This window comes from Podarcis pityusensis (assembly GCF_964106645.2).
Source record: "Podarcis pityusensis genome assembly, chromosome: 7".
NCBI lineage: Eukaryota > Metazoa > Chordata > Lepidosauria > Squamata > Lacertidae > Podarcis > Podarcis pityusensis.
Genome location: NC_138031.1, coordinates 65,757,667 through 65,892,988, shown reverse-complemented (window position 1 = coordinate 65,892,988; position 135,322 = coordinate 65,757,667). Strand labels below are relative to the sequence as shown.

Here is a 135,322-nt window from a genome sequence, read left to right as displayed (position 1 = left end):
GAGTTTGCAGCTTCCACGCGCGCGTTTGTTTCCACGCAGTCCTGAGTATGGGCAGGCGTCGAAAAAGCCGAGCGTGGCGCAGCTTTGCGCGCTCGCCTTACCCTACTGGGGGCTGTTCCGGAAAGAGACTCCAAACTCTTCTCTTTCTCTCTCCGCCTTCGCAACAGCTGGAAAGGGCGGGGCAGATCTGTCCAGAGAGCAAGAAAAAAAGAGAGAGAGAGATACTCTTCCAGTACTTCCTACGACAATCCTTTCCAGCAGCGGCAGTCTGAAAACAAAACAGCAGCCGCACACAAAAGGCGTCTCCGATGGTTTTAAGAAGCTGCATAATAGAAATCCTGTTCCAGAGCCGACTGGAGGTTTGAGGACCTCATTCCAAAGCGCCCGCTGGCGGTGGATCCCGCGTCCACCCGCGGATCCCGGTCACGGTGGGCTTATTTGGACAGTTGGGTCCAGTCACCATTCATATTTCCCACAGTACTCGTTGGAAATGGCAGCTAGACCCAGGCAGCCACCGCTTGCTTGCTAGGAAGCAAGCTGTAAAAGGCACTCTGCCAGAATGGTGAGGGCCTAGTGGCTGCCCCAGGGATGCTGATGTGGGGCTTGCCCTATTCGGTCAACTTGTTATTCTATCAGTTTCCACAAGCACGCATTTAAATGCTCTTAACGCTTTTGCACTCTTATGCCAGCGAAGTCTTTGTCTTCCTTTGCTGGAGTGGAGCTTCAGCAGAGGAGGAGGTAAAGGTAAAGGGACCCCTGACCATTAGGTCCAGTCGGGACTGACTCTGGGGTTGCAGCGCTCATCTTGCTTTATTGGCCGAGGGAGCCGGCGTATAGCTTCCAGGTCATGTGGCCAGCATGACTAAGCCACTTCTGGTGAACCAGAGCAGCGCACGGAAACGCCGTTTACCTTCCCGCCAGAGCGGTACATATTTATCTACTTGCATTTTAATGTGCTTTCAAACTGCTAGGTTGGCAGGAACAACGGGAGCTCACCCCGTCGCAGGGATTCGAACCGCCAACCTTCTGATCATCAAGTCCTAGCTCTGTGGTTTAACCCACAGCACCACCTGCGTCCCTAGAGGAGGAGGAGGAGCACATAATTCCTAGCTCTGAACCATGTGTCCATGAGGGCCACAGCAGCAGAGGCAGGCCATTATAGGCGGTGGGCCTGAAGTTGCCATTAAGGGCAATGTGGCAGTCGATGGATTTAACCGAGGGGCCAGAATCCAGGATGATGATGATGATGATGATGATTTATTGAATTTATATACCGCCCTATACCCGGGGGTCTCAGGGCAGTTCACAGAATAAAATCAAGATATAAAACCACAAAATACCTAATAAAAATAAAAACAACAACCCAATAGCCCCCCCCCCGAAAAACACATTTTAAAAGGTCATAGGATGTCAATTGGATCAGCCAAAGGCTTGGTTAAAAAGTAACATTTTTGCCTGGTGTCTAAAGGTGTATAATGAAGGTGCCAGGCAAACTTCCCTGGGGAGAGCATTCCACAGACAGGGAGCCACTGCAGAGAAGGCCAGTTCTCGTGTTGCCACCCTCTGGACCTCTCGAGGAGGCAGCACACAAAGACGGGCCTGAGAAGATGATCTCAGAATCCGGGTAGGTTCATATGGAAAGAAGCGGTCCTTGAGGTGTTGTGGTCCTGAGCCATTTAAGTCTTTATACGTCAAAACCAGCACTTTGAATTGGCAGAAACTACCGTATTTTTCGCTCAATAAGACACACCAGACCACAAGATGCACCTAGTTTTTGGAGGGGGGAAACAAGAAAAAAAATATTCTGAATCTCAGAAGCCAGAAAAGCAAGAGGGATCGCTGCACGGTGAAAGGAGCAATCCCTCTTGCTGTTCTGGCTTCTGGGATAGCTGCGCAGTCTGCATTTGCTCCATAAGATGCACACACATTTCCCCTTACTTTTTAGGAGGGAAAAAGTGAGTCTTATAGAGCAAAAAAATTGGTAATTGGTAGCCAGTGCAGTCTGACCAGGATCGGTGCAAAATGCTCAAACTGTCTTGCTCCGGTGAGCAACAAGGCTGCTGAATTCTGCACCAGCTGAAGTTTCTGAATGTAGCTGAGCATGTGGCTTAATGAAATGAACACAAACTGCACCATCTTGGCCCGTATCAGTTAGGTCAATTGAATATCCCTCTAAATGTCCTTCTAAATTTTCCTCTAAAATGTCTTGGATAGACCTTGAATTGCATTAATGGGTTCACTCATCCTTACCCCTGTTCCTCACTGAGGTACAGCTCCTTGCATGATAGCAGGGGAGCCAACTTGAATAACGTAATTGAGGCAGCAGGGAAGCCCCGCCCCATATAATTGATCACATGACATGGTGCACACCATTTGAATGACCTTGGCCCCCAGAAGTTGGCTCCTATGCATTACAGAAAACATAGAGAACTCGAGGAGAAACCCACAGGGCTTTCACTAAATATGAAGCTGGCTTGAAGCATCAAAAAATAAAATAAAGACCAGCATCCACCTGCAATTGAAACATGTGAACAGTACAGGTGTGCAGCTCTCAGTACTCAGCAGAGAAGCCTCTACTGCTGTCCGCGGCTGCTGCATGTTCACAGGAGTGCAGCCTTGAGTAGAAATCTGCATGATTTCACAGACAGGCTGAGAAGGGATGATACATTTCCTCCTCCTTGCCTCCCGTTGACCCCCCAAAGACATGATTAATCAAGGGAGTGAAAGCTTCCCCACCTCCGCCTCAGGCAAAGGGGCCTAAGGGAGCTGTCTCATTAAGTGCAGCTGTCTGCCACCCCACCCCACCCCCCTCCGCACATAGTTTCAGATAGAGGCAAAGTAGGAATATTTGTGTTGTGGAAAAAGTGACGTGGGAGGCAATGGCTGCAAAGAGTCACCCTCTCGAGGGAAGGCTGGCTGGATGAGGGCACGGTGTGAAAAGCCTGGGGTGAGGACAGTGCTGAAGGAGCAACAGAAAGGTTATATATTGAGAACAGTTATAATACGTCCAAAAAGTGGGAGGAAAAAGAGAAGTGAGATGGTTTCGCCTTGGAAGAGGGTGGGTGGGAAGGAAGTGGTGTGTTTTTGCTGGACGTGAAGCCATACTTAGGCTGTATTCTCACTCCCTGCATTTCCAGAGCTAGTTTTTTAATCTGTGTTCACACTAGGTTATCCAAAATGCATAAGCATCCTGTATAGTGGTACCGCAGGTTAAGTACTTAATTCGTTCCGGAGGTCCGTTCTTAACCTGAAACTGTTCTTAACCTGAAACACCACTTTAGCTATTGGGGCCTCCTGCTGCTGCCACGCCGCCGGAGCATGATTTCTGTTCTTATCCTGAAGCAAAGTTCTTAACCTGAAGCACTATTTCTGGGTTCGCAGAGTCTGTAACCTGAAGCGTATGTAACCTGAAGTGTATGTAACCTGAGGTACCACTGTATGTTGTTATAAAATACTTCTGCATTCAACAAACCTTTGTGCTATCAAAGGGGTTTCCACCTTCTCCTCCCCCCTCCCCCCAATGTGTATGTTGTGCCATTGCCAAATCTGCTCTGGGGGTTTGGGGGGGGGGGAAACCCAGAACAGATTTAGAGGGTGCAGCAGGAAGAGGAGGGAGAGAAGTCTCTGTCATGCAAGGAAAAATCCTTGTGCTGGTGGAACCTTAGTCTTGCTGTTACACTGAATACAACCCTCTGTGGTGAAACAATATATTTTGTTGGGTTTCTTGCCTCCACCCTTTTGTCTGAAAGAATGAGGAGTTAAAATTCTCCCAACAAACAAAAAAGCCACCCAATTATAGCGACATCATAGCAGCAATTTACACCCCTCACATTCAAAGGAAGTTTTGCATTTTATTTCAATGGGTGGTGAATTGTGCCCCTTGGTTTTAATTCTAGGTTTGTATAAGCAATCCCTCTGCGCAACCAAATTGTTGCATCTGGATACAATTATATCACTTTTAGCCATAAAACATGCTGCACATCACATCGCCGCTTGGCTTTTTAATGCACTGTGAAGTTACAAAAGCACTGGTGTTTCTTTGCAAATTACACAACTCTGAGTAATTATGTCACTACGAAGCAGTTTTCAGACAAACAGAATGAATTTCTGAAGATTGACTGTCGCAAAGCAGATGAGTCAGAAAAAAATCAAATCCCTTTTCACACACTTAAAAAACAAAAACACTGCAGCTGTTTCTGAATTTATTTGAAGTGCCATATAATGTTCCAGAATCTAGCAAAGAAAACCCTGTTGAATGGTGCTTCTAGGACTCTGTGCATTGTAAGGAGAGAGCTGTGGACATGTTTGATTGTGGTTTCTGTGTTATACTACAGTTGCACAAGCAGTTTCTCTGCAAATGTTGGCCACCACCATTTTGTTGGAAATGACATACATCTGGGTATAAATTCCATGGAATTAATTAGGAATTACTTCTGAATAAGCTTGGATCCAGCTGGAACTCATTGGATCAATTCACGTATGCCAAGTTACCTGCACAGATCACATATTTATTAGAGGGAGGGAACCATGTACACAAGACATCATCACATGAAATGAATTATTCGTGTCTGTTTCACTCTGTGTATACTTGATTATATGCATTCATTGCCCACAACACTTGCCCACGTGGCGTTGCAGAATGGCTAACGGTCTGAGCTGCACAAAGTCCGGCACAAATTCACTGGGTGGGAAATTAGTCTGAAAGGGAGAAAACACCTTGAGGAGTGGGTGTGGATGTGAGAGGGAGAAGAACAGTGTTCTCTTGCTGCTGCTTTCCCGTTTTCATTTATTTCTTCGCTTGAAAACAGATCTCTTGCCATTATAAAGTAGCTAACTGTATAAACAGTTCAGCATGTTTGGACACTCAAATTTAGTTGCTTCGTTGATGTAGAGGTGGCAGCCTCTTTAGGAAGACATTGATCCGCCACCATCATGTGTAACTGTGCTCTTAGACAAGCTGCTTTTCCATCCATTCATGCCACCGGAAAAGGAATTTGAGGTTAGAGGTCCAGGCCCTATTCAGCAGAATGAACATGAACCCACCCCAAGGAAGCAGAACTGGCCTGCCAAATTTTGAAATAAGTGCAGTAATACTTGTTCCATTCAAAGCAGTGGGGACTGGACTGTTAGGGTGAATGGGGTCACCGCCCCATCGACCTTAGTTGGTCCCCAGCTAGCCTTCCTCTATCTCACTTCTTATAAGTCCAGAAGGTAGCAATGGCTTTCAGCTTGCTCCTCTTCCTCAGTCTCAGTGTTGCTCTTACATAAACTCAGTAGGGTGAAGGATGGGGCAAAACTAGAATTAGTTGGCTCTGCCCGTCATTGGCTCTGACTTTATCTACCTTTGACCTCCTTATCTTCTGCCCCACCAACCCTAACGGGCACCAACCATCCCCAGTCCAAACAGTGCAAGACCATTGCAGCCAAAGTCTAAAGCTACCTAACCACACCACAGATTTCATCAGCCTCATATTCCCCTACTCTCACAATATGAGGGTGATAATGCCGGTCTACCATACAGGAATGTTGTAAGGATTGCAGAGATCACGTATATGATGTTATATTATTTATACCCCACCCAGCCACTCTGGGCGGCTTCCAACCGAATATTAAAAACACAATACAGCATCAAACATGTTCTTCAAGAGCCAATGTGTTGTAATGGAGTTTCAGACCCGGGTCCTATAGTGAGATCCAATCTCTATCCAGCCAAGAAACTCACTGAGCAATCCACTATTTCTCAACTTACACTATTTCACAGGATTCTTATCATTACCCCAGACTGGGATGACTGTCACCATGAGTGCCCTGGAAGAATCCATCTGTCATAAATAAAATTCATGAAATGTGCTATATAATGTAGTTTTTTTATTGCTGTCAGGGAAATCAGCATTATGGTGCAACCCTAGTTAAAACCAAGCTATGGTCGGTAGATATAGAAGTAAGCCAAAGTCAACAGCAAATCCAGTTGCCCAAGCTGACACTGGCTCTTTTCAGATGTAATGACAGGCCATAATTATAGAAACATAACCACAGTTAGGTGTTGTGTCCAAATAGGCAAGCCATTAGTTGTGATCAGCTTAGCTACAAGCCAAAATAAGCAACCTTGGTTTGAGGCAGGTTTGCAAGTGATGATTAGTGCTACCTATGGTTTGTGACGACATTCATTCCAACAACCTGAAGTATGTGGCAGAGGCCCACCCACTTCTCAGAGTGGCTTGTGGCAAAGGCTTTCGCACATCCCTGACAGACGAGACTTCTCTTCTGTATGAGTTATTAGCTTTTGGGAATATTCAGCGTATTTCAAGAAGAGGGATTGATGTGACCCTTTGTGGCGTAAGAACAACATAACACGGTTCTTTTTGTTCCAGGGAAGCTTTTGTAATCTCTCTTGTTCCTATACATGGTGGTCCCTCTCGCGCTCTTCAAGGGAGGAAGCAAAACAAAAAGAAGAAAGAACTTTATTTCCGACAAGTTGCTGTGGTAACCCAAAGTGAATGTGCAGTCATAGGTCTCGGCTAGTGTGAATATGTTGATCCTGCTTCTATATAGGGAGACAGCAGAGACTGAAACATCTCATAAGAGGTTAAGTAGAACTGGGGGGGGGGGGATATTTTCTTAAATGAAAGCTATTTGGACAAAACTAAGGAGTTTAAGTGAGTGTATCAACTCTTAAGCAAATGCCCCATTAATTTTTGCCCGTAATACTGTTGTGTTAAAGTAAGTAGGATGTCATGAGGCATTTTGCCTCAAAGTAACATGCTGCTGTGGGTTAAACCACAGAGCCTAGGACTTGCCGATCAGAAGGTCGGCGGTTCGAATCCCCGCAATGGGGTGAGCTCCCGTTGCTCGGTCCCTGCTCCTGCCAGCCTAGCAGTTCGAAAGCACATCAAGTGCAAGTAGATAAGTAGGTACCGCTCCGGCAGGAAGGTAAACGGCATTTCCGTGCGCTGCTCTGGTTCGCCAGAAGCGACTTAGTCATGCTGGCCACATGACCCGGAAGTTGTATGCCGGCTCCCTCAGCCAATAAAGCAAGATGAGCGCCGTAACCCCAGAGTCGGTCACGACTGGACCTAATGGTCAGGGGTCCCTTTACCTTTACTTTTACCTTTACCTAACTGTCAGAACATGGCATCCTAGTGACGACTCTACAAGTCTTAGAGCCCCTTACAACTTAGCGTTAGAAAATGTTGAAATAACAGCAAAAACAACAATACCAGAAAAAGGCACACAACTTCTTTTTAAGAGAAACTCAAAAGTATCTTTGACTTAGCATCTCCTGAGGCAAATAAGGGCCGAGCTACACATTACACCTCATGTACGAGCATATTTATTGTGTCTGGAGGATTCTTGAGTAGCATCCACTGAGGATAGCATCAGCTGGGGAACAACAGTTCAGGGGTGTTAATCCTTTCCTCACGTACCACAGCCCCAATGAAAAACATTCCACCCAAGCTGCTCTTTGATCTGAATGAGAAGCTGCCATTGACACCATTGACAGCTCCCCTCCTACAGACCAAAGCTTGGTGGGTGATTTCACTGGGACTGAAGTGCAAGGGAAGGATTAGCTGCCCGCCCCACAAAGTCCAGATCACCTCCCACTCCAGGGCTACTTTAAAAAGCCAGACACATTAAATCTGCATATTGAATATAATATGTAAGCCATGTTCCATCATGGAAAGAGGGCACTCACATCCTGTGAGCTGTCCTGAGACCTGCAGGTATAGGGCGGTATACAAATTTAAACAACAACAAGCCACATTCTCACCACTGCATTTTCTGCTGGACCTGCCTCACTCTGTCCACATACTGGGGACTTGTCTGCAGAGAAGATGCCTTCCAAATGTGTTTGGGCCATCCTCTGTAAGCTATGATTTTCTAAGAACAGTCATACCTTGGATTCCAAAAGCCCTGGAACACAGATGTTTTGGCTCCTGAACACAGCAAACCCGGAAGTGATTGTTCCAGTTTGTGAATGTTCTTTTGGAACTCGAACATCTGACAGGGCTTCAGTGGCTTCTGATTGGCTGCAAGAGCTTCTTGCAGCCAATCAGAAGCCACGGTTTGGTTTTCGAACATTTTGGAAGTCGAACGGACTTCCTGAACAGATTCCATTTGACTTCCAAGGTACGACTGTATTGTGTAGCAAGCACTAGGGACATGTCTTGGACTGTGACATTGTTACTAACAAGCAACCCCATGCCCCTGATGCTCACACATTTTGTTTAAGTTACCGTATTTTTCTGTGTATAACATGCCCCCTGTGTATAAGACGCCCCCTCTTTTTTGGGACTCCAAATTGAGAAAATGGGGGGAGATTGCCTGGAGTTGTTGAGCTCTTTTGGGGGGAGATTGCAGGACACCCACAGCCAATCACATGCACATCGACAAAGCCACCAATCGTCTTCACGCTCGCCAAAAGCAAGCACCAATTGCCCAACCAATTGCCACAGCAGCCAGTTGCCCAGCAGCCAGCAGACCTTGCCACACCTGCAAAAACACCGCTGACAATCTCCTGCTCATGGCAGCCACCAATCGCCCGCCCCACCTCTCCACTATCCGTGTACAAGACGAACCCCCATTTTTTAAATAAAATAACCTTGTCTTATACCCAGAAAAATACGGTATGTTTTCATTTCTTGTAGTCTTCTCATGTGCTACTGCAACACTGAAGTGATCATCTCACTATGGTTCTTTTCATCAGCTTAGAAAGCAACACATACACACAACTCTATCCTATCAGGATATTTTGTTTTCCTCAGATGTTTGTTGCACAGATGAGAAGAGGAAACACTTGAGTCAGGAAAATGTGCAACTTTCACACTCAAATTAACATAATGCAAAATTTATTTGAGGATGCCTGCTTTTTATTTCTACTGTGTGAGCCTTCAGGCGTCAAGCTTTTTCACACACAGACACGTTCAAGTAATAGCAAAGATTTTTTTTAAGTAACAAAGCACCCCCTGCAGTTAATAAGGGCATTTATTCATGCTTGCCTGTAAGCCTGGGATATAAAGTTCTTTATGGCATCCTGCATAATTCTAAAACATTATGGCACTCGTACAAGAACTCTGCTGAAAATCCACATATCATTAGAAGTTCTTTTTTGTACTTATTACTAAGGCTTTTTGCTATAATGGGGGGGGGGGCGGCAATCAATCTCAGGTGTGCTTCAGCTTAATTGTTTTAATCACCTTAAGCATCCTGGATTGTAACCTTACTCTTTAAACAGACACACCTTGATAATTTTGGCAAATCTCTATAAAAGTTCAACTGTGAAGATTAAGGGAGTAGCCTCCCCCCCCCCATGCATGCTGCCATGCCCATGTGGTGCACACTTTTTATAAAAGAAATCACACATACTCCTTCATACATTTTAATTCTGTTCAAGTGCAAAAGGTATCCTAAGTGTAGACAGTCTGTTTTCCCAGAGTCTATTATAGTGAGTCATTTCACCATTGCCAAAGTTTGACAGACACTTTTACTCCATTTGTCCCTTTCAGGTAGACTTGTTTTCTTCCAATACTTTGCAATTAAAAGAGGGGCTGAGATGGACAAATGATTCACAAAGTACTGGATTTTCTTTTTCTTCTTTTTTAAACAGATTGTCCAAATAGACCCAGCAACAAGGTTTCAGGTTTTGGAAGTAGAAACTTGCCTATACAGTGGTACCTCGGGTTAAGAACTTAATTCGTTCCGGAGGTCCGTTCTTAAACTGAAACTGTTCTTAACCTGAAGCACCACTTTAGCTAATGGGGCCTCCCGCTGCCACTGCACCGCCGGAGCACGATTTCTGTTCTCATCCTGAAGCAAAGTTCTTAACCCGAGGTACTATTTCTGGGTTAGCGAAGTCTGTAACCTGAAGCGTATGTAACCTGAGGTACCACTGTAATTTATTTGCTAGCTCAAGCACTCAGTTTTAAAATTGAGAAAGGAAATATTTGTGTGTGTGTGTGTGTGTGTGTGTGTGTGTCTGTCTGTCTGTCTAGGCAGAATCTACCCATCAGGGAATTAGAAACCACTGGTTCTCCAAACTATGGTAACAATTGTTTTGTGCCCAAAACATATCTATCCAATTGTACACACACACAATTTCAGCATAAGTTGTAGAACTTTGTTTTCGGTTTGTTTGTTTGTTTTTAAAGCAAAGATCCCTGGTGAAATGTTTTTGCTCATGACTATATAATTTTGGCTGAAACGTAATGGTACAACCCAGGACAATTTGCAGCAAAACAATGGCATGCCTAGAAGAAAGATAGGTTTTAAAAATTATTGGTCCTCCTGGGCTGCAAAATATTGAATTTCCACCAGGGCATGAATCTTGGAGCTGAAAAATGTCCAAATCCAGTTCTCCGCTCAACCTCCCCGGTGCTTGCCTATTTGTTTATTTCTGCTATTCATTTTGTACCTCTTCTGGTAGAGGGATGTCATTTATATATTCTGGGCAGCGTCGAGAGAGGAAGGGGAAATACATCTGTTTCTCCACAGGTAATTGGAAATATTCATCCATGTTCCATGGACAGGTTTCTTATTAAAAACATTTATATTTTTATATCCATTTCCTAGCTGGTGCCTCTTTTATGCATATGGGAATAGCATTGCTAACCACTCTTGTGGAATCCAGAGACATTGCTCTTAAAATGCTAGTGCCTGAGAGCATATATTTGCCATTCAAATATGTTTATAACACCAGCAGCAATTCCTGAAAGTTATGGGTTGGTTCAACTACTGTATTTTTCGCTCTATAAGATGCACCAGACCATAAGACGCACCTAGTTTTGGGAGGAGGAAAACAAGGGGAAAAAATTCTGAATCCCAGAAGCCACAGCAGCAAAAGGGATCACTGCACAGCAATCCCTCTTGCTGTTCTGGCTTCTGGGATAGCTGCACAGCCTGTATTCACTCCATAAGACGCACACACATTTTCCCTTACTTTTTAGGAGGGGAAAAGTGTGTCTTATAGAGCGAAAAATATGGTAAGTGGTACTCGGAATAGACCCATTAACAGAAATGAACTCTAATAATAATAATAATAATAATAATAATAATAATAATACAGCAATAATAATAATTTATTTATACCACACCCACCTGGCTGGGTTTCCCCAGTCACTCTGGGCAGCTTCCAACAAAATATTAAAAATACATTTAAACAGTCATTAAAAACTTCCCTAAACAGGGCTGCCTTCAGATGTCTTCTAAAAGTCAGATAGTTGTTTATTTCCTTGACATCTGATGGGAGGGAGTTCCATATAATAAGTCAGTGTGTCTACTCTGAGTATGACTTGGTTGGATACAACTCACTCTGGGTGCACTGATTCTACATCTCTTCTCGATGAATTCTGGGCAGTGTAGTTCGCCCTTCACAGAGTTACAGTTTGCAGCAAGCTTTAACAAATTGCAGTGCCCAGGATTCTTTGAGAGACTCAGATGAAGCAATTGAAGCGATGATCATCATATTTGCCTATGACACCAAACTGGAAATGGTAGATAATGCCACTGCAGGTGACTGTCAGATGTGTATTTCACTCTGTGTAGATACACCTGTCAGGAGGTGAGAATCACTGTGATGTAGCAGTCGCACTAGGACCACGGACAGCCGTGTTCAAATCCCCACCCCGCTGTGAGTCTGGCTGGGTGATTTGGGGCCAGTCACCATCTCAGAGCCTAGCCTACCTTGCAAGGTTGTTGTGAGAGTAAAATGTGGTATGAGAGAGAGAGACCTATGCATACTCCCATGAGTGAAGGACAGGCTAAACATGAATGAAATAAGTGTGTGTAGTTTTAACTGATGGGAGTGACTGGACTAGGACTGCGCAGGTTGCAGAAACCTGTTTACCCTGAACATTTGAAACCATATCTTAGCATCCAGCAATTGCTGACACTAGCCCTTTTCAGGCATTCATCGTCCTGATGTATAAACAAACCCCACCCCCTTGAACTCATCAGCTTTGCCAAAGCCCCACCCACTCTGACACATCTTCTCTACCCAGTTTGGAGCCCTTCGTAAGTCTGAGGGTGGTGTGCATTTAGAAGTTAGGGGTCTAAATCAATGCGAAGAGGCTTCCTGCTTCAGGTCTTCATTCTTAAATTCACAGAGGACTTACCGTATTTTTCGCTCCAGAAGACGCACTTTTCCCCTCCTAAAAAGTAGGGGGAAATGTGTGTGCATCATATGGAGTGAATGCAGGCTGCACAGCTATCGCTGAAGCCAGGAGAGCAAGAGGGATTGGTGCGCACCGATCCCTCTTGCTCTTCTGGCTTCAGCGATAGTCACGCAAAGCCTCTTGAGCGCAGCCAGAGCGCTCCTGCCTCTTCGCTCAAGAGGCTTTGCGTTGCTTTCTTGTTTTCCTCCTCTAAAAACTAGGTGCGTCTTATGGTCGGGTGCATCTTATAGAGTAAAAACAATACGGTAGTTAGTGTGATGGTCATCCAGTGGAGTGCTGCTCATTGTCCCCCATGTTACAGGGGTCTGATTCATATCCACAAAGAGTCAAGCATATACTGTGGCCGGTCTCATGCTGCCTGTTCTTCCAGCAGAGATTCAACAGCTATCCTCTCTTTTGACCTACTGGTGTAAGACCTTTCTATGTGAGCAGGCAGAGCCAGGCCACTGATGGGGTGGGATAAAGCACCTGCCTCATGTGGCAGCAGCGTAAGAGGCGGCATTCTGCTCGTGCTACCACTAGAACAGTCCCCCACCTTGCCATTGAGAGGGAGGCATTCTGGCATGCAACATTGCTGCCCATCTTCCCTGCCCCTGGAGCAGAAAAGATGCATAGCCACACCTTCTGAAATGCCCTGGCTCTTACTGAGTTCAGTGAGAAGAGGGTGTTTTTAATGATGTATTTGTTGCATACATATTGTCGTGTATGCAGCCACCCTAATATTTTATATAATTGTACATAAATACTTCTGTAAATAAAAGAAAGGTGTCACAGCAAAGGACGTGGGGCTTAGCAGCACACCCTGATTTCCCCCTTGCAAGTTTGTTTGCACATGAGGAGGGCAAACAGCCAAATAGGGCTACTCTTTTCATCTTTTCATTTACCCACAATCACAAGTTGGTGCACACGACTAACCTTTGGTGCCACGATTCTGCGCACCATCTGACAACAATACATTTTTGTAGTATTGCTGACCAAAACAGTCACTGATAGTTTTTTTAAAAAAATCAAGGCTGTGACATAAATGTCTTATACGTACTCTCAGTCCGTTCCAACTTGTCTACGCAGTGATAGATTTGCTTGGAATGTGCAGTTTTATCGGAGAATGAATTCTTCATCCTGCCCTCCACAGAATCCTTTCTTCCACTGCATCCCTCTCATTCTTCAACAAAATCTTCCCTGGAATCTGCACTTGCAAGGAAGCTATAGATTCTGGGGCTAGTGGCTGTGAAAGTCCTTTTAGGGAGCTAAAGAATGGTGTGTCTGAATGGGAGCTGAATGCAGAGAAGCAGCTATATTTGCTGTGTTCCTCTACATTCATTAACGTAAAATGGAGAGCCTCAGGCTATCTATTCCTACTATCAGAGTGGGGGAGAAACAGACCCTTGCTGCTTTGCAAGGCAAGACAGTTCACACCATAATTGTGTGTGTGTGTGTGTGTGTGTGTGTGTGTGTGTGTGTATTTCTGGTCTCTTTTCAGTCCTCAGGTTCTTTTTCTGCATAAAAGTAATTTGAAAGACCTCCACCTCTCTTCTGTTTCAGATAATAGAAGAGAATGAGATGCATACAATTTAAAGGTTTATCATAAATGTTCAAGGAAGTGTACATAACGTAAAAAGCCAGGTTCCATCCGAATGAGTGCTGTTCCTCACAGAAATAATGCTATCCTGCTTTAAACCTCGGGGGAGGGGGAAAATAGCAATATTCTGATGGATTTTACTACCAGATGTTTGTGAATCATTGTGAACTGACTTAAGGCTTCTCCCCAAACCAGCTTCATTCTAAATTGATTCCCTGTGTACTTCTGTTTTATTATATCCGTCCCATGATTCCCTTAATTTCAGATATGCAAGTTGGAAGGATTGCTGCTTGTGTGGCCAAAACAGCACTACCCATGTAATAATAATAATAATAATAATAATAATAATAATAATAATAATATTTTTTTATTATTTATACCCCGCCCATCTGGCTGGGCTTCCCCAGCCACTCTGGGCGGCTTCCAAAAAAATATTAAAATACTGTAATACATCAAACATTAAAAGCTTCCCTAAACAGGGCCGCCTTCAGATGTCTTCTAAAAGTCTGGTAGTTGTTGTTCTCTTTGACATCTGGTGGGAGGGCGTTCCACAGGGAAGGCGCCACTACCGAGAAGGCCCTCTGCCTGGTTCCCTGTAACTTGGCTTCTCGCAGTGAGGGAACCGCCAGAAGGCCCTCAGTGCTGGACCTCAGTGTCCGGGCTGAACGATGGGGGTGGAGACACTCCTTCAGATATACTGGACAGAGACCATTTAGGGCTTTAAAGGTCAGCACCAACACTTTGAATTGTGCTCGGAAAGAGAGATATCTGGAAGAAGAAGAAGAAGAAGAAGAAGAAGAAGAAGAAGAAGAGCACAGAAATCTTTACAAAAACTGAAGACTGAGTGTGTGTTATGTCAACAGAATGGTAATTAGCTGTTGAGGGAAAACTCTGAAAAATGAGTAGGAAGAGAATGAGATTGCTGATCCCAGATATCTGTATCCAAATACAAAGCTCTTTCTCTCAAGCAACCAAGGCAGCATCAACGGATTCCCCCCCCCCCCACGCACACACACTTTATCATATTTATATTTATATTTATATTTATATTTATATTTATATTTATATTTATATTTATATTTATATTTATATTTATATTTATATTTATATTATTTATATTCCCTTGCAAGGAATCCAGGGTGTCCTATATGTTTGGGGCAGCTTTGCAAAGTAGGTTAGGCTTAGCAGCAGTGACTGAGTGGTCCAAGGTCACTGAGTAAGATTCGCGACAGACTAGTTTCCCTTAATTCCTACCTTTTGAGACAGGATTGGAATTCCCTGGATCAAGACCAGTACGTACTCCATCCACTGCCCCACACAGCCTCTGTATGACAAACATTAAAGCCAAGGCTGTGAGGGGGACATACAGAAAACCTACGGTCAAGGGTTTGCTGTCCTTTCAGTGAAGAGAAATAGCCACAGTGAAACCCGTCCATTCCCAGGAATGAATGAGTAATATGTGGACCTCCTCTGTTTACCATTTTGAATGCTTCATGTCAAAACAAGCGTAAATGATTGGATGTGTCTGCATAGCATAATTAGGGATGTAAGCAGACTTCCAATGCAGAAACTGGAGCAATAAACAAAGTAATTACAAGAATTATTTCAGTCTAGTTGCAGTATACATCATTACTATAATTACAAAACTTAAACATGAGCCCATCGTACCTTTTGTTGTTCAGCTTGTGCAGAACAACCTACTCATTGGTTTAAAAAGAATTTTTTTTTAAACAATGCACCTCGCTTTGCCACTTGGGTGAACAATATTCTCTTACATTTCTTTGGCTATCTGGTTTTGTCAGAACTTCAAGCAAGAGGAGAATTTCAGGCTAGCCTTTGTTCTAAAGGTGTCTGAGTACCTGGAGAGTCTAAATGTTCTATTACCCATCATTCCAAACCCTTCTGTCCAGACGAACCCCTTTTTAAAATAAAGTAAAAAAAAGTTATTTTCATAAGATTTATAAAAATGTATATGCCACTTGATTGTTAAAAAAACAACCCTCAAAGCAGTTTACAAAGAGAAAGTACCTTGCAATTTTTGCTTCTGGCATGCTTTCAGGTTCAAAACTGTTTTTGGTTTGTGAGAGAATATGAGATATGGATGGAGCCTAACTGTTTTTCTTCTTTAAGGCAACTCCTTTGTTATTTATCCCTTTCCTGAATCACGAAGAAAGCAATCTTGTTCCTTCCACTTTCAAGCCTCTTGTAGGCTATGGCTTTGGGTCGTCTGTTGAATTCATTGGGGATTACCACCAGGTAAGTGAGTTGATGATTGTAAGCTAAGCTGAACTTGGAATAGACCCATGGAAATCAATGGATTAAAGTTCATCTAGTTGTCTTGCCTGACACTGTATCTCCTGACCCCTTTACCTTTACCTTCTGGTCAATTTATGTTTACATTTGCATTTCAATCTAATTTAGTCAAATATCCTTTTAAGGCTCAGGTAGCTAAGCTGTGAAAATTTCCACATAAACTGAGAGTTCTATCTAAACTTAGGTTTGTATCATTCTGCCAGTCTACCTGTCTGTTGATTCGTCCATGCACACTGGCAGATAACATGGTGTACTGATTCATGTATTCTCGTGGTGGAATAGGAGATTTTTTATGGAACACTTATTAGGATCTTCTGTTCAGAGCAGAACAATGCATGATGCCAAATGGAGACTGGTTAAAAATAGCAACTCCATAGCTAATCCCGTCTCCTCACTACATTAGATGCCACCCCCATAACATAACATCACAGCACATGTTTCCTCCACCCTCCCTAGCAACAACCTGTAATGGAGGTGACATGATGACCTCACAGAGCTGAGAAACAAGGCTGTAGACAGGCAGAAGAGAAGGAAGTGGGTGGTGGCCATCTGGGGTGGCAAACCTGTATTTCTGACATCTCTGGTGGTCACACCTTCAGCTATAATAACCACTATTAATCCTAATCTGACTGAGACTGCAGTCCTATGCCCATTTACCTTGGAATAAGGCCAATAAACTCAGTGGGGTTTATGTCTGAGTACACATGGTTTGTGACAAACCAGGATATCAAACCACAGTTTGAAGCTGGCTTGCAAGCCACACTTTAAGCTAACTGTGGTTTGCCATTACACCTGAATTAACAAACCACTGACAAAGCAGTGTTATTATGGCCACGGGTCCACCTTCAGAGGGAGATGAGAATGAATTTATTGGACTTTTGAAGCTCAATGCTAGACAGATGAAAAAACAAAAGCAGCCAAGCAGCTCTAAACTATGGTTGACTGTGGTATGTTTGAAAGCTCAAAGCCATGGTGCAGGTTTGCAACTATGGTTAGCACAAACCATGGGCTGGCATGATGCCTGACTCATAAAGTCTGGTTGACATACCTAAATCTTTAACCATCCATGAATGCACATCTGGGAGCTCTTGTCAAGTCCTGGGATGTTCATGAGGAACATTAAATAAACTACACTTTGGTTCCACACTACCATAGACACTCTGTTACCTCTTTGCAATTCAGAATATCTATAGCTATAGCTGGGACGCAGGTGGCGCTGTGGGTTAAACCACAGAGCCTAGGACTTGCCGATCAGAAGGTCAGCGGTTCGAATCCCCGTGACGGGGTGAGCTCCCGTTGCTTGGTCCCTGCTCCTGCCAACCTAGCAGTTCGAAAGCACGTCAAAGTGCAAGTAGATAAATAGGTACCGCTCCGGCAGGAAGGTAAACGGTGTTTCAATGCGCTGCTCTGGTTCGCCAGAAGCGGCTTAAGTGATGCTGGCCACATGACCCGGAAGCTGTACACCGGCTCCCTCGGCCAATAAAGTGAGATGAGCGCCGCAACCCTAGAGTCGGTCACGACTGGACCTAATGGTCAGGGGTCACTTTACCTTTACCTATAGCTATAGCTAGGGAAATTGTTTGGAATGATTTTTAAAGGGGTTTTTAAAATCACTGCGGAAACCAATCTGCTCAAGGAGCAGCGAATAAATGTTGCAAAAGAGCACTGGCACAAATGAGTGGCCAAATTCTTAAGGACAGGATGTGCAAGTACAAGAGTAATGGACTACTGCTTCTGAAACCAAAGGTATGAAAGCATTCGCTGGAGAACAAATACTAATCACTTACCACAAGATATGCTCTTTACCAGTCTTCTTATTTTAATAGACTGCTATCATATGTTTATTTTTAATTTGGAACTGGGTAATCAAGAACTCTGTGCAACGAGTCTTTCAATAAAGAGATATGCCCCCTCCCAGCTTAGCTTATAGAAATATTGTGTCACTGCTGTGTCAGATCTAGGTAGTATTATTTATGTTAAATGAATGCAACAGGATAATCTTGATCAGGCATTTTATTACATTCAGTGTACGCCCAACAGCATCCAGGAAGGACATTCTCTCTTCGCTAGGTCAGCTGGTTACGTTCTTAGCATTCATTGTTCTGCTTTGAAAGAGGATTTTGATTCAGTCTGTCACTTGCCATTCTAGTTGGATCAGGTGGATTGCCTTTCAGGTATTGTCAAAGGGACCTGCCCATGACATGGTAGTATTACTTTCAGGTGTGTCATCTAGGGGGTGGATTGATAAAGTGGACTTCATCAGGTGTGACTGCTCTCAGCTTGGGTTCCTGACTCACATTTCCATCCATGAAAGTTAAATTTAAAAGCCTGAACTCTAGATCCAGAGTTTTCCACAATGGTGGGTAAAGGTTTCTGCTCTGATGGTGAGGTGAACAGAGTTATATTCAAAATTTGGATCCACCTGCCACCAAGCATAAAAATTAAGACCCATCCTAGCTCAATTCTGCAAAATTTCATTTTGCCTGGCTAGATCTAATAATTTGGGGAGACCCACTGCAAGTCTTAACTTGCAGATGTTAGGCAGGAATTCAATATGTGTGGCTCTCCTTGTTAAAGTTTGGAACTGCAAGGAAATCAGCCTGATTGCTAAAAAAACCCTTTCAAGTCAAGTTTGACTTCTTGCTTGACCAGTGTTAGGAGATTTGCTCTTTCTTGATACTGTCTACCTTTGCCTTTGGGATGTTATACTTTCCAGGTCTCCAGTGGTGCCATCATTCATAAGAACATAAGGAGAGCCAATGGCCCATCTAGTCTAGCATCCTGTTCTCAGACTGGTCAAATGTGGATGAAGACATCCAAGTTGCTGTGGAAGCCGAGTTCAAATGCTGTGGCCTCTGTATGAACTCCTGTCACATGGAAGGCCTGTAACATCACCATCGTTATTTACATCTGTTAGTCACTATATTTAAATAAAAAATCTCAAATTGACTAATGAAATACAAACAGATAAATGAAAAGCCAACGTTTTTGAAAAAGGTACAAGGCAAAATTCTTAAAACACTCATCAAACGACACAATAAGAACATGCCATAGCTCATCCTGCTAAAAGATGACTATCACAGCAGAGTCTTCCAATGGCCCAAGTAAATAATACAAGAACCATACTTCGTTTGGGTTGAAAAATGAATGTTTGGAATTGCAACCTGCCTCAGGCCAGGAGCTGTCCTTAAGAGAGACCCTGTTTGTATAGCCTGGTGCCTTATTGTGGAGGCCATTCAGATAGAAATGATTTGTGTCATCACAATGACTCAGAAATAGGGTTGCTACAGCCTTCAAATCAGAGCAGCTGCATGGGTTGGGCAGCCACGACATTGCAGGGCTGTTACATATGCCCAGCGCCCTTGCCTGAGTGTCTGAGTGGCTCAGCAGTCTCCACATTTTCCCAGCACCAATCATGCAATGACCACAGACTTACAATCTGGCCTCATCTCTAATTAAGACTGGGATAAGATAACCCCATCATTTCTCATAGTGATGGAACAGTTGTGTTAAGACGGCTCATATTTCTTGTTTGCACCAGTCCTTCTCCATCCTATAACACAGCCACTCAGAAGAACAGTGAGGAAGTAGCTGCTGGTAAAAACAAAAGCCTCTTATGCTGTGTTTACAGCTATCCCACAGAGTCATAGATGGAGAAATTGTTTAGCATGAATCACAGGCTTATACACAAGGCACATAAATGAGAACCCTGCAGTTCTGTACAAGAAGCAGAGCTATATGAACAACTCATCTGGCCTCTCGAGAGGGACTGGTTTTCGGTAACATGGCAAAAACAAATTCTCGTTATTATAAAGCCATGTAAAAGAACAGCATTGCTGGGCTACTTGGTGCCTGCCTACAGGGGCGACTTTCATCAGGGTTTCTGTGATGAGTCTGCACTGTGATGAGGATATGCACATTATTCTGGGAATGGCACAGAGATACTGCTGGGGGTCGTGGTCCGGAGGCAAACTGGATGTGCCAGTTCAAGAGAAGCACAAGAACATAGGGATAGGCCTGTTGGATTAAGCCAATGGACCATGTAGCCTGCCATTCTGTTCTCACAGTGGCCAACCAGATGCCCAAGGGAAGGCCAGTAGCAGGACCTGAGCACAACAAAAGCACACTCTCCTTCCATGGTTTGCAGCAAGTGGTATTCCCTGTAATAGGGAAGCTTTTGAAGTTTGGTGTTTTATTATGTTTCTGTATATGCTGGAAGGTACCCAGAGTAGCTGGGGCAACCCAGTCAGATGGGTGGGCTACAAATAAGAAAATAATAATATTAGCAACTAAGGAGTAGATGGTGCAGTGGTCTAAACCACGGAGCCTCTTGGACTTGCTGTTCAGAAGGTCAGTGGTTCAAATCCCCGTGATGGGGATCCTGCTGCTCTTCCCAGCTCCTGCCAACCTAGCAGTCTGAAAGCATGCCAGTGCAAATAGATAAATAGGTACCACTGTGGTGGGAAGGTAAACAGTGTTTCCGTGCGCTCTGGCTTCTGTCACAGTCCTCCATGTGCCAGTAGCAGTTTAGTCATGCTGGCCACATGACCTGGAAAGCTGTTTATGCACAAACACCAGCTCCCTTTATTATTATTATTATTATTATTATTATTATTATTATTATTCAGAAACACACTGCCTCTGACGGTCCATGGACGCAGAGCATAATAGTCACCATCACAACCGGTAGCCAAGTTGCTTAGACTGAAGATTCACAAATTAAATTTTTACCCAATGAAAGATTATTGCTATGCTCGCTCCAATTCTCTGAGTGGTGAAGTTTTAGGAGACGCAGCGTGCACCCTGGTTTGGATTTCCTTCAAATTAGGCCACTGAAGACTTCGAGGTGTTTTGTGATATGGCATTTACTTATGGGGTGTACCGAACACTGCTGCTCTGCTCATGCAACAAACTTCCATGCATGTATCAGAGCATCCTCTTCCTCTACTATCTCTTCCAGGTCACCACATAGCCTCAAAATCAGCTCCAGAGCGTTGGTGGAGGGTAGAGAGGAAATGGAAACTCCCATTTCCATTCACATGGCATGATTAAGTTATTGTGTGAGTGAAAACTACTTTTGCTTGTGCAATGGAACTTCCCCTCCCACTCTCCCAACTGCATTTCCCACCCCCACCCCCAAAAATGACTCTGGGATTGGGGAACAGTGCAGGGGACATGTGAGGAGAGGAAAGGGAAGAGGAAGAGGAACCCTTTTGCATGAAAGGAAGCTATTGCACTCACACAATGACTTGGTTGGATTCAACCCATGCATTCTCTTAAGAACCCTGCAGCCTTGTTGTATGTTGAATGTTTCGCCACCAAAAGAGGTGGAAATGACAGAGCCTTTTCTGTGTAAACACCCAAGTTAAGAAATCCCCTCCCTGGGGAGGTTAGATATGCATTTTGTATGTTATTTTCACAAATATGTTGACCTCTATGCATCCTTTCCCCTAATATATGCATTGTGGTAAACATCGTGTAGTTTGAAAACTGAGTCGCAAAATTCAGCTAAGTACGAATTTTGAATGGTGGCTATGTTTTTGCTCCCATCTGGTTTCAGAAAGTCCAAATTTGATAATTCAGCTTTATTTTTTATTTTTTATTTTTTCAGTTTGTATTTTATTTTATTTTTTGCTTTATTAACAATCTCTTATATCCTATGACACATTTCATATAGCATATATCGTATAACATACATATATATTGTACATCTTCTTGAGTAAACATATATATAACCTGTGTAAGCAAAAACCATATACAAGTAGTATATTTTTACTATCTTTTGTTGTCTTATCTATTTATTAACATGAGTTAAAGAAAGAAAAATACAGAAAAAGGAAAAAGGTATAGTTGGACTTCCTATCATTTCCTGGTGTACAGCCTTAATCTAGTAATGAATATACCTATCACTATTGAGTTATTCTTTATATTCTTTTGAATACATTCTTTCAACAGTTAGTACCTTTTGCCTTATTTCATATGTTTCACAGAATGGACTGTGGCTACAAGGAAGTGAGAGAACTTGAATTACAAAACAAAATAAGGAAACAACACAGAGAAAAGTGAACACATTTTGAGTAATGGCTTGCAGAACATAGCAAACAATAATGCTTCTGGGCCTTTTCCTGTTACTGCTTTAATAGCATGAAAAGGTGACTATAAGTGCGATGATCTACCTCCTCAGCTCACTCATGTACTGAGCCATTATTCCATTTATGAATACTTCTTAGTCATTCACAACATTAATAATCCGTTTATTCAAGGTCCATGTTTTTCTATAGAGCTCTTTGTGTCCACTACACAGTTATTTTTCAGCTTTTGCGAATCTTCTACACAGCGAAAATTAGCTTGTCTTTTAGAGGCAAAAGATCGCTGCAATTGTGTGCATAATTTACTGGATAAATAAGCAAAAAATAATGTGAATATATATATATACAGCTCACAGATGAATCTGCTTCTTCTTATTGTGAACCTAATATAACAGGAATGCTATTGCGCTGTTTCAAGTGAAGACAGAACCACCTTATGGCTTCTGTCTAGTTAATGGCAAAAGATGCTGTAGTGATGAAATTGTGATTGTGTATAACCACGCTGCTAGCATCATGAGCACAAACTGTCATGAATAAAAAGAATGTCTGGAGGAGCCCCAGCTCTGTCTGTGTGTTTGCAGGTTTTCCCATGCACAACTTGTAAGCTTTTAAAAAAACAGCCAGAAATGACACGAGCATGCACAGATTTTGCCTGCCTCACCAATGAGGAACCTCAGATTGTATTTACTAAGGTGATTCCAGGTATCCTTTGTAGGACATCTTATACTACAAAGAGCCTGCGAGCTCAGGCTAAAGGTTCATCTAGTCCACAGTAGCCAACCAAACGCGCGCACACAAATTTCCCTCCTACTCTCCTCCCCATCCACAAGACTGAATGCAAATACTGTAATTAATTTAAAAATGAGATATTATAGAAAAAGAATCCCACACCATAGAACTCTCTTAACAAATACTAGTAAAAAGCAAACTACTCAAAGTAGCAATCACACCCTTCACCTGACTAGGTGCAAAAGAAATGTGCTTTGAGCTGTTTGGAGGTGTGGCCTTCAATGAAACATCTCTGAGCATGTTCAAAACATAGCTTTTGGCTTCCAGGTAGACCTGCTAATGTTAGATTCATTCTAAGATTGCTATCATGACAGCCAGAGGGAGGGAAATTGCCCAACCAGGGCTAAGAGCCCGTAGCTCTATTACCACAAGGTTTTTCTGCCTGGAGACAGTTGGGTGGGACCTCCTAGCCATATAAGAATTTTGGATTGAGAGTGGCTGAGTGGCACAGAGAGGTTATTAGCCGGAGAATGGGAGATTGAGAGAAATGTATCCAGGAGGAGGAGCCTCTCTAAATTCAGACAGATTATGGAAGGATGTATTGAAAAGGAAAGAATGTGGCTTTGATATTTTGGGAGGGATTATTAATAATAATAATAATAATTGCCTGGCATTTCACCTTATATGGCTAAGCCCTGCTTGCCCTAACAGACCAGCTTCCACTTTCCCTAGCTATAATAAAAATGCAAAACAACAACACACAAAAACAAAATAAGGCACCAAAAAAGAAATAAAAAAATAGAGTGTGACAGAAGTTCATTTTTTATTATTTAACAAGTACTTCCTTAGCCTTTTTCAGTGCTAATGCACTAATTATTAAAGAAAATCTGTCTTTTGCGTAAAATCAGAGGTGATACTAAGCATTTGACAAATCTATCTAAGTCAGGCATGGCCAAACTTGGCCGTCCAGCTGTTTTGGGACTACAATTCCCATCATCCCTGACCACTGGTCCTGTTAGCTGGGGATGATGGGAGTTGTAGTCCCAAAACAGCTGGACGGCCAAGTTTGGCCATGCCTGATCTAAGTTAACAGGGAAAAAAGGAAATATGTCGTTTATCAAATCACGTCTCTTATTTGTTTAAATTTGCAGCTCTAAGCTGGAGGAGTGTGTCCAATGTGCATAAATGTGCATTATGTCCAATATGCAGGAAAAGAAACTACTTTTGGAGCTTATTAAATGCCCCAAAATTGGGTTTAAAGTTGAGGCCCCATTTGAACTTGAGACCCTAGGCCTCCTAGCCCACACCCTGATTGGGTAGAAGGTAGTGTTGTCAATACAATAGCCAGCAGGTACTTGCAACACATGAGCAACAACCACAGCTGTGATTGATACAGTAACTAGGGAAATAGTAGCATTTTCCCAAGCAGAGAAACAAGGCATGTTCATTCCTGGGAAACAGTGCAACATTCCTTCAGCTGAAGTTGCAGTCTGAGCTCAGCATAATACACGCACAACAAATGGATAACAAATGGATTTAATGCACCAAACACTGAAAGATGTTTAATTGTAGGCTGTGGGTTGTGCCCACAAGCATATTCGGAATAAAGAGACCCAGGAAGCAGATGATGCATTAATTTCCTAAATCTGGAAAGGCTCTTGAGACAATGAACAAATAAGACATTTGGCCGCAATCCGGCTCTAGTCTTCTCCAAATGATGTCAGTGGGAGTTCAGCCAAATACTTCTAATGGAAGCATGATTGAGCCATTTGACCTCCTTTTTTTGCAGCTATCCAAATTAAGTGAACTGGGTAATGTAGGAATGTAGAGTAACAAAGTGGATTGCCTTTCTAGTCTTCTGCTGGACAGACATTTCCATGGGACTGTAGCGGAGTTTGTGGATGATGATGTGTTGACTAGGGGTGGGTTGGTGGAGAGTTTATGGAGTAATTGTATTATGTCCCACACAATTACTACTAGCTGCTATTCTCATGAGTCAAAGTCTTCTAGTGAATCTGGAATTCCTCAGTTGCAAGGAACCTGTAGGCCATTGGCAAAGTTGTGCTGGATGGCGCTGACTGAGGTTATAGCCCAAAAACATCTGGAACACATTACATTGAGGAAGGCTGCCTAGTGTAAAGTTCGGGCCTCAGTGTTCGCATGCTGGGAAACTTTAGCCAGCCATGGTTTCCGAGAGCAAGGACATTTAGCAAAAGAAATAGTTGTGTCACTTTCCGTGATGCATGCTTGATGAGTTTCCCTGCACATAAATGCTTTTATCATGTCAGAAATCCATATCGTCTGAAAAGTCTGGTGAATAATGTAGAAACTGTTCCCTTGCTGAGTACCTTCTGCCAGGTTACTTAAAAGGGAAGAAAAGCACTCATTCCCTCTGATTTTATCTTTGATGATTCAAGAACATCAATAGACTCCCAAATTCAGTATGAAGTGGTTACTGCTTTGAGGTTTGGGCTTTTTTTACAATAAAGCAGTATTATTATTTTCTTAAGTAAAAAACATCATCAAACTCCTTCTAGATGGACATTCAAGAGTTCTTTCATTGTGTTTCAACGCAACACTCAGTTTCATCAATGCCAGATCAATAGGGGAAGATTGATTCGTGCCCTCACATATTCACTGAGAGTTTCCTGCATTGCTTCCTTCTTTTTCTTGTCCAGTACATCTTTCCAAGCAGTACATAATTTTGTAATTAGCATCATCTTTGAAGCTCTAGGCAACGGCTTGATGTGGAATGTTATACCGATATAAAGGCAGGCATGGCCTTGGGAAGAAGAGTTAGCCAAGTTTAGCTGGCAAGCAACCCTGGCCAGCACTATATTACCTACCATGTCCAGGAATGCTCTAGCTCCCCTTTTTCCAGTTGGCAGGAATGAGATGCTCTATAAATAAATCCCAGATGAAGGAAGCCTAGAAACGTACAGGATTTCCCACCTTTGTTCACAGATGCAGTTTCACAAGTTTGCCACAGTTGAACAATGATTTTCAGACTTTCTCTATTCAATGCTTGTTTGTTGAGGAACCCTTAAATGTCTGCTGAGGAACTCCTGGGCTGTATCAGACAAAGCGGTCTCATTCATGCGAGGACTTCCACAACAAACCTTTTCCTTCCTTTTTCTCTCCCCAGTGAGACATCTCCCAAATATGCTCCAGAAAGTTGAGGGAAACCACCTTCCCAGTAAAGATTTGGAGCATCACAGGTGGATGAGGGAGGGGGACATTCCATTGCAGCAGTGGAAGTCCTTCATGAATGGGATGTCCTTATTAAATGCAGCTGTCTCTCCGTTGCAGAAGTATCTAAATCAACTCTAAGGGATCTTTTAAGAGCACAGGAAGCCGATTTGTTCTGTCAATTTATTACTATTCTTTCAATTTAGTCCACTAGTCTCTATTTGGACTGGATGTTGTCCACGGTCTCAGGCTGAGGTCCTTCATTTCACCTGATCCTTGAGCCTCTTTGATGGAGATGAGCCAAAATTTCTCAGAAGGAATAATTTTGAGAAAATTTATGGGTTTCCTATTGCCTATTTGCTACGCATTCAGACACCTTTTAAGATATGACTAACAATTTCACATGATAGCTCCTGAGATCAAAGAGCCAGGGTTTTTTGCCTGTGTTTAGATACAATTGGATGCCATATTGAATCAAGATGATGGACTGACTCTTTCAAAACTGCACTAATTTGGGGGTTTCTTAAAATATCCCAATCTCCCCCAGGTATGTGGCTGCTAGTGTTAAAAAAAATAGGAACATATAATAATATATGGATAATAAGACCCCTGCTGGATCTGAGCAAAGACCCATCTGCTCCCGCATCCTGGTCTCACAGTGGCCAGTCAGATCCCTAATGGAAAGCCCACAAACAGGACATGAGTGCATTTTTATTTATTTATTTCATTTCAGGGGCATCATTTTAGCTTCCCTAGAACATAATTAGGAGGCCATGACTTTCTCAAGTCTATCAGCTTTGCGGCCAAAAAGGGAAACAAACTTGGATTTCCTCTCTCTCCTATCAAAACTCAAACAGAGGGTCCAATGGCTATGAACTGAGCATTGTTTTAAAAGCTAAAACCTAGCATCTCATAAGAAGGAAGCATATATGACAGATCTGCCCAATTTATGTTTCCCCAAACTGAAAGAAGTCCAGCAACTATTACTGTGGCCTGCAGGTGCTTTTAATGGAGAGAGTCACACGTCTCTGGTCTTCTATTTCTCAAATATTCTACTGCAAACATTCCTGAATCTTTTGCACTGATTTGAAGCCTTCCTGCCCACATGAAGCTTAGAAGTAAAGCCTCCAAAAGCCAAGAGATACGCTAGTTCCATAACATCACCCTTTTTTAAGAGCACTTGTTAAAATATTTTTTTATTCTGCCAGATCTTCAGACTTTAAGCTGTTGAGATAATGTACGCTGAGCTGGAGCCAGGCTTAGTCATGCTTAGAGTGGACTCCTCAAAATAAATGGGTCAAGTTCATACCGATCAGTGCTTGGAGTAAACAAGATTGGTTTAGCAAAGTTCACTGAACTAGTCCAAAAATCTCTGAATTACAACTGAAAGAAGTTTTCATAATTGCTAGTTGAGCTGAACATGAACTAAGTGTTGGAAGTGTCATGTGCAACTCTGCTTGCTCTGTAGGCTCTTATACCTCTAAGCTTCCTAGACTGTCCTTCTTGTGCTGATTTATTTATCTTCCTTCAGTGTTAGACTGAAACTCTTAGGGTTACTGACCTCACTTCCTCTTTCTTCTCTATGCCTCCCTCATGGAAGGAGATGTTTTTGAGGTTTTCTCCACCTGGGATGCATGAGAAAGCATGACCGAATGCATCTCCACCTTCGTTAGATAAAACTAGGGATCTTTCCTATCAAACATTTATTTCCTGTAATAAACATAGCTTTCTGTTTTTCAAAATTCATCGTTTCGGTGTGATTATATTTAAGATAAAGGGTGCTCTTCCAGCAGGGATTTTGTATTCATTTCAGCATCTACTGAATGTAGCTATCATTATGTTCAATATAGGGTAGAACTTGGAATGATTTCTAGCTCATCTTCAAGTTCATTCTCTTACTTGTGGGTTGTTGTTGTTGTTTCCAGATTATATTCTTTGCACCTGTCATAACTGTTGGTTAAAATAAACTGAACAATTCACACCATGTCTGTGTTTGGATGTTGTTTATTACCTTCTTAAGTACATTTTATCCTTAAGCACAACAGTTTGTAACATTCTGAATGCTGAAAACATTTTTGCTTTGGATAACTTGGATGAACTTGAACTGAACCATGAACTAAACCAGAATTCTTTCCCTTTGGGGAATGTTAATGAACTAGAGCTTGTTCCTTTTAAAAATGAACTCCATGAGCTCTGTTTATGAAATCCCACTAATTTCCATGGGTCCAGTCTATGTATGTCTAAGTTTGAATTCAACCCATTCATTGTCTGCTACTAACGACGGGTTGTTTCTGATGTTTTTCAGATTGCCCCTTTGTGGAGAGAGATTATTTGTATGATATTATTTATGTTATCCCCTGCCTCAAGATGTTTTATCTATTTATTTATTTTGGTGAAAAATAAATTTAACACATCTAAATGAACAGACAAATATAAATGTAGGCATAGCATGAACTATTGCTTGCAAATACTGACAAGTCCTCTGTACCTTCTACCTATGATATACTGCCCTTTACAGAGGACAAGATATATTTCAACTCTCCTCCCCTGCTATATTAGACATTTATGCTCTACTGGGGGGGGGTCTACAAAAATCACAGGGTACCCTACTGCACTGCTAGAACAAAATGAAACTATTAATAGTCAGAAAGAAAACAGTAAATATAAAAATGAATGCAATTGGGTGGGAGGGAGTTAACTATTGTGCAAATTGTCCCTAATATTTAGACAACTGGATTCTGGACCAACCACCACACAGTTGCTTGGCTATTTTAATGTTAATTAATGTGTTGAACTGGGAGGAATTTTTCCTCCCTGGCACTGCTAATTAAAAGTAGCAGTGCACTTGCGGGGACATTGGTAATTGGCTCTGTGTAGCAACTTTATATTCTGTTCACGATTAAAACCGATCTCTTGCCGCAACCATTTTCAGCTTCACTAAGTCAGGAATGTATTTGCTCAGTTATCAGGAAGGAAGTTGGGAATATAAGTTTCGTTTCTCTCCCACCCCACACATTCCATCTCCAGCATTATACAGGTAACCACCTCCATAGGTGTGAGGTACTTTTGTACCCAGTCACAGGAAATCAAATACTGTACCCCTTAATGTTAAATCAAGATACTGTTATTTTGGATGGTGGAGGAGCTTGTGTCAAATGTATCTCCTTTGATTTCAGTAGGCCTTCTTTTTATTTCCATTGCCACAATTTGCATTAGCTTCCAAACTGGAAACAGAACAGTTATTGCTGTGCAAAATGAAAATGCAGGTCACTAATTTGCATAATTTTGTAAGCTCTGCTTCTGTTCAGTGCAGTGGTTCAGTTAAGTTCAGTTTTAGACTTTGGACTTAATAGAGTTACCTCGATGCAGGGAAAGAAGGGTGTTCTCTTTAGATAGTATTGTGAATTATCAGCCTCATAGCCGGTAATTGCTTGGAACATTCTCAGAAATAAAAGAAACAGTGCTGTTTGGTAACCAGTGCAGATTTGAAAGGTTTGGTCTGCCATCTTGATTCAAAATGACATCCAGCTGTACCCAAACATAGACAAAAAGCGGCTCCTTGATCTCAGGAACCATCATGCAAAATTTAGTTACAGCATCTTAAGAAGTGTCCAAATGCATAGCAAAGAAACAAGCAATTATTGAAATATCAAAGTGCAAGATCTAATAAATCAATATTCAATACTGTGTGTGAATAAAACAATAAACGTGTTTTTAAAAAAGACTAGGGGACATACAGAGCTTACTGGTGACTGGGAGCAGCCGGCGAGACCACATAACATCGGTCCTGAAAAACCTACATGGGCTCCCAGTACGTTTCCGAGCACAATTCAAAGTGTTAGTGCTGACCTTTAAAGCCCTAAACGGCCTCGGTCCTGTATACCTGAAGGAGCATCTCCACCCCCATCATTCAGCCCAGACACTGAGGTCCAGCTCCGAGGGCCTTCTGGTGGTTCCCTCACTGCAAGAAGTGAGGTTACAGGGAATCAGGCAGAGGGCCTTCTCGGTACAGTGGTACCACGGGTTAAGTACTTAATTCATTCCAGAGGTCCGTTCTTAACCTGAAAGTGTTCTTAACCTGAAGCACCACTTCAGCTAATGGGGCCTTCTGCTGCCGCTGCGCCGCCGCTGCACGATTTCTGTTCTCATCCTGAAGCAAAGTTCTTAACCTTGTGAGAAGTCGTTTACGTGGACTTACAACCAGACAAGGAGACACCGAGGAAAGTTCAGAAGCTTCTTTTATTAAACGCGTTTGCAAAAGCGGGCTCCACGACCGAGATGGTGCGAAGAGCCCCGGGCAACGCCCAAGCTGAAACATATATCCCTACTGCTGCCGCCCCTCCTCTGAGGCTTGGCTTACAATCTACCTATCACGAAAAGACACATTTCTAATACATTGTCCAATCTACTCGATTCATGTTACTCATTGCCAAATATGGGCACCACCTTTGGCTTGCCTCAGTTTCTGCATGTGACTGCGTTATCTTGTGTACGTGACTGGCTCTCAAGGCTGAGTTTGAGGCACATACTATCTGTATTGTTCCTTTGTTTCCCAATCTTACGGTTTCCCAACCTCACAACCTGAAGCACTATTTCTGGGTTAGCAGAGTCTGTAACCTGAAGTGTATGTAACCTGAAGTGTATGTAACCCAAGGTACCACTGTAGTGGCGCCCGCCCTGTGGAATGCCCTCCCATCCGATGTCAAGGAAATAAACAACTATCTAACGTTTAGAAGACATCTGAAGGCAGCCCTGTTTAGGGAAGTTTTTAATGTTTGATGTTTTATCGTGTTATCTGGGAGCCTCCCAGAATGGCTGGGGAAACTCAGCCAGCTGGGCAGGGTATAAATAATAAATTAATGTTATTATTATTAACATGTATTAGTATGCTATATATTTGAGCTATAAAGGAGTGTGTGTGTGTGTGTGTGTGTGTGTGAGAGAGAGAGAGAGAGAGAGAGAGAGAGAGAGAGATTTCACACACCAGAATTATATTGTATTCCCCAAGCAATGGATTAATTTTGTAAAAAAATGTATTTGCAAATATTGAATTGTGGGGAAATGAAGTAAAAAGATAAGGAAAAGAAAGAAAACATAAGAAACAAAGAGAAAAGATAAATGAAGTAAAAAGATTATGGGCATCGTTCAATTAGGAGACCTAGAAAAGAGGAGGAAGGGAGGCTGCGGTGGATAATAATCAGCCAGCGATGGCCAAAGTACACCTAGTGTTCCACATACACACAGGAGAGAGAGCAAGCAGAAAGGCACAGAGCCATGCGCCGTCATCATAATAGGAGCAAAGTGCTGTGGAAACAACAGCAATCCATTTCAGGTCAAGAAAATGACAAGGCACTGTACTAATGGAATGAAACGAAATGTAAAGAACAGTACAAGACAGTCGCTGAAAATACTGGTGTCCCAGAAATATGTAGGGCTGCTAGCCATAAGATAATGACTAGCAATGGGGCAGAGTTCTGTCGGCATGGCGACTGCAGTGTGCGACACATTACTCATCTCAGCGCCACACTGGAAAGTGTAACATATGGCGCTCTCTCTCCTCCTCTATTCCCTGCAAGTTGAATGTCTAGCCCCCATTTACTGGCATGTCACTCATATTAATTGGATCTCTTCCATGGCCTCTGTGCTGCCATATCCCCTCTGGCAATGCTGGGCCACAGAGCTCTCCTCATCACCACAAATAGCCAGAGGAGGCTACTTTGCAGCATTTGGTGTCTTCGCCTCTTGCAATGCACAGGCAAAACAGGCGGCTTCTTCAAGAATCCAGGCTTTGGTTTAAGGGTCAGGCTCTCTACTGGATATTTTTTCCTAGGAAGAGTGGCTTTTGGAAAGTCACGTTTCGAACCAAATAGTCTTAAGTCCTCCTGGGCTAAATTAACCCCGCAGTTCTCAAGATATATCTAACCTTGGAGCAGGCGAATTGGCGCTCCAGATCCCGTTGTCAGCTCTTGAGAGTTTCATGCTAAGAAAATTGGTCCTTGAAATACAATTAGGAGAGGTTGGTTCTGCAAAAGTATTTTAATGTTGCCAGGTAACAGAACATTTAGTCAACAAGTTTTGCAATGCAGGCAGGTTTCTATAAGCACCATCAAATACTGAAAGTGTGCATTTAGCTTCAAATAGGCATTGTTGGGGCTATTTTTTAACTGAAAAGTTTGGGATTTTAAAAACTTGCCTCCTTTCCAACATGGTTTATAATCCTGATACACTGTGGGCAGTTTCTTAAGCTTCTTCCAAGCTACCAGCAAATATATCCACTGCAAATGGTTTTCTGCTCCTCCTTATGAAGCATCAGAGATGTCTTGGAGACAGGATGTAAGCGAGAGAGAAATCATCTTTGCTAGATGACTGGGAAAGTATTCCCTCACTGTGGCTATTTTGACCGATTTGGGTTTGTGTTCAGTAAATAATGTCTGAAACATCATTTTTTTCATATTGTCACCCCAAAGTTTTCTTTAAACAGCTTGTTGTTGTAGGCAATCAAGACTCAATGTTACAGTGATACCTCGGGTTAAATACTTAATTCATTCCGGAGGTCCGTTCTTAACCTGAAACTGTTCTCAACCTGAAGCACCACTTTAGCTAATGGGGCCTCCCGCTGCTGCTGTGCTGCCGGAGCACAATTTCTGTTCTCATCCTGAAGCAAAGTTCTTAACCTGAAGCACTATTTCTGGGTTAGCAGAGTCTGTAACCTGAAGCGTCTGTAACCTGAAGCGTATGTAACCCAAGGTACCACTGTATTTACAACAATGAGCAACTTAGATTTGTGCTTAACACTTAATTTTATTTAGAGGATTTCCAACCTGCTCTTCACTAAAATAATCCCAGAGTGAAGTACAATAAAGAACATTTAAACATCAGCAACTATCAGACAAGGACCTAGCAGTATTCTTGCATTTATAAATTCAGGTGATCAATGGCTAAGCCTATCTGAGGTAGAACTGCATTCTGAACTGGATTGCCTGGTGCTCAAGATTTGTTATATTGTGAATAATAATGATGAGGATGATCATTTATTTTACATATTTATATAACACACAGAGTGCTTCATAATCCTTTGTAATTTTTGTTTGTGCTGCAACTCATGGCTCTTTGCCCAGGCTTGGCTGTTGCAAATGGACACTTCAAAAGCAATTAAGCCACTCTTTGTCCAAAGCCCCTTTGGAATGTACTACAACCACAACCACCTGCAGAACAAGAGGAGGCCAAAGTATCTTCCTCAGTCTGGAAAGACTATGTGAAAGGGGCACTTAAAAAGCAAACATTTTCAATTTTGAGAACTGCTATGAAATCTGGTTCTGCAAGTGTAGTCGCCTCTGCATCCCCAAAATGCCCACTCAGCTTGGACATTGGTAAATAAACAGATTATTGCAAAGGCAACACAAATCTCTAGCCTCTCCTCCAAATTAAACTGCCCCCCAAATTCCACCCTAAACTTCCCTTTAACTGAGAAAAGATAAGCACGAGAGTACTGGTTAAAATTTAGATGCAAGGGCCCATTCACCACTGCCATTCAGCTCCTAATGTGGCCTTCAATCTAAAAAAAGGTTCCCCACTCCTGACGTAATGGACTCCTCTTTGTAGGACACAAGGCCATCCTATTACATCTGCAGTGATATGGATTTAGTGGGGTGCTCTGTAATAAGAAACATTCACTCCCCAACATTTATTGAGGGCAAAGCCAGTATCAGAGAAGAAGTAGAAGAGGAAGAAGAAGACTAAGAAGACTATGGACTCAGCTAAAAGGTAAAGGTAAAGGAACCCCTGACCATTAGGTCCAGTTGTGGCTGACTCTGGGGTTGCGCCGCTCATCTCGCTTTATTGGCCAAGGGAGCCGGCGTACAGCTTCCGGGTCATGTGGCCAGCATGACTAAGCCGCTTCTGGCGAACCAGAGCAGCATACGGAAACGCCGTTTACCTTCCCGCCGGAGCGGTACTTATTTATCTACTTGCACTTTGATGTGCTTTTGAACTGCTAGGTTGGCAGGAGCAGAGACCAAGCAACGGGAGCTCACCCCGTCATGGGGATTCGAACCGCCGACCTTCTGATCAGCAAGTCCTATGCTCTGTGGTTTAACCCACAGCGCCACCTGCGTCCCCATGGACTCAGCTACACACACAGCGGCAAATAAAACGTTTTAAATGTGTTGTAACGTGCAATATACAAATGTGACACTGGGTGGCGATAGTGAGCTATGTCAAATTCAATGTCCTTTTCAAAACGTTTTTTGAAAAACATTTTGACAGCATTTTACATCTGTGTGTAGATTCCACCTATCTCCTCTTTAACCATCTCTTTATCATCATTTTCCATTTGGAAGAAGTTTTCTTCTTGGCTACACTTTAAGCATGCATCATCTCCTATGCCACAAGAGTAGTTATTATGGTTAAATCATAGAAGCCCAGAACTACAGCGAGGCGATGCAAAAACACCCTCTCATTATCACTTCACACATGACATTTCTTAAGTACGCTAACCACCACACATTGCAAAGCGCAGCTCCCGAACCAATAATCATTACAAAAGTGGGTACCAGCATGTCTTTCCACATTCATGGTACTATGCTTCCCACCCTCACCCATTTTCTCCGTGTAAGGACATCGTCATGTATGATGTGGTTTCTGTTTTATCTCCCCACTGCTCCACATCAGAGGACCCTGCATTCTTTGCAGGCCTGGGACCAGATGCCAAAGTGATGATGTAATTACTGCCTTAAACAAGCACTCCTTCTCCCGTTCCTTCTCTGGAATCATTCCAGTGTGATCATGTGACCCACAGCTTGTTCCATAAATATTTGGAAGTAGGTGGGAGCGAAGCGCACTCACAACAAAGCAAAACAAAAATCTTGGAATGAATGCTGGCCTGTTTCTTTTTCTGCTTCCTATCTCGCCAAGAGAGAAGCCAGTATATGGCTGCTATTAAAAGGATTTTAAATATATATACAGTGGTACCTCGGGTTAAGAACTTAATTCGTTCTGGAGGTCTGTTTTTAACCTGAAACTGTTCTTTACCTGAAGCACCACTTTAGCTAATGGGGCCTCCTGCTGCTGCATGAGTTCTGTTCTCATCCTGAAGCAAAGTTCTTAACCCGAGGTAATATTTCTGGGTTAGCGGAGTCTGTAACCTGAAGCGTATGTAACCTGAAGTGTATGTAACCCAAGGTATCACTGTACAGAGAGAGAGAGAGAGAGATGGGGGGCTATGGATCTCCAGATGTTTCTGGACCACAATTCTCATTATCTCTGAGCATTGGCTGTGCTGGCTGGGGCTGATGGAAGTTTGGGTCCAACAATATCTGGAGATTCACTGGTTCCCCACACCTGCCAGAAGGTCTGGTCACTGGGATTAAGACAGAACAGGCATACCTCAACCTTGATTCCTAAACTATGCCAAGCCTGTGTTTATCACTTCCTTCTATGCAAATCATTTCTGTAATCTGTTTGGGCCAGATCCTGAACCATGGAAGAAAATGAACTCTTGTGTCTTTCAGTTAAGCTTACCAGGCTGCCCCGGAGTCCTAGATTTTGGATTCCCTTGCTAAAACATACGCCAAGGCAAGCTACTGCAGGATGTAATGAATGTTTCTTATTACAGACCATTAGAGCTCCACAGAACAATCTCCATATAGCGGCAGGTGTACTGATGGGGCACCACTCACCTGACCTCTGATCATCCATGTCACCGCTGCTTATCAGAAGGTAGTTGGGGAGAGCTGAGTCAGTAGTGAGGTTGGTGCAAACACACCCGCAGGAGTGCCAGATTAGCTCTGCTAAGAAGCGATAGTCCAATTTTGAAAGTGTACAGGATGCCAAAAAAGTAGCAATATAGGTGGATTTGATGCAATTCTTTTTAAAAAAATACATATATTTATTTAATCCAAATCATGTAAATCAATAGCATATATATGCAACAAAATAAAAAGGAAACAATGCAATTAAAAAATAGACATACATGCGTGCACACAAATGCAAATTGGGGTCATTGCATTCTCACTCCCTGGGACAAATAATAATAATTATTGATAATGGAAGGTAGGAGCTTTGTTGATCATTATCAAGAAGTTGTCCTTGAGGTAAAATAAAATAATGACAACCACCATAATAATGATGATCCTAATAAAATACAAAGTTATATATTGATGTATACAAGTCTCTATCATCGTTTTATTTATTTTTCTCTTCCTTGCATTCTTTCCTTTTTATATATTGTTCTCTATTAGTTTTGTTCTAGATCTGTTTGCTTCTTATTGTGTAATATGCTGAAAACCTTTAATAAAATTGATTTTAAAAGAAGAAGTTGTCCTTTGAGGTCTTATGATATTCTCACACTTGAAGCTGAAAAGTTACTAAGAATTCCATATACGTAGTTGCATATTTCAAGGGAGGCATTTGGACATTTGATTATGTTCAGCATTAACTGTTCGAAAATGCCCAAGACTGGACTCTGCACCTCTGCTTTGCACTATCTAAAGGAATCCATGACATCATCAATGTTGGATTGTTATTAAGAAACATTCCCTTGCAGGGTGCAGGGGAGGGAGCCTGCTGTGTTTGTTTTTGATAGCTCAGTTTGTTTTGCAGATGTTGAGTATGCATGGGGTCTGGTTCATCATTAACACCCCAACCAACCAAGCCACACACTTGGATTCAAAATTAAATCTCATTTTTCTCACAGCAGAGAAAATCATGGCGAAGAAGGGAGGATGCCCTGTTAATTGGCTATTTGTTCATCAAACTGTGGCATTGCAACAACTCACAGCCAAGGCCTGTACTCTGACCGCAGCATTCTAAATGCAGCACATCTGTGGCAACAGCACAATATTGTGTAATTAGGGCATGACTCACAGGAATGCTAAAGATGCCCGGTTTCCTGGCTCTGCGGTCATGATCTTGTGACATCAGTGTGACAAGGATCAATCCTTTTACTCATTAGGATAAACAACAACACTGAAGCCACATAGTACATATTTCTAGGAGTGTGTGAGTATGTCCCAAGATTCGCCTTGGTCCTGGCTCTCAGTTGTTCAAGAACAAGAACTCAAAGGACTCTTTCCAAAGGCTTTAATGTTTAGATTTGGTGCAACACATATGCACATTGCTGGCAATATGCATAGTTAACCCAAGCCACAGATACACAAAGGCAGGTGATCTACTTACTCAAAGCTTAAGTGTTGACCCAGCACTGATGTTCAATATTTAGAGGGCCCCTCGCGCAACGTCTTGATGTCACATGACGTCAGGTCGGGCCCATCAATCCTCTGGAGAAGGTGGCGCCTCTGCCCTTGCTATCCTATATAAAGGAATAGGATGGGCTCAACTCAGTGCGGCAAACTGTTCTGTTCCTTATTTTTCTTCACTCATCTATTATTAAATATGTATACCACCCTTCACCTGTCAATCTCAGGGCAGCTGACAACATGAAAAATACAAGAGAAAAAACACAAAATGCAGAACAAAAACCAGAACAACAAAAAAAGCAATAACTTCCCTCTCACCACCCCCTTCCACAATACATTTAAAAGGGTATTGGATGTTAACCAGCCCAAGGCCTGGTTGAAGAAGAACATTTTCACCTCACCCCTAAAGGCATAGGTAAACAGTAAAGGACTCCTGGACGGTTAAGTCCAGTCAAAGGTGACTATGGGGTTGTGGCGTTCATCTCGCTTTCAGGACAAGGGAGCCAGTGTTTGTCCACAGACAGCTTTCCGGGTCATGTGGCCAGCATGACTAAACCACAACTGGCACATGGAGGACTGTGACAGAAGCCAGAGGGCATGGAAACACCATTTACCTTTACCACAGCGGTATCTATTTATCTACTTGCACTGGTGTGCTTTCGAACTGCTAGGTTGACAGGAGCTGGGACAGAGCAGCAGGATCTTACTCCGTCACGGGGATTTGAACTGCCGACCTTCTGGTCTGCAAGCCCAAGAGGCTCAGTGGTTTAGACCACAACACCACAGGCATACAATGAAGGCGCCAGACAAGCCTCCGTGGAGAGAGCATTCCACAAACGGGGAGCGACTGCAGAGAAGGCCCGTTCTCATGTTGCTGTCCTCCGGACCTCTCGTGGAGGAGGAGCACAAAGATGGGTTACTAGAGCAAGCAACATAGAAACCAACTCCTTGGGGCTGAGGTCCCTTCACACACCTCCAATAAAATATTCGACAAGGCTGGCCCACCCCAAAGTTGCTGGGTGCATGTGTGTCCCACCTTGTGATTGATTATGTTGGGTGGGGCTTACCTGCCCCCCCCCCATTTTATTCAAGTTGGCACCCCAACAAGCAACCTAGGACCTTGCCTTGAAGGTGGGAACTGCTCCATCTGTTCACACCTCCTTTGGAGCCTTCAGGACCCAGGTGATGGAGGGGGTCTCTTTTCCCTCTCTGGAGAGGCAGGGCTCAACCCAGCATCTGATGGCTCCAGGATGGGTAGTACGAAAGGCACCTCAGTGTCAGAGGTAAGCTCTGAGAGCTGTGGAGAAGAAAGCACAGCTGAAGAGGGAGATGCCAGGAGGTGAGGTGAGAGAACTCAAGTCTAGCAGAGACCTTCCCATCCCTCTGGAACCCTCCCCGGGGCCCCTTAAATTATTTTGGGCCTTGAGGCAACTTGTACAGGATGACACTGTTAGATTATTTTGATATCTACAGGGAAAGATTAAGAATGTACGTATTGCTGTTCATGTATATAATGTGCATTTTGAGAGCTTTTGAACAAGCTCCGCATAACTCACTCTGCATTCAAGACAGGAAGTTCCAGCTGACTCGTGCTTTTCCAGACTGCTAAAAACATTAGCTGAGGTCAACCACAAGCTTTTTCGCTTGAACTGAGAGAGCACTGGAGTGTGACACACTCAGGAGCGCTGTAACTATCTATATGTGTTATCCACCAGTCAGTATAGGTGGGTTTCAGATTAACCTCACATACATTTAAGGAATAGGTGAGGATGTGGACGTTCTGCCCTTGCTGCCAATCGGCCCAACACCAACACAAACACACACTATCTCCACATCTGGTGAGTATAAGAGGAGGAAAGTACATGAATAGTACCTCATGCAAGAGAGTATCCTAATCGGCTCACAGCTGACAATTTCACCAAGCCCTTACCAAGAGAACCTTCAAGTCAAGTTGGGGCTTGTGCATGCCATTGTAAGATTTGCCTGAGAAGGGGTTTGTGGGATAAATCAGCCTCATATAACCAACATGCTTAATATTAATTAGTGTATGTAAGGGTTAAGACCATAGAGTAAGCTGTCCTGCCAAGCTTAGCTAGGTCACACACCCTCACTTTGGGAGGAAGTGGTCCCTTCCAGTTCCACAGTTCTATGATCTATGAGTTTGAAGAGTTAAAGAAATAAGGTAATCAGCCATGCTAAAAACAACAGCAATGGTTTTATAGTCTATTTGGTTTTTGTGGTCTTCAGAAAATGCAGGTTTCTTCAGGAAAGCATGAACATTTCAACCATATATTCATTTTACTGGTACAAGCATATTATAAACCAAATCTGCAAAGTGCTCAATCTTGCCATGACAACATGCAAGGGAATTTGGCAAGAGATGAATCCTCGGAAAGGATGAATTAAAAACTACTAACACTTGAAAGAAAAGATTAACATTAAATGTTGCTCTAGGTTTGCCTTGTATAAAAACATTTTGGAAAATCAGCAACCTGCTTCTGAGAGGTAGTGTTTAGCTGCAGGCTATTCCTGGAGTCATAGGTTGAAACACCAACAGGAGCAGCTATCTTTGTTCTCCTGAAATAAACAGCAGCTCATAAAATTTTGGTAGGCAGCTTGCTTTAGTAATATGATGTTTTCCAAAGCTGAGCCAATGTCTGGGGGCTACTGGGTTCTCACCACCATGGAAATTCCACATGGAAAAGCACTCCACATGGTGGCTGCTGCAGTGCGGGGAGGTGATGACTGTGAAGACTATTATTCCACCTTTCCTCCATAGAGTGCAGGATTCCTTTCCTCCTATTTTATGCTCACAACATCCCTGTGAGGTAAGTTAAGCTAAGAGGCAGTGGCTGCCCCAAGATCACCCAGTGAGCTTCGTGGCTTAGTAGGGAGTTGAATCCTGACCCAACACTCGGACCACTCCACCATGCCATCTCTCTAGAATTACGTGCAGGAGATCCCCATGGCCAATGTTCAGGGATGATGAGAACTGTAGACCAACAACATCTGGAGGGTCACATGTTACCCACCCTTGCAATAAGGCTTTGGTAACCTAGAGGAATAGGGACGCGGGTGGCGCAATTACCTCTCATATTGATTTTCTTTACACTCATAACTTCTAATGGAGATAACCAGTGTGGTACTCTGGATCACATATGGCCAATTGTTATTTAAAGAAGGAGGAAAATGGAAAATGAAACCATATGAACAGGTTAAAGAACATGTATATGACTGGTTGCATTATTTTCAAATAAATGAAATGTTTAGGAAAGATGTTAAAGAATGTGGCTATGCAGACAAGGACTCAATATTTCAGACAGAAATAATAAATAATGATTTTAAAACTTTATCCAAAATGTATAAGTTGTTGCTAGAATGGAATTTGAAGGATGAGGAAGTTAAGTCGGTAATGATACATTGGGCCAGAGACTTTGGTTATAACATACAATTTGAAGACTGGGAAAGATTATGGAAGGAGAATTTAAAATTTACAGCATGTATGACATTAAAAGAAAATGTTATGAAAATGTTTTACAGATGGTACATAACACCGGTAAAATTAGCGAAAATGTATAAGACATGTAATAAGTGTTGGAAATGTAAAGAGAAAGAAGGCTCTTTTTACCATATGTGGTGGGAGTGTAAGAAAGTGAAAGGCTTCTGGGAAATGATATATAATGAATTGAAGAAGATACTAAAATATACATTTATAAAGAAGCCAGAGGTCTTTCTGTTAGGAATTTTAGGAAATGAGATAAAGAGAAAAGATAGTAAATTTTTTCAATACTCAGTGACAGCTGCAAGAGTGTTACTGGCTCAGAAATGGAAACAACAGGAAATACCGACAATGGAAGAATGGAGAAGGAAGCTGTTAGACTATGCTGAGTTGGATAAATTGACTGGGAAGATTAGATACTTAAGAGACCAAAAGTTCACCGAGGACTGGGGAAAATTTGTGGAATATCTGGAAAGTATGAGTGAGGGACAAATAACGCTAGAGGGATTTAAAGAAGCACTGTGAAATGTGAGAAGTATTGTTAAAAGGGAATAGAAAAAGAAAGGTTTAAATAATGACCTAGGAAATGCGTAAATTAATAATGACTACGAACGATTTACGGAAAAGCTGAAGGAAGTCCAAAACAGAAATACTTTGTGAAAAATTGGATGTGAAATTATTGTGTGTTTTTGTTGTAAATTAATAAAAATTATTTATAAAAAAAAAGGGGGGACGCGGGTGGCGCTGTGGTCTCAACCACTGAGCCTAGAGCTTGCCGATTAGAAGGTCGGCGGTTTGAATCCCCGCGACGAGGTGAGCTCCCGTTGCTCGGTCCCAGCTCCTACCAACCTAGCAGTTTGAAAGCACATCAAAGTGCAAGTAGATAAATAGGTACCACTTCGGTGGGAAGGTAAACGGCGTTTCCGTGCACTGCTCTGGTTTCGCCAGAAGCTGCTTGGTCATGCTGGCCACATGACCTGGAAAAACTGTCTGCGGACAAACGTTGGCTCCCTCAGCCAGTAAAGCGAGATGAGCGCCGCAACCCCAGAGTCGTTCGCGACTGAACTTAACTGTCAGGGGTCCTTTTCTTTTACCTTTAACCTAGAGGAGTAATCAGATAGTTCTACAACTCCCTGTATGCTGAGCAAATACTAGTTTTACTGGAGAGGGCAAATTTTGTGGAAGTGGTGGTGAGTGACAGGCCAGGTCCTCATCACTGCTGTCCACAGTAGATTGTTGGGAAGTCCTAATGCCACACAGTGACCACTCCCTCTATTCAACCTTCTCGACTCTTGGTTGGTGGCCACTGAGGATACTCCTCAAGTGGGGAGGGGAGATTTGGTGTGGGGGACACCTGTTGTTTCTCTATAGTGGAAGAACAGTGTGACTAAACACTGTGAGATGCTGTGTTTGTGGTGTCAGAACAATGAAGGACTTGCCTCAATTTTTGTTTGATGGTCTCATCTGTATAATGATGTAAGGAGACAACTACTGTACCCTGTAATGGTGAGTGAGAGCAGTTCATTGGTCTATCTGCAAATGCTTTAAAATAAAATGCTTCTCCCATCCACAGAAATCAGGTATCTTTGGGAATATAAATATGACACTATTCTTTGTGTTGCTTTAGCCGAAGTCTGACAAGAATTTATAAACAAGAACATGGTTTGCTGCCAGCATGATATAATATTGCCAGGTCTTTTGAGGGGCTTTGCTGTCTCTTATTTATTTTTTATTTTTCCATGTTGGAAGTTCTGATGGATTTTTAGAATTGCAATGACCGTTTGGCTTCAGGCAGTTAATATTGATTGGCTGCACCAGCATGATTATCTGTAAGCACCTCAAAGTCTCGCAGTAAGCAGATTTGCTTCCCCTTTGATTTAGATCCCTTAATTGCAAAGTTGCTGTCACCCCTACCTGAGATGCGGCAAATCCACAGGTTCTACCATTGCTATCTCTGAAGCTTTCAGTGCTGTATACCTGTCAAATTCCTGCCAGTGAAAGAAGGAACCAAAGGCTCTGAGCAACACAGCTTTCCTAACAAATATCTATAATTTTTGGAAGATTGGGTTCCAATTCTGGGAGAAACCTAAGTGCAGCCAATGTGGTCCAAGAAATAAAAATGAGGCTTTCTTTTTTTATCTGGTGTTAACTACCTTGGAATACAGTGGTACCTCTGGTTAAGAACTTAATTCATTCCAGAGGTCCGTTCTTAAGCTGAAACTGTTCTTAACCTGAGGTACCACTTTAGCTAATGGGGCCTCCTGCTGCTGCTGCACCGCCACATAATTTCTGTTCTCATCCTGAGGTAAAGTTCTTAACCCGAGGTACTACTTCTGGGTCTGCAGTCTGTAACCTGGTCTGTAACCTGAAGCGTCTGTAGCCTGAAGCATCTGTAACCCGAGGTACCACTGTAAACTGAATGGGGAAAGGTATATTGTAGTGATGTCCAAACTTTTTTCAAAGAGGGCCAGATTTTATGAAGTGAAGGGCCATGAGGGCCAACCAAAGTTGTGGACCTTTTTTAGAATTGAAGTTGTTGAGGTTTTCTTAAAATTTTACCCCTGGAAATAAACTGCCACAGGGGTCGGATTAAACCGACAGCGGACCAGAATAGGCCCTTGAAACGGACTTTTGACATGCCTGGTATACTGGAATAACACAACCATTGGAAACGTGCTGTGCAGATATTTTCCTGCTCTGATCATCATCTCCCTCTTGGCCATCTCACCAATGTACACAATAGTACCATGATTTAGTCCTTTACATTGTGTGCACAAAGGGAGACAAAACACACACAGCAGATGCGCAGCTGAGATCTGTGCACCACGATGTTCCCCATCCCCTCCTGTTGTTCTGCTGAAGCACACAAGCACGACTTCTGCTGGCAAGTCTAAAAGGCTACAGCTTGTTTTATAGAGTGAGCGGTTTGTGTTGGTCAACCTGGTCCTTTGTGTTTTGCAAAGCCATGGCAAAAGCTGCTTGGGCTGAAGACAGATGTTCTTTGTTTCGTGACAGATGCATCCTTCCTTTGTCCACACTTAATTTTATTCCCCTCGCCACCCCCCACACTTGCAGAACTGTGATGGCATCCTGTATTGAGGAAGAGGAGCCTGACATCTGCTGTAGCAACAAAGAAGACATCACCAAAGATTTAAAAGGAGCTCAAATTAGGAGCAGCCACACTGCTATGGAACTGTATCCAGGAATCACCTACAGGGCTTTGGTGGTGGTGGTTGTAGTAATGGGGTGGTATTCAACTAAGCAGACCCATTGAAATAAAGGGACCTAACTTAGTAATGTTCATTCATTTCAGACAGTCTACTCTGAGTAAAACCTAGGGTACGTACGCATTACTGTTTACTCTGGCTTCATGCCATATTCATCCCTGTTCTTTAAATCTATGAAGACAATAGCAGAAATTCTGTTTGATGCTAGTAATAATTGCCGAAAGAGTAAAATGTTACCAAAAATGGTGGGGTGAGGTGCTATCAAAACAGATGAAATATGAAATCCCAACGGGTTTCAGACCCACCAGGAGATATTAAGACCAGTGGAGGAAGAAAATTAGTCACCTCAAAACTCAGGTTTCCATGGCAAGTAGTCTGATCAAGTTATTATAGATGTGCTTGACATATTAAGAACATTTTAATGCAGTTATCTGGTAGAAAAAATGAAAAAATTGTCTCCTCGCCACACTCTTTGCCTGCTGATTCAAGGAAATATTTTATACTGTTAAAAAAGTGCAAAAAATGTTTGGTGTTCTAATGGAGGAGAAAGGATGTTGCACAGCAACCTAAAGCTCCTGGAGTAAAAAGCCATTTAAAATAAATGTAATCACAGAGGCAATAAAAAGGTAAATCAGATACTTTTAAGTGGGGGTGTTATATGTGAATGTGTGGAAGAAAGTTCCAACAGTGACTTCTTTATATGAAAGGCAACTTCCAGAGGCTGTGATTGTAAATGAGGGAGTAGTGAGTGGGAGGGATTGTTTTAACCCTTGCTTTGATAGACATTTCCTGCTGAAATTTGCCTCTCTGCCCTGCTTTCCATCTTTCAGGGTTCCAGGTGCATTTTTATCCTTGCAAACATGTGCTAGAACCTTCGCAGGAGGCACCAGGGGCAGGGAATACTGTGGGAGTTTTTTAATCAAAGGCAAAAGATTAAGCACCTCCTTTCCTTCTTTCTTTTACAACACCCCTCCATCAGGATTGCTCCCTCCCCTGACTGCTTTTCATTTTAAAGCTGCCAGTTGGGCCTCCTTATTTGCCTCTTACGGAAGAGAACACTCCCACTAATCAACAATGCTCCAATCACTGCATGGTGGTAAACAGTAAGGGAGGGGCAATATGCCCTTGGCTGAACTCCTCAGAGGTGAGCATGGGTACAGACACCATACATACCTTCACAGATGTGTTGAACTGGAATTCATGTGCAAAAAAGGTAAAGGTAAAGGACCCCTGACAGTCCAGTTGCAGACGACTCTGGGGTTGCGGCACTCATCTCGCTTTACAGGCCGAGGGAGCCAGAGTACAGCTTCTGGGTCATGTGGCCAGCATGACTTAGCCGCTTCTGGCGCAACAAAACACCAAAACCAGAGCAGTACATGGAAACGCTGTTTACCTTCCCGCTGGAGCGGTACCTATTTATCTACTTGCACTTTTTGGTGTGCTTTCAAACTGCTAGGTTGGCAGGAACTGGGACCAAGCAGCGGGAGCTCACCCCATTGTGGGGATTCAAACCACTTACCTTCTGATCGGCAAGTCCAAGAATCTCAGTGGTTTAGACCACAGCACCACCCACATGTAATATCAAAGCAGACTTCTTTACTTATAGTCAATGCACCAGGGTAACATTTTGGGGCAAGTGTAATAACACAAGGGACTTGCAATTAGAGATGGGAGAGAAATTCAATTCACTACTCATTTGCACTTGAATTTACCTAAATTGCACATTCCAAAATTGTACAAGAACCAAAACACACAGCCATAGTTCGAAATTTGCACTTCTCTGAATTTTGCAATGCAGTTCTCCAGCTGAGTAGCATTCACAAAACTGCATATACTACTGCAAAGTGTGCATTAAAATGCATGTATTTGTGAAAAATAGCAAACACAAATTCATCATATGAGGGAGACTTGTTTTGGGAAAATATTTATATTAGGCAAAATCGCATGCAAAAATGTGTATATTGGGAGAATATGGATGAATTTTCACAGGGTCTTTTAAAAAAATGAAAGCTGATATGGAAATGTAGAGAACTGAATTTAAGAATGGGGGGAAATGAGAAATTACACATCCCTCCTTGCAACCCACCTGTGTGGATAGTGTCATAATATGGTTTAGTCACATGGTGGCGCTAGACTTAGCTGGAGTCAGGAGTTTGTTTGGCTGTTCTCACTGGAAAGAGACAATAAAGTTCTTGCATAGGTTCCTGACTGGTGTGCTTCCTTAGTCTTCCATGGAACCGCCATTTGAGAGTGGAAGGAAGACACTTCTGTAACATTCTGATGCAGAACTCTCTCTTGTTTTTCCAGCTTACCTCAACCTGTTTACAGCTGATGTCAACACATGCACGGGATATGATTCTCTGCCACAGCCAGAGGCATAGCAGGAAATTAAACATCAAAGATTCCACTTCAAAGCTTCACAAGTTGGGTGGATCAGTTCTTCCTTGGCAGGTTTGACATGAGCTCTGAGGGTAAGTTTATGAAATCACCTCCAGGAATAAAGCTTTCCAGTTGTTTTGACTTGCAAACAAAACCTGTTCTAAAAAGCAGGCTTCTTCAATAGAAGGCCCTAAAGTGAAAAAGATGGGATCTTGATTCATGCGAGAGAAGGGTGTATACATGTCACATGGCTACAGGGAAGCAGTTTATTGCCTACTGAAGGACCACCTTTCCCCATATAAACCACTCTGGATTCTGCATGCATCATCTGAGACCCTTTTTTGTGTGCCTCCTCCATATGAAGTCCAGAGGATGGCAACATGAGAATGGACGTTTTCTGTAGCCCACCATATGGGGCATGCTCTCCCCAGGGAGGTTTGCCTGGCAACTTCCTTATATATCTTTAGGCGCCAGGCAAAAATGTTCCTCTTCAACCAGGCCTTTGGCTGATTAATATTCTACAGCCTTTTAAATGTGTCTGTGGGACGGGTGTGTGTGTTGTTTACTGTTTTGCTTTATTTATTGTCATGTTTTTATCCTGCATTTTACTCTGTAAATCTTAGGATTACCCTGAGATCTTATGATGAAGGCTGGTATATAAATCTAATTAACAACAACAATACTTCCTCCCTGTCTCCAACTATTGATCTAAACCTGTTCACAGAGCCTCCACATCTGCACTGCCGCTGATACAAAATATATTTTTAGTTGTGGGCATCATTTTGACTGTATCATTTTGTGTTTGTTAAGATTGTGACAATTTTAGTACATATACACTTTGACAAAGCTCTGTGGAGTACTGTATTCGGAGAGGATACAGTGGTACCTTGGGTTAAGAACTTAATTCGTTCTGGAGGTCCATACTTAACCTGAAACTGTTCTTAACCTGAGGTACCACTTTAGCTAATGGGGCCTCCTGCTGCCACCGCACGATTTCTGTTCTCATCCTGAGGTAAAGTTCTTAACCCGAGGTACTATTTCTGGGTTAGCGGAGTCTGTAACCTGAAGTGTCTGTAACCTAAAGCGTCTGTAACCTGAAGCGTCTGTAACCTAAAGCATTTGTAACCTGAAGCATCTGTAACTTGAGGTACCACTGTATTCTGTATGCAGTTGTTTTATCTTTGTTTTAAATAATTTAAACACACAATGTACATGCATAGGTTCTATCTTCACTGGAATGCAGAATTCAGATCATGCAGAGGAACCTAATGTGTGCATAGCTTTTTATGGAGAAACATAGGAAGATGGCTTATGATCCCAGGTCAGGCTACTTGGTAGCTGCCCCTTGGGGTGTATGTGAGCTTTCTGAGTGCAAAGATATTCACAATCACCCACCCTGGGAAGCATAAATCTGAAATGGTTGCTGCTTGACCACTTGATTTTGCTGATTGTATAAACTGCTCCTAAGCTCCTATTTTTTCACATTCTGCCTGCACAGTGCAGTCTCATAGGTACGGCAGCAATCAAGTAGGCTCTTTGGCTGTGTACATTAAACACAAGGGCAACTTTTGAGCAAGAAACGAGAAAAGAAACAAGCCTGCTTCTGTAGTCAATCTATGTAAACAACTCATGGGGAATAAAGATAGAACTGAAAGTAGATCTTTGTTCCATTGAGAATGTCTACAGCTGTGCATTCCAAGCCAGGGCTGCTCTCGGTAGTCACAGTTAGCTCATCGCACAAATTAAAGCATCACTGCTTATTTGCCCTGTGGTGCTATGGCGACACCATCTGTTGAGCCACAGCAATGGCCTGAAGTGTCGTGTGTGCTTTTGATTGTGTGGCAAAAATGGGATTTGTAAATTTTGCAGAAGATGGGGGAGAGATGGTACCACATCTGCACTCCACTGGGACTAATTAATGAATGCAATTAACATACATATTTTTTGGAATGTGATTAACAAAGGAGGGGATGCCTGAAAAGCCCCAGGACTGTAGGGAATGGAAAGGAAAGGGGAAGGTTAGTTCTTTCTCTCCCTGCTAAGGTGCTCAGAAATACTGGTGGACAACAAAAGAGGTTTAAAGACACTCTCAAGGCAAATCTTTAAAAATGCAGTATGAGCACAGATAACTCGGAAACAGTGGCCTGTGAGTGTTCCAATTGGAGAATAGCCTTTACCAAAGGCGCCATGGACTTTAAAGGAACACAAACTCGGGAAGAAAGGGAGAAATGAGCTAAGAGGAAGGCACATTTGGCAGATCCTCACCCGGAAACCTATGTCCCCACTGAGGAAGAACGTGTGGATCTGGAATTGGCCTCCACATTCACTTATGGACACACCATTAAGACCATGTCCATGGAAGACAATCTTACTTGGCGAAGAAGAAGAAGAAGAAGAAGAAGAAGAAGAAGAAGAAGAAGAAGAATGTTATGTATTGAAGTTCTCACCCTGGGCCAGCAGGGGGATACTGTAGATAGTTTTCACTCAGGTCCACATATGCAAATAAGGGATTGAAAGTGACGTTCAGTGATTGGATAGTTACAGAAAGTTGCTACTGTTGCTTTGTAGTTGAGCTCTATATAAGCAGGCTGGCTGAACCCTTCAGTTCAGTTCAGTTCTGGCCTGTGAATAAACAAGAGCTGTTTGAAGAATCGCTGTGTCGTCTGATATGTTCACCCACAACTTAACAAAGAAGAAGAAGAAGAAGAAGAAGAAGAAGAAGAAGAAGAAGAAGAAGATCATAAATATATTCATTCTAAAGGGACTATTTGTAATTCAAGCCTCCATGGGCACCAATGGGAGCTTCCCTTGACATGCAAATAGCAATGATGGAGAGCCTGGGAGACAAAGCATGAAACATCCTGTTCTCTCACACACCCCAGTCCCTAGGTTGCTTTGACTTCTTCACATCTGCTGCTTACGTAACAAACCAACAAAATGCACACGTTTTAGCCTTGCATCTAGCTTGGCCCTTAAGGCAAAGTCACACAAGCATTTGGCCGCTTGGAGGCCAGCCTGTGCTAAGCAGGTTATGTGCATCCACTGCCACCTGTAGGATCGAACTTTTGAGCATGGGGTGGAGATTCTAGAGAAATTGCACTTTCCCACATGTGCACAAAGTGAATTGTTTGGGGCCTGCACACAACAGCGTCCATAAACTGATGGCAATACAAGATGCAGGCTTCCCAATTTCCCTGTGGCAACATTGTTTCTGATGGCCACATAGCTGGACTTTTTGTGTGAAATGGGAAGTGACAATAAAGCAATAAGTGTACATGGTGATCTTGTGAGTGAGCGTTGCAGCTGCGAAGTGCAGCTTTAAACTATAAATGGACTAAGTGCATACTTAAATTGAATATCATAACATGTATGTACCTTACATATATTTATTTATGGAAGATGTAAATATAACCAAGTTTTAATGTGCTTGGAGCAACTGGCATTGTGCTAACTCTGCTCAAGACAGTAACAATCTCTCTTCCAAACCTCTCTCTACAACATTTACAGCCAAATTCTAAACCAGAACAACAAAAAGCTTCAAACACACTTGGAATATTAAAGCTGTTCTAGTTGGCAGAGAGGGTTGCCAGATCAGAAGGATACCAGAACCAGAGATTTCAGGGTCCAAACCTGAGACCTGGTAGGGAGACTGGTGAGAAGGATGGGCACTCACTGCCATATACCGTATTTTTCACTTTATAAGATGCACCAGACCACAAGACGCACCTAGTTTTTGGAGGAGGAAAACAAGAAAAAGAAATATTCTGAATCTCAGAAGCCAGAACAGCAAGAGGGATCGCTGCGCAGTGAAAGCAGCAATCCCTCTTGCTGTTCTGGCTTCTGTGATAGCTGCGCAGCCTGCATTTGCTCCATAAGACGCACATACATTTCCCCTTACTTTTTAGGAGGGAAAAAATGAGTCTTATAGAGCAAAAAATACGGTAACCTTCCCACAAACAAATCTGAACAAATGCTCAATAAAGGTTTGTAAGCTTTGTTCAAGGAAATCAGGATGCAAGCTCAATAAAATAAGTGGTTGGTGGAGAAATTGTTCCCAGATCTGACTTGTTAATTCCTGCTTTTGGGGAGACTCTGTTTCACACTCTTATTTTGAATCAATAAGGGTGAGGCAGGAATTCAAAACTCAACTGCATTCTTAACAACACCTGAACAGTTTTTCATCACACCCCAGATGGAAATCTCACTCAGTTTAGGGTTATTTTCCAGACAATGGTTCTGCTATCTTTGGTCATCGCCTTCCACAGAATGAGTTCCTTATCTTGCCAGGTCAGATTTCTGTTTCCTAGATTACTGCAAAAGGAAGTGGCTTTTTCTCTCTGAGGAATTCTCTCACAAAGTGAGCTTCACCTCCCAGTAGTGACCTGGGGCTGTTGAGGGACCTTTGTAAGGCACAGGAAAAGGAGTTGGCATTTATAACACACAGCTGGGAAGTTGCCAGCAGAAGGGAGGTTAAAAAGGGGCTATGCTATAAGCCAGCGGCATGTTTGTACACTATGAAATCATTGCTGTACTAAATGGTATGTTGCTGGATCGAACACTGTGGAACCACGCTGTGATTTCAAGGAACGATTCATGAACATTGTTCGTCTTTGGAAGTCCCAGTACTTAACATGATGGCATGCCACCAAAACATCCCATCCTCTATATACCATTATACCATCTCAGTATATGATGGGAGTTTTGCAGGAAATGCCGCTCGTGTGGCCATTGATAATACTTCCAATGCAATCTAGGGGCCATAAATCTTGTCATTTTGGCTTCATTTTATCCCTTTCTTAAAGTACCTTCTTTTGCATTCAATATGTTGATTTGTGAATGTCTCGTTCAATCATCCCTCTAATTATACCACAGTCGTTTCCACAACGACATCAGTTCTTGTTTCACGTCTCATTTATGAGACAGGTGAAGCTTGGTGTCTGACCTTCACTAGTGTCTACCCACATTATATGAGCTTGATGTAAGCTATTAAAGATAAGATAGCATTGCCTTTTGTGAAATCACATATGCTATCAACAAATGTGACTTACTGAAAGATCAGTAAATGTCTTACTTAACTGCTTGGTAATAAGCTTGGAAAGATAAATGAGGGTGTGGAGATCACTCAATTTCAGAATCTGGAGCTCGGCTGAGCCATTTTGATCCCTCAATTTTCTTCTTTTTACATGTCTGGCTTTTTAAAATAGCTTAAATATCAAGAACACATAGTATAACTTTTAATTCCCCATAGACCTCAAATAATGCATCATTAGATACCCCTGGAAATGTTCCAGTAGCTCTGAACCATTATTATAATGGTATTTGAAGATCTCCTTGGATTCAGCCCTGATGTAATGTTGAAACTTCATCAATTTTCCTTATGCTCAAATATGAATATTGCCCAAAAAATAGTACCCAGGTTTATTTTGGGCCATAAAGCTAGTTTGAGAACTGTATTTGAGATCACAGCCGTTTTCACTTCAAGAAGATAAGCGGCAGCCAAATACATTTTACTGTGTGAAGCAAAAATCAAAATAGTGCACCCACCCAGACCGCATTCTTCAAACAGAAGTTGACTTGACTGGCAGCAGTTGAATTGTACTTTAGCACTGACAGCAAGACAGCATTCCCTCCCCCCAGCATCTGGGGTAAGGAGACTAGCTTAGGGGGCACTGGTGTCATGGACTGGCTGGATGCAGAGGAGTGATAGAAAGCAACAGCTGAGGAACCCCCAAGGGAAGTAGGCTCAGAGCCAGGGAATTGGTGGTGGGACAACGATGAGTGGTCTGAGGAAGAAGAGGAAGATGTTTGGGAGGAGGAGGTGTCAGAAGCTGCAGAGTTCAGTGAACAGGAAGGAGGCCAAGAGGCAGAGATGAGTCAGGTGAAGAAGCCAGGATGTCTCCCCCTCCTGCTGTGACCAGCTGGTGTCCCAGACCAGGAAAGGTATGAAGAGGGAGGAGCAACGGCAGGCATGGCGATAAAGTCTCAGATTGCTTGGGAAGCACCAGGAAGAGGAGGAGATTTAGGCAACTGTGGGAAGGTGGGGGCCTTAAGTTTCCACAACTGCCTCATAGGGACAAGATCTACTGAGGCAAGTTGCTCACTAGGCCTGTCCTCCTGAGCAGACCTGACCTTGTTTCCTTGAATAAAGAGTTAACTTCACTGATACCGTGTGATTTATTGCTGACCTGCTCCTGACAATAGGGGGTGTTATATAGTGCATGAAGTTCATGGCCACTGGTCCCATCACCTCCTGGCAAATAGAAGGGGACGAAATGGAGGCAGTGAGAGATTTTACTTTCTTGGGCTCCATGATCACTGCAGATGGTGACAGCAGCCACGAAATTAAAAGACGCCTGTTTCTTGGAAGAAAAGCAATGACAAACCTAGACAGCATCTTAAAAAGCAGAGACATCACCTTGCCAGCAAAGGTCCGTATAGTTAAAGCTATGGTTTTCCCAAGAGTGATGTATGGAAATGAGAGCTGGATCATAAAGAAGGCTGATTGCTGAAGAATTGATGCTTTTGAATTATGGTGCTGGAGGAGACTCTTGAGAGTCCCATGGACTGCAAGAAGATCCAACCGATCCATTCTTAAGGAAATCAGCCCTGAGTGCTCACTGGAAGGACAGGTCGTGAAGCTGAGGCTCCAATACTTTGGCCACCTCATGAGAAGAGAAGACTCCCTGGAAAAGACCCTGATGTTGGGAAAGATGGAGGGCACAAGGAGAAGGGGACGACAGAGGATGAGATGGTTGGATAGAGTTCTCGAAGCTACCAGCATGAGTTTGACCAAACTGCGGGTGGCGGTGGAAGACAGGAGGGCCTGGCGTGCTCTGGTCCATGGGATCATGAAGAGTCGGACACGACTAAACAACTAAACAACAACAACATATAGTGCACAGAGCTCTGTCCCTAGAAACAATCAGATCCCAAACATGGGACTGAGGTCCCCTGTATTCCTCACTTCTCTTGTCCTACAACAACTTGATAGGAAATGACAAGGCAAGATTCTGTTCTCATTTACGATTCCAGTCTTCAGCTTTGTCATCCAGACTTAGTTGCACAGATGCCATATTTGACCAGATGCAAAAATATGTGTACACCAAATACACTGTGGTTTGTTGTGCGGAAGAGAGACTATAAAAACAAAGAATGCTTATGATGATGTAAAGCTACTGTATACCTAATTAATTAGAAATCCTACGGCTGGCGTATCAAATTAACGGAAGCAGCAAGACAGAACATGCTTCATAATAATGCATGCTATTCCATTTATTACCAGCATTTCTGCAGTAATAAGTAGGCAATCATTCATCATGTCATTTCCCATTAGGGCCAGGCATGTACGTGCCAAGAGCATCCAGGTCATGTTTATGCCAGTTTAACATGAAACGGAACAAAATGCATCACTCATATAATTGTCTAATAACTTAAGACTTTTGTTGTGAACCGTTACACAGCAAGGCTCCTGAAAAAACATCGAATTCAACTGGATTTACGTTGTACAAACATGTGCAGGATCACAGTCTCTGTGTCCAGTTTCAAGAGCATTACATTCACTACACCAATAAGAAACAGTACAGTGGTACCTCGGGTTACATACGCTTCAGGTTACATACGCTTCAGGTTACAGACTCCGCTAACCCAGAAATAGTGCTTCAGGTTAAGAACTTTGCTTCAGGATGAGAACAGAAATCGTGCTCCAGCGGTGCAGCGGCAGCAGGAGGCCCCATTAGCTAAAGTGGTGCTTCAGGTTAAGAACAGTTTCAGGTTAAGAACAGACCTCCAGAATGAATTAAGTACTTAACCCAAGGTACCAATATATTGTCTTCTAAGTGCTTTCAGCGTGAAGCCCAGATTTTAGGTATAAAAGTTCTGTAAAAGAACTACAGTCAATTCTCGGTTGTTGAACGTAATCCTTTCCAGAATCCCGTTTCTGAAATGTTCGACAACCAAGGTGTGGCTTCCCATGGCCCCAGAAATCTCCCTAACCCCTCTGCTGCCGCCGCCATCTTGAGGGCTTGTGGTTGGAGTGGTTCCTAATCCCCAATAACCTCATGGTTGAAACCTCCATGGACCCATTGAAATCACTTGAACAAAGACATTTAGCAGCTGGATAACTAAAGCATGCAAGTGTCTTGTCTCATTTATACTACCATGGAACAAAGGAAACCTCATATTCTTATATTCTTTTGAATTCCAAACGATCCAATCTTCTAATAATAAAAATAGATTTCTGTCTCTCTCACTATATTGCCTCTGGATTTCAACCTACATTTTAATATTTGATGCTACACGCGACTGGCAACTGGGTTTTGTTTTCGTTTTTTTCATGTCAGGCAGAAGTGCAAATATTAATTACTGAGGTTTAATTTCATGCCTGCTTGGAACAGTGGCAACAATAACTACCAGTTTTGTGTTGTGTTGTTCTATATTATCAAAGGAACTGGCTGAGAAGGAATCATAGAATCATAGAATTGTAGAGTTGGAAGGGACCTCAGTGGTTTTCTACTCCAACCTCCTGCAATGCAGAAATCTCAACTAGATTGTCCATGACAGATGACCATCCAACTTCTGCTTAAAAACCTCCAAGGAAGCAGAGTTCACAACCTCCCAAGGGAATCCATTCCACCATCAAACAGCTCTTACTGTCAGAAAGTTCTCCCTTATGTTTAGCTGGAATCTCCTTTCTTCCCTGTGACAGCCCTGAAGATATTTGAAGATAGCTATCATATCTCCTCTCAGTCTCCTCTTTACCAGGCTAAACATACCTAACTCCCTCAGCCGTTCCTCATAAGGTTTCCAGACCCTTGATAATTTTAATTGCCTTCCTGGCTTCCCGGCCAGGGTATCTTAGCATTTCGACGACAACGACAAGTCTGCTATGTAAAACGTAAAACAGGTTTGCAGTGATGGAAGTCGTAGTCCAAAACTTCTAGAGGGTGCCAGGCTGACGAAAGTCGCAACAATATATTTCCTGCACCATTAATGAAGCTGTCAAGAAGATGGCCAGTGAACATGTACAGATTGCCTTTCATTGCCACCCTGCTCTTAACAAATTAAGCCCCCAGTCTTTTAGCTCTGCCTTCTATTATTTCTACATCTCACAGTGAGATTTGAGTAGCAAGACTGAACCATCAGCTAAAAACAGCCAAAGCTCTATACATTAGCAGTCTTCAAGATGTAAACAAACCCTTTAATTAGCAGACACATGGGTTGTTAGGGTGCCCTCAAGAACAGCTAGATTGTCTCAGCAGTCTCTTTCCTCCCTTCTGCCTTTGCTCTCAGCTTGGGGCTACTCTTCTGGCTGGCTGGTTTCTTTTCATAGGCTTGAAATAATGGTTTGAAGTAAAAATGGAATGAGCAGAGATGTTCTGAGCAGAAAGGGGGGAGTGAAGCTTTACTACATGCAGAAATAAATGGCAGCTCCATGCTTCCTTACTTGGTACAGTGGTACCTCAGGTTAAGTACTTAATTCATTCTGGACGTCCGTTCTTAACCTGAAACTGTTCTTAACCTGAAGCACCACTTTAGCTAAGGAGGCCTCCTGCTGCTGCTGTGCCGCCAGAGCATGATTTCTGTTCTCATCCTGAAGCAAAGTTCTTAACCTGAGGTAATATTTCTGGATTAGCAGAGTCTGTAACCTGAAGCGTATGTAACCTGAAGTGTATGTAACCCGAGGTACCACTGTACTGAGCCCCATGGAATCCCACAATGCATAGCATTGCATTGGGCTTAACCGTGAAGCTTGGCAGATAATCTTCTGCAGTCACTCACACTTTACCTCACGGATATATTGTTTTGAGGGTGAAACAAAAAAAGCAACCCCTTTGGATTCTGGGTTGTCGCTTTTCTTTGTGGGGTTGCAAGTATATCCTCACAGGCATAAAGCTTTGTTTGTTTCCTTCGATGAATGCTGAGCTGTGGTGGAACTGTGACATCAACACAATACCATTGGCTGTAAGCCCCAATTCAAGTGTTAAGGAGGCCAAAGACTAAGAAACTGTACAGCTCATCTTCCTCTCCACACCAAAGTGAAAAATAAAAGCCTCTCCCCTGTTGAAATAGAGGCTATTTGCAAACTGCCACCTCGGCAGAGTATCTCTTGCCCCCTCCTGCTCCACCCCCACCAACTACTTTCCAATCCAGCTGCGGTGAGCGGGTGGGGAGCAGCCTGGGAATTTAGTTTGGCTTCACGTTAGACTGCCTGAACATTATATATGGGCTTGATTTGTATGCATTAGATAGCTCTATAGAAACTGTACTTTGACATAATGCTTTCCAGATGACTCACCGTCTCATTTTTTGAAGGGCTGTGTAGCTTAGCATTTCTGTCCAGCTCGGATTAAATCCAGAGCTTCCTTGAAATTCTTCTCTTCTACTATGTTCTCTGTACATTCTCCATACATTTGCAACAAAACAATAACGTGATGTGCTTTCAAACGCAGCCTGTGATAAACTATGAGAATGCTTCTCTAGATGGCAGGAAGAGGAAAGCATGAATGAAGCTAAGGTGAGAACCCTCAAAGATGTTCCCGCACCACTCCCTCTGCCCCACCTCAAAATTGTCAACTTGTGTTTTAGTTCTTCTTTATGCATATGGGACGTGGGTGGCACTGTGGGTTAAACCACAGAGCCTAGGACTTGCCGATCAGAAGGTGGGTGGTTCGAAATCCCGCAACGGGCTGAGCTCCCGTTGCTCGGTCCCTGCTCCTGCCAACCTAGCAGTTTGAAAGCACGTCAAAGTGCAAGTAGATAAATAGGTACCGCTCTGGCAGGAAGGTAAACAGCATTTCCGTGTGCTGCTCTGGTTCGCCAGAAGCGGCTTAGTCATGCTGGCCACATGACCCGGAAGCTGTACGCCGGCTCCCTCAGCCAATAAAGCGAGATGAGCGCCGCAACCCTAGAGTCGGTCACGACTGGACCTAATGGTCAGGGGTCCCTTTACCTTTTTATTCATATCAAGCAAAAACCAAAAAAGGCATCCATAAACATTAACAAATTGAACATGGTACACAACCGAGGTTTCTAGAACAATAGACACAATTTTTCTTTTTTCTGCTAGGTCTACAAGCGACATGCCAATAAATGAGAAACACTCTGCCAGTCATTGACAAACAAGAATATTTGTCAAAGAGATAGGAATAAAAACAATGTTACTGAAACAATTCATATCAAAATGCCTCCCAATTTGTCACTAGTGTGTAGATCAGGCATAGGCAAACTCGGCCCTCCAGATGTTTTGGGACTACAACTCCCATCATCCCTAGCTAACAGGACCAGTGGTCAAGGATGATGGGAGTTGTAGTCCCAAAACATCTGGAGGGCCGAGTCTGCCTATGCCTGGTGTAGATGGCTGCTTAGTGAAGGCTTCTCAAGATGTATAATTTGAAAAGGAGTCCCAAATCATATAAAATGAATCTGGGGTCTCCAGACCCTCACATAGTTTCAGTTGGTGTGTTATCTTCCCTAATATGGCAATATTCCAGAGGAACTGATATCATACTCAAGTGCCAAGTTCTGTACACTTTTCCAGTGATGTGGCGAGGCAGACTACTGAGATGTTTAGCAAGATACCCATGTTGTCCTCCTCATCAAAGATGTTCGAAAATATTGATTGTAGCCTCAATAACACATTTTCTTGCAGTATATTTCATACTTCCTGGTATAAATTTGTCCAGAAATCAGCCACGAAGTTGCACTCCCACCAGAGGTGGATGCAAGTGCCTCTTCTGCACCCACAACCCCTCCAGCATGTTAGGCCAACCTTCTCAAGCATGTTATATGACTATACAGGCATACAATACCATCTGTGCATACTATTCAAGGAATTATCCTCGGTATATGCTGAAAGTGATCTAAATGCTCTCGAGCTCCGGATGGTGCTTCTGTGATTTGCTTGTATATCTAGTCCAGGGGTAGGCAACCTAAGGCCTGGGGGCCGGATGTGGCCCAATCGCCTTCTCAATCTGACCCGCAGACGGTCCGGAAATCAGCATGTTTTTACATGAGTAGAATGTGTCCTTTTATTTAAAATGCATCTCTGGGTTATTTGTGGGGCATAGGAATTTGTTCATATTTTTTTTCAAAATATAGTCCAGCCCACCGCATGGTCTGAGGGACGGTGGACCAGCCCACAGCTGAAAAAGGTTGCTGACCCCTGTTCTAATCTAATACTTCCTACTTCCCATATTGCTGTAAGAATAGTTGCAGGGTCCAGGGATACATCAATTAAAATTGTATAAATTGCAACTTAGCATCCCCTCTCCTTGCAGCTGATGAAATCTGTGGGTGGGGGGTCCCCAAACCTTACGATGAATCAGTAGGTTGTAGGTGGCCCCCTTTTTGCTCCTTTGTGGCTCTCTGTTTGTTGCACAACAGAAGATCCTGGCGGAAGTGGTGTTTTTGTTCTCTCTCTTAAGGGAGTACATACTGCAATAAACTCTCTCTCTCTCTCTCTCTCTCTCTCTCTCACACACACACACACACACACACACACACACTATTGACACATGGAGCAGAACAAGGCTAAACGTTCCAGGGACATTCCAAGTTATTGCTGAGAATTCCAGGTTTACTGCTCAGATAGTCAGTGTGTCCCTCCCAACAGCTCCCGGTTGGAAATGCAGGCCAGCTCTGAAGCTCTTCTAAAGCAGTATTCCAGAGGGGAAGGAAAGTGTAAATGATTGATGCTGCTAGCCGAGGAAACGAGGGGAACGGGGCTTATTAATGCTCTTTTATGATTTCAACAAACCTCTTGCTCCAAAGCAGTTCCAGTACTGGTCAAATCCACATTGAAAGCACTCTCATAACACTTTAACTGCCGTGGCTTTCCCCGAAGAACCGTGGGAGCGGTAGTTTTTTAAGAGTGCTGGGACCTCAGTGAGGGGTCTCCCAACAGCTCTGAGTACCTTCAACAAACTACAATTCCCAAGATTCTTGGAAGGGGGAAGTCACGGCTGTTAAAATGTTATGAAAGTGCTTTACATTTCATGCAACAAGTCCTCTTCTTTAACCTTGAATTATTATTATTATTATTATTATTATTATTATTATGCCACCCATCTAACTCTTGAGTGGCTTCCAACAAATTAAAGCATCAAACACAGTAAAACATCAAACATTAAAAACTTCCCTATACAGTGGTACCTCAGGTTAAGTACTTAATTCGTTCCGGAGGTCCGTACTTAACCTGAAACTGTTCTTAACCTGAAGCACCACTTTAGCTAATGGAGCCTCCTGCTGCTGTCGCGCCGCCGGAGCACGATTTCTGTTCTCATCCTGAAGCAAAGTTCTTAATATTTCTGGGTTAGTGGCATCTGTAACCTGAAGCGTATGTAAGCCGAGGTACCACTGTATATATTGCCAAAATTGCTTCTTAGCAGTTTACAGGAATAAAACCAGTTGCAACACACTAGAACAATTCCATCGAAATACCACAACATCCGTAATTAAAATGTGCAATAATGCAAGCCCATTAAGATGGAACAACAGTTAAAACATCAATTAAAAGCATAGGAGCCCTGTTCTCTTTTGCATCTGGCAACCCCTGACATCATTCCAATGGTTCTTATTAGGGTCGGGCTTTAGGGCCGAACTCCAGAACCCCAAAATGAGTAAGGAGGAAAGGAAGTGAGCAAGCCTGACTGACCACATTTTGAACTACATGAAGTAATATACATTACCATCTGAAGTGGGGGGGGGGGTGGTCGTGTCATCATAAAACTATTAATCCCAGAATCTAAGATTACTGCATTTCACCTCTGCCTCCCTTCCCATCTCCCACCCCAAGTTGTTCTTGGGGATGCACTGCTAATCTGATTTCTGTCTGGCGCTAAATCATGCTGAATTGTTGGGCTTTTCAAAACTATGGTTGAAATAGCAGAGCTTATTAACAGGAAGCCCAGAGGAAGAATGACGAAACGACTGCATGTCAGGGCTTGGACATTTTTTTTCAGCGACGGATTCTCAAAAACGACTGGTTCTGGTTTTGGTTATTAGTCCCTCTGAGCAGAAACCATTACAAATGCCTTGAAGTCTGTCAAAATAAAAGTCCTTCTTGGGTGAGTGGGTGGGGGACATTTTTGATGCAGAAGTACCTCTTACTATGGTTTTCTGAGTCTCTTCCATTCATCCTCTTGGTTTTTCTAAGTTAAGATTTCTGCATAATCACAAACTAAGGATGTCATGCAGCTTCCCCTCACATTTTTCTTCCTGGTTTTCCTGAGGGCTACTTTCAGTTTCCAGATGAATGGTTACTTTGCCTCCTTTTCTAACTAATGGCTTTTTAAATAAAAGCTCTAAGAGATCCACTTTGGCTCTCAGTGTTGCGGTGCTCAAAACTAGCCTCCCCTAGCCTTGTACCTCAATCCCTATTATTTGTTTGGCTGTGTTGGAAATCGCTCAGCTTCTCGCATACTTTTTCAACGCTTTGCATTTGTTTACATGCTTATTTATTTGTTTGACAGGAAGGGTGCTTCCAGATAGTTGCCATTTTTGAGGGGATGCCAGTCATGTACCAGAAAATCCCGGTTGCACAGGTAGAGACTTGCACAACAAATCCTCTTCCCTAAAGGAGCAGACTTTTTGCAAGAAGGAAAGTGACATGAAAATGCACTCGAAAGTGTGGGATAGCACTTGCTTTGCCACGGAAAGGAAACTGTGAGAATGATCAGGAACATACCAGAGAGGAAATCCTATTGAACTCAGTGGGACTTTGTTCTGAGTAAAAATGCTTGGGATTACAGTATAAGGCTTCAAAGTCTTTACCCAGTTACCTGGAAGTAAGCTCCATTGAATACAGTGGGACTTATTTCTGAGTAGACAGTGAAAGGCTCCATTTACAATAAAGGAATCAACACTCTGCTTGTTTCCTTTAAAAATTGCTGGCTGCTGAAGCATTGCAATTAAAGAATTTAGTCTTTGGTGACATTTTCCTTCAAAATTGTAGGATGAGAAGAAGAGGAGGAGGAGGAGGAGGAGGAGTTTGGATTTGATATTCCACTTTATCACTACCCTAAGGAGTCTCAAAGCGGCTAACAATCTCCTTTTCCCTTCCTCCCCCATAACAAACACTCTGTGAGGTGAGTGAGGCTGAGAGACTTCAAAGAAGTGTGACTAGCCCAAGGTCACCCAGCAGCTGCATGTGGAGGAGCGGGGAAGCAAACCCGGTTCACCAGATTATGAGTCCACCGCTCTTAACCACTACACCAAACTGGATGGGCTTTGTATACCAGCTTCACCATTTCCTCAGTTTGGTGCAGGAATTTTATTTTCACTATGAACAGAACTCGGTTTTTGCACCTACACAAAAACACACGACTTTTAATTGTTTTCTGAAATGTGGAGGGGAGGAAAAAGGAAAACGGAGACATTCCAGGATCAAATAAAAAACCGGGACGGCTTCTGTCATTGCAGGACTGTTTCCGGAAAATTGGGACACTTGGAGGGTATGCGATTTTTCTGTATGTTTAAAGAAAAATCAACAAAAACATTCAAGATTGAATAAAAAATTAAACTTCCACAGTAAACCTTTCAAGTGTGAACTATCTGTAGCCTCATTGCCTCACTCAGGAGCAGGAGAGTGGTTGGTGATATTGTAGGATGCTATTTGCAATCCAGCCCAGAAGCAGTGCCCATTCTCTTTTTCTTATTATTCATGTTATAGTGATAGATCTAGGCCTGTTCAGAGGTGAGTGCGCATCATCTAGTCCCCCAAGCGATTGCATGTCATCTCATTCCCATGAAGGTAGCCCTTTGGAAAGAGAAGGGAGCTGTCTTCAGTGCCTCCCTATCCCTTCCTGCCACCATTACTTTGAAGAAAGAGAAACAACAGGAGAGATGGAAGCGACAAAGTTTCCTCGCCACTGCAGCAGTGAGTCTGGAGAAGCCTGATTTACAGAGACAGCCTTTGTCAGTTGCATCAGACTTTTGAGGACTCGCTGGGGAGAGGAGAGTGTGTTTGCATGTGTGAAACAGACAGAAGATCAAACACCACAAAAAGTGCCTAGATTCAGACATTGCTGCCTCTGGCAGCACAACTTGGGGCCAGGTTACCTAAGGGATTGCCTCGCTCCATATATCCCTGAGCAAGGTGGGGCTCTGCTAAGATTTCTGTTGGTTTAGAGAGTGGGCTTTTGGTGCTGCAGCTCCAGCCTTCTGGAATGAGTTACCAAATGAAATCAGACACGTGCTAAGCTAAGCTTCCTGGGCTTTGGAATTCAGCGATCTACCTGACCAAACAATGGTCAGCTATAATGTCACAATACAGTGGTACCTCGGTTTTGGAACGTAATCCATTCTGGAAGACCGTTCGAGTTCTGAAACCCGAAAATTCAAAACGAAAGCCTCAAAACAAAAGCCTCAATACGGAAAACTCAATACAGAAGCCACGTGGCATGTTTGACTTCCAAAATGTGTTCAAAACCTGAAGCATTTACTTCAGTTCGAAAACTAAAACATTTATCAACGGAGACGTTTGAAAACTGAGGTACCACTGTATCTTGTAAATAAGGGCTGTTGTAGAAAATCCTGTTGTGAAAGAATACTGTTGTATAGCATGATTGGTCATGTTCTATCTAATAAAGGCTAAACAGAATGAGCTCCTTCTAAAAGTATGGCAACTGAATTTCTATTAGCAGCCTCAAAAAGTAGTATTGCCATTTTTTATTTTTTTTACTTTTTTAAGAAAAAGCTTTTTCCTTATTTTTGGAGCTTACCATTGGTTAGCTTCACCAGTGTCCCACAAAAATGTTGCTTGTCCGGTTGCGGGATTTATAGTCATCCTGAGTATCTCTGGATTGTTGTCTGCCAGAGAAAACAATTTATTGGCAAATTCATTCCGCTTCAATAAGAAGACTGCACAAAATATTTCTCTCTCTCTCTCTTCCCTAGTGTGGCTGTTCGTTCTTTCTATCTTTTAAGGTGTGCTTTGGTCAAGATGTCCGACTCTTTTTATTTAAAGAAATGAATTCAATAATTCATACTGAGGCTTTTCTGTAAAAGTGGCTGAGAGTTGTGAGGAGAGAATTAAATTTAATGCCCGCTATTTCCCCTGCCTTTGCCGGGAGGAGGAATGAGCAGCAACGAAGAACTTCACACTTTTTGCTGACACTGGGAAACAAGTGAGGACCTGCTAGTCTAGGTTACCTGAGCGCCTCTTGAAAGGTGACACACATGATGAGTTGGAGGATGGATGGCGGCTAACAGATTGAGGTTGACTCCTGACAAGACAGAAGTACTGTTTTGGGGGGAACAAGGGATGGACTCCCTGGTCCAGAATGGGGTAACTGTGCCTCTGAAGGACCAGGTGCGAAGCCTGGGAGTCATTTTGGACTCACAGCTGTCCATGGAGATGCAGGTCAATTCTGTGTCCAGGGCAGCTATCTACCAGCTCCATCTGGTACTGAGACCCTACCTGCCTGTGGATTGTCTCGCCAGAGTGGTGTATGCCCTGGTTATCTCCCGCTTGGACTACTGCAATGCGCTCTATGTGGGGCTACCTTTGAAGGTGACCTGGAAACTACAACTAATCCAGAATGCGGCCACTAGACTGGTGACGGGGAGCGGCCACCAAGACCACATAACACGGGTCCTGAAAGACCTACATTGGCTCCCAGTACCTTTCCGAGCACAATTCAAAGTGTTTGTGCTTACCTTGAAAGCCCTCAGCTCAGTATACCTGAAGGAGCGTCTCCACCCCCCATCGTTTTGCCCAAACACTGAGGTCCAGCGCCAAGGGCGTTCTGGTGGTTCCCTGACTGCGAGAAGCGAAGTTACAGGGAACTAGGCAGAGGGCCTTCTCAGTAGTGGCGCCTGCCCTGTGGAACACCGTCCCATCAGATGTCAAGAAATAAACAACTATCTGACTTTTAGAAGACATCTGAAGGCAGCCCTGTTTAAGGAAGCTTTTAATATTTGATAAATTATTGTATTTTAATGTTTTGCTGGAAGCCGCCCAGAATGGCTAGAGAAACCCAGCCAGATGGATGAGGTAAAATAATTATGATTATGATTACGATTAGTGAATCAAAGAGGCGAGGAGTTCCATCACACAGGATATGACACTTGGGGAGTAGAGAGACATAACAGAGGATTCCTTTCCCTCTGTTGTGCAACGTTGCTCAGGATCTGTTGCCGCAAGATGTGGTGACCACTGCAAAACATTTCCATTTGCTCAGATTATGTTATGGTCCAGATCTAACAATAACAGCTAAGAACACTTCCAGAACGAGCTGCTGTCCTGCAAAGAATAGCCTTTTTCTTTTTTCTATTTGCGTTTCCAGGAAAAGACAGCATTGTTGCTGCTTCAAGCATGCCACGCAGCACAGACTGAAATCTTTGGCATCTTACTCTGGCTTCCACTGTGAGTCTCTCTCTGCCTCAGACGCTCCCTCAGCCGAAAGCCAGCTGCTTATTAACTCTTGGATCAGAGCTGAATAGCACTGCCTGTGGACATGGTCTCCCCTATCGCAAAACATTGCAAGTTCACCAAGGAGATCTGGTTCCTTTGCAAACAACAGATACTGGACTTCCTTTTCTCTGATGTGCAAAGTTTCCCTGGCTAGAATGGGGGCCTTTGCATCATGTGATTCATCTGCCTGCAATCAGAAGCAGTACAGTTCCCGGAGTTTTGTACCATGTGAATCTTCTGTGGTGTTGTTAGGGGACAGACCTTTCATACACAAAAATAAAATCACCAAATGCAGCGTTCTGCTTCAGGAAGTCTTGCTGCTGTTCTTAAGAATGATGAGTTTAACCCTTATCCTCTCAATGCACATTGAATTTGCATGTACAATGGGTCCTGAAGCATTTAGCACTTAATGTACAAAGCAGACTTATTTATAAAAGTTAGGCAAAGGTAAAGGGACCCCTGACCATTAAGTCCAGTCATGACCGACTCTGGGGTTGCAGCGCTCATCTCGCTTTATTGGCTGAGGGAGGTATTGATCACCCCAAGAGAAATAAGCATATTTTTTCAGCTTGTGGAAGCAATTGTAGTAAATGTCTGTGTAGATATAAACGTGCACACATTTTTAAAATGCCCTCTCACATCCCTTTCCCCTGTTTTATATAATGTGGCCTTTATAGCCAGACCCTTTGGGGGGGGGGATTAAGTCCTACTCTAAGAGTTAAAAAAGAATGTGGTTCATTGCAATTTCATAAAAGTACAATTCTTTATTTAGCAGGCATTTGGAGAAAGTGCATTCCAGTCATCTTGCCAGGGCTGGCAAAACAGTCACAATCCAAACTTGTGTGATGAAAAGAAAAAAGTTGTCAAATGAGCCCTTATTTTAGCTGCATGTCAAAACACTAAGGCTGAGTGTAGCTTTTGGTCTGTCCTTTGCCTGTATACAAATATAGATATAATGCTAAGTTATCATGTCATCATTCAACATGGCATAGCATTTCCCCAGCCTGGTTTATATTACCTATAACATTAAGAACTGCCAGTCCACTCCTTAAGCTGGAAGCCACTGAAAGACAGGCTGCCACATATCCAATGAGTCAGCAGCTGAAGGATGAGAACAAATCCATTCCTAGTGTGGGCAACAGCTCTCACTAAGATCTGGTTGGCTCAGTATACCAACACTTATATTTGCTTACCCAGTCCTGGTATCAAAGCTCTACCCAAACTCTAGACAAATGTAAAAGAAAGCAAGGACAGCATGGTCCACTCTGGCCTATGAGCCATGTTGACTAGCTTCAGAATGCCATCCACAACTAGCTGAGCTGACAGCTACCATGAATTTAAAGGACGCTTCACAACTATTGGTGCAGTAAAATGATTATAGAGAAGAGATGCCCCCCCCAAAAGTCTGCAAGACTTAGGAGATGAACAAAAGGCAACACAATCTTCTTCATCTCTTGCAGCAGCCCAGAAGCTGTGGTTTCTTAAGGGTGGTGAGAATTGTTTGGAGATTCCTATTCCACTCACAGAGCTATAATTTTCACAGTGGTTTAACAGTCAAAACCTTTTCCCATAGAATTTTGGGGATTGTCACTCTGTGAGGGGAATAAGGGTGGGAGGGTATGGTAGGATATCCCTATTTTCATTGGAGAAATGTTGGAGGGTATGGAATAGGATGTCCCTATTTTCACTGAAGAAATGTTGGAGGGTATGGAGTATGATGTCCTTATTTTCATCAGAGAAGTGTTGGAGAAGATATCCCTATTTTCATCAGAGAAACATTGGAGGGTATGGAATAAGATGTCCCTGTTTAATTGGAGAAATATTGGAGGGGACATCTATATTTTCATTGGGGAAATATTGGAGGGTATGGAATAGGATGTCCTTCTTTTCATCAGAGAAACATTGGAGGGTATGGAATAGGACATCTCTATTTTCATTGGAGAAATGTTGGAGGGTGTGTTATTCATCTTCCATGGTTTTAAGTATGATAATATTATCTTCTCCTCTTCTTGTTGATAGGTTTTGCATTTGTTGTAAAGCAGTTTGTTCGTTTTAAACACACACACACACAAAAAAAAAAGTGGTATAAAATGTTTAATAAATCAATCAAACAAATGGGATGAGAATGGAAAATATAGGGGCTAGTTTTATACTGAACATCCAATCCACAAGTGAATGGCGATTATTTTTAGATTTCATAAGCCACAGGAAATATATGCTTGAGAAAGGTCCACTGAGCAAATGCATCCCAATTGTGTGTGTGTGCCTGTAAGTCCTCTTGCTTCAGGCTTTTCTGGATAGCTTGGCTCTTGGGAGGCCTCTGCAGATCTAATTCAACTGCAATGAAAAGCGCTTTGAGCCACAATCCTCCATGCATTTACTTGGAGGTAATTCCATTGAAAGGATGACGTAATTTCAAGAAAACATGTATAGGGTTGACCTGCAAGGGAATCTACTTCCTCGCACTCCCATCCTCCCCACTTTCATCCAAGAGACATACAATTGAAGTAAACTACGTATGTATCTACACTTAGGGACGTGGGTGGCGCTGTGGGTTAAACCACAGAGCCTAGGACTTGCTGATCAGAAGGTCAGCGGTTCGAATCCCCACAACGGGGTGAGCTGCCGTTGCTCAGTCCCTGCTCCTGCCAACCTAGCAGTTCGAAAGCACGTCAAAGTGAAAGTAGATAAATAGGTACCACTCCGACGGGAAGGTAAACGGTGTTTCCGTGCGCTGCTCTGGTTCTCCAGAAGCAGCTTAGTCATGCTGGCCACATGACCCGGAAGCTGTATGCCGGCTCCCTCGGCCAATAAAGCGAGATGAGCGCCGCAACCCCAGAGTCGGCCAGGGGTCCTAATGGTCAGAGGTCCCTTTACCTATCTGCACTTAAAAAGATAAGTTAAGCTTGCATAGGTAGAAATGTACTATTTGGTAAGTTTGCCAGGAATAACATGTATTTCAAAGGTATTGCATAATAGGGCTTCCTAACCTTTCTAATCCAGTTTGTAATTTTGAGAAAGTGCTGTAGGCACCAGTCACAAAATGGCTGCCATGGGGCATGATGCAGTGCATAATGGCCACTGCATCAAATACAAATACCTTTATTGGCATTACGAGTTAAAACATTTCAAAACACTAGGATAAATTTTAAAGGGACAGGAGTGAGGCTGTTGAGGATCACAAGGTACTCGATTGTTCTGCTTCACCCTGTCTATTCCCAAGAGGGATGATTCATTAAGAACCCTTTCAGGTAAAATGGAGATTAAAAAGGAAGCCACTGGAGCACAGGATCACAACTTGCATTGGTAGACCCCCATATTGGATCCTCAGTTAGAGTTATCATGTTCACTACAGTGAAAATCTAGGCAAAATTGTTGACCTTTTGGGGGGAATATCTTCCCCTCAACAACATCGGGAGGGCCGCAGATTCCCCAGCAATGGTCAGCGCTGGGTATGACTCTTATTGGTTATTGGTTTTTACCCAATACTTATTTATTGTTTAGGATGGATTGCTTTCTTGTTAGCTGTTAGTATGGCTTGTATACTCCCCACTGACTGAAATTTTGTAAATATATTCTCTCTATAAAGGAATACAAGCTATATTACATTTCTTGATGTTCACCATTTTGGTATTCTCTTTTTATGATTCAGTATATAAATTTGAACAAATAAATGTGTTGTGTTACATGTGTTTAAAAATATAAGCAACTGCAGACTTTTCCCCTCAAGCAATCTGAGGCTGTGCCTACATGTCTGTCTCTGCTCCTCCCATTTCACGCCTCTTCTGGTTCTGGGAGACCAAGGAGGAGGGGAGCTTGTTGCAGTAGGAGAGGGAGACACCTGTGCCTCTTCTGCAGCCTGCCTCCACTCTGCCTCCAAGTTGGGGCTTCTCTCTGCCACAGACTCTCCCCGCTCACTAAACCTTGTTGCTTCTTCGGCTTCTGACACCTCCTCCTCCCAGTCTTCTCCCTCTGACCACTCATCATCATTCGACCACCACTCCCCAGGCTCTGAGTCTTCTTCCCTTGTGGGTTCCCCAGTTGGTTCCTCCCACCATTCCTCTTTGTCCAACCAGTCCCTGACACTGAGATATGAAAAGGAAGCCAGCTTTTCTCAGTCCTGTCCTCAGCTGAATACTCTCTAAGCATCTCTGCGTGGATCTAAACTTATGTGCATTGCAATGACTCACGGCACTTACACCACAAAAGGAACAAAAGAGTGGCAACGCCTTCCCGATGTGAGGGGCTGGAGAATACAGTAAGTAATGTGAAAGCTTTGCCAATAACATTACTGGCCACCCAGCCAACATAAGTAATTAAGGCAAAAGGATAAAACAAAACTGTATCTAGCCAACATTGCCGATTGAAAGAATGAAGGACCATGACCATAAACGTAGGTTATCATGACATGCAGAAAAGCACATATCGAAATAGAGAATGAGAAAGAGAGAAATGTAAAAATATGGACTTTTATATATACAGTGGTACCTGAGGTTAAGTACTTAATTCGTTCCGGAAGTCCGTACTTAACCTGAAACTGTTCTTAACCTGAAGCACCACTTTAGCTAATGTGGCCTCCTGCTGCTGCTGCGCCGCCGGAGCACGATTTCTGTTCTCATCCTGAAGCAAAGTTCTTAACCCGAGGTAATATTTCTGGGTTAGCGGAGTCTGTAACCTGAAGCGTATGTAACCTGAAGTGTATGTAACCCGAGGTACCACTGTATTTTTTTTTTATACAGTCGTACCTTGAATCCCGAATGCCTTGCAAGACGAACATTTTGGCTCCCAAACACCGCAAACCCAGAAGTGATTGTTCCGGTTTGCGAATGTTCTTTGGAACCCGAACATCCATCACGGCTTCCGATTGGCTGCAGGAGCTTCCTGCAGCCAATCAGAAGCTGCGCCTTGGTTCCAGAATATTTTGGAAGTTGAAGGGACTTCTGGAACGGATTCCGTTCGACTTCTGAGTACATACATGAGATGTATACAAAACTCTATGCATGCTCTGCTTGTTATATTTTGGTTAAGTACAAAATATTGACCAGCCTTGCCCTATTTTTTTTATCAGTATGTCCCGTCTATCTACACCAAACTGCATATCTGTATCACAGAGCATCTCCCTATCTCCACTTACCTGGGAGTAAGTCCCACTGAACTTATTTACCATACAGTGGTACCTCTGGTTACATACTTAATTCGTTCCAGAGGTCTGTTCTTAACCTGAAACTGTCCTTAACCTGAAGCACCGCTTTAGCTAATGGGGCCTCCTGCTGCCGCCACGCTGCCGCCACGCAATTTCTGTTCTCATCCTGAAGCAAAGTTCTTAACCTGAGGTACTATTTCTGGGTTAGCGGAGGCTGTAACCTGAAGTGTCTGTAACCTGAAGCGTCTGTAACCCGAGGTTCCACTGTATTTCTAAATAGATGCACATGTATAGTAGGATAGTGTGGTGGAGTGCCTAGACCGCCCTGAGCTATCCTAAGTATCTTAAAAACAAAAAACAGCAACTTAACTTTAATAATAATAACAATAATAAAGATGAATTATCCAAAGCTGATAATTGCACAAGCAATTCTGGGTGCAATGCAGTCAATCCACACAATTTGCCTCTAAGCTATAATTTTCAGGGCTCCCCATGTCGTTTCCGTGGTTTCATGTGATGGATGCTAATTAGCTCCCCCACTGTGTCACCATCTCTGTATCACAGCACTGATAACATATGTTTAGGAGGGTGATTAATATAGACGGCGCATTCACCTCATTTTACTTCTACTATTGTTTTCTTTCTAGCTTTAAACATTGCTAGGGTTGTGGGTTGGGGTTTTTTTTTAAGTATTAAATGTGTGTCTCATAGAACTCACAGCGCCAAGATAGACACAAAGACTGTTTGTGTGGAAAGTCAAGGAATCTAACTCAGTTTTATTTCTTTTTTTATTTTTGGCAGGAAGGGAGGTCTTGTGATAACCATGGCGACGTAACTTCCATGTACACAAATGCTTCAGGCAAACAAAAAAGAGTCTAAGAGCATTAGGAAGAAGAGGGAAGTTGAACCTGCAGTGAGGAATTGAACTTTAATGTGACAGGCACAAAATGAAGACAGTAATCCTTTCCAAAAAAACCAGGGTAGAAATAGGAAATAAACGAAAGCTTTCTACACAGTGCGCAGAACGTATTGCTTTTATCCCAAGCAGCCATCGTCTATTTTCTGTGTGAGGAGGAGGGGAAGTTTGCCAGTTCGCTGGGAAAACATTTTAAGCCCCCCAAATGTGATATAATGCGATGGGGTAGGAAGCTATTGTTATGTACTGAAGTTCTCACCCTAGGCCAGCAGGGGGGTACTGTGGATAGTTTTCACTCAGGTCCACATATGCAAATAAGGAATTGAAAGTGACATTCATTGATTGGATAGTTACAGAAAGTTGCTACTGTTGCTTTGTAGTTGAGCTCTATATAAGCAGGCTGGCTGAACCCTTCAGTTCAGTTCAGTTCTGGCCTGTGAATAAACAAGAGCTGTTTGAAGAATCGCTGTGTCGTCTGATATGTTCACCCACAACTTAACAGCTATACTTCATGGGTGGGGAAGTGGTGGCCCTCCAAATGCTGTTGGACTACAACTCCCATCATCCATTGCCATTGACTAGGCTGGCTTGTGCTGTTGGGATCTGGAATCCATCAACATCCAGAGGACCACTAGCTCCCCATGTTTGCCATCCTTAATACCTAAGGGGAGCTCATGCCCATGGTGTTCTCTCAAAATTTGAAATGTGCCCACCAGCCACCAAAATGGCAATCCCTTCTCTAGTATTCTAAAAAAAAACAAAGGATAACTAAACTGTGCAGAACAAGCCGGTTCAACACACGGCCTGAGGGCCACATGCGGCCTTCAATGCCCTTTGTGGTGGCCCTCAGCAATATTTGACGCCCCCACCACAGCCCTCATTCTGCCTTCCCAAAGCTGGGTAAGTCAGGCGTTGTGTTTTGAGTCCTTCCTCCTTCTTCCGAAAGCCCAGGTAGCAGTTTTCCAGCTTTGGGAAGGAAGTGGGAGGGCTCTAGAACCCTGACAGAACTTTGTGCTTCCTTCTCAGGGGTGTCAACTTGAATAAAATAATGGGGGGGCAAGTAAGTCCCGCCCCACATAATTGATCACATGATGTGGTGTACGCACACCATTTTAACGGCAATGCTCACCAACTTTGGGGGGGCAGTCCAGTCCCCTCAAATATTTTATGAGGGGAGCTGAAGCCCCTTCATCCCCTAGAAGTTGGCTCCTATGTTCCTTCTCAAAGCCCAGTGCCTTGTTTATTGGCTTTGGAAAGGCAGCATGAAGGCTGGGTGGGGGAGAAGTGCGTCAAATTTTGGCCTCACTCCCCACCACCGCCATGTGCATGCAACCTGTGGATTCCATGTCAAAGTACTCTTGTAGCCCACTTGGTATGAAAAGTTGGACCGCCCCAGTATAGAATATTTAGAAACTGGAATATAACAATGATTTCATGAAGATCGGGAACTGGAGTAAGAAAAACAATGGATTTAACTTGCAGCAGGCTTGAAAGACAACAAGACAAGATGTGTGATGTTGAACAGTTTAATGCACCTCAATATATAACATAAAATCACAGAATCATAGAACTGAAGTAGGAAGGGACCCTGAAGATCATCTAGCCTAAAGAAGGAATATATAGCTGAGCTATCCATTCTTGTGTTGCTTTATCAGTAACAAACCTTTCTTTCTACAAACAGGGTGGGAGTCAGGTGGTTCCTTTTTATCCTCCAAGCAACTCGGGATGCATGGTTCTCCCCTCTCCTGTTTTCCTCTCACAACAGCCCTGTGAGGTGTTGTTGTTGTTGTTTAGTTGTTTAGTTGTGTCCGACTCTTCATGACCCCATGGACCAGAGCACGCTAGGCACTCCTGTCTTCCACTGCCTCCCACAGTTTGGTCAAACTCATGCTGGTAGCTTCAAGAACACTGTCCAGCCATCTCGTCCTCTGTCGTCCCCTTCTCCTTGTGCCCTCCATCTTTCCCAACATCAGGGTCTTTTCCAGGGAGTCTTCTCTTCTCATGAGGTGGCCAAAGTATTGGAGCCTCAGCTTCATGACCTGTCCTTCCAGTGAGCACTCAGGGTTGATTTCCTTAAGAATGGATAGGTTTGATCTTCTTGCAGCCCATGGGACTCTCAAGAGTCTCCTCCAGCACCATAATTCAAAAGCATCAATTCTTCTGCGATCAGCCTTCTTTATGGTCCAGCTCTCACTTCCATACATCACTACTGGGAAAACCATAGCTTTAACTATACAGACCTTTGTCGGCAAGGTGATGTCTCTGCTTTTTAAGATGCTGTCTAGGTTTGTCATCGCCTTTCTCCCAAGAAGCAGGTGTCTTTTAATTTTGTGACTGCTGTCACCATCTGCAGTGATCATGGAGCCCAAGAAAGTAAAATCTCTCACTGCCTCCATTTCGTCCCCTTCTATTTGCCAGGAGGTGATGGGACCAGTGGCCATGATCTTAGTTTTTTTGATGTTGAGCTTCAGACCATATTTTGTGCTCTCCTCTTTCACCCTCATTAAAAGGTTCTTTAATTTAATCAACAACCTCAGATATGCAGATGACACAACCTTGATCGCAGAAAGTGAGGAGGAATTAAAGAACCCTGTGAGGTAGTCTAGGCCAAAAGACAGACATTGTGCCAAGGTCACCCAGTTAGCTCCATGGCCGATGCGAACCTGGGTCCCTCTCGTTTATCTCCAGCACACTAACCACTATAATGCACTGCTATAAATTAACAAATAAAAATAATGGATTCTCAGAGCCACAGGGGTTTTTAGGGAAGAATACTTACAATGCTGGAAAGAATGCTTAGAGCCGGAAAGAATTGCCGGGGGGAGAAATTGTAGATGGCTTCCACAATACCTTTCGCAACTCCTGCAGCAACGCAAGTGCAGTAAATGAGCACTTGTTCGCTGAACAGAAAGGAGACCTTGTCACTGCTCTGACTACTGCAATTGCAATCAAAAGTCTGCTTTGTGTAGTTAAGGAAATACCAGCTTTGGATGGATGTGTCAAGCAGCCGAGTTTGCTTTACCGTTGAGGGCACCCCATGAAGAAATTTTAGCAGCAAAGTCTAGTGTGGTGTGACAGCGGCTCTCGGTGCACGTGCAGAAAACTCCAGTCCGCCTACTCAGGCCTCCCTCGTAGCTCAGCCAACCTTGAAACCTGCCTTGGCAGTCTTTAGATCAGAGATCATTACAGCAAACCCACATCTTTTGCTGGGGTTACGTGCTGGGAATCTTGCTTGAATCACGTACAGTCAAAACACGTTGGGTTCAATGGCGGGTGGGATTGCCAAAGTCATTGCCCCCAGAAACCCTCCCCCTTATTTTATTTTATTTATAAAATTGCCACACATGTAAAGCTGAATGCACACAAGTTAAACACGCGACGAGGCCTTCTGATTCTTAGCTAGACAGTTCCTGTATTGGAGCGTATTATTTAAGAGTGTGGGATAACGGTTTTCCAAATCTCTGCAGCAATAGAAGAGGCTTTAAACTGATTAAAAGAGCTCTCTTAAAAACACTTGAGTAACCTGATGTGTTTAACATGTGCTGAAAATTATGGAGCAACCTGGCATCTTCTTTTATTGCTAGAGGAATCTGGATTAAGAGAGCCCTTGAAAACTACTGGAAGTGGGGACTCTTGTGTGAGTTTCCTTCCCAGTTGCAGGAATATTAATTGAGGTGAAGCTATTGAGGACAGGAAGGGGGGTTGCATCCTATACCTTTCTACAAGCCAATGTGTTTTCAATGTCTTCAGTGGGACAGTAATTCAGTTATTTGGAAAGCAGAGATCATTTAGCCTGCACCAGACCAGGTGATAATATTGTACTGTTAGGTGAGGAAAAGGTAATCTCTTGGGCCAAGTGAGGATTTTAGCTTTAATGGTGAGACATCCCCCCCCCCCACACCACCCCTTATAGCTCTGAGATAGCTACACAAAATTTCAGGGCAAATATCACTGATTTTTCCTGATCACGCTGCAATATCCAGTTTAAATTGATTTCTTCTGTAATATGTTTGATGTAAGAGATTATTCCACAGAAACTCCTGCAGTTTCTCATTATAGTTGAAGTAATAATAAGTGGTGGTCCCAGACATTCGTGGCCTCCAGGAAAAATACTGAAGTTCTTTAGGACTAAGGATAATTTTACTTTGGATGTAGATGCTACTGCTCAGCTTGATTGCTTCCCTCCAAATTGTAAAGATTATGTGAAACTTGTGTTTATTGCATCCTACACAGCATTTGTTTTGAACATGACACATAGAAAACTATGCAAACGTTCTTCATTTTGATCTCATTACATCACTCTAAAGTAATCATCATATTTGCAAGGGAAGGACTGTGTGGCAGAGCACACACAGAAGACCCCAAATTTAATCCCCTCTAAGCAGAGCTGGGGGAAAACCTCAAGGAAAACCTGAACGGCTGCTGCCAGTTTGTGTAGACAGCTAGACCATGGGTAGGCAAACTAAGGTCCGGGGCCGGATCAGGCCCAAGTGCCTTCTGGATCCAGCCTGCGGACAGTCCAGGAATCACTGCATGGATCGCCAGCGTATGTGTTTTTCCCCTCTGCCTCCCTCTCCCTCACACGGCGTCCCTCCCTCCTCCTGGCTTCTCCCTGCCCTGCCTAGAGAAGGATGGGGGCTGGGCTTTGTTGGTGCCACTCGAGCTGCCACCATTTTAAGCAGCCTCTCTCTGGAGCCCTTTTGCACGCCGCTCATCGTCCCTCCACCGCTGCTGCTGCCAGCTGCTGCTGCTCGGAAGACGCAGGTAAGCAGCCACCGGGGCTCGTGGTGCTCTTGCATCATTTCCCCCCCAAAAAATATAGTTCCCCCCCACCAAGGTCTGAGGGACAGTGGACCGGCCCCCTGCTGAAAAAGTTTGCTGACCCCTGAGCTAGACAGACTATCAGCCAGGTTCAGTATAAGGTAGCTCTGTGTGTTCATAATTGAAGAGATAGGTAATGGGGCCCTTTATATGTCCAGCTGTCCTTTGTCAACAACAAATTGTCGCTGTTTTTGTGTTGAATATATGCTATATATAAGGGACGTGGGTGGCACTGTGGGTGAAACCACAGAACCTAGGACTTCCCGATCAGAAGGTTGGTGGTTGGTGGTAAATAAATAGGTACTGCTCCAGCGGGAAGATAAATGGCGTATCTAAAGCCACTTGCACATAACAAAATATGTATCTTATCAAAGTAATTGATATAGAAATGAGCAAACCAGTGATATTTTAGGGAGCAGGCTAGCAGGCAGGGCCCATTATTTACATCATGGGAGCATACACAACACAAAACACTGTTGCTGTATGTAGGTTTTATTTTACTTGTTTTTTATCTTATATTTTGGAAATGTACATCCAGTTGTTGTTTTTCTTTAAAAAAATTTGGGGGCCGCAAGAGAGTGGGGCCCTAAACTATAGCTTGTTTATCATATACCAAATCCAGTACTGGGAAGAGTATTAAATAAAGATTAGAGAGGCACTTGCCTTTTGCTGCCCCCTTCTGGAATACGAGGAGAGTGGAAATCAGTGGATGTTACCAAAAACTCTTCCAGACTTTAGAGCACAGGTTTTCAACCTTTTTGAGTCCATGGCTCCCTTGACCAACTACCTTCTTTCTGCGGCACCTCTGTGGGGCTCAGGAGCCCAGTTATGTTACCCCTTGCCTGCCAAGCTGGCAGCCGCTCACCCTTTTTTGAACACCCTTGTGGAGTGTTCCCTCAGCCTCCTCTCCATGGGGAAGGCAGAGATGTGAGAGGGCATAAGAGGAGGGAGGGAAGGAAGAGGAACAGAGGCCAGTGTTGCCCAAAGCATCCCTGACCATCATTCAAGGCACCCCAGGGTGCCATGGCACACTGGTTGAAAACCTCTGCTTCAGAGAATTACATGCCGTTCTGATTTTTTTGTTTGTGGGTCCTTAAAAGCAGCAAAGCACGATCAAAACTGTGTTGGAGTTATCTGAGCGTAAGCATGAAATGTTTCCTTTGCAGAACCTTGAATCTCAAATTGCTGCTTTGGGGCTAGCGATGGGGCTAAAATGGTTAAGGAAACTGCAAAATAATGTTGGCAAGGCGGCTTGAGCAGATATTCCTTCTTTCCTTCTGGAACCTCAGAGGTGCTCAGATGCACTCCCATGCAGTTTTTCATCCACAAAGCTTTTCATCCAGGGGTTGGGCAAAGTGTAACCTTCGACCTTTTGGGCTAGTGGCAAGGGAGGGGGGAAATGGGGGAACAGACTGGAGAGTTAGCAATAGATGGTAGTGGCACAGAAGAGGGGAGGTGACAGAGTGCTCTGCCTATTTTTGCCTCTGGCCCAGCGCACTACTAGCTTGCAGGGACACACACACAGAGACACCCCCCACCCCCCAAAATGCACCCCACAACAGAACCCCACTTCTGCACTAAGCTAACACTCGCTGCTTAAGTGTCCCAACTGCCTCTGTTTTCTGGTACCTGTCCCTGGTAAATCACATGCCCTTTGGAACACTTGTTAACATGTTGGGTTTAATCAGGCCACAACTTAACGAGTCTCCATGAATTTAGCTACACAGAGGGGAGACGAACCTAGAGGGTCTGACAACCCACCGGCTGGGGGAAGCTGCGGGGAGTAGAGGCCCCAAGTGTGAGATGACTAACAGGAAAACATATAAACAACCTGAAAGCAAATCAGGATGAGTTGTCCTGTCTCTGCAAATGAATGGGGACAAATGCTCGGCGAATATGGAATATCATCTAACCTTGAAACCTTTGTGCCTTCCCTTCCACCACTACACTTAACTCCCCAGTACAAATAGTAAATATGACTGAATGTTTCTGAATTGTGTTAACCATAATTCATACCCCACCCATCTGACTGGGTTTTCCCAGCCACTCTGGGCAGCTCCCAACAGAATATTAAAAACATGATAAAACATCAAACATTAAAAACTTCCCTAAACAAGGCTGCCTTCAGATTTCTTCTAAAAGTCAGATAGCTGTTTATTTCCTTGACATCTGACGGGCACCGCTACCAAGAAGGCCCTCTGCCTGGTTCCCTGCAACCTCACTTCTTGCAGTGTGGGAACCGCCAGAAGGCCCTCAGAGCGGGACCTCAGTGTCCGGGCTGAATGATGGGGGTGGAGACTGGGTATACTGGGCCGAGGCCATTTAGGGCTTTACAGGTCAGCAGCAACACTTTGAACTGTGCTCGGAAGCGTACTGGTCAGGTATGAGGCGACAGATTAGTGTTGCTCCGTTTGGCCTCCTCTGGGCAGAGTTCTGTACCTAAGCAGACACCTAACCAGTGTGGTTGTAGATCTCGTGTAGATCCAAGCTGGGTTGTCTTCCCTACCATTAAAGGTAAAGGGACCCCTAACCATTAGGTCCAGTCGTGGCCGACTCTGGGGTTGCGGCACTCATCTCGCTTTATTGGCCAAGGGAGCCGGCGTACAGTTTCCGGCCATGTGGCCAGCATGACTAAGCCGCTTCTGGCGAACCAGAGCAGCGCATGGAAACACCATTTACCTTCCCGCCAGAGCGGTACCCATTTATCTACTTGCACTTTGACGTGCTTTCGAACTGCTAGGTTGGCAGGAGCAGGGACCGAGCAACAGGAGCTCACCCCGTTGCGGGGATTCGAACCGCCGACCTTCTGATCAGCAAGTCCTAGGATGTGGTTTAACCCACAGCGCCACCCGCGTCCCACCCATTAGCTTGTTCAATTAGCTTGGTATTGTCTATACTGACTTGCAGGGTCTCATAGACTTGGGACTTTCTGCATGCAAGGCAAATGTTCTGTCCCTCACAGCGCCACCCGCGTCCCTCACCATTATCCCTCCCTTGATTCGCCTTGCATCCCTTGCCTGAAGCAGGTCAGAGTACTTAACCCTCCTTAAACCACTTCCAATGAGCATGCAGCCTGCTGATAACACATCATGCAGAAAGAGAGAGGGAGGCAAATTTGATTTGAAACAAAGTTTTTATGAAGCAGGGTTTATAATACAAGCAAGCAAAGACGTTTGCCATTACAAAAGAAAGCTAAAATACCATTCTAACCTAGGATATCCCTTGTATTTCTCGACACAACCCTTGCCTGCCATCTTGCTGAAACAAGGGACCTAGCACACCTGTCAAATCCATGGTACGCACAATTCTCATCAATTGCTTTTTTGTAGACAAAAATAATTTGCTCCCCATTCTCCAAAGGTCTGTGGCATGGCCTCTCCACAACTGCTTAAGCCCACTAATTCACCTGTTAATTCTATCCAAGAAGTCAAAACTGGCTACCACTCTCAACTGGGTTGCCACTCTTTCAAGAAGTTATAGGTATTGCGTGCCTTTATGTATCTGCTGTATGGCAGAAGTGGGGAACTTTCAGCCCACCAGATGTTACTGAACTACAACTCCCATCAGCCCTAGCAATCATGGACAAAGGCCAGGGACCATGGGAGTTGAAGTTCAGAAACATCTGGAGGGCCAAAGTTTCCCCACATCTGCTATCGGGCTTAAGCAGCCCCAATCAGGGCAAAAGTTAGTCCTGTAGGATATCTCCGCTGCCCCATGTGATCCAACGATATTCCCTAGCACAAAGCTTTCCAAACTGTGTGTCACGACCCATTAGTGTGTTGACTGCAGTGTGTAGGTGTGTCGCACGAATACTCCCTGTTGTCGTCCCGGGGTTGGAAAGGGGTTAGTTTAACCTCCAGTTTGCTAGTAAAACTGAATTACTGTGCCGTGAAATGATGCATGTCTAAAAAGTGTTCCACCAACATGAAAATTTTGGAAAGCTCTGCCCTAGCACATACCCAAATAATCTTCGGTGTCTGCAAATGGTGGCAGAGATAAACAGCAGTGAGGAAGTTATCTTCCAGTAAAAACTGCCCACTGTTGTTGTTTTCCTCACTGAAAGATCCCTGGAAGTAAGTTTTAAAGCTTCCATGCACTGTAGCTTCCATGTTCCAACTGTATCATTTCCTATAGATCCTGAAGATCATTACTTTGGGTATCTATAAGCCTTGTCTGTATTCGCTGCATGCCACTAAGCATGCACCTTTGTCTTACACGGTTACTTCCTGCAGCGATTATAGAGCGGCAGGCCTGCTCATGCGATGCGCTGAGTGTCAGCAATCAAGATGGGAGTTGCGCCAATCCCAGTTTATTGCTGCTAGTCCAACAAGCCAGAGGAACTGGCACAGGTTACAAAAACAAAAGCCGGGGGGGGATTAAGAGAGCCACCCCCTCTCTCACTAGATGGTACCTCTCCTGTGAGATACTTTGCTCCCTTACTTCCTTTGCAGTGCTACCACCGAGCAGAGATGTTGTCCAGAAGCAACCAAACAGCACTCTTGCTTCCCTTCTTCTGATCACATCACCCTCCCCTTACATTGTTGTACTGAATCCCTGTTGATCTCAACAACCAACACTTAGCTTTTAGTTATTTTTTTCAGCCGGAAAGTCTCCCATCTCTTATGTGGGCACCATTGGCATTCTAAGAGAAGAAGGGAAATGTTCATGGCGAGTTCCGGCACCTAGAAAAATAGCCCTGCGTTTAACACTCTCCACCTCCAATTCCCATGTATCTCGTTTTTATCTTCATTCACCTATGCAAGCTCATCTGAAATCAGCCTGCATGGCATCTTCTGTGTCCTACTGTTCTGCAGGTCGAATGCACGTCTCGCCCTACCTTCCACTAATGAAGTCCTTTCACCTTCCACCTTCTCAGCCCCATTTTTAAATCCACCTGTAACTTCTCCTTGCAACACCCATCTCACCTACCCAACATAAACATCCGAGGGCTAGGTCTGCACCATGGTTTTCAAAGCCTGTATCTACCAGTGACATCAAGACATGCCTCACCTCCCCACACCACAGATGGACCACGGAGGCCAGGCCATAGCTATGCAGTGGATGTCATGCTTTCAGCCAGGAAAGGAAATGTTCTGACTTCTATGTATTACAGAAGCGATGATTTAGGAGGAAGGGGGATGACATGGATGTCTTTTCTTTCCACTTCCTATTCAGCAGAAAAGAACCAAGCCTTAGCCATGGCAAGCTGATGCACGGAGGTATCCAAAACCCTATGTTTAAGGACTGCATTTTATTGTTCTGGTCTATACTTCAACTAGCTTATGGTTAGCATTAAATAAATGTTTGATATTAATTTATATTATGTTCCCACCCTACATGATACACAATTTAATGTATTATGTCCATAGTATATGCCCATCCTCTTTATCCTGTTTGCATAGAAGAAAGCTGGACCCACCTATCAAAAGAGGACAAAGAAACCAAGCAGAAGAGGGAAGCACAGAATTGTAGAATTGGAAGGGATCCTGAGGGTCATCTAGTCCAACCCTCTGAAATACAAGAATCTCAACACATGGTCCCCCATCCAATTTGAAACCATAACGGACCCTGCTTAGCTTTGCAAATGTGCTAGCAAGCTTTATTGTTGCACCACTGGAAGAACCACTGTTGATCTTGCCGCAACCATTGCATGTTTTTGCCACCTCCCAGACGATAACAGGGTGTTTTTAATTAAAACAGGGGGAAAGGAGTTTAAAACTTAAATGACGTTTCATGGAATACAAAATTTTAAAAAAGGAAGATGTGGAAGGGTGGTGGCATTGGCCATCAACATAATTAGGTGAGGACCCATTAAGATTTTTAGCACCTAATTGTCTAACCCACAGGGCCAATAAGGAACCAGATAATTAATCTTGGTGTCTTTGGAACATATGCTACAAAACAGTCTTCCGGAGCATCTAAATCCAAACACTTAAGAGTACAACGCTATGCATAACTACTCAAAAGTAAGTCCCATTGAGTTCAAGGGGGCACGTTTTCAGGAGAACGGGTACACGACTGAGGCTTCAGTAGCATATATTAGGCCTCACTGTTTATGTCCTATTCTAAGCATTAGAAACTCCAGCCGTTAATACAAATGCCTTTGGGTGTAGGCTCTCAATATATTGTTCCAGTAGCACCCAGCAACTTTAACTAGGAAACCCTCTTCCTCAGTAGTACAGTTACGGGCTGTACTTCTGTGGTCTCCGCCTGTGGTTCACCCGGGGCACCAGTGTCCTCCTGGGGACACCCGAACGGGAGGGGGGAGAGATGGCGGCGCGCGGCCGAGGGTGCCACGAGGGTGCAGGGGACACCGGCGTCTGCTCGACAGACTGCATCTGCACCAGCGATTCCAGCAGTTCTGTCTGGCGATGCATGATGGCAATGATTTGCGCCGTGTCTGCCCGGTCCCTCTCACGGTCCTGAAGGTCTGCGGTGGCATACCGGTTCAAGGAAGACAGGATTCTGTCAGTTGCGGTCTGTACCCTCCTGTCTGCTATCCGTGACAATTCCATGACCAAGTCGTTCCTGGTTTTTCTTTGGCGCTTTCGGACTCTGGTCAGCCGCCCTTCGGAAGACAGAGTTGGGCAGTTGGGCAGCAGAGCTGACGAAGGGGCCACCGTTGCATCTGGAGATAGACAGGCACACACAAACACACACACACAGCCATATATTAAAAAGGAGAGTGCACATTGCAATGTGATGCAAAAGGACTCTGGGTAGGTTAAATACCGTACTAACAAAATGAGTTCAGTGATGTATTTACCCCACCCCGCAGTTATGTTTTATTAAGTTTCAACATTTTTAACGTATACAATCAAAACACAACTTCATCTTTTCTCTTATTTTTCCATGGAGTTGTTGTTTTTCCCCTTCTGCTGTACCCAATCTTCTATTAAATCGTAACCACAATATTATAATCTAATTACCTCTGTTGCTCATAGCTCAAATCTTGCTTGCAAGTTCATCATAATATAGTATTTCTTTAAATATTCTGAAAAAGGCATCCATTCTTACGTAAAACGCTCATAATTAGATTATCTTAATTTTGCCAGTTCTGCATAGTCTATTATCTTACTTATCCATTCTTCCTTGGTTGGGACATATAGAATCCTAGCTGCTGTTGCTAAATACATAAACAATTTTAACATTGGGGGGGGGGGATTTCTGTCCCTATAATACCGAACAGAAACACTGTTTTTTTTATATACTCATTTTAAACTTTTTTTTTTTATCTCGTCATGTTATCATTTCATATTTACCCATTCTTGAACCTTTGGTTGATGAGCTGCCAGGGTTACTGAGGAACATAGAGGAGAGGGATGGAGCTGGATGATCAGCTTCTAGCGGGAATGAAAAAAGATGTGTGATTTAATATGTTTTATACATATGAAGAAGCCTGCTGGGTCAAGCTAGGGCTGGGCGATATCTGGTTTTCAGTATTGTGATATATCACCAGTTAAACGTTGCAATTTACCTATACAGTGGTACCTCGGTTTTCAAACATAATCTGTTCCAGAAGACCGTTCGAGTTCCAAAACGTTCAAAAGCCGAAAACTCAAAACGGAAGCCTCAAAACAGAAAACTCAATACGGAAGCAGCGTTTCATGTTTGACTTCCGAGGCGCATTCAAAAACAGAAGCATTTACTTCCGGGTTCACGGTGTTCGAAAACTGAAATGTTTGTTAACAGAGACGTTCGAAAACTGAGGTACCACTATATATCACAATGCCTGAAATCAGGATGGAGGCATTGGCTGGCTTCACGGTTTTCCCCACATTGTGATTTTTGCATAGTACACACGCCACACACACACACATACACATCATGATTCGCAATATATTGCCAGGTCAAAAATGATGAAACCAATATCATGATATGGATTTCAAACCGGTTTTGGATGGTATATCAATACATTGCCCAGTCCTAGATCAGACCAAAGACCCATCTGGTCCAGCATTTCGTTCTCACATTAGACAACCAAATACCTATGAGAAGCTTAGAATAGCATAAGTACACAGGCACTGTCCTGAACTAGAAGCAGCAGCATACTCCCAGGGAATGGCCTGAAGGAACAGGCCACATAAGAACGGCCTACTATTCAGAAGCATTGCTGCCTCCAACTTTGGAGGTGGACCGTAGACATCATGGCTTGGCGCCATGGATGGCCCTCTCCTCCACCCCATTGCTGAAACCAAGCTTGTCGGTTCAGAGCTTGGATGGGAGACCGTTTGAGCACCACCTGCCCCTTGGGTTCCATGATGGAAGGAAGACAGGACATAACTGTAAGAAAACATAATAAATAAACACAGCCACAGCACAGGCGGACCAATGCACAGAATCTCACAAGGTGCAACATTTGAAGGCCACATCTGTTCAGGGAAGTTTTTAAGGCTTGACGTTTTACTGCATTTTTATTATTTTGTTGGGAGCCGCCCAGAGTGGCTGGGGCAACCCAGGCAGTCAGCCTGGGCGGTGGAAGAAGAAGAAGAAGAAGAAGAAGAAGAAGAAGAAGAAGAAGAAGAATTTTTATTTATACCCCGCCCTCCCCAGCCAAGACCGGGCTCAGGGCGGCTAACAACCAATAATAAAAACAAGTTGATTAAAATACAATTTAAAAGATTAAGATAAAACATTAAAACATTAGGGTGCAATTTCTTCATAGGAGGAGAAAGGAAAAAGAAAGAGGGGGAGGGAATCAAACTGATTCCAAGCCAAAGGCCAGGCGGAACAACTCTGTCTTACAGGCCCTGTGGAAAGAAATCAGATCCTGCAGGGCCCTGGTCTCATGAGACAGAGCGTTCCACCAGGCCGGAGCCAGAGCTGAAAAGGCCCTGGCTCTGGTTGAAGCCAATCTAACTTCCTTAGGGCCCGGGACCACTAGGGTGTTGCTATTTATGGACCTTGAGGCTCTCCGTGGGGCATACCGGGAGAGGCGGTCCCGTAGGTACAAGGGTCCTAGGCCGTGAAGGGCTTTAAAGGTCAAAACCAGCACCTTAAATCTGACCCTGTACTCCACTGGGAGCCAGTGCAGCTGGAAAAGCACTGGGTGAATATGCTCCCATGGCAGAGACCCCGTGAGGAGCCTCGCTGCTGCATTCTGCACCCACTGAAGTTTCTGCACCCGCTGGAGAATAAAATTATCATTGCTACAAGTTTCTCCCGGGCACAAAGCAGAGATCTTACTTGCTGCCGGCCAAGACATGCTTGCAGGCTTCGCGGAGACCGCCCTCGTCATGTAGAACATGGGACTGGGCGTGGCGGAATCGGAGATCTCCACAGCTATCTGTGTGCATGGGGAAAACTGATCCGGACTCTCGCTATAGTCCTCTGGCACCACGGGCGCGGCTCCTTCCGCCAGGGGACAAGGAGAATTGGTATCCCCCGACGACTCCTCCGGCAAAGCAGCGTGCGGTAGCCTCCTTGGGGGCTGGAAGCCAGAATCGCCGGCCAATATCCTATCGAGCTGCTCATAGAAAGGGCACGTCATGCGCCCGCCCAGCGAAGAGGGGTTGTCCTTGGCCTTTTTGTAATCCCTCCGCATTGTTTTAGTCTTGGTCCGGCATTCCTGCGCAGTGCGTTCGTGTCCCCGCTTGGCCATCTCGCTTGCAATGACTTGGAAGGTGTCCATATTTCTGTAGCTGCTCTGAAGCAGCTTCTGGATCTTCTGCTCTCCCCATATATCCAGGAGGTCAATGACCTCGGTGTAGGCCCAGTTGTTTCCACGGCGGCTCATGGTGTTGAAATTAACAACCTATAAAAATATAATAATAATAATAATAATAATAATAATAATAATAATAATAAATTTATTTATATCCCGCCCTCCCCAGCCGAAGCCAGGCTCAGGGCGGCTAACAACAATAAAATAGTACAACATTCTAAAATCATTTCATTATAAAATTAATTCAAATCAAATTGATGGCAACCATTGGGCTAGAGTTCTGTGAAGATTGCCAAAGGAGGGAGTCAGGCTGTGCCCTGACCAAAGGTCTGGTGGAACAGCTCTGTCTTGCAGGCCCTGCAGAAAGATGTCAAGTCCCGCAGGGCCCTAGTCTCTTGTGACAGAGCGTTCCACCAGATCGGAGCCACAGCCGAAAAAGCCCTGGCTCTAGTTGAGGCCAGCCTAACTTCTCTGTGGCCTGGGACCTCCAAGATGTTTTTGTTTGAAGACCGTAAGTTTCTCTGTGGGGCATACCAGGAGAGGCGGTCCCGTAGGTACGAGGGTCCTAGGCCGTATAGGGCTTTAAAGGTTAAAACTAGCACCTTAAACCTGATCCTGTACTCCACCGGGAGCCAGTGCAGCTGGTATAGCACCGGGTGAATGTGAATGTAAATTTACGGAGGGGGGGGAAATGGCAGACTGGGTGACGTTGAATCTCAAGGGGATGCAAGTCACTTTCCACCCCAAAAAACATGCACTCTACCACTGAACTGTCCTTCTCACTGTGCAGCCAAACTACCATATCCAGTAGTCAAATGGGAACGTTACCCAACCCTTCCTAGGTAAAGCATGGTATGCAATACCACATAGAATTGTAGAGTTGCAAGAGACCATGAGGATCATCTTGTCTAACTCCCTGCAACGCCGGAATATGCAGCAATTGGCATTACAGTGGTACCTCAGGTTACAGGCGCTTCAGGTTACAGACACTTCAGGTTACAGACTCCACTAACCCAGAAATAGTACCTCGGGTTAAGAACTTTGCTTCAGGATGAGAACAGAAATCATGCAGCGGTGGCACGATGGCAGCAGGAGGCCCCATTAGCTAAAGTGTTGCTTCAGGTTAAGAACAGTTTCAGGTTAAGAACAGACCTCCAGAACGAATTAAGTTCTTAACCCAAGGTACCACTGTATCAGCACCATGCTCTAACCAACTGAGCTATCCACCCCTCTAGAGTAGTGGGGTACTTCCACACCCCCCCCCCAATCCTTAGCTGATAATATGTCAAAAGCCATTTTTATGCTTTACATTAAATTATTGCTCTTATTATTCCTATTCTTATTGCTATTCCTATTCTTAAAATAAATTTGTATGCCGCCCCTTACCCGTAGGTCTCAGGGTGGTTCACAACACAAAGTTATAATATAAAAGCACAATTAAAACAATTAGCAATGCTAATGTATGCAAACTAATAAAAAGTACATTCCCCAACCAAAGCCCCTAAACAATCTCCCACTCCACAAATACAAAAATCTAAATTAACATATAACATTTTAAAACAATTTAAAACACACACACCCCAGTTAAAACCCCATCCCCCCATTAAATAAACTTACACTGAATTATCCATTACTCTATTGCAGTTTGCAAATTGTGGGTTATTTTTTTTATAGAAAATACAAGTATGTTTGAAAGACTATGATGAACGTGTATGATGTTAATAATGTGTCAAGTTAAAATATGAATGGTGAGGAAAGATCCAACACATTCAAAAATTGAAAGTCTACTTACAAACTGTCTGTCGGTCTTATTAGTTATTGGGTTGTTGTTGTTGTTTTGTTTTTCAATCATTGGTGAATTTGCTCCGGATTCCTGGGAGTTCAAAACAATCAGATCAATGATCAAAACTGTGGTCAGTACAAAGAAACATGAAAAGAAATTCTACTTTTATTAGAACAGAAGAACAGCCCAACGGGATCAGACCAACAGCTCATCTACTCCAGCTCCCTGTTTTCACAGGGACCATCCACATACCCATGGGAAGCCCACAAGCTGGACGTGAGCACAACAGTGATATTTTGTCCTGCAGTTTCCAGCAACTGGTATTCAGAAGCATAATACCTCTGACCATGGAGGCAGAATATAGCCACTGTAGCAAGTAGCCACATTTTATTTTTATTTTTGTCCTGGGTCATTTTTCTTTCCTCCCTCCAACACAACCCTCATCTTGAAGATATTTACTTTAGGACTGAGTGATCTACTGGTGATCATCCAAAACCGGTTCAAAGTCCATATTGTGATATCGGTTTCATAATTTTTGATATGGCAATGTATCACAAGTCATGGTGTGTGTGTGTGTGTGTGCGCACGCGCGCGCACTATGCAAAAAATAACAATGTGGGGGAAACCGTGAAGCCAGCCAATGCCTCTACATAGCTCCATCCTGATTTCAAACGCTGTGATACATAGATATATCACGATGTTGCAAAACCGGATATCGCCTATCCCTACTTGACTTACAAGTCCAAATGTTCCTATGGAATTAAATTCCAAACAGGATTTCAAAGTTTGGTGCTTAAAGATGCGTTTGTTTAGTCCTGCAGCCCAAGGGTAGTGTGTTCACACAACACACTGTTAAAACAAGGCAGCAGTGGCCATCGACTGGGATGGTTTCAAAAGGTGGTTAAACAAATTCATGGAGGACAAGGCTTTCATTAGCGACCGACCACAATGGCTGTGTACTGGAGGTGGCATGTCTCTGAATAGTAATTGCTGGTGAGCCCGAGTGGGGAACAGGTTGTTGCACTCATGCTGTGATTTGGGCTTTCCAAAAGAAGCTGGTTGGATCCCAGGAGCAATTCCCTGGCCTCCCACCATTGCCATCACTGTGGCTTACCAAGAGGGAGAGAGGTAAGGGAGGGAGGATGTTGGTGTAAGTTGACTTCACTGGGCTGCCTGCGCAGTGCTGGCCTCCCTGCCACTCTGCCACTCCATGTATATAGCAGTGACACCAATTGTGAGAGGCCATGTAAGAAGTGACACCCGTGGCCTGCTCCCCTTGGCTACTGGGCAAATAGAGGACGCTATACTAGATGGGCCTTTGGTCTGATCCAGCAAAGCTCTTCCTGTATTAACTGCGTTTTCCTGCAATTTATTGCTTGAAAAATGAGTGTTTCCTGTAACGGAAGCGCTAACTTCGGGAAAGACATTAAGCTCTATATAGCACTGATCTTAAGTGAATGCTCACAAACAAACCCAGCAAAACCACAGCATCTTTAACTCCAAACATCCAGTTAACACAAACCTGCACAGAGAGGGATACAGGGATCTCGTACTATTTAGGCCAACCATTTTTTTTGCAACGCTTCTTAAAAGCGGTTGGAAAATGCAGAACACATCGAAGATGCTGCACTCATTTAACGTAATACGGGTAGAATCCCCTCTAGATTCAAGTGCACAGGACTGGGAGAGCAAATCATACAGTGAAATAAAGCGAGGTAAATATGCACCGACTCCTCTTTACTAGGGGCAGAAGCAACGATTTGAAAACCGAAGAGGGAAGTATGCACAAAGTACGAGGCTTAACGCGCGCGCAAGGGAATATACAGTATTACGGAGGGGCTGTGCTTTTGTCTTCCAGGAAGGAGCCCAGCAAATCCCCACCTCCGGTTTTCATGCTCAGGGTCGGCCATCAAAGAAATCTACCTTTGTTACCCATGGGTAAAAGTTTTGCGCAGATCCATCAGCGAGAACTTCGGGTCCTTGCGCCCCTGCGAAATCATCCGCCGCCACGCGACAGAAAACCTTGCGCACGCAAGCTTAGGCGAGGGGAGACAGGCAGGACCTCCCCCTCTGCTCCCCTCCGCAGGAGAGCTAAACCAGGATGGCTTCCCTTGGTCCCGATCTGCTTCCGCTCCTCCAAGCCCTTCCCTGCTTCTCTCACCAACTTCCCAAGCCAAGGCTGCCTTGCAGATACCCAGACCCCTCCTACCAAAAGCGCTAAGGGAGCATGTGCAAATGGCCTCGAAGCAGGACTGCGGGATGGTTTCCTTCATCCCTGTTACACTTGAAAGCTACTACACCTTTCCACTTTTCTTTTCTTTTTGCAATAGTTTTTATTGTAAAAAGTTATCACATTACCAAATACATAACCATATGTAGGGATTTCTTTGTTCAACTGATGGAATATATACCGAAATGGCAAAACTGACCGGAAAGCTCAGGAACCAAGAAGACAACAACTTCAAGAAAGAATGGGGGGAAATTTACAATTTATTTAGGAGACCACTGTAAGCAGATGAAAACATTAGCAGGATTTTAGTAACACTTGTAATGTAACGATTACAATAGATAACATGGAAAGATGTAAAATATGGATTAGGTAATAATAATATGCAGGTGAAAATGTTGACAATGGGACCCATGGTGGGAGGTCGAAGGATTCAAAGAAACGCCTTTCCACTTTTCGAGTCGGTCCTTTCATGGCTTGAGACCCGGGCACCCGAGAGATTTACTATCTCCATGCGCACCTTAAGATTTTATTTCGAGGGGTACCAAGTAGCAGCGCTTCCCCCTACAGAATTGCCCAGGCACCTGCACCCTGATGCCGTTTTAGCACCAGGCAATTTTTCCAGCTCTCTTAATCTGTTCTGGTTTAAACTCATTTTTATCAAGATTTTTCACACCGCTTTTAATGTTTTATTACATATCATAAATTCATTTTAATTCTTTGTTGCAGGGTGCCTTGAGAACACGCTTATAGGATGGCATATATATATTGGAAATAAGTGTGCATCTTGCAACGTTCAAGGTTTCCTTGGTCCCGTGCGGGGACTTCATCACATGAGATAACAGCATAGGATCGGGCCCTAATGACCGCATCCCCGCACTCTCTGTCCACCCAGAAGTAGTCGTCAACTCATCTTTACTCAGAGTAGATTTAATGAAGTTGATGGCTAACACTGAAATTCAGGGACCTATGCCACTCAGGCGCATTCATTTCAAAAAGAATCTACTCTGAGTATAAGTAAGCTAAATGCAACCGACTCTCAAGTAACTGGCTTAAGGAGAGGAGTCTTCGTTTGCACCACTGCCTTTTCTCCAGCATCCCTGGGAAGGCCTATATGCATCAACAAATCAAGGGTGTTCTACTCCTGCGCCCGGCGGCTGACTTTTTAGAGACGCTCCCTAAAAGCAGAACATTCCATTCTTCCTCTCCCATCCGCCCACGCTCAGCCTCAAGAATCATAGAAACGGGAAAGAGTTACACCCCTCACTTTCTGTTCCCATTTGGACGCCGCCATATGCGGGGCTGTCCAGCGGAACTGGAACCCGCTTCGCCCTCCGATCTCTATGGTAACGCTGCGCTTGGCCGCTTCGCGTATAAGCTACAGGCAAATGGGAACCGGAAGTATGGGGCTATATCTCCCGCGAGCAAAACCCCTGCTCCTCACAAGCTGCTGGAGGAAGTTACGTTTACCAACTTCCGTGCTCGTGACGTTTACCTCATTTCCGGTTTCTGCCGAAGCGACCAGCGAGGTGTGCGGGTTTTTTTTTTATTATTATTACTATTTCGGCTCGGCTTACGCTGCCGGCACGCATGCGCGACGTCTCAATCGCTTCAGCTTTCGGCGGCGGCGGCGGTGGAAGTCGAGGAGTTCGGAAGTTCAAAATGGCCGCGGCGACGATAGTGGAGTCGGGGCTGCGGGGGCGCGGGTAAGGAGAAGAAGAAGAACCATAAGATAGATAGATAGATAGATAGATAGATAGATAGATAGATAGATAGATAATATTAAAGCACGCGGTTTAGTTTCGGTAGCTGTGAGGGAGATAGTCGGGTGGGCGAGGGAAGGGGGGAGGGAGAACGCGCTGTTGAGCCGTTATAACGGTCGCGAGGAGGCCCTGGCCGGGCCTGGCGTCTGAGGCCGGAGCGGGTCGAGCTTCTTCGGAGCCCGCCCTTAACCTCGAGCGGGCAGGCACGAAGCCGGCTTTTCCCTCGCCGCCGCCCGGCCCTTTCCCAGCGCCTGCTCGGGCCCCGAAGGCCTACCTTTGGGTCTCGCCAGAGTTGCCGCCCCCACCCGGAAGGGAGTCCCAGCGCCGGGCCCTCAAGGCTCGGGCGCCGCGCGAGCTTTCCTTCCCTGGGGGAGGAACCCCCGAAAGGTTTGCTGGAAATTAAATGCCGTTTAAGCCTCTCCTGCGGCGGCGGGGGGGGGGCGGGTTGGCAAGTAGCCTCTCGCCTTACGCTTTCTTTGTTTAAAAAGAAAGATCGTGCGCAAAGGCGAGAGCCGCACCAAAATTTTTTTAAAAAAGGGATTTTTTTCTTTTTCCCGCACAAGTTAACGTGCGAGATTTCGGGGGGGGGGGGGAGAGGTTCCTGCTCATGCTTATTTTGAGAGTTAACTCTGTTCCATTTTGGACTTATCGACGTGGCTGGGGAAATGTCTGACGAGCCTGGGCAAAGTTACTAGCCCTAGTGGGATTGTTGTTGTTGTTGGATCGATTGATTGATTGAATTTGTATACCGCCCTCCATCCAAAGATATCAGGGTGGTTGCTCATAGACATGCTGTGCTGTTTTTCCTTTGCCATCAGTGCTGCTAAGTACTTCACTAACAGATTTCTTTGGTATTTTACTGGTTTTTAATTTCCACATCACTGATTTTGTTTCTCTGGCGTGCTTCATCTCAAATAGAGGTCTACCCATTTCTTCCGATGCAATCTGAGTGATACGATTGCTTATAAATAAAGTTGTGGCACAGTCTAAATGCCATATGGGTCTATCACACATGCACATTTGGCTTTTTTGTGTCTTAGTAACTCCTTACAGGCAAATAAGTGCTAGTGTTTAACTTATAAACCACATGACGTTTACATTGTATTTGTTAAAGCTGCTCCCACTCCAGTGACATTTCTGGATTAACAGCTGTTACAATGCTTGTAGTCTAAAGCTATGGTCAGGAGCCAAGCCAGTTAAAATCAAAAAACTGGCATAAAAAATGAATTATTTAAATTATTTTAAAGACCTATTTGTATTTCTGTAATAAAGAACCTTGCATCCCATATTTCATGAGGATGAAATTGCCAGAGTTATGAAAGATTACAATGTATTGTCCTGTTTATGTAATTTTAGGGACATAACAGTATAGATAGTCAAATACCAAAGTACAAACTAAAGTAAGAACTCTGGTGGGATATCGGCTTCATCATGCATTTTTTACATAGGTGTGCATGTAGAAATCAGCCTTTACCAAAGCTCTGCTACCTAACTTTTATTTAGTCTAGCATTTCTCAGATGTCTTTGGGGAAAATCTGATGGGCATTTTGTGCTCATTAATTTCAGAGTAAATGTAATCAAACTTGCAGGGACTAATTGATTAGTGAACATGAATAGGATCAGTATGCAAGAAATTTGGGCAATAAGTTCATGTTGTGAGCTGTTGAAAGCACAATTTCTGGCTTTTCACCAGAATACACTTTTTTTTACAGCTATGGTATCCATGGGTTGTTAGATTAGTAACTTCCTTTTTATGAGGCAATCCCTAAACAAATCATAGACACACAATAAACTTGTAAAACTCAATTTCCAATTGAGGGTGACTTGCTGGTTAGTTATTAGCTGTAAACATTTTGTGGTTCGATGACCCATGTAGAATTTGAAATACTGTAGTTCCACTTATTAAGCTAACATGGCAATCCAGATCTGTGCATTTAGATGGGATGGTGTCTGCTGACTTCCAGCAGGAAAGTCCCACAGTCAGGGTGTGCCCACCCAAACAGTGGACTGGTGGAGAGTACTGTCAGTGGCACCCAGCAGCCCACTTCCTCCCTCCAGCAAATGGGACCGGCACAGGATCTGCTGGATCCAATGTGGACACTGCTGCCATCGCATGATAGAACAGGCTCAATCTGGGCCTCTTTGCTGTGTCAGCTTGGCAGCTAATGCAGTAAAGGGGCATGTTACCCTCTCCCCACTGTTTCTGCTTCAGCCAGAACAAGCACTGGGGCTCCTAATCAGTGCAATTTTTGCTAGTTTTCACTACAACTTTCATGCATCAGAGCTTGCTTCATGCTGCAGATGATTTGGTAAAAATCAACAGCAGTTACAGGATGAAACACAAATTCTTTGAGAAGGTTTTAATAAAACTTGTTTTTCTTGCTAGAACTTGTTTTCTTTTTCTTCACTGTTTTCACAATTGATAAGCATATGGACAAGGTCAGATTGCCCGTTTATGTCAGCAGTCCATGGGAGGGGGACTCTGTCTACAACTTCAGTTAGGTTGAGGGCATAAATATACCATATTGAAAGGTACAGTAGTGAAGATGGTGGTGTATTCAACTACCTTTATGCCACAGTACTGTGCTGGCTTTCCTCCCAGTTATCTAAAAATCACTGAAGTAATAGAAGTCGTTAGATTGTTTTCCAAAGTGATTGACACACAATTATTTCCTACTTCTTAAAATAAGAAAAATAACAAGGGGAAGACAATACTCTAATTTTCATTTTGTTTAAATACACTTATTGGCCATAAGGCACATAATAGTTGCACAATCCATAAGTTCACACAGATATTTTCATCTTTTGTTCCTCGTGAATGGTAGGTGGGCAACAGATTCCTGGATCTATGCTTGGTATCATGCTCAGGGATACTACATTCATGACACTGTGTTTTACTCACAGTTCTGGCTTTATATTTTGGAGACAATGGATTATATCCAACTAGTCATACTCAGAGTAGATCCACTGAAGTCAGCGGACTTAAGATACTCATATTAGTTATGGCTGGCGTTGGCGATAACCCCACATGTATCTCATTTTTTAAGCCAAGTCAGTATGCTAATTTGATCTGTAAAATTCTGAAGCAATTTAGTCTGATACCTAGTTCAACAGCCTTTTTGGATCAATGGCCACATTTCAAATTTTGAGAGAGTGCTGTGGGTGCAGGTCACAAAATGGTTGCCATAGAGAGGGCATAGCATAATGCAACATGGCTGCTGGGAGGGCATGGCACAAAATTGGAGACTGTTATTGCAGCTCCCCCACCCCAAGAACTTCACTCATACCATGGGAAATCAGCTATGTCCTGCTGGTCTTGATTGTGGAGATACAGCTGTTAAAAGGCAGAAGAATCCTGCTTTCACCCATTCCAACTGTAAATCAAAGCCTAGGCTGTCATCCTCTACCCACTTATCTGGGAGTAAGCCCCATTAGAAACAAAGGGACATACATTTGAATAGACTTTTACCATTGTACAGTCAATTAATGTTACAGTGAAATCTTAGTGCCTAGTCTTTATCTTCTAACACAAGAAGACATGTCTCCCCCTCTTTTGCAAATTTTTAACATTTGCCGTTGGAAGGGAGGGAGAATTCTGTAACACGCCCCCATACTTATATAGTAGTATTTGCAGGAAATAACTCCCAGAACTAATACAAACCTACCACAGGCAAGATGCATCCTGGTTGTGAGGCAGAAAGGAAGGGTAAACGACATCTTCCAGGGACAGGAAAAAAATAAAGCGGGAAAATGCATGGAAAGGGAGGGGAAAGCAGGTGCTCTTTAGGACCCCAGGGATTCCTGTACAGTAGCCTGGTGTCCAAACAACTACTTAGCAATCATAGGCACACCTCTAATTTTACTTGTTGGCTAAAAACACTTAACAGGTAGGAACAGCTAGGCTAGCTCATTTCACAGAAATTGCCTATAAGGGTACCTGTGCATTTTTCTTCCTAACTTTCTTCCTAGGAGGGCTAGAGATTTGCTTTTTTAAAAAATGAAATTGAGTCTGGGGCCCATGCCAGGTGTGCCAATGAAGGCCGTCATGGGCACTGGGTTGGCGAACCATGGTATAATATTTATACATTGGTATTTGAGCATCTTATGTCTCTTCCAACTCTATGATTCTATGATTCTATGTATGAACAGTATGTATGAATTTTAGTGATGCTTGTTATTTAATTATATTTAGTTCTTACATTCTTAATTTCATCTAAACTCTAATTCTAATCCTTAGTTGTGCAATTGAACATGTTTTGTTCTTTGTCCCTTATGCTCTATTTGTTTGAATAAAAATATTATCTTGATTCGTTCATCATAAGTTAGCTTATCAGGAACCGTAGAAGAATAGCAATAATAAATAGTCTGTAGTTTATTTTCTAGTTATTGAAAAAAAAATCCTTTCTTTAGCAAGGATGATGAACATGGCTGTTTAAACTAATTGTGCCCCAAAGCAAATCTGAAAATAAATGGGGCAATAATGGATCAATGTATAAAAATATACTTTGGCTGACATCTTAAGTGTAATTGTGTTGTTGATCTAATTCACAAGTAGAAGTAAAAAATGAACCTGCCAGAGAGTGATTTTGCCATCTTATTTTTCTGCACTAGTGTATTTGTGCTGTGTTGTTATTGGGTAATTACAGTTTACTTGTAGGAGGGATCCTTGATGGTTACAGGCACAGATATGCTTCTGATATATTTTGCTTGAATGCAGGTTAAGAGTTCTCTAAACAGTTATGGGCAAATTTCTTGCTCTCTTGTCTGCCTAGGTGCCCCCCTAAATTCTCCCCCTCCAAAGACTTTCCTAAGGATTGGGAGACTGTCCTATGTGGGGTAAGCTGTGTCACAGGACTGAGGGGGAAAGGAAAGATCTCAGAAAATTTGGTCAGATCTCTGGCTGCAAACCATAATATTTCATTTGATCTCTGATTTATTCTATTTAAATATATTTACAGAATTGATGATGCTGATATTTCTGAGAGAAGTGCAAATGAAGAAAATGGGGACATTTCAGAAGGAGAGCAACCACAAATTAAACACAGCCGGCATAAAAAAAAGAAGCACAAACACCGAGGTAAACATAAGAAACATAAACATTCTTCAGAAGAAGATAAGGACAAAAAACATAAACATAGGCACAAACATAAGAAACATAAACGAAAGGAGATTACTGATGCCTCTGATAGAGAAGATGGTCCAGCAAAAAGAACTAAAATTGATTTCTTAGCTCCTTTAGAAGACTTAGAGAAACAAAGAGCATTGCTTAAAGCTGAACTTGAAAATGAGCTAATGGAAGGAAAAGTTCAGTCTGGGATGGGATTAATATTGCAAGGTTATGAGTCAGGTTCTGAAGAGGAGGGAGAAATCAATGATAAGGTGAGAAATGGGACTAGATCTGCAACTAAGTCATCAAACGCTAAAGGGAAACCAGAGATTGTAGACAATAAAACAAGTTCAAAGAAACGGAGTAAGAGCAGATCAAAAGAACGGATTCGGCACAGATCTGATAAAAAGAAAAGCAAGTCAGGAGTTGATGGAATAAAAGAGAAAGCAACAAGAAGTAAATCAAAAGAGAGGAGAAAATCAAAAAGCCCATCTAAAAAAATAAAGTCTCAAGATCAAGTAGGAAAGTCAAAGTCTCCAACTCTTAGAAGGCGCTCTCAGGAGAAAAATAGGAAGTCAAAGTCTCCAGAAGATAAGACTAAAGCAGAAGATAAGATGAAGTCTAGAGATCATAAAAAATCTCCAGCTGTTAATGAAAATAAAAACAGAGATCGTGGCAAAAAATCAAAATCTCCAGTAGAACAAAGAAGTAAATCCAAAGATAGACGATCAAGGTCTAAAGATCGAAAATCCAGGAGATTGGAGGCTGAAAAAGAGAAGAAGCCCACCAAATCTCCTTCTAAAGATGCATCATCAGGGAAAGAAAACAGGTCTCCTGGTAGAAGACCTGGCCGCAGCCCTAAAGGAAGAAGTTTGTCTCCAAAACCACGAGATAAACCAAGACGCAGCAGATCACCTCTCCTTAATGATCGCAGATCTAAGCAGAGTAAATCGCCCTCTCGAAATCTGTCTCCTAGGAGAGCAAAGAGTAGATCCGTAGAAAGAAAAAGGAGAGAATCGGAAAGGAGGCGTTTTTCTTCTCCAAGGTAATTTTAATGAAGAAAATTAAGAATCAAGTGGTTTAAATTTTTTTTAAATGTGCCCGCCTGTCCATCCCCTAACACATGAGAGGTGCTGAACTGGTGAAACCGAGATGCCAATTTGCAAAGGAAGAAATAGGAGAACACTATAAGTGAACTCCCGATTCTTCCTTTCCAGCTGTGGCAAATAAACTTGAATGACCTGGTGCCATATGATGTCACGTAACTGACAAGTAGGTGGTTCTGCCCACCAGTCAAAGTGGCCCATAGAGGGTGGGCCAATTCTGGGTCTACTCAGCCGGCTGGATCCAATTTCCCCTGGTATGTGTTATAGAAATTTGTGGAAGACCTTTGATTTATTTAACAAAATATCAAAAATAATAGCATAGTAACTTTTGAGGTTTTAAGGGTTTAATAATAAAACAGTACGCTGAGCCAGACTTGTCAGTCGCCACTAATATGGTTTCTTGGGAAGTAGAAACGTCAAAGCAGAGAACACTTTGTAACTTTTTTTTCAAGCTTTCTGTATGCTACAAATAACTAGCATAGGTATGTTTGGAAAGCCAGACTGTTGCAGGCAATAAAAGCATCACATGAGGATTTGGTGTGAATATAAAACTTGATTTGCTAACATTTCAGCAGTTTTCCTATAGTATGTAACATGAGGAAGGTATTGTCTGGATGCGAACGGGATCTGTTCTGGTGCCCCGTTCGCACCCAGAAGCGAACACAACCCACGTCTGCAGGTTGCGATTTGCCACTTCTGCGCATGCGTGTGACGTCATTTTGACTGTCTGCGCGAGGGGCAAAACCCGGAAGTAACGCAATGTGTTACTTCCGGGTCGCCACAGCGCGCAATCCAAAAATACTTATCCCGAAGCTACTTCAACTCGAGGTATGACTATATATGCTTTAATTATAGGCAGACCTTTTATATCATTCTGGCTTATATTAATTTCTACTGAATCCAGTCTGTGAAATGCTATAAAGATAACTTTACAGTGAGTTTTGAAATGGTTTTTTAAAGGGAATCAGGCCTATTTTTGTATATATTTATTTTTACAATATTTCTTCTAACTTCAAGAACACGAACTAGGGATGATATCCTCTCTAGACGTGAGCGATCAAAAGATGTCAGCCCACCTAGGTGGTCCCCATCCAGAAGAAGATCCAGGTCTCCTATTCGACGAAGATCTCGCTCAGTTCTTCGACGTAGCCGGTCTCCAAGAAGGAGGAGTAGATCTCCTCGGAGAAGGTATATATTCTACTATACTGTAAAAATAAGTAGAAACCGAGAATGGTTCTTTTTTTAAAAATGCCATACCACCACCACTATGGGTTGTAATCAACAAAGTTGTTCTGTTAGCACAAGGACTTATGCCTGCTCAATAGTACTTCCTCTGCTTGGGAGAGGTAAGGGAACCCCCAGAACATATTTGAGTGGGGGCTCGAGGGAAGAGGAAGTCAGATTGCAGAGGCAGAAGTCCTTGCACTAATGGGGCAACTCTGTAGGACACAGCCCTATACATTTTGCCAATTCCCTAACACTCCTATGCTTCATCTAGGAGCATGCTACTCAAGTTGTGGCTGTCCTGCTCCCTCTGTTGACCAGAGAGGAAACCAGTGCTGGCCTAACTTTGAATTCCAAACCAACATGCAAGGTTTATTAATATCTAAACATGAGAGGAAGTGAAGAACAAGCCTTGCCTCATCCTAAGTTTTTTGCTTTTGAATGGAACAGGTTTGAACCTTAAAATGCTTCAAGCAAATATATAAATATAAGAGATACTTTGTCACATTGATTCTTTTTTCTTTTAATTCCACATTTTCAGGGATAGGGGTCGACGGAGTCGATCTCGTCTTAGGAGAAGATCTAGGTCACGGGGTGGCCATAGGCGGAGGAGTAGGAGCAAAATAGAAGACAAATTTAAAGGAAGCCTTTCTGAAGGGATGAAGGTGGAGCAAGAATCCTCATCAGATGAAAAGTAAGAACTGAATTTTAATGTTTCGTATTGTGATCTTCTACCAAATTTTTCTGTGTGTAGATAGATGAAATGTCTTCTTTTTCTTAAATCAAAAGTATTTTCAACATGGAGGGCAATCTTGAATATTAATAGTGAGTTCAGTGCTGTAGCTAGTTGATCCTCTACCTAATGTACCACATTTTTCTTGTTATTTTAACTTATTGGCTAAATGCTGACCCATACCTGGTGAACTTGTTACTACTCTTCTGTCATTCTGTTCAGTTTGATAGGGCTCCAGTGCCAGATGTTAGGAGACCTTGGGAATGATTGCCAGTTGATTAATATTTGATCTCATATTGACTGAGGCTCTGCTACAGGAAACTTTAGTTATAAGCAATCAGGTTTGTAGGTTATATCCAACAGTGCTACCCAGCTGATAATAAGGCCCATTTTCAGCAACTTCTCTCTCCATAGTTCCTTACAGTCTCCCTAAATCTGCACCAGAGTATTTTAGAGTGTTGCCGGGGGGGGGGGGGAGGGTTGCAGTGGTGATGGGAAATGAGCCAAAAAAATGTTTCCCTCCCTGTTCTGCTGATGGAGGCCTTGCCAAGTCAAACTCTTGGATAGGATCCAATACAAATATGTATTCCTAGTCTCAACCATATAGTTTGTATTTGTTTTTGGCCAGACAATACTTGGGCACAGTGAAGTTAAAATGCACATGCTTAATCTCCACGAAAATGAAGACTTAAAAAGAAGTATATGTGAATATATACCTGTCATTATACTTACTTGCCATCCATAATTATAATAAAGGCAAATAGATTGGTTAATCTGTGGGTCATATATGAAAAGGGGCTGGTACAATGTTTATGCAATAATCTCAATAGTCAAAATTTCCCCAATATCTTAATATTTACATACATTTATTCTAGGACTGTTAATACCAATCAATGCAGTTAAAACCAAATGCAGTCAAGTACACTACAAGGAGAACATAAATACAACAAAGAGCAATGTTGGTCAAATTAAAAATACAACCATTAACCATAATAATTCCTCCATAGTGTATTAAATTAGTTTGAATGAATTACAACAGCTAATATCTAATACTTACAAAGCTTATAAATAATGGTCAATTATAATAAAACTTTGGGTTTTTCCCTGTCAGTCTGTAATGTGAAGTTATTTAAATTAACATTTTAGGATCCAAGTCTTTGAGTATTGTTTTCAGGGTATATGAGTATAAATTATTGCATCATTAAGTGGACTGAAGGATATGTCAATCATCATTTTTAATAGCCTTGAAGACTTTGACGTTGAAGAAGAAGATGAGGAAGCTTTGATAGAGCAGAGAAGGTTACAGAGGCAAGCAATTGTTCAGGTATGTGATAGGGCTGTACTACCACCCCTCCAAACCAGACTGTAATTTTGTGAAAGCTGATCGTCCATACTGTTTCCATAGAGTGTGGTCAGGCATTCAAGTAGCCATAGTTACAAGGACTATCCATTCAACTTTCTGTTATAATTAGCTGCCACAAATTCCCTCATGTCTAGGTACTGCAAAGGGAAAAGAGTGCATTGAACAAAGAGTGCACACAATAAATGCCAAGTCATCACATTCTGCAGCATGCTAAGTGGCATGCTCTAACTGGTGTATGTGGTAGCACCCTAGTAACCCTGGGCAAACACCCACAGACATATCTATTATGTTTCCTTTGGCTTAGAAATGAAGAGTTGGATCCAGTGTTGCCTTAATAAGTCTGTCTGCCCAAGAAAGCCTTTCCTGCTCTCTTCAAGGACCCTTAGGAAAAAATCTGAGATCAAATAATATAGAACTGTGGAGTTGGAAGGGACCACGGGGGTCATCTAGTCCAACCCCCTGCAATGCAGGAATCTTTTGCCAAACATGACTTGAACTCATGAGCCTGAGATTAAGAGTCTCATGCTCTACCAACTGCGCTATCCATAATGCAGTAGAGGTCTGCAGTAAAATGAAGTGTGTGGGAAATGCCTCTCTTTCAAGTGAACAACTGCTTCCACGGTGCTGGAATAAAGCAAAAAGATTTCTTTGGTTTAAAAAGGTAAAGGGACCCCTGACCATTAGGTCCAGTCGTGGCCGACTCTGGGGTTGCAGCGCTCATCTCGCTTTACTGGCCGAGGGAGCGGGCATTTGTTCGCAGACAGCATCCGGGTCATGTGGCCAGCATGACTAAGCCACTTCTGGCAAACCAGAGCAGCGCACGGAAACGCCGTTTACCTTCCCACCAGAGCAGTACCTATTTATCTACTTGCACTTTGATGTGCTTTTAAAGTGCTAGGTTGGCAGGAGCAGGGACCGAGCAACGGGAGCTCACCCCGTCGTGGGGATTCGAACCACCGACCTTCTGATCGGCAAGTCCTAGGCTCTGTGGTTTAACCCACAGCGCCACCTGCATTTATATCCCCACAAAATGTACATTTTTTCAGTGGCTTAAGTAATGGAAGCTTTCTTTTTACAGAAATACAAGTACCTAACTGAAGATAGCAACATGTCTATGCCATCTGAACCAAGCAGTCCTCAGAGCAGCACTCGCAGTCGCTCAAACTCACCTGATGACATTCTAGAGCGGGTAGCTGCTGATGTTAAAGAGTATGAACGGGAAAATGTGGACACTTTTGAAGCCTCAGTGAAGGCTAAGCACAACCTCATGGCTGTTGAGCAAAATAATGGTAAGAATCAAATTCCTGTAAAATGTGTTCTGAAAGAAGATCTGCAACAAGTAAAATCAAAAGTGAGATACATTTGATATGGCAGCCATGAGTAAGAGATTGTCTCCTTAATTTTAGAATATCATGAAATATTGTACAAGTTTGCTCACTTGTAGAAAGCTAAGTTAAATTATGCCTGGGGTCGCTTCCGGACTTGGTATGCTGAGTCACAGAAAACAAGGACATGCCTCTCACTTTATCAGGCTGACTGAACACACAGTCAAAATTCAGAAACGTTTTTGTGCAGTTCTCAGCGCAATGTAATATGGCTTTCTTACACATACCCAGATCCCAATAAAATGTAAGTGGTTGGACCCAGACTTAGACATGCTTAGAGTAAAAGGTAAAGGTACCCCTGACAGTTAGGTCCAGTCGCGGACGACTCTGGGGTTGCGGTGCTCATCTCGCTCTATAGGCCGAGGGAGCCGGCATTTGTCCACAGACATGGTCATGTGGCCAGCATGACTAAGCCGCTTCTGGCAAACCAGACCAGCGCACGGAAATGCCGTTTACCTTCCCGCCAAAGCAGTACCTATTTATCTACTTGCACTTTGACGTGCTTTCGAACTGCTAGGTGGGCAGGAGCAGGGACCAAACAACGGGAGCTCACCCCGTCGCAGGGATTCGAGCCACCGACCTTCTGATCAGCAAGCCCAAGAGGCTCGGTGGTTTAGACCACAGCACCACCCATCAAAATTGATAGGACATTAGTTAGAAGTTAGAAGATTGGACAATTGTGGGCAGGATTACTGTGACTAGATTACTGACTGGAATGGGGGAAAGAACCCTATCTTGTCAATATTGGTGGCTTGGCAACTAGGTACTTTAAGGGACCACCTCTTTCTGTGCGCGCACCCCCCCCCCCCCCGGTGTATTATGATCTGCTTTAGGTCCTTTTCTGGGTCCTGTTGCCATCAGAAATGAGGCAGGTGGTGATCAGAGACAGGACTTCCTTGTGGTGACACCCTAACTTTGGAAATCTGAAGGTTAATCTGCTGCTAAGTTTTATGTCTTTGTATTATCCAGGTGAAAACCTTATTCCAGATCTTTAGATACATAGAGTTTTACCCTGTTTTTTTCTTGCACTGTAAGTTGTGTAGTTGGGATTGTTTTAATTTAAGGCAGTTGATGATGAACCAAATGAGGTGAGTAGTATCCCTCTTCACGTGACAGAGGCAGGAGAGCAAAGAATTTTGGGAGGCAGACCTAGTTCCCTCAGTTTTAGACAGCTCCCTGTTTACACAGGGGTTACGTTCCGAGGCACCGCACACATTGGTGAAATTGTGTATAATTGAAACCTATTGAGAAAGCCTGCAAATACCCTGCCCCACCCCTGTTCTGCCATTTTAGTGATATTTCAGTGACATCTTTACAATGTTTCCAGGTCACTTCTGCACGTATACCCCGTCGCACACACATTAAACACACATAAACGAAGGGCTGCCTGTATTTTAATTGTGTTGCACGTTGCTCTTCGGTCCAGAAGATTCTGAGAGCAGGCTATTAATGGAATGATCTGTAGAAATGTTAAGGCTATCTTGTATTCTTTATCATTGCTTTCATGAATGTGAATTCTTTTAAGGTTCGTCTCAGAAGAAAATTACAGCTCCTGACATGTTCACAGAATCAGATGATATGTTTGCTGCATATTTTGATGTAGGTAATTTTTGTATAAATGCTTTTTGAAGTGCTGCTCTCTTTTGGTAAAGAACATATATAAAAATTTCTAAAAGACCACTGGATTAATTCCCAGGTTTTTTATCCAATGGTGTCTGTGAGCGAGCAGAATGGACTTCCATCTCCACAACAGAAGTTCATCTTCCTTTCCTCCCCACTGCAGCCCACTATGTACCTAGAGGTTAATACCCCCAAAGCAGGTTTAAGAGGAGGGGGAGGAAGGGAACTCTCACTGTGTGAATAAAGGTCTCCTCATTCAATGTTGGGTTTCGCCCTGAATCATTTAAACCATTAACTCTAGAAAGTGATTATTTGACCATTTTCATTGTTGTAGTTGCATTAGGGATAATACCAGAATTACTCAGCAGAATTCAAATAGCCCAAATAGTAAGCTAAACACTCATCAGCTTTAATGAGAGATGCCTAGCATTGATGTTTTGTATGTTCTTTGAAGTACAGAGTGTCTTTGCCCTTTGATATTGGGCCTTCTAAAGACTTTTTGTGAGCTGTCTAGGAAACTATGTAATTGGGCAACCAGTAAATAGATAAAACAGTTCGTGTAGTTTCATAGGCGAATATGAAGGAAAAAGCTAAATGAGATTTACTTTATTTCAGAGTGCACGCCTTAGGGCTGCTGGCATTGGAAAAGACTTCAAAGAAAACCCCAATCTCAGGGATAACTGGACAGATGCAGAGGGGTATTATCGTAAGTATGATTGGTACATCTCATATATATTATCAACTGAGCACAACTGCAGATTAAAGGAATCCTGTTTAAAGGCCAGCAGAATGACATTTTAATGTTGCAGGGCTATCTCCCACATTTAGAACATCAAAGAAAACGTGTGAGTGAATAAATATATAGTCCACAACTCTAGCTTACATTTTCCCAGTTTTTCTCTGGAAGCAACCATCAACATTCGCCATTCAATGGAAACCAGAATAATGGCTCGGAAAATAAGTTCCAGCTTTATTTGCCAAACTGGACTCAGAATGCAAACACTTCACTGAATCTCCTTCAGGAATATTGCATAAACAACTACAAAAAATCCACAGGAAAATGGGTTCTCTTTTAGTTTTCTCATGTGGGAAAACAAGTTAATATTGTTCAAAATCCCTGAAAAGAAATGTCTTGGTACTTGATTTGGGTGAGGCATAGAGAACTTGAGAAGTTGGAACTAATTGGCCAGAAAGCTGGCTTTACTCTGGTGCCAATAGGCACCCTAGCTTGGTTTTCACCAGTCACCCTGTTTGCATTGCTTGGGGATAAAGAGGACACATTTGTGTAAAAAGTGTGAACCTTCCAGCTCTTCCCTGCTGTGACAAGGAATTGCTGGCATTGGTTCACACAGAAGGTGGAGACCATTCATACTCTTACTTTTACATATTTAAAATGCTGTTTGGGTATTTTGCACAAATGTTCTTTCAAGAGCATAAGAAATGCCCTGCTGGATTGAACCGAAGACCCACAAACTTCAGCATCCTGTTCTCACATTGACTGGCCAGATGGCTAATGGGAAACCCACAAGCAGAATTTTAGTGCAACAGCATTATCCCCACTTGTGATTTCCTGCAGCTGGTATGCCCTTTGACAATTGAGTTCAAACAGGCATGTTGTAGTTTTCAAATTTGCCTGTACATAGTATCTTCCATTGTTCTCCTTTAAAGAGTTACCTTGCTAAATCCTCATGTTCTTTAAACTCTCATAGTACTTCGGGCATTCTGTGTTGACTGCTCATTGAAAATCTCAAAATGGGGTGCATGGTTCTTTGGATCATAAATTGTAATGTGGGTATTTTGGGAGGAAATAGTTTGTATCCTTCCTCTTTTCCCAAACATGGCATCATTCAACTGAGTGGGAAGAAGTCAGGGAGTAGTATTATGTATTCATAGAAAACCTATTTAGGTGTTATTCGGGTTCTAACTGACTTGAGATCAGGAGTGAGTCTGGGGCTCCACCATCCCTTCAGTGTAGAAGGTAAGAAGCAAGCTAGTTATCAACATGTTCTGTCTTATCCAGTTGGGAGGATTTCTCATTCAAACACAATATTTGCATTTCTATCCAGAACAAAGACAGAGGAGTTATGTTAAAGCAGGCAGTGACCCTTAATGGAAATTGCTATTATGGCTACACCCTATATGCATTTCTGTACAGGTAAATCCTCCTTGATTGATTGATAGATTGGCACTGAAAATGCATTTAACAGCATCTTTTTTCTTTTCCTTAGGCGTTAACATAGGTGAAGTTCTAGATAAACGCTACAATGTATATGGGTACACTGGCCAAGGAGTTTTCAGTAATGTGGTGAGGGCCAGAGATATGGCAAGAGCAAACCAAGAAGTGGCTGTCAAAATCATTAGGAACAATGAGCTTATGTAAGTAAAAAAATTTTACATCTAAAGATAAAATGAACTAAAACAGTAGTGGCCCTAAAAGTTTACACAATATTCAGGAAGACTGTTATGTAGCATGTTTTGTAAATATATAGAATCCTGTTATTTGTAAACTATTAACCTGTAGCTGCTGGTTTCAGTAGTTGAGTGACTAACTGTAAAGAGTTGGTGTTCATCTGCTGGAAGACGGTTTATTAATCTAGTGAAGCCTTCTGTCCGCAGAACAGAAATGGAGGTGATACTTGACAGTCTCCCTCCACTCCTTTCTCCAGCCCCCATGCCACCTCCTTTGTTCTTCAAAAACTACTCCAACCCTCTGGAGCAGATTTGAAGAGACATTTAAGCTGTTCCACTGAATTAACTGTTACATTCTAGGACTGTGTTCTTCAGCATTGGGTCCCCAGATGTTGGACTACAACTTCCATCATCCCTGGCCATTGCCTAAGGAGGCTGGGTGTTGTAGTCCAACAACATCTGGGGACCTAGATTGAAGAACAATATTCTAGGGCAGGCACAGGCAAACTCGGCCCTCCAGATGTTTTTGGCCTACAACTCCCATGATCCCTAGCTAACAGGACCAGTGGTCAGGAATGATGGGAATTGTAGTTCCAAAACATCTGAAGGGCTGAGTTTGCTTATGCCTGTTCTAGGGATTATAATAGCCCATATTACCTCCTCCTTCCCCATAACAGGAAGTTCCCATAACAGGATGTTCTCTATCTTCTTGCCTAATCTTTGCAAGCTTCAGTCTTGCATGCATTCAGTCACAGTTGCAAACCAGAAGTTTCTCATATCAGATAAGGTCCTTCTGCTCTTATCCTTATGGCTGCCTTGTCTGCCTAGTCTCCAGAGAGCATTATATTTCTTCTGGTAGTGGCAACCCTTAAGTTCAGATTACATTGATCCTTGTAGTTGTAATATTGTTGCTGTTGCTTCTTTATATATTTCTTTATATCATTTAAACCTCTGAATTTTAAATGGTGTTTTTGTGATGTATATTATAATAAATGGATTTATTTTCAGGCAAAAAACTGGTTTAAAAGAATTGGAATTCTTGAAAAAACTCAATGATGCAGATCCTGATGACAAGTTCCATTGCCTGCGATTGTTCCGGCATTTTTATCACAAGCAGCACCTTTGTTTAGTATTTGAACCACTCAGGTAAGGTTTAAAATAATGCTGTTTAGACTGTTCATCTTATTGTCCTGTTCATCTCCTTAAACTAAACCTTGTTTGAAAGTTTCAGAAGTAGTTCTTCCTCAGCATATATATAACAGGGTATTCTGGAATAGGATATTTGAAAAAGAAATAAGCAGAATGACCTGACACGTCAAGTTGCAATTTGTTCCATCAGAGACGGTTACTATTAAAGCAGAATAGTGTCAAGAGGAGAAGGTTCCAAAACTATAGAATTATCCTGGCATTAAAAATTGGAAAGCCACAGAACAATATTTATGTCGCCTCAGCTTCTTCTGGGGAGGAAAAAACCTAAACACATAGCAGAGTTCCCAAAAAATAGACCAGAGGCAATTGTACTTTATCCAGCAGAGCTTGACTTGCTACTGAAGGCAAATGAGCATAATGGTCACAAATCCAATTCATTCAGGATTGGCACAGTCCATAAAAATCCAGTTGCAGCGCTTACAAGAAAATTTACAAGTATTTATAATAAGACTAAACCTTAACACTATAGCATGCAGAAACAGAACAAAGAGACAGAAAGTGAGTAACCCAGGATCCTCCTGGCCTGACTATAATAGTCGGCATGACCTTGACAGAAAGAATAACAGAACCTGTTTAAATTTGCTATATTCAGCTTCCCAGAAGGTATAACCCAAACAACAGAAACCTTTCAAACAGAGAAGCTGCTTGAAACTTCTTGAGCTAAGAAGCAGAACAGGAAAGATCTCTACACATCAGATCAGTACTTTCTGTACTAAAAAATGCAAACTGACAATTTATTCATTAAAACATAAGCTAAAAAATTGTTTATACACACACGGATTAATTTTAATTCCATGTGTACATAGAATTAGGAGAGTTAAAAGTAGTGGCAGTGTTTTCTGATGGAAGACGTTAGCGATCTTTTAATTCCGGAGCCAAAACAGAAGCATTCTTTTCATGTAGGGTGGGTCATTTCTGTTCTGGTAATCAAGGTTCTGTCCTGTTACTTCGTGTGTGTTAGAAAATCAATCTCTGAAGGTGCTAAGAAATAGCTCTATTCAGTTATAAATACATGTAAGTTTTCTCAGTTATTTGCAACTAAATCATTGCATGCCTGGAACAACTTCCACGAGTGCAATGGAGCACACACACACACACACCCCACTTTCCCTTCCTCACAACCCCCAAATCTGCTCTGAAGAGTTGGGGATCCCTGCAGAGCAGATCTGGGGGTGTGCAAGGGGAGAGGAAGGAGAAGTCGGAAGTTCCACTGCACACGTTTGAGTTGTTCCATGTGCACAATGATTTATATAGACGCAACTCGCAATCTGCCGCCTGATGTTCAGCTAATAGATTTTCTAACAAACGCTGTCGCTAAGTACAGTACACCCTTTTCGGTGGTCCATTACAAGTAAGTTATGGGCTGAAATGGTGGGGTATAAAAAATCTTTCAAGATTTATATTGTTATCTGTGATACATTTATATGATACGGTGTTATAAAAATAGTTTTACAAATAATAAATAAAGTTAATGTTGTTTAAACAACGTTATTACAGATTGACTTCTATAAACTTCCTGTACATTGAATTACTATGTATTACTATTTTTAATGTGTTTGACATTATGTTTCTTCCACCTTCTACTATCCCCATCTGTTGTGTGTCTCTTTTCAATTTAGTATGAACTTACGAGAGGTGCTGAAGAAATATGGAAAAGATGTTGGCCTCCATATAAAGGCAGTACGGTCATATAGTCAGCAGCTGTTCCTAGCATTAAAACTTCTTAAAAGATGCAACATCTTGCATGCTGATATCAAACCAGACAATATTTTAGTAAGTAATATTTTGTTACAACCCTGCAGATAGTTTTGGGAAAAGAAAATACAATACCCTGTTTACATTGTGTCAATTTCTATGAGATTTAATTCATATTCTCTCTCTCTCTCTCTCATGGATTTTATGCTGAAAAATATCAGTGACTGGTTGATTTCTCCCCAACTGCCTGATCATGGCTACCTTCCCTGGTGTCCCACATGTCCTCCCCCAAGGGGAAGAAGCAATTTCTATGAATAAGATCCAACCCAACTTAGTATAGTAATATAACAAATAAGAGCAAATTTAATCAAGCTTGCATTCCAAATTAAAGATGTGCCATCGCTTAGGACTGGTCTTTATGGCGAACCATCCCTGTGGAGTGACCCACCCTAGGTCAACTGTAACATATAGAGCTCTCTCACCGTATGGATTGCTCCCATTACACAGAGAAATTCCTTGCTGGTGCCGCAACCACACTCTCAAACAGCCTTCACATTACTTGTAGAGTGGCTGGGGAAACCTGGCCAAATGGGCAGGGTATAAATAATAATGTTGTTGTTATTATTATTATTATTGTAGGAGCAGTCTACTTGTCATTTTAAGTTTCAGTAGTTTACTGGCAACATTTGAATTCTAATATTTGGTCAGTGCTAATTGTAATACGCTAGCTAGCATTTTAATGTATAATTTAGAATTATTCTCATAACCTGCTTATGCACCTACATGATAAATTAGCATTCCACAGAAAATGCATCACTGACATAACTGCCTTTGTATCAGTAGGCACACTTAACTCCAACCCCCTGACAGTTCCAGCGTATTTTTTTTTGCATAAGAAGGAACATTTTAGTTATGCATACAGTTACAAGGATGCATGGAATAAGGACAGTAACCCACTCTGTGCAAACATTGTACCGAACAGTTTTTGAAAACATTTGGGTATGGGCTGCTGGGAAGTTAGCTATATAGAATCTTTATTGGAATAGATTGCTGTTGACAACCACAAAACATAGATTGGATGCTGGGCAAAATAATTCAAGTGCAAACTCTGTGAGGTGAAGTACAAATTCATTTCAGATGTTTCTTCTTCATGACTATCAGGTGAATAAATTACAGTTTTTCTCAACAGATGTCAGTATTAACTGCAGAGTAAATTCCTTTTAAAATATGGCATCTCTAGAAGTTACACATTCTTTCAGACAGTTATGGGTTTTTTGACATATATAATTTTTAAAAGATGCCAAGAACAAAATAAAGCTTTTGGGTCAGACCGTGGGGCTATTTACTCACAGCATCCTATTGTTTACAGCGGCCCTATCAGATCCTTCCAGGAAGCCCATAGCAGAGCATGAAGTCACAGCACTTTCCATTGGTTCACAGCACACAGTGTTCAGATTCACCTTGCTTTTGAACTCTATCCTGCTTTTAAATAAAATCAGTATTAATATGTGCTAAATACATATGTTGAACTTCTTAAAGGTTGGTGGTTAGTTTGCACAATCAGTGTCATTTGCTACTTTCTCCATTAAGTACAATTCTTGTTGCTTTTTTTAAGGTGAATGAATCTAAAACTATTCTAAAACTCTGCGATTTTGGGTCGGCTTCACATGTTGCGGATAATGACATCACACCGTATCTTGTCAGCCGATTTTATCGCGCTCCTGAAATTAGTAAGTTCATCTACTCTTGAGATATTCTTGTTTACATTCGAATTCTGCAGTTAATGTTGATTTTAACTTGCATATTTATGAAGAAGGACCGCAAAAATTGAATTTTATACATGGCAAAATTTCTTGATGCAGCCTTAGATTTTAATAGTTATCAATCAACCAACTAGCATGGGTGTATGGCAGGCTACTGCGAGAAGGAGAACAAATTCCATCTACAAGTTTCCTTGGCTTTTGGTTTATCAAGTCTTCCCTTACTGGGTCCCCTCCTCCATCCTTCACCAATGTCTTTTGCCACTCCTCCTTTTTCAAGGTTCCCTAGTTGCTGCTTCTCCATTTTCCTTTCACTTGGTTGATACTATCTCCCCATCTCCTTGCCTAAGCCACACTCTTGCCTCTGACATTCTTTTCCCTCTGCATAACAGATGATCAGACTGGGCACGGAAGCTTCTGTAGTATATTGTACTGTATTATCTGCTGCTACACCATAAAATCTCTGTTCTACAAACTTTTTCACCCACCTTTTCACCCAATCTCTTTTCACCTCCCATCTGACACTCTTGATCTGAAAGAAATTAAGGCTGGTGTGGAGCATCACTGATGGATGAATTTTGAAGTTTAGAAAAGGATATGATGGCAATGATGTTTTAATAGTATACCCATTTTTACGAGCTGAGTGGCACGGGAGAAATATCATAGATACTGCAACTCATTTATTCTGTTCTTTTTGTGGCTGGCTGATCCTAGAAAAGTGAGTGACCTTTACTTGAGTGTGTCATTTTCTATGATTAATGGTTTTAATTTTACAACTGTTCTCCTTCAGTTATAGGCAAAATCTATGACTACGGTATAGATATGTGGTCTGTAGGCTGTACATTATATGAACTTTACACAGGAAAAATATTGTTTCCTGGGAAAACCAACAATCATATGTTGAAACTTGCTATGGACCTCAAAGGAAAGATGCCAAACAAGGTAAAGAAATAAATTGCTTGTAAAGATGAATAACATTCTAGAATTTTCCCTGATCTTGTAGGAATCTTGTAACATCCCAACTTGTTCACCCTGCCCCTAAACTATGGTTTACAGCCTGCGGATATTCTTTCTGAAAGGGGCCAATATGCTATTAAAACTTAATTCTAGTGGAACTTCCCACTAACTAGAGTCTGTGGGTGGAACTCACCATTGCCTGAGAGGACTCCTGCTTGCAGAACAGTTTTTCACCTTTCTTTCCTCCCCACTGCAGCTCCCTTTATGCCACCCTCTAGAGAAGACTTGGAGGATATGCAGAGGGCTGCAGGTGGGAAGAGAGGAAGATGTAGTCTTCTTGTGTGAGCACAAATGCATTCCACTCACACGCTGAGAGTATGGGATACAACAGTCTATCGTTGATGCAAATGAAAAAGACATCTCATTTTTTATTGTAGATTTTTCTCTCTCTCTGCAGTGATCTGAAGAAATAGAACGTAATGACCCTTGATGTTTTCTGGAAGTAACGTGAGGCTTTTGATGTAGGCTTGTCTTAGTTTTCTGGAGTTAAATGTGTAGAGGCCTATTTTAAGATGCTACCTTTTTATCAGTTGAAGATCTCATACGCCCTAAGCTTCTGAGATCTGTGTAAAATAAAGTGCACTTAATTTTCCAGTTTGCCTACATGGTTGAAATAAGCCTGTCTCCTTGAGATTATTGCTTTCATGTTTTATACTTGTGGACTTTTTAAGACTTTCAATTTGCTATCTATTTCCAGATGATCCGAAAAGGAGTCTTCAAAGATCAACACTTCGATCAAAATCTCAACTTTATGTACATAGAGGTAGATAAAGTAACAGAAAGGGTAAGTCTGAACTACACTAAGTAAAATGCGATGTTCTGTTAGGAAATTTCTCATGCCTTTTTTGTAGGTTTAAATTAGAATTTGTTGAATATGGTTGTTATATAAATTTTGCAACTTTTAGTATGAAGGGCTTGTTTTAAAACTCATTGACATACACCAAGCTTGGGAGAGATCAGTAACCATATACAGCATATTCTTCAAATTGGCAGCAAACTTATTAGCATAGAGAACCACATGAACAAATACATGAAGATTTTATACAATAGCAGCTGAACTGATTCAGCGGAATACCCAAACTATTCACTAGTTGCAGATTTACAGTGAAGGTTGAAATACTTTCATCCTTATTTAGTTTAGAGAAAGCAGTCCACGCAGTACAGAATACACAGAAAGCTCCTATCTGGAGGGTACATTCCCTTTATTTCCCCAAGGTGAACCCCAATTTTCTCTTCTAGTCTGAAAGATCTACCTTGTTAAGGTAAGATAGGGGACAAAAATTGTTGTGATTGCATTGATGTTAAATAGTGAACTGTTGAGTCTGTGCACTGAGTAGCTTTGCTTTCAGCCTCAGTTCTGCAGCGTTGATTTGGCACGAGAGGGGCTTAAGTTAGTGGTGGTTGAGGAAGGTGGGGAGTAGGGAAAGAGAAGCTCAAGGAAGTGCAGCAAATGATGGATGCTCACCCATTTACAGTGCTGTTCACAGGCATAGCTAAGAGATGTAGCTCTCCTCACCTTGGCTGTGATCACACGGAATAGTGATTGGGTGCTGTGAAGGACTTCAGAGAAAAGATTTTCACAGCGCAGTAATAATCAGCTTTTAGCTGGGTGGGAAGGCGGCTGAACTAGGGTGCAATCAAAGATGTTTAGTTAGAATCCGATTAAAGTTACTAGTTTTTTCTCCATTTCCACGAAAATGCTAGCACTTTTCACCTAGCATGATCCAGCCTTCTGCAGTCCGTAAAATAAGAAACTCCATTTAGCTGTTGAATGCAATATGCCCCATTTAAAATAACAAAGTACCACCATAAATTGGAATGTCCATATACTATTTTCTGGCTTTATTGTTGCCTCAGATATTAAGTGCTGGATGCCCTTATCTTTGTAGGAAAAAGTAACTGTCATGAGCACCATTAATCCAACAAAGGACCTGCTGGCAGATTTAATTGGGTGCCAACGCCTCCCTGAAGATCAGCGCAAAAAGGTTCACCAGCTGAAGGACTTGTTGGACCAGATCCTCATGTTAGACCCAGCTAAACGGATTAGTATCAACCAGGCGCTACAGCATGCCTTCATCCAGGAGAAAATTTAAATCCAGCGAAGATGTTCAAAGGGTTTGACTAGTTAATATACAAAGACTGATGCAATTTCACAGCAATTTATAAATGTACATATAGCATATAAATAATTACCCTGCAAAGTTGAGGAAGAATGATATATTTGAATTAACACCAAGGCGGATATTTCTTTTAGAAATGTTAGAGTAAATCTGTTTGTCTCTCACGTGAAGATTTTTTCACTGTAGAACTGTTTTATTGCCAAGACTGCACAGAAATACAACACTAGCGTATATGGCTGCAGTTCCCAAACATATATATATAATATATATATATATAAACACACACACACACATATGCTCCCTCTCTCTCACCCTAACTAAATGCAACAAAGCATCTCTTAAAATATCAGTAAGACTGGGTGGTTGATTTTGGTTTTTAGCAGATTTGGCTTCATTTTGGTCTCTGAAAAATGGCCAGCATAAATGCTGTTTATATTGCATTTTCCTAGGTGTGTGCGTGCAGGCCACAGCAGCATGCCCTTGGTGTAGTCAGTGCCGAAGGGGGTCTATTCCTTCTTGAGCCTGCCCGCAGGGATGGTCTCCTCTTTTAAAGCAGGTTGCGTACAACTTTCAGTACACTGAAGGTAAGCTAAACCATCAACATCACTGACGTTTAAGATGTTAATTGTACTGGAGCAACTGGCAAATGAGGGTCAATAGCTTTGTAGCAGAATTCCCTGCATGTTTTTATAAATGATCTTGTTTTTTTGTTTTCTGGCATTACAACTGTGGCATAATTCCAGCTTCTGTTTGATCATCACATTCAAAGAAAAGAAAAATTGGGGAGTGTGCACTTGATGGAGAGAGCGCCTTCAGTGTACTGTTTATTACTTTCACTTTTAAAAAATCAACTTGCTATATATATAGACTTTATACATTTTGTTAAATGCAGTTCACTATGGCATAGAGCCAATACTTAGAGAAGTTTTCATTTCCTAACGACAAATGTGGAGCTCCAATTCCAAAAGTCCTTATTTCATGGCCAGATAGAGAACACCATAATAAAGATTTTTTAGCTACTTGTATGTCATTTGAAAGTGTACTGCTTTATGCTAAAGGTGTTTTTCATTTGTTCATTGTTTTCATTATTTGTGATCATGTTGTCTTTCAATACAGGCATAAACCTTCCACTCTTGAACAAAGCAGCTGCTTTTTAAAAGCGGTAATTGCTTCTTTACCTTTTATTTCTTTTGTAAATGAAGCTTTCTTTAAGAAATGTGACTTTAAAGTGTTGTCTCTTGCATAAAACAGTTGACATTCACTTATTGTAAAGTGAAGATTGTTCTGCTGCATGTAAAGTGGACCATGCAGATTTCTGTATGTTTTCAGTATGCATCATTAGATAATAAAGTCTTTTGTGAACAAGGCATTGGTAGCCATTTTTAAAAGATTTTGTCTCCAGTGTTGCCGACTCAGGTAATCGCATCAGAAGAATCTTTCGTTTTTGATAGACCGTTAATTAAAGCAGTTAATAAAAGATGTGGCCCATTGAAAGAGAGATTAGATTCTTAATTATCCACATTTCAGTTTAGATACTACCCCCTGCACCCTACAGATACTATCTACTTTCATTGTAAATTTATTCCTGTAGGTTGTTGGATTCGAATCAGGTTTTAACTAATGTTTGTGCTGTTTTTCTTACTTTTCCTTTTTGATGGTGCTGAGAGAGACAAGGAAAGCAAGTCACAGGCCACTCAACGCCTACTCCAGGGGGTCTGGTTTGCTGAGACACCAACTTCACCTTCCTAACAAGGTTATTTCTGACAGCATGTGTAGATAAACATTTAGCAACAACTTAAACAATAGCTCCTTGTTCAACATGAAGGTACCAAACTCAGTGGATTAACGTTTACCAATCCGACTCTTGCATTAAAAAACCAATTCACGTATTATCTTATTTGTATGTATTTCATGTATGTTGCACAGGTGTACAAAAACACCCCAAATCATGAAATTCTGTAAATAGGATTTTTGAAAATCCATTTAGGCAGATAATTGCATCCAGTTGTGCGCATTTAGTACAATCAGTCACGCTGCTTGCCAAAGGGGTGATCTATCCCCCCTCCCCATGTTAAAATAGCACACTGCAAAGGAGGCAAGTGATGTTAACCTGCCTTTCTTGACCCTCTACCCTTTTCCTTCTCCAGTTAAAATTACTTTAAAAGTAGCAAATCTGTTTCTCTGTCAGATTACTTAAAATACTTCTTGTTTGTGCAGGAGACAGAATGCAGCTTTCACTCTCACTGAAATGAAGAAGTAGATTGCTTGATAGTTATTTGCACGGAGCAGTGTGGCGCACACTGCTTTGGCGACACCTCCAAGCTATCTTGCACGCCAGGTGGCATTCTGACCCAGATTGTCATAGAATTCTATTGCCTCCACCATTGTTCCTTGCCCCCCGTTTACAAGTAATGAAAAGAGTTGGTCATGTCAACTCCTGTAGCAGCTACCACCAACCTTATGGCAACAGGATTTGTAAACAGTTCCTAAGAAAAACAAAGTTGCTTGTTTACTTGTTCTTTGTGTTATAGGTGCCGCTCAAATGAAGATGATGGAAACCAGAAGACATGAACAAAGGTTTCTGTTCTATAAAAGATATGAAAAACATTCATTTAGTTATGTCTAGTTTTTTTTCTGTTCACAGCACTGAGATATATATAGACTTCATTTACACTTTTGCCATTCTGGCAGTTCTTAGCATAGTACCGTTGTGGTGTTTTTATGTAAAATGTGTCTGTTTCATCTTTTGGGTGATGTGATTTTGTTGTGATAAACTTGAGATAGGCATGGTTAAATATTTTATTATAATACTATAGGCAAGAGTCAAGCACATTTGATGGTAAATTTTAGTTATTACATTTTTATTCCACCCTTCCTGCCAAAGGAGCCCTAGTGATAAGCTCACGGACATACTATTTAAATTTTTGCAAGCAGGTATCAGCATACTGCAACTTTCATTTATCCCGGGGCATGCATTATATATGCTTTGGCTGCAAAATATCAATCTTACTTTGGATGTCTCAAAGTGTTAAGAAGAGGTCAGAATTTTTGCAGAGGATGGCTGTGTGGGTGTATACCTGAAGAGCCAGCAGAGATTCTGGAGGTGTAGGCCAGTTTTTTTATAACTCAGTTCACATTGTAGTGGGAGATCATAGGACTTAGCTTTGCTTCTCTCAGCAATCCAGTTTAGACTTTTAAGTGGAGTGGCTTTCTGACGGAAACTAGACTAAGCTTAAAAAACAGACTGAAAAATGAGGATATACTTAAGCCACAGGTCAGTCAATTAAGAATTAAATATACTGCTTTTTACAGTATATTTACTGTATCAATTGCATCAGTTTGGAAATGTATTTTAAGAATTTCTTCTAGTTCTATTTATCCTTGTGCTGCAGTGTAGGTTGCTATGACACACAAGGTTATTTTGAAATGACTTTGATATATCTGATACTGATTTCTGCCTTTGCTAATCATGTGTTTCCCTTCCTGTGTAGGGTAAGTGGCAGAAAATTTCTGAGAAACATTTGCATGGATTGAAGTTTGCTCAGGAGGCAGATCAGACTATGAAAATACAGAAGGCTGATATCTTTGTGAGATTGACAAACAGTAATGAACTTGTGCATCAAAAAGTGAAGCAGTGGTTTAAGATAACTATTTTTACCATTCATTTTTGATGTTTGATGAATAACGAGCTTATTAAAGTTTTTGTGGGTTTGCTTATGCCGAGTTCTATTGAATATTAAATAACAATGCAACAACGCATTCCTAAGATGTGCTTCTAACCATGTAGTCAGTATGATCTACCTATTGTATTAGTCTGGTGGTTCAAAGAATGAACACCAGATGATTGATTTGCCCAAAACCACACTACATTCACCATACAACTGGAGTGAGTTGTTAACACAAGCAAGGAGTAAGCTTTGTCACTAGCCACAACACTGAGTTAACAGAAAGGCTCTGCAAGTTTATCTAAGACAGGTGGGGAACCTGTGGTCTTCCAGATTTGGACTCTCAACTCCCATAAGCTCCAACCAGCATGTTGAGAGGTCAGGATGATGGGAGCTATAGTGCCAGCAACATCTGAAGGGCCACAGGTTCCCCAAGCCCAATCCAAGAAAACTCCATGATGCCTGGGCATTGTCAGATTTTTAGATGCATTCATTTTAGTTCAGATTGTGGATAAGCACAGCTTGATCTCTGTGATAATGTGTTTTATCACAAACTAACATTGATGAACATGGTTAACCTAGAAGTTATTCTTTCACTTCTGCTTTTCTTTACTGTAACTGTAAATTTTTTGCTGCCATTAAGTAATTCCTTCTAGTGAATGTGTTTGTCACATTAATTTGAAATTACTAATAAAATGAAAACTATATAAGCTACGGCTTTGAGGGTTGTTGTTTTCTTTACAATCAAGCAGTGTTAAAATTTACGGGCTTTTATCCAGTATTGTGTAAGTACACACAGATGGATATTTTCCTTCCCATTTCTCCCCTAACCCCCCCCCAAGGCTTTCCAGGAGGTCAGGGGTGGGGTGGGGGCTCAAAATCAGGAAGAGGACTCTTGTGCCAGTATGCTATTGTATTTCCTCCCCTCTTTCTATTGCACCTTCATTCAACAGTCCACAATGTTCAGTAGATGCCACCTGACATTATGGCAAGCTTTTTGGCAGGTACAGGAATATATATATATATAGGCGGGAGTGGGGTGGAAGAGAAATATCCATTGGGTGATCATGCCTCATGGTCGCACAACAGATACAACCCAGTCAGTTTACATGAAAGGAGAGCACACGTTACTGTTTAGAAGGGTTTAGAGAAAATGCTGTCTTGAGAACACAACAGTATTGCAAGTTTATCTAAATATACAAAAAAATGTAAACCTCTTCACAGACTGAATTAATAGAAAATGGTTCAGAATTCCCACATTTTCTCCCTAGACCTACTTGTGTATGTGCCAATTGATGATAACACTTAATGCATCTGCTAATGGTCTCTAGTCCTCAGAAGCCTGTATCACAATAAATCTCTTAAGTTTTTAAAGTGCTAAAAGTCTTGTATTTGAGTGAACATCACACTTCTAGTATTCTTCAATAGAAACATACTATAAGTAGAGGATGAAATAATAACTGCTTTAAAGTTTTTTTTCAAACTTGTGTAGTCAGGTTTATATTTAGAGCAACAGCAGCATATGATTGCTTTGTTTTCTGCTTGCTTGTGATTCACTCTCCTAAAACATGAATGAAACGAACATGCTTTGTATTCAGTATTTGTATTTCTCTTACATGTGATTATGTTTTGCTAAATAAATATCATCCACTACTTGAAGCATACTATGTTGTTCCTTGTCATTTTTAAGGGTTCCCTTTCTTTAATCTTACTCATCTGGTTTGAATTCATTTGCTAGGAAAAGAGTGGATTTGCATGTTCCATTTTAACATGCTTCCCCATGCCCAAATACAAAACCAGAGAATGTCTCGGTTTTAAATGCAACTGCAAGTAATCAGACTGAAAGTTAAATATTTCATTATTTTATACTTGATAAAAATGTGGTTGGATAACTTCAATTCAAATATAGCATCACTTTCTTTTACACCAGGAGTGGTGGAGCCTGTGGCTTTTTATATTTTGGACTTCAGCTGCCTGAAGTCCAAAATCGGCTCCTGCCAGCACACTCAATGGTCAGGAACAATGGGAAGTTGTAATCCAACAACAGTGGGAGAGCTACAGGTTTCCCTGGCTGTAGGTTGCAGTATGTATACTTGTACTAATGAAAGTATTAGCAACCTCTCAGGTCGCATGGGGGTAGTGGGTAGATGACAGGAGACTGGTTTCAGTCTAGCCTCTCTGAATCTGGCTTGCTTGGTCCAGGAAATTATTTTTGTACGAAAGAGCTTTCAATCACTATAAGCCCAAGCTGCAGCCTGAAGTGGTACAACTGAGGGACAAGTTTACATCTCGCTGGCCACTGAAGAAATGAACCTATACCTTTTTCATCATAGTGGGACATGGGAGCCTAAAATGAGATCCCACCGCCACTCCTTATATCAAGGACATTGGGAGTCTGTGCTCAGCAGAAAGTTCCATATAAGTAGGAGCACATCATATACTCCACTCATTTCAATTACGGTAATGAAACATGCCCCAGGAAATCTTCAGGTAGATTAGATTTTAATAGCTTTCATTTTGAAGCTTTTTTTTTTTTAAGAACTGTTCTGTAATTCAAAGCAACTGATAAAGGGTGCCATGGGTCTTTTTGTGGCCTTCAGCACTGAGCAACTTTGATTTCTCCAAAATGTACTTTCAGTAATGCAAATTGACCATAGAAGATGTTTGTTGCTCAACACTGGTATAGCTCTGCACTTAAGTCTTATAACAAGACTATAAGCCTCATCCATCCTGCATTCTGAACTGAGCCCTTGGTACTGAGACCCTTGTTGGTAGACAGCATAGGCTATTGCATGAACGGATGTCCACAGCCAAATATTTGAGCAATCACCTGGTGGTGGTGGTGGTGGTGGTGGTTGATGGAAGTGCCTGCCATGTGTGGTTTGCACCAGAAATCAACCCTCAAGAGCAGCTTTTGAGGGAAGGGGGGCTGTAGTGGGGAAGGGGGAGAAATCTAGCAAACACCACTGCACAAGCAGAGTTCCACTTTTACCTTGTTTTGATCCAACTAGAAATCTATTTTCCACCCAAAAAGTCACAATCTAGTAAACAATAACTCCATACTGTGTTTCTGTCACCACAACCACCTTTTGAAAGTCAGAATTTAAAAAGCAGTTTAAACAATTTCTAACACATTGGATTTACCTAGAATAACCTATATGCGGAGCATACCTACCACAGTGGAGAAGCATCTCTGGCGGAGGAAGTGCCATGTCCAAAGCCTGTTGACTTAACACCAGTCAAGGCAAAAGCTGAGGAAGGACGTTTCCCCCTACTCTAAACACCAGTGCTCCTCTCCCCACCCCCCTTCAATTTCCCTCTCATTGGAATAATTTTCCTCCTAGTTTGGAAATATTTAACTTGGGAGCCTGCAGATCCAAGGCCTCCCTCAATCTGCACCAGCACACCCCTTTTGTTCTCCCTTGTGTTGTAGACACACTGACAGCAGAGGGGGGTTCTGTGGTCAAAATCAATGGGTCTCCAGTGATGGATCTCTCACTCTGGATCTCCCTCTGCAGGCAAAGGGGAAGAGCTGCTCTGATCTATCATCAACTAGGAGCTGACAGGACTACCTGTTAAATGGCTAAATTATACTGTTGCAAAAAAATAATCTGCAGTGGTTTCCTTTCCAGTCTGGCAAATTTCCAAATACGAATTTATTACAAGTACACAAAAAATCCAGACCAGATATCTAGGTCTTTTAATCTAGTATGATATTATATCTCCAACCGGTAAACCCGATGGCATTAGGATGACTTCAGATGGCTATAACCAAATTATGCTGATTTCCCCTTAGTATCTGATCAGAAGTGTATTGCCTCTGAGCATGGAAGTTATGGTTTTAGCTTATCAATATAAAACTAGAGTAATCCTCTGAAGTCAATTATCAATGCATGTTTAATTCCTCATTTATCTTTTACAGTTTAGAACCACACCAATAGCACAAGGACTGCACTTTATTTGCCTATTCAATTTAAACTTTTTTATATAAAAAAACCATCTTAACATTAATTTTTTTAAAAGATAAAGAATACTGTGATTACAATTATTACTATATGATAGAAAGGTAGGAATCCTTTTTTGCTATCCGTTTCTTTGAAAATCTTACATGAAAATGTTCTCCCAGAAAAAAATAAAATCTGATATTTTCATATAACACAGATTAAAAACTGGATACAGCTTTCCAAATCACCATTGCTCATTCCTTTTGCTCGAATACTAACAAATGCCTGATGACTTAGTTCAACAGATCATTGCTGGTCAGCAGGCGAGCATTTTTCTTTTGAAATAACAGGTATGGATTTTAGTTTACTCGTTAACGCTCCATTTTTTCTACAAGGTTTTCGTTTTGTCCTTGGCTGCTTCCATTTTGAACTTTCGCTGTCAGGTAAGGAGTAAGCTACAGCTGCACTGGGTAAAAGCAACTTTGTTGAAGTTGTTTTGACAGCGGATCGAATTTTTGGTGAGCTTCCAGAGCAGGACAGAGCTCTCCGTGCGGGTACATTTCTTGAGTCTAAGATTACTGGAGCTTTGGAGCACTTGTTGCACCTACTGCACGATGCTCGGCAGGGCTTTGTGGACGGACGTGCAGGGGACGATGCTCCAGAATTCCACTTACTATGACAGCGCTGGCAAGTGCATTTTGGCACGTCCAATTCTTGCATGCAGCAGCCAAAATGGTGAAGATCTCCATCAAAACCTGCCTGAGGACATGAACTATCGGATTGCTTCAGTTGCTTAAACTGGTGTGCATCTTTTGAAAAACTGGTGCGGTTGTTAACCGCCATAGTGGGAGAAACAGTCTCTCTTGTCCTTTCTTTTAATATCGTCAAGTGTTGTAACTTCTCCATTTCCACAAGACGAGAAATTAGCTTGCAAAGTGATTCCTCGAGAGGTGGATTAAAGGATGATTTCCATTCATCAAATTTTGATGAGGACATTTTTTGTAAATCCCAGGTATTGTAAGGCGGGGGAAGAAAATCAGGGTATGAAAATGTATCACTCTCAGATGAAGAGGAAACCTCTTCCTTGACTTCTATAGGATCCGGTTTTAGGTTAACATTCACGTTTTTTAAATATTTCAGCAACTCCTTATTTCTTTTCTCATTTTCAGATATCTCTTTTTCTATTGAAGGCTTGTCCTCTACACTGCCATTTCCTCTTTTCAAACTCGATCTGATTACAGAAAGCATGTCATCACTACTACCATCTGTAGCAGGATAAGCAGCAGAAGCAATGGCTTCGTTTTTTAAAAAATCCCCATCTCCATTTCTATTGCAGTTCTCCAAAGCTGCTTTCTGGGTTTCAAGATAAGAAACTGTGTGGCATCTCTTTATAAAAGACTGTACCAGAGGATTATTAGTGTGGATGAAGTTTATAGGAACATCACTGGAGCTAGACGGCATTTCCCCCAAACGTCTATGGAAGTCTCTGAGGGGAAAAAGAGAGAATATGGAATGGTATCACATTACCCTTCTAGTGGACAATTTATAGAGCCAACAGCATCACTCATCCTGGATAGAAAAATAAATATATTTGAAGCCAAAGTGCCTTGATATGCACCCTGAAGCAGGCCTTTAATGTTTTCAGCAAATTAACACTCAAAAGCAGACAGACCAAAAGAAGGCTCTAGACAAACAATAAGGTACTTCAAGCAGCCCATAACTGTTCTATGCAGTTCCTTGCAAATGGAAGCCATAGAAGCTACTAGCATAGGATACTTTAAAAATCCACAGAGGTTTAGTCTATCAATGTCTGTTACCACAGGGGAAATGAAGCCAATTTTTAACTTTTAAGCACCATTTGGGAACAAATTAGGTTTTAGTGCTCCCATTGTTTTCCCCCCAAATAATTTTTATTGGTTTTCATGTAAATACAAGCATAACATATAACCACAGTAGCTTGTCCAGTGGTGCATTAAGTTTCATATGCAGTACACAGTACACAAGCAATATGCTCCCATTGTCTTTTTCAAAAGATGGTGGTGGTCGTCTTCAATTTGGATCAGGGCTCTGTGGGGTAGAGGGAGTGTCCAACCCTCTTCCTCCATTCTGCAGGAAGGCCCCCCATAATAAGCATATGGTATTGCAGCTGATACCTATTTTTAAACTTACTGAACGTGTGGTCTTTTTCTATGCTAAAGGAAGAGGGAAGTTTTGGAACTCACAATGGCATTTTAAAGGTCTAACAGCCTGTATTTCCTTGCTTTGCTTTGCTGCATGTTTTGTGATTTTAAATCTCTTCTTGGTGTTCTCTCCCCCCAGAGTTCTTGCCCCAAACCTAGATTCTGGCATCCAGGTAATTCTCCTTTTATACCTATTTTTTCCTTGAACCAACAAATACTTTACTATCCTACAGATAGTAACTCAAGTCCTTTATATATGGGAAACACAGCCAGATGGGCAGGGTATTATAATAATAATAATAATTATTATTATTATTATTATTATTATTATTATTATTCAAATCAGGGTCACTGGTTCTGCTTTCCTAAAGCTGTTGACAATTCCTTTTGCTAAATGAAGAAGTGGCTATCTGCTTATGTTGGACTGTTCTGTTCAGTTTTGTTTTAAAAAGTTAAGAACACGTTTCTTTACCTGCTCACTGCCTTGTTGCCTTGATTATGTATATAGCTCCAGGAATGATATGGTGCTTGTCTGCAGCTATTTGGGCTGAGCTGAAATAAGCAGAACATTTAAAAACAAAATGCTGTTGGTATGCAATTCAGAACAAACACTGGAAATTCAAAAGTAAGTAAACTGGATTGTTAAAACATTTTGGCAAACGAATACTACCTGGGATGTCCTAGTATTTTTGGACAAGCTAAGAGCTGCCAGCTGTTCCATTGCAGCATTATAATGGTCCTGTAAAAGAGTAGAGCCACTTCAATATTTGTAAGGCAGAACATCATTTCTAAAGAATCATGCTTCGTGTTTTAATCCTAAAACTAACCTCAGACCCGGGACACGGGTGGCGCTGTGGGTTAAACCACAGAACCTAGGACTTGCCGATCAGAAGGTCGGCGGTTCGAATCCCCACAACAGGGTGAGCTCCTGTTGCTCTTTCCCTGTTCCTGCCAACCTAGCAGTTCGAAAGCACGTCAAAGTGCAAGTAGATAAATAGGTACCGCTCCAGCGGAAAGGTAAACGGTGTTTCTGTGAGCTGCTCTGCTTTGCCAGAAGCGGCTTAGTCATGCTGGCCACATGACCCGTAAGCTGTACGCCGGCTCCCTTGGCCAATACAGCGAGATGAGTGCCGCAACCCCAGAGTCGGTCAAGACTGGACCTAATGGTCAGGGGTCCCTTTACCTTTACCTAACCTCAGACCCACCTGTTGGACTGTAGAAATCCTAAAGAGGTTTACTGAAGGATTTGTGTGTGATTCTAGAACTGAATAAGACAAGCTGGCTTGGTAGACTTGAGGCACATACGGCCAGAAAGGATCCATGTATGAGCAGCAAAGAGGAAGCACAGGTTTCAAGCTATGTTGCTACTGTATATTGCAATGTCCATCTAGTCTTTTACCACTATTTATGCTACAAATTCAGTTAATCTGAAATGTTTTCAACCACCTGAGGCCTTGGATAGACCCTGCTAGAGTCTGAGCCAAATGATCACTTCTAAAATGAAAGCAAAATAAAGCGTAATAGGGAGTGCAAAGATGACAGCATTCAGTTGTCCAGGTGTCTCAAAGACGCAGAGCTAATAACTATCAACACTTGCACCAACAGGGTTTTTTGTTTTTAAATGACTGCTAGCAGCATATATGTTTGAAAGTTTGCTTTAATTGATTATCTGTGCATACTGAATTTATACAGCTGCCCATCAATAAATATTCCCTGGGTAGCTTCCAAAGAAACAAGCAAAATAATGGTAATAATACAATATACCATTATTAAAATCAACAAGAATCAATAAAAGATGGGGAAATAATTGCAAGAGAGAAGGTATGAAACAGTCTAGATTTAAAACACAATTAAAAGGCTCAGATTAATATAAAATAGTCAACAACTAGCAATAAAAGTATGAAAGAAACGCAGTCATGGTTGACTTGCTGAATCATCCTTAGCAACCAGTACACTACAGCAGAATTCTTCAATCTTGGGTTCCTACATGTTGTTGGACTACAGCTCCCATCAAACCCAAGCAATTTAGCTGATAGTCAGGGATAAGGGGAATTGTAATCCAACATCTGTGGACCCAAGCTTGAAGAAGGCTGCACTATACTACTGTATTTCTTATGAACATCATGAAACAGTCATTGCAGCAGCGCAATCTACCAGTGAAAAATCCTGAGATCGTAACTGCACTGCAGTCAAAAAGCTGCCGTATGTATTGTGGTTCTTGCTATATTAAAAGTGCAGCATGCAAAACTGGAGAAACAAGGGACAAAGTAGTGTGGGGTTTGGCACAAGCGCCATTGCTGAAATCGCTTGTTGGCTTTTGCTGCCTGTGTGAACAGCTCCAATTCCACATTTGCAGTGTGGAGTAGAAGAATGGGCTAGAAGTCCATTGTGGCTGTGTTGCTGAGTGTGCTGAAACAACATCATGGGAGAGGTGTCTCCAGCTTCCCCATCTCCTGCCTTTGGAAGCCTTGGAAGAAGATGCTGCAGGAGATGGACTGTGAGAAATGTTATGGGGAAATGTCTAGTACCAAGGTCAAACTGTCAAGCTCCCTTGTTATTTTTGCTATGGTCAGGAAGTGAAATGTTGTTAATGGAATGCTGTTATAGATATTGCATGAAAATGTTGGTTTTTTTGCTGTTATATCTGCTTGCCTTTTAAAATTAATTTATTATGAAATTGTTCTCTGTGATTGTTGATTTCTGAGATGTTTACCTGTTTTCTTTGTTGAAAGATGCTTCAAGCATGATTTTTTTTTTAATGGCAGCATAAAAAAAAAAGATGATGATCAACATCCCTGCCATGTTCTCCAAATAGAAGCAGCCTTAGATAAACACGTGAAGTGCAGTATTACTGTATATCTGCCAAGGTATTCACACAACTTCACTAACGATGCAATCCTATGTACAATGTCAAGTAGAAAGTCCCAAAATAAATAGGCATTGATTGAGCTATATGGCAGCTAAAACCTCAATTTTGTTTGTGAAGGAACTGGAAAAATCCTTCAAGGACTCACACCTGAATAATGCATATGAATTTTTCTTTGAAATAAGAATCATGACAAGAAAGCATAGGCTTCTTTAAAAATTATTCTTAAAGGATTGATGTTTATTTTGTTCTTACCTTATAAAACGCACCTGTAAGAACACCTGTAAAAGACCAAGAGTTGAGTTTTGCTTACAAAAGTTGTTTTATAATTTCTCAGCTTATAGAATATTTGCACTTGCTCACCTTCTCTAGCAATCTTCTCTTCTGATGAATGAAATTTCTTTTCAGCAGAAAAATCAGATTCCAAATTACAGAAGTGTGGTTTCTGTAATGACATTTATCTTATGTTTCACTAACTGCATATATGAAGAAAGTGAAATATATGTTGCATATGAATCTGTGGATGCAAGGCATCCTGAATTCTAGATAGTGCTAGAATTTAATTAAGGCTGGGATGTTAGAACCGGGGAAATAGCCAGACTCATGTGTATTTAAGGTAGACCCAAGTGTGTATTAGGGTGTAGTTTAAGAGGTGGGGTGGACCCACTGATAAGCCTGTAATTAGCATACGTGAGAGCTAATTCAGTCAGACAGATGTTTTAAATTGTGACCCCACTTGAATCCTAGGAATTGACATGAGTTAGGTGCCAATTAAGTCAGACAAGCTTCCTTGAGATCATAGCCTGGGAGTGGGGGGAACAAACATTTATGAAGTATCAAAGGGGCTAAGTGTGAAAAGCACATATTGGCTTCCTCCCTACCTCAGGGGATAAAAGCCAAGGTTTAGAGCAGTGGGTTAATAATAATAATAATAATAATAATAATAATATTTTTTTATTTATACCCTGCCCAACTGGCTGGGCTTCCCCAGCCACTGTGGGCGACTTCCAAAAAAATATTAAAATACTGTAATACATCAAATATTAAAAGCTTCCCTAAACAGGGCTGCCTTCAGATGTCTTCTAAAAGTCTGATGGTAGTTGTTCTCTTTGACATCTGGTGGGAGGGCATTCCACAGGGGTGCCACTACCGAGAAGGCCCTCTGCCTGGTTCCCCGTAACTTGGCTTCTCGCAGTGAGGGAACCGCCAGAAGGCCCTCGGTGCTGGACCTCAGTGTCCGGGTAGAACAATGGGGGTGGAGACGCTCCTTCAGATATACTGGACCGAGGCCGTTTAGGGCTTTAAAGGTTAGAGTTTAGAATGGAAGTTAGGAGATAAGCAGTGGGCTGGACAGAGAGTAAAAAAAAAGGAGGATACTGATGTCTGTTTTGAATCTAATGCTATGACTATGGGAGAAGCCAGAAGTTATTGGATTATAATGCTGGAGATCTCTCCATGGTAGACTTACGTCGCATATATGTGTAAATAAACCATGTATCATAAAGACACTACAGTCTCCGCTACACCCCATTTTCCCAAGGAAACACAGACCCTGGTGAGTAAAGCATGCCTGGAAGCTTGCACCGCTCATGGAGATTAGGGTGCTCTGTAACTCTATCACAGTTTAAACTTATGTTTTAAACAGAGTGGGAACTGATCGAGAATTATAGGTAGGATAAAACATATAAATCCGTACATTCAAACAACAGTAATAAACATTTGTTATTAAAGTTATTAAACTGTTGTTAAAGTGAAATCATATACAGGTTTACACTGATGAAAGCCCCAATAAGGCTTATTTTTATGTAGGCTTGCAGAACAGGCAAACAAAATCCTGCTCCTTCTGCTTAAGATATGCATGGATGAACCTAACTGGGTTTTATTACCCAGGAAACTTCAACAAAGAAACACAATGCTATAAGAATTCTAAGGTCCCAAATATAAAATAAATGTTCATAAATGTACAAGGCAAACACATACGCAAGTATATAAGCCAAGTGTTTGAAATAGTACAGGAGAGCAGTCCTGAAACCACTTTGACTTTCCCAAATTGACCTCAAATATTTCTCTGCAAGGAGGAAGGAAATGGCAAAGCGATCCAAAAGCCGTTCAAAACAATGTAACCATAAACTTTGGGGGGAGTGTTACAACAATACACTGTACAGGCAGCCCCGCTTTACATGGGCGTAACGTTCCATGGCACCACGCGCGTTGGTGAAATTGTGTACAAATGAAGCCCATTGAAAAAGCCTGCAAACACCCCATTCCGCCCTTTTAGTGGCGTTTCAGTGGTGACTTTATGACATTTCCGGGTCACTTCCGGGTTTGGTGCAATGCACATATACATGGTCAAGCACATTTTGAATGCACATATGCGAGGGGCTGCCTGTATATCATAGGTTTTCACAAAACTCATGATCTAAAGGGCTATGTGTGAGGTTCTGTAAGCACACTGGGATTTTCAATTTTTATGCCCTCGAAACCCAATTATTACAGCCAAAACAACAAGCTGGAAAAGGAAAGCTGATTTTGTCACTCCCCCACTGAGATCAGAACGGAGGTCAAGACTGACCGCAAGGTTTCCACTCGTGAGATTCAGAGAATTGTAAGGGGGGTGCAGGCTTCTAGAACCTCTTTTCTGGGTGACATCATTTGGATAAAATTGGTATTGCAGGGGCTTGTGGATTTCATTTCACCACCACTATAATTTGTCCACTGCATAAAACTGTCTACGCAGGAAATGTTATGGGGAAAGGAAAATACCTACTCTCATGCTCAAGAGGCTAGCCTTACACATGCTCAAGAGGCTAGCCTTACAATACACATGTCTAGCTTTGTATCTGGGCTTATCTCTGTAAACTGGGTGTTCCAAGAATGACTGGCATGGAATGAGATACCTTGCATGTTGCCACCAGGAAGCGTAGCTGCACAGCACCACACACCTTCTCCACATTTAGAAGACTCGATGTAAGAATATTGTAAGATTCACCCCCCCTTCCCCACACCATCTAATAATTCTTTACAAAAGAACAAGTACGATGTCAAAGCCAGCATATATTCCACTCCAAGAAGTGAGGATGGGCAGCTCTGAGAGCTTTCCACGTCTGCAGCCACTTTGAACCAATAAGCAAATACAGTTCATGAAAATTCTAATTATTCTTACAAATGAAAAAAAAGGTTAGTCGGACTTTCCAATTATCAGTTCTGCATCTTTGAGACACCTGAGACTTGTAATCTGGGCCTTGTTTATTTGGCTCTTGGTTTGGTTTGACTAGAACCCTTTTTACCATCAGTGCAAGATTTATTTATTTTTTAAGTTAAGTCTCAAGCTGCCATTCTGAGTTTTTGACCAAGCACAAAAATACTTACAGGACAGCATTTTGTTAGTTACTTCCCATTTTTTGTTAACTTGTGCATATCCTTGGAACCTATCAAAAGACAGGCTTTTGTTGTTTTTATTCCACATTTGTATGGCTTTTCCTTGTAACTGAACTGAACTACTCACCTTAAATATAGGGATAAGAATGTATTATATTATTAATGTGACAAATTCATACCTACTTGGTCACAAGACTGGATGTGCAGAAGAAACATAGTTTTAAAGCTGTCTCTGTGACTAAAAGTTTAGTGTACCTGGCGAGAGAAGGTGCTGTTCCCATAAATGCCAGGTATAAAGTCTTCTTTTCCCACTAAGCTAGCAGACTTGTTGTTCTTACTTCCCCTGACCAACCTAGATGCAGATTAGGAATGAAACAAAAAGATAAAGAAATCAAGATGGGCTAGGCAGGAAAGAGGATCTCCTTAATGACAAAGCATGGTGACAAAAGGCACAACCAAGTCATATTCTGTGCTAGGGTTAGGATTGCCAAAGTCAAAATAAAAAAGATCACCATGGTGTTACAGTGTCATGGAAAGAAGAAACATCCATACTTGTGGTATAGTTGTGAACTGTCCACCAGGAAACAAGCTAATATTCATCTGGGTAGGCTTATGGGTATAAGAAAACTGGGAATGGCAGAAGGATATACTACAAAGGAGCAGTCGGTGACAGCAGATGACAGAGTAAGGAGGGGTGAAAGGTCATATAGGATCCTGCTCCCCACCCCACGCTCTTAGAGTAAGGATTGTTCCAACTCCAGCTAACACAGTAACAGGTGAAAGTCATTACTTCTTTTCTTTTTTAACAAATCAAAGTGCTGATTCAGGACAGCAGAGTAGAGAGTCCTTCTCCAAATGATTACATTGGTGTGTTTTTTTAAAAAAAAAGTTTGAAAAATAGGAGCATTCCTTTGGGGAGAGGCAAGGTCTGGCTCACAGTGTTTACTAATAAAAAAGAAAAGTAAAACATGGGCTGAGCAGTGACTCTCATGGGGCACCGTGAATGCATACATTAAGGAACTGAAATTAATAAAGCAATAAAAGAAAAGAAAAATTAGCATTTATTTAACAAAGCCAAAGCATATTGACAGAGCAGGATGACTTTTGTTGTGACTCCTAGCAGTTTCATAGGCACTATCCAATAGGTGACACATGCACAATGGCATTCCCATTGTCTGAGGGACTAGAAAAAACAATATTCTTTTATTTGGAAAGAGGTGCTTTGATCTTATGACATCAACGCAAATAGGTTGTCTAGAAGGACCTAGATCCGGAGTGATTTGATAAGAAGAGCAGAAGGAAAAAGACATGAAGTGTGCAATAGGAATAAAAATCAGAAGAAGCAGATATGTTAGGCAAAATCAGGAACGGTGGGAAAAGGGACTGAGGCTGTGTACTCATTACTGGCTTAAAGTGCAGCTAAATTGTTTTTTTCTCAATTCAGATTAAAGCTGGTTTGAGAGGGAATGTATCAGAATGCAGTACTTCACAAGAAACAATAGGATATATATGGTGGCGAACACCTGTGCATACACCACTTCCCAAAACTGCATTGGGAGCACATTGGTTGCAGAATAAACTGGGGTGTATACATTGCTTTATGGGATGCAGGTGGCGCTGTGGATTAAACCACAGAGCCTAGGACTTGCTGATCAGAAGGTCAGCAGTTCGAATCCCCGTGACGGGGCGAGCTCCCGTTGCTCGGTCCCTGCTCCTGCCAACCTAGCAGTTCGGAAGCACGTCAAAGTGCATGTAGATAAATAGGTATCACTCCGGCGGGAAGGTAAATGGCGTTTCCGTGCGCTGCTCTGGTTCGCCAGAAGCGGCTTAGTCATGCTGGCCACATGACCTGGAAGCTGTACACCGGCTCCCTTGGCCAATAAAGCGAGATGAGCGCCGCAACCCCAGAGTCGGCCACGACTCGACCCTTTACCTTTTATACATTGCCTTAATCAGGAAAAAAAGAAGTGTGAAGCACTAGAGTGCCGGGGAAACAACAGGGGCTCATTAATTTGCAGGTATTACTTAGGCTGGGAAAAGAATGAAAGGGGAAATGAGAAATGAAGTGCTAAACAGCAATGCACATTGCCATTCGTAATGCTTTGGCTGCGCCTTGCTATTTGTTACCCATGCAGCCACATTTCTAACAAGGCGGAAAGTGGGTGGAAGGCAATTTTGCATCAGACATGCACCCTAATCAATGCAATTTTATTTCCTTTCTTTCCATCACTTAATCCCTTTACAACAAATGTATGTTCCCCATGTCTCCTGTCACATTTATACACATGGCAGGGAGACGGGATTAGCCACAGTTCCCACCATGGGCAAGAACAAAATGAAAACCAAGCGACCTGGGGAATGCCAAACTGTTTTTAACCCTCACTTGAGGGGGGGAGAAACGTCCAGAGATGGGGTTTTTTGAACCCCATTCCAATCTGGAGGGAGAATGCAGACCTTTTCCAAGTGTCCCTATTTTCCAGGGACAGTCCCAGATTTACAGAAGCCATCCCCATTTCTGATTTGAGCCCTGAATGTCCCACTTTTCCTTTGGATGTCCCTATTTTCATCGGAGAAATACTGGAGGGTATAGGACATCCCTATTTTCACTGGAGAAACGTTAGAGGGTATCATGCCCCTATTTTCATTGGAGAAATGTCAGAGGGAATGTCTCTATTTTCACAGGAGAAATGTTGGAGTGTATGGAATAAGACTTCCCTATTTTCATTGTAGAAATGCTGGAGGGTATGGAATAGGATGTCCCTGTTTTCATTGGAGACATGTTGGAGGGGACATTTCTATTTTCATGGGTTAAATATTGGAGGGTATAGAACTGGAGCTGAGAAAAGCAGGCTCCCTTGCCCTCCTGCAGGACCTACTGGCTGAGGGTGAAGGAGAGGGGAGCAAGAAAGGCGAGTGTTTTAAGCGCGAACTTGAGGCCGCGGCATCGCCCCTTGGGGAGGCAAGTGGCGCGCCGCTTCCTTGGCTCGGGGCCTCCCTGTCCCCGCCATCTTTTTGGTCCCGAGGCTCTTCTCCCCCCATACCCAGGCAAGCCCCCGAAACTCCCGCTCGTCTCCGAGGCAGCAGCAGCAGGAGAAGAAGAAGCGGGCTCTCCCCCACCAGCCTCCATAGGGTGGTGCATGGCCTCGAAGCCAAGCAAGGCCTTCGCGCTCCTCCTTCAGGCCCCGGCGCGCGTTACAGGAAAGCAGTCGCCATGGGAACGGGCCGGGGGGGGGGTCCTTCCTCCTCAGGCGCGAGGCGGCGCCTTCCTGGCCCTATTCCGGGCAGCGGCCAACCTCACGCCGCCTCATATCCAGCGTTGCATTTTTTTGGTGGGGGGGGGGTCTCCTTCAGCCCCCCGAGTTATCCTCTCCTGCCCCTCCTTCTCTGCACCGGCCCCTTTTGCATTTCGGGCATCTCGGCGTCGCCACCCTTCGCGTTTGTTTGGACTGCAGTTTCTGCAAACTCAACGGCGGGGATGCAAGGACGTCCAGAAGAACCAGGCTGCATTCCCTGCCTCTCCGCCTCTCTTTCCCTCGCTTTCTATGTGCGCGCAGGCCGCAGTTATTTGCAAAGGGAAATGGTCGTTTCCTTCAGCCTAAATTGTCAGAGGAAAGCATCTTTCCCCGGGGGGGGGGGCGGGGGTGGAAAAATCTACATCGGGTAAGGCGGGATGGTTGCATTCGTGTTGTGTGTTTTTCAAAGCAGCTTTTGTCCGCCTTCTGTTTTACATTAGCAGTTTCTTGCCTGCATGCAGAAGAGGGCACGCGCTTGAGTCGCCAAGAAGTTAGGACCGAGCGACTTGGCGGCTGCAAACCCGCACTCGGATCCCATGCAAAAGTTTGATAGCGGTCTAGCAAATGCAAATGCAGTTGATGCAAATGCAGATGAGGCTGAGGTGCATGGAAAGAGATGGGTGTGTTTGATGCAAATACAGTTGAGGCCCAGGTGCATGGAAGGAGATGAACACTTTCTCTTGACCCCGAGGGATAAATAGCAGCAGATTGTGGGGAAGCGTTAACAGAACTAAGTGATACTGAGGTCAGTAGGGGCTTACTTCCAGGTTAGTTTACGTAGGATTGGAGTCGGAAAGAAAACTGGAAGAGCCAGTCAAAAGATTTACTGCAGCAGGCGCAGCTTAGCCTTAAGCATGGCCAAAACAAGTGTTGTTGCTGTTTCGTTTCCTTTGTTCAATTCAGGAAATAATGCCACAGAAACACTCTACCATATTTTAGTTCTAAAGACCCACACATTAAAGCCTTTTCAGTATATGGAAACTTACATGATAGTATTACCAGAACAGTGCAGATCCTCTTCAATATGAGCTTTACTGTATTGTTTTCTCCGAGAATAAAAACCTGGGTTAAAAACATGTGGTGCGGGTAGTCCGCATTCTATGTTTCTTCTTTGCACACAGCTGAAAACCTTTTCATTGGAGTTCCACTTAATTTTATTACAAGCAGAGTTGCCACTTGGTGAAGGGAATGCAACGTTTGTTTTTGGTAGATAAAGCATTTGTTGCTTTAATGTCATAGCTAGAACAGCAGTGACTAGGAAAACAGCATTCAAAAACAAAATTATATTTTGAAGTCAGTTTAGCTAGTTATCCTTATGTTTAACTATAGGAAATACTGTCATTAAAAACCCTACGATATGCACGTTCATTTCATACCACATTGTGGCTCATAATTGTAGCGAAGTGTAAAAACGTTTACTTAAAAACAATTCTTTTCTCATAGCTTAGAAATGAGAAGAAACCAAAGCCGAGACTGTGGAAATATGATAAAACTGAGCATTGCTAGAAAAGCTACTTTGCTGTCTCAATTCAGTGAACTCACGGTTTTGATCTAGGTACTTCTCTATGAGCACTTTGACAGAGCTTAGCGTTTTGGAATTTTCATGTGTCATCAATTGCAGGGCATTGTGACTCACACTCAAGCTACATCTTGTGCAGCGTTCTGTGATTCTTTCCTTTCCCCCAACCCATTTCCGTCCAACCCATTTCCCCTCGCAAATTAAAAAAACAGCCCAAGGAGGATGATCTGAACTGGAAGATAACCATGAGGTTCACATGGCCAGTATGATGATGTCACAATATCATCACATATCAGATTTGGCTATATGAAGATGTCATGAAACCAATTCAGAGTGAGAAGAAGAAGAAGAGAAGAGTTTGGATTTGATATCCCGCCTTTCACTCCCTTTAAGGAGTCTCAAAGCGGCTAACATTCTCCTTTCCCTTCCTCCCCCACAACAAACACTCTGTGAGGTGAGTGGGGCTGAGAGACTTCAAAGAAGTGTGACTGGCCCAAGGTCACCCAGCAGCTGCATGTGGAGGATCGGAGACGCGAACCCGGTTCCCCAGATTACGAGACTACCACTCTTAACCACTACACCACACTGGCTCCCCAGTGTGCTTTCTGTTTTCATCCTGGATGGCTGAACACAC

General features: G+C 42.6%; 3 protein-coding genes and 1 long non-coding RNA gene across 12 annotated transcripts; 2 read left to right on the top strand and 2 right to left on the bottom strand.

Moving 5' to 3' along the window:
• Window positions 1–45,023: 45,023 nt before the first annotated feature.
• On the top strand, window positions 45,024–61,050 carry LOC308482167. Its single transcript, XR_013989109.1, has 4 exons — window positions 45,024–45,131; window positions 46,295–46,458; window positions 56,815–56,879; window positions 60,835–61,050. It is a non-coding gene; the product is annotated as an uncharacterized lncRNA (long non-coding RNA).
• Window positions 61,051–78,772: 17,722 nt separating this feature from the next.
• LOC308481999 (uncharacterized protein) lies at window positions 78,773–89,289 on the bottom strand. Of its 2 annotated transcripts, XM_081014925.1 has the most exons (5): window positions 89,029–89,289; window positions 87,115–87,195; window positions 84,845–85,412; window positions 82,921–83,001; window positions 78,773–82,286 (listed from the first exon to the last, which is right to left on the bottom strand). In XM_081014925.1, exons 2-5 carry the CDS (start codon window positions 87,172–87,174, stop codon window positions 81,841–81,843), a joined length of 1,155 nt encoding a protein of 384 aa, XP_080871051.1. In that variant the 5' UTR covers window positions 87,175–87,195; window positions 89,029–89,289; the 3' UTR covers window positions 78,773–81,840. The 2 variants fall into 2 exon arrangements, with proteins under 2 accessions (XP_080871051.1, XP_080871052.1); XM_081014926.1 differs by lacking the exon at window positions 87,115–87,195.
• A 1,551-nt stretch (window positions 89,290–90,840) lies between these two features.
• Window positions 90,841–119,172, top strand: PRP4K (pre-mRNA processing factor kinase PRP4K). Of its 5 annotated transcripts, XM_081014685.1 has the most exons (19): window positions 90,841–91,038; window positions 96,054–97,247; window positions 98,326–98,496; window positions 99,074–99,226; window positions 100,508–100,589; window positions 101,707–101,917; window positions 103,539–103,612; window positions 104,249–104,339; window positions 105,862–106,009; window positions 107,051–107,188; window positions 108,871–109,024; window positions 110,562–110,676; window positions 111,497–111,648; window positions 112,421–112,507; window positions 113,613–114,427; window positions 114,960–115,005; window positions 115,513–115,596; window positions 116,375–116,420; window positions 117,335–119,172. In XM_081014685.1, the coding sequence occupies exons 1-15, from the start codon at window positions 90,923–90,925 to the stop codon at window positions 113,814–113,816; spliced, it is 3,090 nt and encodes a 1,029-aa protein (XP_080870811.1). In that variant the 5' UTR covers window positions 90,841–90,922; the 3' UTR covers window positions 113,817–114,427; window positions 114,960–115,005; window positions 115,513–115,596; window positions 116,375–116,420; window positions 117,335–119,172. The 5 variants fall into 5 exon arrangements, with proteins under 5 accessions (XP_080870811.1, XP_080870809.1, XP_080870808.1 ...); XM_081014683.1 differs by having other exon boundaries at window positions 113,613–113,838; window positions 114,293–115,596; XM_081014682.1 differs by having other exon boundaries at window positions 114,960–115,596.
• Window positions 119,173–121,388: 2,216 nt separating this feature from the next.
• FAM217A (family with sequence similarity 217 member A) lies at window positions 121,389–134,901 on the bottom strand. Of its 4 annotated transcripts, XM_081014838.1 has the most exons (8): window positions 134,712–134,901; window positions 134,156–134,423; window positions 130,132–130,228; window positions 126,862–126,943; window positions 126,754–126,779; window positions 124,303–124,371; window positions 124,105–124,184; window positions 121,389–122,938 (listed from the first exon to the last, which is right to left on the bottom strand). In XM_081014838.1, exons 1-8 carry the CDS (start codon window positions 134,779–134,781, stop codon window positions 121,759–121,761), a joined length of 1,872 nt encoding a protein of 623 aa, XP_080870964.1. In that variant the 5' UTR covers window positions 134,782–134,901; the 3' UTR covers window positions 121,389–121,758. The 4 variants fall into 4 exon arrangements, with proteins under 4 accessions (XP_080870964.1, XP_080870966.1, XP_080870965.1 ...); XM_081014840.1 differs by lacking the exons at window positions 134,156–134,423; window positions 134,712–134,901 and adding an exon at window positions 132,918–134,127; XM_081014839.1 differs by lacking the exons at window positions 126,754–126,779; window positions 126,862–126,943.
• Between the last annotated feature and the right edge of the window lie 421 nt (window positions 134,902–135,322).

Bases quoted from the DNA above. Each gene is read 5' to 3' on its own strand.
- LOC308481999 (XM_081014925.1), bottom strand. From the start codon at position 87,174: ATGATTGAAAAACAAAACAACAACAACAACCCAATAACTAATAAGACC. The intron at 83,002-84,844 runs GTAAGATCTCTG...CATTCCCGCTAG, and splicing joins CATGTCTTGGCCGGCAGCAA to AAGCTGATCATCCAGCTCCA. The intron at 82,287-82,920 runs GTAAATATGAAA...GTCTATCTCCAG, and splicing joins AACCAAAGGTTCAAGAATGG to ATGCAACGGTGGCCCCTTCG.
- PRP4K (XM_081014683.1), top strand. From the start codon at position 90,923: ATGCGCGACGTCTCAATCGCTTCAGCTTTCGGCGGCGGCGGCGGTGGA. The intron at 98,497-99,073 runs GTATATATTCTA...CCACATTTTCAG, and splicing joins AGTAGATCTCCTCGGAGAAG to GGATAGGGGTCGACGGAGTC. The intron at 106,010-107,050 runs GTAAGTAAAAAA...ATTTATTTTCAG, and splicing joins ATTAGGAACAATGAGCTTAT to GCAAAAAACTGGTTTAAAAG.
- FAM217A (XM_081014838.1), bottom strand. From the start codon at position 134,781: ATGACACATGAAAATTCCAAAACGCTAAGCTCTGTCAAAGTGCTCATA. The intron at 126,944-130,131 runs GTACACTAAACT...ATGTCATTACAG, and splicing joins ACAGCACCTTCTCTCGCCAG to AAACCACACTTCTGTAATTT. The intron at 124,372-126,753 runs GTAAGAACAAAA...ACTCTTTTACAG, and splicing joins TTACAGGTGCGTTTTATAAG to GACCATTATAATGCTGCAAT.